This window comes from Lissotriton helveticus, chromosome 3_2 (assembly GCF_964261635.1).
Source record: "Lissotriton helveticus chromosome 3_2, aLisHel1.1, whole genome shotgun sequence".
NCBI classification, from domain to species: domain Eukaryota; kingdom Metazoa; phylum Chordata; class Amphibia; order Caudata; family Salamandridae; genus Lissotriton; species Lissotriton helveticus.
The window spans coordinates 226,233,931-226,378,109 of record NC_136062.1 but is presented as its reverse complement, the minus strand read 5'-3'; positions in this window follow the sequence as shown (position 1 = coordinate 226,378,109).

Below are 144,179 nucleotides of genomic sequence, written 5' to 3'. Positions count from 1 at the left end.
AAGGAGCCGCATTTCTATTGGCTCAGGTCCCGACTCGTCATAGAGGAGCCGCGCACCCATTGGATGATAAAGCGCAGTGTCACAGCAGAGCCGCGGTATGATTCGTTGTGACTCCCATAAATGTTACAACAAGATTATGCTGTAAATGACATGGTGTGCGTGTTACAATTAAATGCCTACAGCTACGTTTATCACAACTAATGTGTTTATAGACGGCTGGTTGTTAAAGTAATAAAAGCTGATGCACATTAACATTGTTTGCCGAGTAGCTTTTAATAAATGATTATTGCCGATTTGAGGTTTCCTTTCTATATGGTGGCGGCTAGTGAGTGTTGTACATAGTTAGGCTTTCTTTGCGAGGGAGGGGCTGTTTTGAGAAGAGAGAAAGAGAGAGAATACAATAGTGGAAGCGTTCATTACAGCTACAGCAGTGCTGAAATTAATTAAGTATCGCGAAAGCTGTGATCCTATTGGCTGAGGCATTTGTGATGTCACAACAAAGTTGTGGTGTGATTGGTTGAAACGCTGCAATATATTTATAGTTGTAAATGTCCCCGTTTTGATTCCTGTCCTCGTTACAGCCACACTGTTAATTAAAAGGAAGTGTGTGGCAAATATTGCGCGCATTTTATAAGAGAAATAGCTGAACACGAGGGGAGAAATACTACAACAACAGTAATACATATCTAAGCAAAGGCTGCACTGTGACTAACTGAGCTTCGTGAAACATTGTGATTGGCTGAAGAGTTTTGACAAATTGTTTATAATTCACAAATATACTGGCTTTAGGTTTTCTTTTCCGCTACAGCCTCGTTATTGTCACAGCTGATGTAGTGTTTTTAGTTAGTTTTAAATTTTTTCTACCCAAATTAAAAGTGAGAAATTAGGAAAAAGAGAAATCAGATTTGAGCTAAATTTATTGATAAAGGAGTCTAAAGGTTTTTGCAGCAAGACATTTTATTTAAATTAAAGGCGATCAGATCAGGTTTTCTTTTTCCACAGCTGTTGATGCAGAAAGGTGTGTAAGTGCAAATAAATACATTTTAAAAATAGCTAATTACATTTAGGTGTTTTGTTGTTGCAAATTTAATATTTTAAATTGCTGTTTTTTGCAAGTTCGTGTTTTTCTTTTCAGGTTTATTAAAATTAGTGATGCAGGTAAATTAGGAGATATATTAAATTGATTAAGTTATAAGGTTTTTCTACACCTGATAGTGTTAAAATAATTAAATAATTGATCAGCAAAACGCTGTAAGGCAAATTTAGAGAGTGCATTAGATAAATGATTTAAAGAAAAAGAAAATGACTTCCTGGTATAAGAAAATGAAAAAGGTTGTTGCTAAATGCGAGAGTAAATTAATGATTCCCAAATTAGCGAAATTAAATAATAAACAAGTGAGAGTAGAAAATATTGATCAATGTAAAAATGATGTTGTAAATATTGATCAGAACAGAAATTTAAGAAGACCCCCAGAACAAATTAATGTAACGCCAAAGGTCCCAGATCAGAATAATAGAGTCCCAGTTGAGACTTCTTCTCAATGTGACGCGACAGAAAAGCATGATGAAATGCCTAGTACTTCTGGAATTAATATTCCTGATCTTGTGAATTCATCAAAAGATTTAAAACAGTCCATGAATAATATGGAAGCAATGACAGTACCTGTGTTTGGAAAAGATGAAATTAGTTCCACAGATTTATCAGTCCCATTAAATTCAGAAATCAAAAATTTTACTGAAAAAGTTTATTCTATTGTACTTGAAATTGAACTAGTAAGGATTACAACTGAGCAAGAAACAGTGATGACTCCAGTTCTAGCTAGAGAGAAGTCTGACATTGATCTGATTGATTTGACACAGCATAATGAGTCAATAGATGAAATTGATCCACAGATTGAAACAAACTTGACAAATAATGATGAATGTCAGGATGTATTAGAATTTGACAAAAAGCCCAGACAGGACATTAAAAATGTTCCTCTGCTAGAGTCAGGTTATGTCTACTTCACTGATGGCTCTTGTCTAAAAACAGAGGAAGGCTTTATGAGAGCAGCATATTTTGTCTGCACAGTTGCAGATGTTGATGACAGCGAATACGATTATGGAGTTGAGCATGATTATGAACAGCTCTGGTCCCAAAGAGGTTATTTGACCTCTGCAAGTTCACCTATCAGAAATGCAAATTTAATTAAAGGATTGATTGATGACATTCAATTGGCAGAAAGGATTGCTGTCGTGAAATGTGCAGCATACAAAAAGAATGATGAACATGCTTTGAGTTCACTAATACGAACATCTGTAGTTGAAACATGGCAGGGAGTCAAAGATTTACAAGATGAAGGAACTCATGAGGAGAAAAACACATGGTTGAGAGCAGAATGTAGACAGCGAGATGAGGATGAGATTTGGACACACAGAGATGACAGAATAGTTTTACCAAACAGCATGATTGCTGACATAGACAGAATGTACCATAGTTTGGAACATATTGGAAAAGATGTGATGGTCAAGCTGTGTTGCCAGCAAGTGAACAAAGTTAAGAAAACCGTTGTGGGAATGGAAACAGAAGGACAGGAGAGTGATTCATTCACCAGATTACAAATGGATTTCATTGAGATGGCACTGCATACCAAACTGTGCTACGTTTTTGTGATTTTCTGTTTGATTTCAAGATGGGTTGAAGCATTTTTTACGTTACATAATGATACAATTACTGTTACAAAGTTACCAGATGGTAAAAGAATTGAACAAGAGCTCCAATGTACACATAGACTAGACATTTCAGGTGTTGCGGAGCAAGAGAATGGTACTATAAACAGAGATGCAAAAATGTGCCTAGCTACAGGTATAAAATGGACAGATGTCACACCAGATAAAAAGACAGATTTAAGACCACATGATAATATGATGGGCAAGGTCATGAGACAGGCATTCATACCAGTGGAAAGAATGATGACTATTAATGATAGCATCAATTTGGAGTACTGCAGGAATTTATCAGAAGTAGTGACTTCTGTATTTAATGAAGATGGAACTGAAGTGCAAAGAAGAGAAAAAGAGCAAGCACATGATCCGTTACCAGGTAAAAAGGTCAGGAAAAAGGTTTTGTCTAAAAAGAAATTGTCTAGTGCCAAGGTGGCAGAAAGAGAAGCGAGTTAGTCTTGTCACAACAAATGCAGTGAAGTGCAAAAGACTGACGAGGTGGATTGACACTGGCCATACTTTTCGTGTACCTACACCTGAATGTCTTGATGAGGATAGTGTCACTATTGCTGATTCAGATTCTGAAGAAGAGCCTGAAAAGAATCCAGATCTTGAAGATCGACAGGTTGGTCGACATCTGGAGAGTTTGATTGAAAAACAAGCCTTGAATGAAGAAGACTTGGAAGTTGTGACTGTAGATTCAGAATATGATAAAGATCTGCTAGAAAAAGAAGCAGAAGAAGAATCTGATCAGATTGTGATTCAAGACCAGAAGAGTATTGAAAAGCAGAAAAGTAGCTCTGAAAGCAGGAACAGGAATTCTGAAACTGGGAAGTTGAAGGTAATTGAAGAAAAAGAAGAAGATGAATTGCCAAGTACCAGCTACAAAGATGACGTTCCTAACGGAGTGAAGCTGCCGAGTAAAGAAGTACCTGAGTCTAAAGTTGAAATTTCTGACACTGAAACTGATGAAAATGATGAAGATTCTCAAGTAAGAAAATTGAGAAAAAGAGCTTGGAGAACAGAAAATAATGTGATCAAGTCAAAGAAGAAATTACCAAGAAAAGGTGATAACTGGCCAGAAGAAAATGAAAGCCTAAAATTCAAATTGGTACACAGATCAAAAGAAAAGATTGATGAAATATCAAGTCAAAAAGAATTTGAAAAGAAAAGTGAAGCAGGAAAGAAAATGGAAGTGATACCTGTAGTGGAAGTAAATAGTATCAGTCAGGAAAAGATTGAAGAGAATAGTGACAATGATTGAAGTACTTACCTGTTAAATTTTTAAGTTTTCTGTTTTTGGCTTTAGGCTGAAGAAAATGTGTTAAGTGACACAAGGTCGAAGAAATTGTGTTAGCTGGAAAATAACTTGTGACGCAAGGTCGAAGAAAAAGTGTTAGAAGGTTTAAGGGTATATATATATATATATATATAAAAAAAATAAAAAAAGGGGGGTGTTGGAATTTTTTAGAAAATTTAGACAACATTTTTAACATTTTTGTTTTATTTTTCCTTGCAAGCTTAGTGAAAATACTTTCATGTTTTTTATAAATAACAGTTCAAGATGCTCAAAATCTTTAAGGGATGTTGTAAGATGTCTCTGATATGTGTGTTCCTAATAATTCTGCTTTGGTTAGTTTTAGTTGTCATTTCTTTTTTGGAATTAACAAGGAGAAGTTTAAGGTCATTATGACAAGCAAAGCTTCAGCTAGTCAAGACAAACATAGTGTAATACTGACACCTTTATTAGATATAGTTTTTGCAACACTTTTTGTTGAAGATCAGTTGCATGTTACACAAGAGAAAGAAATACTTGAGGAAAAGAAGAGAATTTATAAAATCAGAAAGGCACAAGAGAGAGAGATAGAACTGAAGGGGTTTTTGTAAAACTGAATGTGAGAGTTGTAGGCAAACTGATGAGACAAGTCTTTAGAAATACTAACACAGGTGAAATTGAATCATGTTCATCTTAGATAAAATTTTTGCTAAAATTTATGGTGGTGTGTGGTGATTTTTAAATCACCAGATGAGGGAGTTGATGGAGCGAGATTCAGAAATGAATTACATTTCAGCTCGTGAAGTTACACTTCCATAATTAATTAATAATATTAATGATCTGTGCTGTATGTGTATTAATTCAACCTAGTTTTAAGTTACATACATGTGAAATTACATAAAGGGCTACTAACATGTGTGCTCATAAACATGCATTATGTTGCATTTCCTTGTTTGTGAAAATTAATAAATGAATTGTGTCTATTGTCATGTCACAAACTAATTGCAGCTGTTTAAAATAAATGGCATGTGCTTATTTTGCTTCCCTGTCTATGTGGTGTCACTCTATTCTCTATAGGTGCATAAAGAACCTTGCTGGATAATAAGAAGAATGGTAGATATAAAATGCTGCTTTATTTGTGCATTATAGCTAGGTAACTTAGACTAATAGGCTAATCATTAGCAATGGAGGGTGTGAAGTAATCAGGATAAGAAGAAGTACTCAGCACGTCGTTGGATAGATAAAGGTAATTTATTTTATGAGCCGAGATAGACAGGAGAAAAGCCCACGCCAACCGCTGCACAAGAATCACAGGAATCCCACACATAGGATTCCAAGTTCCAGTGCATGCGGCGAGGCGAGCACGAGTATAAGCACGAGGATACAACACATCCTCCTTACTAGAAAAGAAAAAGAAAAAATATGCCAACATATAATTCATACAAGCAATACAATGAATAAATAGTATAACAGTTTGATGAGATGAAAATCATTTACCAACATTGTAGTCTTTGAGCCAAACAGGAGGTTTCCTCAGACGGGGGGTACAAACATTGCGGGAGGAAATGGGAACAGGCAGGAGCGAATGTGAGGTGGTTGGAAGATGACATGAATTGGAAGAATGTGAGGTTCCTGACTGATTGGGAGAAAAGAAACTGCTAAGAAGAGACGGAACTTTGACAACTTTTGATAGGCTCCAGACATTACCGTCTGACAATTCCACAACTTGCCTACCCACTCTAACAACTAACAAAGGGTCGGAGAAATGCGACACACCCGATCTGATAAAACCAGACTTTCTCACGCGTACCCAATCTCCAACTTTGCAAGGATTGTTGGTATTAACATGAACCACAGGAGCATTGCGTTTCCTAAATCTACCATCGACAAGATCCCTCATCCAGGGCTGGCTCGTGTTACACACACCCTTCCTCCCCCGCATTTTCTCAAAAGGAGACAAATCACCATCAGACTTTGGAGTATTCCTATAACTCCACAAGAGTTTCCTAACAACATCGTAGCAATTCTCACCATTGCACAGAGCAAGTTGTAAACCTTCTTTGAGTACCCTAATCCATCTCTCTACCATGCCGTTGCCCTGAGGATAATACACAGAAGAGCGCTTGTGCAAAATACCATGGTTGCAACAAAAGGACTTCATCTCCGCAGAGGTGAACTGTGTGCCATTATCAGAAAGGATGGAAGTAGGGAAACCTTCTTTTTCAAAAATTGAATTAAGGAAGTCGATAACTACCCTAGAAGACACATGGGGAACAAATTTTACCTCAGGCCAACTGGAGAACTGGTCTATCAAAACAATGGCATAGACTGGACTATGACCTAAAGACATCGGACCAGCAATGTCTATAGAAACGCACTCCCAGGGTCTAGAAGGTCTCGAGACAGAATCATGTTGGTATTTTATGGGTTTCTGTGATTTATCACTCACACAACACTCAACACAAGATCTTACCTTTTCCTCAATCAACCTGTCGACCCCCGGCCACCAAAATTCACTTCTTATCCTCCTCTTCATACTGGACATGCCCGGGTGACCGTCATGTGCCATGTCTAGGATGGTGTTCCTCAAACCGTGTGGTACGACCAAAAGCAAACCCCTCAACAAAGTTTCACCCTGGATGGATAGCTCTTGAGCTACATGGAAGTACGGCAAAATACTAGAAGATAGACTGTTCTTAGAAGGCCAACCATCTTTAACGAAAGACAGAACATCCAAGTAATCGCGATCCTCACCACAAGCCAGCACCCAATCATCTTCACGGATGCAACCATTGGACACCTCACAGATTGACACAACTTTATCAGGATCATCGTCAGGAGCAACTTGATTATCATCTTCTACAGGTAGCCTAGAAAGGAAATCAGTTAGCACGTTCTTAGCTCCTGGAATGTATTCAACTGTAAAATGAAAGTCTTGCAATTTGTATTGCCATCTGGCAATCCTAGAAGTGGCTTTACCACAACCTTTAGTTGTGAAAAGCTCCACAAGAGGACGATGATCAGAGCGCACAACAAAATCTGTGCCATATACATATCTGCAAAAATATTCAATTCCCCACCAGCAAGCCAAAGTCTCTTTCTCCAAAGTGGAATACTTCGTTTCTGCGCCACGTAACGGTCTCGATGCAAAAGCAATGGTAACAAAACCACTATTTTGTTTCTGCATCAGCACCGCTCCAACACCAACATTGCTTGCATCAGTGACAATAAATGATTTACAATTGGTGTCAAACGGGGATAAGGCGGGAGCAGAAATAATGCATTTTTTACAAATTAAAATTGACTCTTACAATTGTCATCCCAAATGAATTGTTGTTGCTTTTTCATCAAATTCCGTAAGTGAGAAGTTTTATCAGAAAAGGAAGGAATGAACTTTGCATAATATTCGGCTAAACCGAGAAAGGATCTGAGCTGATCCTTGTTGACTGGTTCGGGAGCATTCTCAATAGCCTTAATCAAACTCAATTTGGGAGAAATACCCTCTTTGCTGATGGAATGACCTAGGTAATCTACAGAGTCTTTCCCAAATTTACATTTTTCCTTGGTAAGGGTAAGACCGTTGTCTTGTAAGATGGATAGAACCTTAAATAAAATTTCTGAATGTTCACATTCATCTTTACCGAAAACTAGTATGTCGTCTTGGAAATACAACACATTAGAAACATTTTTGAACATGTTATGCATGACTCGCTGAAACACTGAGGACGCGGACACTAAGCCAAAAGGCATTCTCTTATACCTATATGCGCCCTCAGTGGTTATAAAAGATGTAAGATGTTTACTGTCCTGGTGAAGAGCTATCTGGTGATATGCGTTAGATAAATCCAATGTGGTGAAGACAGATGCATCCTTAAGTTTAGAGAACATTTCTCCAATATTGGGTAGAGGATGCCTGTCGACCCACACATTGGAATTTAAATCGCGCATATCAACACAAAGGCGAATTTTCCCATTAGGCTTATGTGCCACGACTACAGGGGAAAGCCACTCAGAGGATTCAATTTCCTCAATCACATCCAGGTCACATAATCTCTGAAGTTCTTTCTTAACAGATTCTCTTAAAGCCAAAGGAATATTGCGTACCTTATGTACCTTGGGAACAGCATTGTGTTTAAGAATTATTTTATGCTTAAAGTTTTTTAACAAACCCAAATTGGAGGAAAAAACCTGTGGAAAAAGTGTTTCCCATTTGTTATCAAAAGACACATCAACAGAATTGATAAAATCAGAATATCCCAGAACTTGATCAGGATGATTGGGATCAAGTTTCATCATCAACTCTCTTTGTTGTGGCCAACCCAGTAAACACGACCCATCTTTGGCAACATATACTTTAGCAGGAATCGACTTGCCCTTAAATGATAAAGTGGAATGAAAATACCCAAATACTTCAATAGGTTTTTTACCATAACCACGTAGCCTTATGTCAGAAGGAAATAAGGATATAACATCAGGAAATTCTTTCAACAAAACATCGTCACCAATCAAGGTGTACTTTGCACCAGAGTCTGCCATGACTTTTATAGATTTTGATCCGATTTGAAGCATACAGAAAGGTGAGTCTTTTTTTTCTTCTCCTACTTCGTATACGGTGCATACATCATCATATACATCATCATCCATGTCTACAGCTTGAACTTGGGAAAACCTGGGGCGTCTAGAATCCGAAGAAAAGTTCTTTGACTTGTTGCGATTCCTGCACATCCTCGCAAAATGACCTCTAGATTTACAATAGTTGCAAAATTATCCTATAGCCGGACACCTTTTATCCGTTGCAACGTGTCCGGGAAAACCGCATTTGAAGCAAGCTACTTCCTTCCTGAACCCTTGATATGATGAAGAAGGAAGTACAGTTCTGTTAGGAGTAGATTCAATTGGACTTTTCTTGACAGTTTGAACCACAGAAACGTTGGGTTTATCCAGAACTAACTCTTTTGGTTTTTTTTCGGACAATTCTTTAATGCCCAACTTCATGTCTTCAAATCGGTGTGCAATATCAAGGGCTTTTGAAAGAGATAAATCTTTCGCATCGAGTAATTTTTCTTGGAGTTTTACATCAGAAACGTTATGTACAAGCTGGTCTCTCACCATTTGATCATGAAATTGTTGGTAGTTACATTTGGCAGCCAGAATTCTCAAATCTTTGACAAACGAATCAATGGGTTCAATGGGAAGTTGTTGTCTGCTTAGAAACTTGTGACGAGCTACAACTTCGTTGACTTTCTTGATGTATTGTTTATCAAGCTGCATGATGGCATTTTCATAAACGTCAGTTTCTTCCTCAGAAGAATTGTCAAAAGTTAACGGAGGAAGATGAGAAAGGACTTGTCTTCCTTCAGCACCCAGAGAATGTTTGAGAATTGCGAGTTTTCGTTTGTCCGTGTAATTTTCTCCACCTATGGCTTCAAGGTAAGCTTCGAACCCTTCACGCCACTGTTTCCACTCTAATGGAGGTTCACCTGGACATGCCAGAAAAGGTGGTGGAGCATTAAAACTCTCCATTGTAAGTGACACAGAAATATTTTCAGGGAGAATGTGAAGTCATAAATAACCTTGAAAAATAGCTTGAATTGTAAGCAATTCCCTTGTTATTATAACTATTGTGAGGTAATTGTAGTCCTTTGTTGATCAGAGTAAGAGGTTTATTGGAAGGGAAGCTTTGTGATGTCACAGAAGCAAGGAGACTGAGAGACTGAAATTTACTGGTGTTGACGCTGCCTCTATGATGTAACTCGAACGTGGAACACGGAGTCTGCTTGTGCTGACGCTGCCTTTGCCTTTGCCTTTGACGCTGCTTGTGCTGACACTGCCTTTGTGACGTGAAGCTGTAGTTGAAGAGCGAGCTTGTGCGCGTGCGCTGGTTTGCTCGAGGCGTGGAGTTTCTGGCGCGTGGAGGTGCGCATGCGTTTATTCAATATGGCAAAATGCAAGAAAACGAAATAAAAGCATGAAATTCTCACCGCTTTAGTAGAGAGAGCGGGATTTTCGCGATGATTAGGGTCTTTTGATAATGAAGCTTCGGCGAGGTGCGTGGTGAAGGTTGCGCACACAGCTTCAGCAACGGTAATCTTGTCCGGTGATCCCGGGGCTGTGGGCTCCGAAAATTGCGTGAGTTCGCTTCTCCGACGTCGCCAGTGAAGTAATCAGGATAAGAAGAAGTACTCAGCACGTCGTTGGATAGATAAAGGTAATTTATTTTATGAGCCGAGATAGACAGGAGAAAAGCCCACGCCAACCGCTGCACAAGAATCACAGGAATCCCACACATAGGATTCCAAGTTCCAGTGCATGCGGCGAGGCGAGCACGAGTATAAGCACGAGGATACAACAGGGTGACAACAGAACAAACTGTATTTCTTTTATTAATTTCTCTTTTATGTTTGTTTATATAATAGTTATACTAATGAAGCTTAGAGATGGCTGCAGAAAAATAGTGCACTTTTAAAAAAGTGACGCAAGCAAAGGTGGCGCAGAAAAATGACGCTTTTGAAAAGAGGCCTATTGATGAAAAGCCACAAGAGAAAATAATTCTGAAAAGGATGAAAAACCTATGAGCTTTTATTTTGAAAGGTTTTGGAAAGAACTGCTAAAAGATGACTCTGTGGAGAAATTTGCTAACGTGCCACGGAGCTCAGAACGGACAGGCTCAAGGTTGGAAGGAAGAGACGTGATAGATTTGCATTGCTTGAACTCCTTTCGCTACAAATTGTAGCAGCCTGAGGAAATGCTGCCAAGACTTCTGCATGAACAATGAACTAGTGAATTTGCCCGGACATGTGGAAAGGAGATGTTACAATTTACTGTGGCACGAGGTGGCTCAGCCAATGGAGAGCTAGTATTCATCTGCTGGAATGTGAAAAATAGTTAGCTCAGCTTATTTTAGGGTATAAGAATCAGACCAAACAGCAGACATTTGGCTTGCGCTCGAGATTCCTGAGGGACGTGTTATGCTGATGGACAACATATGTAAGGAAAGGAGTTTTTATTATATGCTTTATTTCTAGGTGATGAGGGTAGAGACAGAGAGATAGTTAGGGTTTGGAAATGCTTAATTTTACTTATTTCTGCTAATGAATAATAATTCTTGATTTATGCTCTTTTTATTAATTCTGAATAAACCTTTCTTTATGACTTTTTCTAATGCTTGTGTAATAAAATTCCAAAACCTGAGTTTTTCTAGATATGTTTAAATAAACTTTCTAAATAACAAGCTGGTCTTGTTTATTGTGGGTAGTTTAAAACAACATATATAGATCTTATCACCTCATGATTCAGTCGCTCTGTTGTTGATATCGGCCTAGTGTTGTATGGTAAATTTAGTGGTAGTAGATAGAGACATTTATGCATAATTTTGGTGAGAGCGCTGGATCAACACCATCAGAGACCCCTCACCAAACACAGACACACTGACACTGCAGCCTGCGTGTTTTGGTGCAGGTACAAGAGTCGACCTGGCACACATCCCTGCACTGCGCGTACACCGCTTGAGGTCCCAGTATCTGCATTCCAGTGCCCCACTGTAAGTCTACCGGCGGGTCACACTTAAAATATTTGGCGCGAATAATCATAGTCATGTTATGCCGATTGACAGGCCTGCCACTGTGTTGATGGCTCATGAAGCGTACATGAATAAATTGTGCCTTACTTGTCTGATGATGCAGCGATTGGCATCAAACAACAAATGGTCCAAAACACATTAGTGACTTCACTCACTAGCATCCCGAAGATGATGCGCAGGCCTCACCATTGTCGCTAAAAGTGCTATGGCCACTAATCACACTATGCTGGTTATGAAGTTTAATGTCAACAGGACCTCTGTGATGCACTCTGAAGGTCAATGCAAAGTGAGCACCTTTGCAAGCCCTTGCCGGTGGCATCCATCCACAACTCCGGTTGCTAAATGTGGTTCTTGCACTGTGCAGTAGGTGTGGGGAGGTAAGGTTGCAACCATTCTTCAAGTTCCATTATCTGCTGATTGTTACAGAGACAAAATCTTACAAGGGACTATTTACCCATCCTCTCCACTTTGGCAGTCATTATAATTCCCCTTATTTCCAACTCCAGGCTAAATACTTTAGCGTTCAAAAGGATTGAAGAGGAAATTTGATTGATTAAATGTGATGCCAGGATGAGGTTGGATGTGTGGCATCTGAAAAGAAGGTGATTAACTAGAAGGATAGTGCACAACAGAGGTAATTTCAGATGCTAAATCTGATTTCCACACATGCCACTCAACTAGAGAAGACAGCTATCCAGACAAATTTTACAAAACAGCTAAGTCTCTGCACATCCAGTGCTCGACAAAGTTTTTAAGGAAGCCCAAACCCCTGACTCCCTGAGTGTCCTATTTAATAAAAACTCATATCCCTATCATCTAAAGCTTCTAATGATCCTCTCACATGCCCCAACTATAGATCGATATCTCTCATTAACGTGGACATTAAAATTCTTGCAAATAGCTTAGCTACTAGGCTAGGTAAGGTCCTACCATTGGTAATCCACAGATCACATGTTGGTTTCACACATGGTAGGTTTTCCTGGAACCACTTTGCATGCTGTCACATCTTCGTCAGGACATCATGGACAGGCCTGGGCATAGTTTGTGACTCCCCAAAGTTACCAAAAAACTCTGCGAAGTTCCATGAGTAGCGGAGTGCAGTGCGAACTGCAGTTTGTGCTGGTATTCCTGCTGCTCGGGTAGAAATTCTACCCGAGCGGCAGCTAGCGCTCGTGAACTTACCGTTTGCGATCGCAAACTTACCATTCGCGATCGTGAGTGGGGTAAAACTCTGCTGCACTTCGCGCAGCAGAGTTTTCTTCTCTCCGCGAACTCTGCGGAGTGCAAAGTGCAGGAAACTCAGCAAACTCTGCGAACGGAGTGAAGTTCACTGCCCAGGCCTAATCATGGACCGCTGGTTAGAGGTTCTAGCCTCCTAAAGTAATACAAAGAGGGCTTTCAGTAGGGTCGAGTGGGTATACCTTTTCCACACCTTTGAGAGGGCCGCCGTCCGCCATCATTTTATCTCTAAAGTGCACTAGTTGTATGAAGCACTAATGGCAGCTTCAATGGTTCGTTCATCAATGACAATATCAGGTCTGCCCTCATCCACTGGAGCTATTAAACCATTCCTGTATGCCAGTGACGTTCTATTAACCATTGTGAAATCATTAGCCTCGCTCCCCAGAAGGATGCCCCTTATCCTGGAATGTTCCCAGTTTTCTGGATACAAAAAATAACTGGAATGGAATGTGATGCTCTATCCCCAACAAAGATCATAACTAAGGCGAGTCTCCATGGTGATCTAGTGAGATGGATTGCCAGGGCCCTGACCTACCTGGAACTGCCTCAATCAATCAATCAATCACTTAACAGCATGTGTAAAGTGCACACTGTCCCCCTTAGGAGTAGCTGGGTGCTGTGTCTTTGTCAAAGAGCCAGGCCTTGAGTCTCTTTCTGACGTCTGCCTGTGAGGGGCCTTTGTTATATTATTGCCTAGATGTGCCTAGAAGCCTTCAATGCATATCGTTTTTATTCTTTGTAACTAAGTGGGATTAGCTGTACTCTTGACTGCCCATCCCTTTTTGCCACCTTCTCCTTTCCTAGTAATCCCAAGGTCCCCTCCTTGCCCATGACTTTACTATTTGTTTCCAATAAAGAGTTGTTGAAAAAAAGAAAAGAAAAACTGAGATTTTTGAACAGTACAGATCCTGACTCTTACGCGAGAATGAAGAAAAAGGTGCTAAATAATTGCCTAGGATCACACAATTTGGTGCCGGGGGGAAACTGTGTTTGACCCATGTTTTCTGAAATGACATTGTGCGCTATCTCCACTCGAAGGGCATCTCTTCTCCTTCCTGTTTTACATGAAAGGTTTGTTTTGTCTTTAATTCGTGGTGCATGAGGTTAGTGGATGGATGGTAGGAACAAGCAACATCAAGGCTCAGCTCTTTGGATTGAAGGACTCAAAAGAACCACGTGGCTCCTCCATCTAAGATTTCTGCATCATGCACATCGCAGGCAGACTGGGTTTCTGTGGTGAAATGAGACAGGTTGCACAGGTGCACTTGTGTTCCGGCGTTCCCCTATCACTAGGAATCCAGTACTGGTGTTGACATTTTTCCCCAAGTTATTCACCATATCATATGTAGAAACCAACATTTTATACTCATTGTTCAGTCCAATCCTCAGTGAACAAATGCACAAGGGCAATCCAAGATCCTAGAGCTCTTTGCGTTAATTTGCATAGTTTGTGATACGACTGCAAAGAATTGGCATGAAATTCCCCAGGCACATATAGTCTAGTAACACTGACCTCTTTGCACTTTCAGTACACATTTCTTGATATTAGCAAATGTACTGGTACCCAGAAGATGCAAGGCAGAGCTTCCCACAGTGAGAGTCAAATCTGTGAGCTGCACATGTGTTTACCTTAGCAGCAGTCACTCCAACCATTCAGCTATTTTTACATATGTATTGGTAAAGCGAACGTTCACCCCTTGGGACATCTTGGCATTGAGTAACAAACTTTTATTGAATCCATAATTAATCTTATTCATTTCATTGACCTTGGAAGGATGAAAATCTGAGTGCACCTTTAAGAACCACGAGGCCAAAGATATGTGGGTGGAAACATTATTTAATTGAGTAACCGGACCAATTTTGCCAGGTTTTTGGATGCCATGCCTCTCAGTACGGGGGCTGTTGATACACGACCAACCCCGTCTTCACATTTGCCCATGGTGGTCTTACTAGCGAGAGGGTGCCCTGTCTGCTCTGATCATAATCCAGACAAAGACACCCAATGTGTGTGTGCCTTGGGCTTCTGAACTTGCAACGAAGGTGGCACAACAGCAGAGGACTGCCCAGGCCTTTCTCTGGCTCGTGAATTTTCCTTTCTGCCCTAACTCAGAGACACTCTGCCCTCCTTGCCTCATCCCAGTGACATGGAGGCCAGGGAGCCTCAGAAGGCAGGAGTGCCCAGCAGAGTCGACCCTCCCTCGTTGGCATTTCGTCTCCTCGTCCCTAAGGGCCGGTTGCACAAGATGCACAGACAGTATCTGCGGATGTTCGAGCCCTGGCCTCGGGCACTGGCATGAACCATGACGACAGGGCGCTGACTCTGCTTCCTGGCTCTGCTGAAGACAATCTCAGGACATCTCTTAGAGATGAAGGTTCTGCACTGGTGCTGCATGTTTAAAGGCCAGAAGGAGTGAAACAGCTCGGGCACTGAGAGCTGTTTCGAAGGGCCCACCCTTCCAATGATAATGGAAACCTTGGTAGTCTGCAGAGCCATGCTGCAGCCCTACACGTGAAACATGGTTATTTTATGCAAGAGTTTTGTTCTGTAGTCATATTTTATTTGCTCAACTCGATAGCATTTATCTTGTTCCATATTAGGATGTTCTCACAACAATTGCGCATGCTGATGGAAGGGACTAATTGAATTAATCTTAGTCACTGTTAATTACTCTAGCTGCCACTCCAATCCATTGTTTTTCAGCTTGTCTGTGCCATTACAGACTGGAGTCACAAAGCGTTACTTATGATGCACAGCACGGTTACAGGTATGCAATATATGGTGGAAATCCTATTTACAACCTTGGACACTACACCTTTCTGATCCCAACCCCACTAATGGAGTTGGCAGAGTCAATAATCACTGGCATCAAATCTTGGAGACTACACTGATTAGGCACAGGCTCTTGTCACTCAGTCACCCCCAAAGCATATCCATCCGACAGTTCAGTTCCCTTTTCTCTTTGTGGATTTATTCTTAAACTTCGGTCTGCTGTTCAGTCTTTGTTCACACACAGTTTTCAAGCCCCACGGTTACCTGCATTTGTCAAGTCTTGCTGCTCTGATGCAATTTTATTCCTCTATGAGAGACTTGAATGTGGCCTCCATGCCCCATCAGAGAAGAGCCAGAGCAGCTGTAGTTCTTTTCCGTCTTTGCTCTAGCCCTACAGAACTCTTTTCCGGCTTCGCTAAGAAAGACTCAAACCCACTTAAGTTTTCAGAAGCAACTAAAGTCCTGGTTGTTCTCTTGCTTGACCACGCCTGCCTTGTCTTTTACTGTCGTCTTACTTGTGACTGGCAGCAGGAAGCCCCCTTCTGGGGGCAGCCGTGCGCTTCTCTTTTTAACATAACATTTGCATGTTGCAGTTTGCGCAGGTGTGTGATGCCCGAGTGCCATGGTCCTGCACTTGCAGCTTCTGAGCCTTTAGGGCTGAGGTGGTAACCTCGCTTGGTATTTGCATAATTCAGGGATTTCAACACGTCATCTCCCTGAGCATTCACTCTGCAGCACCCACTGACCCCTGCCCGCCGCACATCTTCCACAGGGCCGCCATTGCACCAGTGAACATCCAGCTAGCACACTTCATACAAACTACCAACTTCCTAGACACCTCTCAATCCGGATTCCGCTGCAACCACAGCACCAAGACCGCCCTTATTGCTGCCACCGACAACATCCGCGCCCTTCTCGACCAAGGCCCCACGGCGTCCGCTCATCCTCCTGGAGCTATCAGCTGCTTTCAACACTGTCTCATGCTGCACTCTAGTCACCAGGCTCCACGATGCCACCATCCAAGGAATAACCATAGACTGGAAACGATCTTTCTTCTCAGGCAGAGCACAGAGATTAAGACTCCTTCCTCTCAGAACTAACAGAGATCAGATCCGGAGTACCCCAAGGATCCTCCCTCAGCCCGACTCTCTTCAATGTCCATATGGCCCCCCTCGCAACTATGGTCAGAAACCAAAGACTCAACATCATCTCCAATTCCAATGACATCCAGCTCTGATCCTCTCCCTTACCAAGGAACCTAACATCACCAGGCAAAACTTCCAAGAATGGATGAAAGCTGTCACAACCTGGTTGAGCAACAGCTGCCTGAAGCTCAATGCGAAAAAAACAGAAGTCCTCATCCTCGGCTCTACCCCCTTTGCATGGGACAACACGTGGTGCCCCCCCTGCCCTCCGAAACCCACCCACCCCAACTGACCACACACGTAACCTCAGCATCAAAATCAAGTCTCTCTGATCATGAACCAGTAGATTAACGCTGTGTCCTCTGCATGCTTTAACGCCCTCTGCATCCTCCGCAAGCTCTTCAAATGGATCTCCCCCGAATCGAAGAAGACTGACCCCCATGCACTCATCATTAGCAGACTGGACTACGGAAATGCGTTCTATGCTGGAACCAACAAAACACTCCTTCGCAGACTCCAGACCATCCATAGCGCCCCAGCCAGACTCGTCCTCAGCATCCCACAACATGACCACATCACCCAGCACCTCCGCGACTGCCACTGGCTCCCTGTCGAAAGAAGAATAAACTTCAAACTGCTCACACACCACTACAAATCCCTCCACAACATTGGACCCCAATACGTCAACGGCCGAATCTCCTTCCACGCACTCCAGAGAAACCTCCACTACCCCGACCTTGCCCTAGGTGCAGTCCCTCGCATCCACAGGGCCACAGCAGGTGGCAGATCCTTCTCCTACATCAAGGCCAAGACCTGGAACAAACTCCCTCTTCACCTCTGACGGATCTCGACACTGCACTAACTCAGAAAGGAACTCAAGACCTGGCTCTTCGAATGGCCCTAACTGAGCTGCTCACACCCCCCCCTCAGTGAGGGGAGAGACCCTCACAGGTAAGTAGTGAACTCTACAAAACCCTGATTGATTGATTGATTGATTGAGCTCTGGCCTTTTGCAGTTGCAGTTTCTCTAGGCCAGGTTGAGTTGGGATGAGCTTGATCACGTCAGCTGTGGCCTCACTTGGCCATGTGCAGATGAAATTGTGGCCTCTGGTTGATCACAACTTTTTTGGATGACTTCTGGTAGTTGGCCAATTAGTGTGCACTTTTCAGCAAAGACAGAGCACACTGACCCCAACGTCAGCAGTGGGAGCACTACTCTTTTAGTCTTGGCCGACCGTAGGACACACTTGATATTTGACTTTTGTAGAAGGCTTGATGCGGTTCTCGACCAAAACTATTTTGGGAGAAAGAGAGATCCCTCCACTCAAGGGTCCCTCCTGTATTTGCTCCCTGGTAGTCGCTCGCCCTCTCTGGCCTTTCCCATGCTCGGAACATGCTAGATTTCTCCTCCTGGAAAGTTTCTTCTCCTACTGTGCCAGGCACACTCCATCCACTAACTAGCAGACAGGCAGAGCTCTACGTTCTAAGGAGACTTGCCCTCAGAGAGAAAGTTCTTTGAGTACTCTGCAGAGAACTCCTTTCCAAGTTTTTCATTGGCCATGAAAAACTTGCAACAGGAACAAAATAGGGTGGATTGGATCTCACTTTTGTGCACATCTTCTAGGCAGGGATTGTGGTCCCACTATGCGAGGTTTTCATAATCGATTTGGTTGGGTTCTCCTTTAAATGTGTTCCTCAGACACAGCCCTTGTGCAAGGATGTGGTTTTCACAGCAGGTGGCAATGATGCTCACTCCATGCAGGATTATCCAATACAAAGGAACAATGAAACATGAGATCTCTACGCCCGGCTGTCACCAATCTCTAAGGGGAGCTCTGTCTCCATCCTCCTTCACTTCAGATTCTCAGTCTTGCACTCCAATCACAGAGATGCAGTCTGTAGTCTAGTGTCTGGGGAAGCTGTACCCACCATCTATATTGTCTCATGGTAAGCCAGGGGTCATCCAAAATGAACCCCAATGGTCCCAGTACTCAGAAGCCCACTGTAAGCAGAGTCCTACTACCATACATGTGTCACACACTCACAACATGTGTACAACACACAGCCAGACACACAAACACACACCGACACACACATACACACACACACACACACACACACACATACACAACCCATACATGTTTATATCACTCTATGAAGACCAGTGAAAAAAACCTACATTATGAGGGCCACCCTTTCTGATCATCAGAGAATCAAAATGATCATACATTTTATGTTTATACTTTAATGACAGTATGAAAGTTATATCAGATTTTCAAAAAACGATTATGGGAATAGTTTTGAGACTTTCTGACATAACCCCCTTATGAGGACCGCACATGTCCCGTATCCAAGAGTTATGAAGACCATTTTTACACACTACATAAAGACAGCAAACAGCTTTACGAGGACCGGTGTGTGTTTTTTTACAAGTCTGTTTATGAGGACCAGATTATATTTTACATATAGTGTCTTCCTATTTGGTATAGTATATATTTGTCAAAAAAACAGTCTTTATTTGGATCCCTTTCGTATGTGACTGACAATTTATTACAGAATACATATGCATTTAGCAAACACTGCTTTCTTATTTCATCCAGCGAATATTTAACTGACCATACTGGATTTAAAATAGTGTATTATTTAGACAATACCTTTAAAAAATAGTTCCTAACTGCTAAATATCCATCTTTTCACTGTGTTTCCCTTTGAATTTGTGTAGTTCTGCATCCTCAATTCAGTTGGTATTTTGAACATTTGCGAAGTGAAGAGCTGCTTTTCAGTTTCCAGCCACATGTGCTATTTTCTTAAAGTAGTAAAAAATGTAGGGCCCGGATTAAGCATTGTAGCACTTGTAAAACTGCAGACGGGATCTCCATCTCGTTTGTGAAGGTGTATTCCATTCGTCCAACTCTAATTATGGCATTTGACAATTTGTAAGTAAATTCTGTCCATAAATTGTGAAAATCTGGTTAAACGTCAACTTCAACATAAGAACTTGAGGTCGCTCAGATAAGACCTGGAAGGCAAGAGTAGAGCTGAACCTATTTTGATCTTTAAAATGGGGATACATAGGTGTTTGTCTTTCAGTAGCTATGAGTTTTACACATGTTTAGGTGCCTGATATGTCTGTGCTTCTATTGCCATCATATGGATCATATCTTAGTGTGTGTCAAAAAAGTGTGATCTGTTATCCATCACAACAAGGACCATATGATATTGTGTGTTAAACATCTGACCCTATTCTCATAACAATTACCTCACCATTAGGTCTGATGCAAATTTGTGCTGTTATCAATGCTACTGCTATCAAGCATGAATTTCTTTTCTATTCAATAAGGACTATATCACTAGTATATTACAATTGCATGTGGTTTTACCATTCACACTGAGAAACAGATAATATGGCATGCTACAAGATTTTGTTCTTTGATACATCACATTGAGGGCCACATCAAGGTGTTTGTTAGTAATATGAGCGTGTGCCTATTCATCACAGAGGACATTTTCATACTGTCAGGGCTCGACAAATCCGAAAAATGGTACTAGTCCTGAAGGTCTGGTGCCATGGAAAATCCCCTCGACCTGACTGCAACCCACTTGACCTCCGTCTCTGAAAACGGAGCAAAAGTGACAAGATAACAAGATTTAAAGGCATCTTTATTGCTCAATCCCTTTGTGAGCAATAAAAATGCCTTCAAATCGTGTTATCTTGTCACTTTTGCTCTGTTTTCAAAGACATAGGACAAAAGTTAGTTTGATTTTCTACTCGCCAGAAAGGGCGAGTAGGACCTAAAAATAGCTCATCCTCATCCATTCTCACTCGCAAATGCGAGTGGATTTGTCGAGTCCTGTGTGTATTGCAGGGTTGTGCATGCTTTAAACATCACCAGGAGAAAAATATTATGGAGTGTGTTACAAGTCAATGCTTGTTAGACCAGTCAGCCTTAGGGTGATCATCCCCAAAGCTTATTGCCTTCACCCCCACTATATTTATGAATTTGCTTTTGTTGGCCTTAGGACTGCTAACCAGTGCTAAAGTGCTTGTTCCCATTCCCTAAAACATGATAAAATTGGGCTACAGACCCCATTGTCACATTTAATTTATTTGCAAGTACCTAGTAAAGTGATATTGCATGTACACCCACAGCCTGTAAATTAAATGCTATTAGTGTCCCAACAGCACTTTTTGAGCCACCCACTTAAGTAGACTTTTTTTAACCTGTCCCTGGTCTGCCACTGCAGCTTGTGGGTGCAATTGTAAACTGCCATTTCCACATGTCAAAATAAACCTTTTACCAAGCATAAACCAATCTGTTGAGTACATATAAGTCACCTAAAGGGTAGGCCCTCAAAAGCACATAGGGCAAGGTGCAGTTTACTTTAAAAAGTTGGACATGTAGTTTTTAATCTGACATGTCCTGGTAGTCACTGTTGCAAGGCCTGCCTCTTTCATAGCATACCATTGGGTACCTTATTACATTTAATAAGTGTTAATTTTTGATTGGGAGCAGGTAGGAAAGTCATGAATGGTATCAGAGTAATTTAAAACCATCTTGAATGGTAAATTCATATTTCAATCCTCAATTTTAAAAATGCCACTTTTTAGAAAGTTGGAAACAAGAAAAAGGTCTGGACGTACATTTTGGAATAAATACATTCATAAATAACCACCTTAGATTCTCAAGTAGTTATATTGTTTTCATTACACTTGTTATTTGTTCATTTATTTGTGGAACAAACAAGATGGATATTTCTTTCATGTCTTAAAGAAGAACAAATAGTACAAACATATATCAACAACACAATGGTAACAGTACTTTGGACATATAACAAATACTTAGGAAATGGCCAAACATGACAAAACAATAGACCAGTCCTTATTTTAACATAAAGAACAATGGCGGTACAATTCAGTTATGTGTTTCACTACATACACCTGCCATAACCAGCGACGCAGTTAAACAGTTACACCAGGCCTAAATGTCCTGTTTGTACTCGGTATGGGTCGGTTGATTGGTGGTGATTATTGCTGGCTGGGTGGGGTCGACACATTTCAGAACCCTATTTGATTTCAGGGTTCTCCTCAGGACCAGGACCTGGTCATTCACGTTTGAGGTGAGGGAATTCTCACGGGTGATGATGCCTTATGAACTCAAGGGGTGTGGTCCTTTTTCTCTTGTGTCCAGAAACGACCGCGGCGGTTGCTGGTGCTTCAATATGATATTCACGCTTCAAAATAATTAGATGATGACAGGGGGGACTTGTTAATGGCTTTCAAGCTGTAGCTTTGTGAATGGTTCTCATGGGGGCCTCACATGGTTCTTCTCCTCATGTACGATGTACATCCCATGTGAAGCGTATGATTTCTGGCAGAACCCGTGATGCATTGACATTTTTGTGCAGTGTAATGCCGGCGGTGGGGAACACAAGTATTTCAAGGACTTCCGCATTGTTGGCATACCAGGGAGAGACGAGGCAGCAGAGGAGGACCTCGATCGGGAACTTATAATTGAAGGAGCTGAGCCCTTCATTGAAAGACTCGCGTTCCCCACCGCCGGCATTTCACTGCACAAAAATTTCATAAGGCTGCCTTAAGATGCTTGATAGAGGTAGGACTGTACCCGATTCTGAGTGCACTCCTGACAGAGATTGTTCCCCTTAGGTGCTGATAAGCAGGAGTTGTTTTTGATAGTTTAGTCCATTAAAATGATTATATCACATTTCATATTGCAACATTGTGCGCTATTAAATCCTTTATTGAAAAAGCATCATGAATCACAGCAGGGTCATGGTTGCGGGGCGGCGTGGCGGCTGCGCATGGTGTGCTGGGATGACAGGCATTGGATTTGTTATTTTCGGGTGGCGTTTCTCAATGTACCCGTGTCGAGTATGTGCTTTCCATTAATTATACAAGTTTAGAAACTTAGTAGAACTTAAATGTTTATCTGTTATTAAGATAAATATTTATATATATTTTTGATGACCCTATATATTGTGATCATGTGAAAGCATAAGGTAAATCATGCACTTGTGTTAATTTATTTACGTTGCCTAGACCTATTTATATCAGGCCTTATTCCAAAGGTTCTGGGCATCGTACAAGGTCCAACAAAGTCTTTTCACTATGTTTACTCATATGTGAGCTTGGTGTTTATAGGTGATAGGGTATAATCACCACGTATGTATTGGCTTTGAGAAAGACCAGTTTGGTTGAAACGCGTCAGCCGAATAAAACTTTCTTTGGAAACCTTAAAAAAAAAAAGAACCAGCAGGGTCACAATCATAATCTTGCCAGTGGTTTGCTCCTGCCCTCTAAAATGACCATAGCTTTGAGTGTTACAGATGTGTTGGTATGTTATATATATGAGCTACTATTATCATACTTTGGATCAAGTCATGTTGTGCATCACAGCAGTTTGATTTTATCCATCACAATGAGGACCGCATGATGTTGTGTGTTACACAACTGAGCTTTTTCCTATCACTGTGATGACCACACGACTAGGTCTGTTGCAAAATTGTGCTAGTACCTAAAGTACTGTTACCAAGAATTAACTTCTTTCCATAACAAATAGGAATATATCTCATTGTATGTAACAAATTAATTTGTGTTTATCAAGTGCAATGAGCGCTAGATGCCATGACAGATTTCAAGATCCCTTGCTTTGATACATCACATTAAGGAGCACATCATGCTATCTGTTACAACATGAGAGATTGTCTATTTATCATAGAAGGCAATTTCATATAGTTTTACATGGATGTGCATGTTTTAAATATTACAAGGAGGGCAATATCATGCAGTGCACTACAACTGCATGTTGGTTTATTTCTTCATTTGTAATTAATCGCAGAGACTTTGTGATGTGCTGGCATACAATAACAAGGCTACCATAGGATTCTTAATAGAAATAGACCAATTCCTCATTACAACTGTATTCATGTGAGATTGGTCCCATCTGGTGTCAATAAATATGATTTGTTTAAGACTTTTAGTCCATCAAACTCATAACGAGATCACCTTGCATGTTTTAACTCTCTGTGATATTACACCACACTCTGATAAAAAAAAAAACTCTTGCGTATTTTTTTATCCATCAAAATGAGGACTACATTGTGGTGTGCAATTCAGATGACCATGTGTGTAAATTGTGAGGTTTTATACATTGCAAAAAGGAGCATAGCAAAGCACATGTTACAGTTTTCTTTTGTGTTTCTAACATGTAATAGACACTGCCGCAACTTTACATGTGTATCAAGCATATGAACCTTTCTTATGGACACAGAAAACCATTTAATATTTTGTGTATCACAAGAAGGTGCTCTTTTATGCTTTACAATTACTCCTATATAAAGGTGGCTTATGCTCCTATGTGCACTTATAGGTCAAACTGAGGACCATGTTAAATGGTATGAGACAGGGTTGTGTACCTTTATCTGCCACAATTAATATTGTGGTGCCTATTACAGAGGTTGGCGTTTTTATCTATCACAATGAAGACTGTATCAAGATGTGTGTCACAATTGTGTGTTTTTATCCAACACAATGAGGACCACACTTTGGTTCATTTTAGACATGTGTGCTTCTGCTAACACAGAGTCACATCATGTTGCATTGAACACGTTCATGCTAATGTAGCTTCATTAGAAGTACTACATTAATGCGATTTAGTTTTATTGCACATTCCATTAACAGTAAGCTTCTTTAACATTATGTTGGGTATTAGTAAAGCGTTTTTATCCATCAGAATGAGGACTGTATCAAGATGTGTATAACAACTGTGTGTTTTTATCCAACACAATGAGGACACATTTTGGTGCAGTTTAGACAAGTGGGTTTCTTCTATCACACAGTCACATCATGTTGAATTGAACAAGTTCATGTTAATTTAGCCATCATTAAAAGTACGACATTAATGTGAATTAGTGTTATCACATATTCCTTTAACAGAAAGCTCCTATGACATTATGCTGTGTATTAGTAATGTGTATGATCTTAAGTAACTAAAAGAATCTATATTGTATTGTATCTTGGAAATGTGTGGACTCATCCATCGCAATGAGGGCTCTATACAGGCCTGGTCCCTAGGACATGCATCATCCAGCCAATCGACCATCATAAAAAAGCACAGGTGCTAATGTGCACAGGTATACATTTACACTTGCAAAGAGATGACTAGTGAATGTGAGTAAATACTTCTGTGTGTGGGGTTAGTGATTTTTCAGAGGGCTTTGTTGTTCTGCAAAGTATTTGTGTGCCTGCAAATGTGCTACTTTGTAACTGTACACAAACATTTCTTCAGCCCATTCCAACCCAGGGAACAATCTGAGATTCACTTCTAACACGTGCCAGATTAAATCTGTTTACAGGGTTGGAAGTGGAAGCAATCAGACAAAAAATTGGAAATAGCATAGATGAAGGGATTATTCCATAGGGGAAAATGTTTTTAAAATGTTATTACTTCTACTTGCTTCAGAATATTTCCCAAAATCTAAGCATGCAAACTTGTTCAAGGGAAAATGGAATTCTCAAAAGAAAATGAAGACTACCCCTTGAAATACATCCTCTGTAGCTGTATGCTAACTGTCCCCAAGACAACCTTTGTGAATTAAAAAGCAGCTTGCTCATGTAATCCAAAATTATAATAAATGTAGCACTTGGTGTAGTGAATTGAGTAAATGTAAATGTAAATGTATAGTATTTAAATAGCGCACTTCTACCCAGAGGCCTTGTAGCTCTGTATTCATACCGCTGTGGAACCCATCCTGGCTTTCCTGTGAAATGTCCACTCCTGGGCACCCCCAAGGTGAAGCCAGGCATCCAAGCGCTGCTGGGGCTGTTGTGGAGATTAAGCAAGCTATTGCCCAGAGTCACAGAGTGGGACCCATGATTAGACTAGGCACCGAGGCGAGAATTATCAGGTCCGGGGAAATTGAACCCTGGTCCCGGGCCAGACCTCTGCATCAGGGTCTGCCGCTCTAACCATTGAGCCACGCTTCTCCAGTAAATGATAAAGGGGTATAATGGTGTTTGTCTATATGAATCACAGCAGGGTCACAATCACAATCTTTCCAGTGGTTTGCTCATACCCTGCACAATGACCATAGCTTGGAGTGTTACAGGTGTTTTGGGGTGTTATATAAGTGAGCTACTATTATACTTTGAATCGAGTCTTGGTGTGCATCACAATTGTTTGTTTTTATCCATCACAACGAGGACCATATGATGTGTGTTATACATCTGAGCTTTTGTATATCACTGTGAGGACCACCCCACTAGGTCTGTTGCACAGTTGTGCTATTATCTAAGCTATTGTTACCAAGAATGAACTTATTTCCATCACAAATAGAATTATACTACATTGTATGTTACAAATTAATTCGGGTTTATTAAGTGCAATGATCACTAGATGCCTTGAAGTGTTACACGATTGTTTGCCTTGATACATCACATTAAGAAGCACATCATGCTGTCTGTTAGTAATATGACACAATATCTATGTATAACAATAGACAATCTCATACAGTGTTTTACAAAGATGTGCATGCTTAACCATCACCAGTGGGGCAATATCATGCAGTGCACTAAAACTGCATGTTGATTTACCTCTTCATTTGTAAATCATTGCAGAGAATTTGTGATGTGCTTGCCTAGCATCATAAGGCTGTCTTAAGATACTTCATAGAAACAGACCTGTTCCTCATTAAGACTGTATTCCAGTGAGAGACTGGTCCTCCCTGGTGTCAATAAATATGAATTGTTTAAGAACTGTAGTCCATCAAACTCATTACAGCATCACACTGCATGTTTTAACTCGGTGTGCTATTATACTGCACTCTAAAACAAAAACACAACAGTGTTTTCATCGATCAGAATGACGACTACATTGTGGTAGGCAATTCATGTGACCATGTGTATAGCATGTAAGCTTTTATGTAATGCAAAAAAGGGCACATCATGGCGCGTGTTACAGAATTGTGTTGAGATTTTTAACATATTATAGATTCTGCCACAACTTTATAAGTGTATCAATCATATGAACATCTGTTCAGGACTCTAAAAACAACTTCATATTGTGTGTCACAACATTGTGTTCATTTATGCTTTGCAATTGCTCCTATATATATGGGGCTTATGCTCCTATGTGCACTTTATAGGTTAAACTGAGAATCATATTACATTGTGTGAGACAGGTTTGTGTGCATTTGTCTGCCAGAGGAAATATGCTGCCTATTGGAGAGGTTGGTGTTTTTATCCATCACAATGAGGACCATATCAAGATGTGTGTCACAATTGTATGTTTTTATACAACACAATGAGGACCATATTTTGGGGCATTTTAGACAAGTGTGTTTCTATCACAGAGAAATATCATGTTGCATTGAGCAAGTTCATGATAATGCAGCTATCATTAAAAATACCACATTAATGTGATTTATAGTTTTCGCATATTCCTTTAACAGAAAGCTCCTTTAACAGTAAGATGCTTTAACAATATGCTGTTTAGTTGTCATGTGTATGATCTTAGGTAACTCAGAAAACTATATTGTATTTTATCTTGGAAATGAATGCATTTTTCCATCACACTGACTGCTCTATGCAGGCCTGGTCCGTAGGAAAGGAATTTATCACCATCACAACAAATCCCAAGGGCTAATGTTGTGTGCCTTTATCTGCCACATGAAATAATATGCTGCCTATTACAGAGGTTAGTGTTTTTATCCATCACAATGAGGACCGTATCAAGATGTGTGCCACAACTGTGTGTTTTTGTCCAACACAATGAGGACACATTTTGGTGCATTTTAGACAAGTGTGCTTCTTCTATCACAGAGTAACATAATATTGTATTGAAAAAGTTCATGTTAATTTAGCCATCATTAAAAGTACCACATTAATGTGAATTAGTGTTATCACTTATTCCTTTAACAGAAAGCATGTATAACATTATGCTGTGTATTAGTAAAATGTATGAGCTTGAGTAACAAAAAAAACTATATTGTATTGTACCTTGGAAATGCATGCACTTATACGACACAATGACGGTTCTATACAGCCTGGTCCATAGGACATGCATCATCCATCGAACGATCCATCACAAAAAAGCACAGAGGCTAATGTGAACAAGTACATATGTACTCTTGGAAAAAGATGACTATTGAATGTGAGCAAACATTTTTTGTGTGTGGATAGTGATCTTCACAGGGCTTTGTTGCTCTGTATAGTATTTGTGTGCCTCCAAATGTGTTACTTAGTAACTGTCCACAAACACATCTTGAACCCATTCCCACCCAGGGAACAATCTGAGATTCACTACTGACAAGTGCCGGATTAAATCTGTTTCCAGGATGGGAAGTGAAAGGAATCAGACTAAAATTTGAAGATGGCATAGGTGAAGGGATTACTTGACAGGGGAAAATGTTTTTCAAATGTTATTACTTCTACTTGCTTTGTAATATTTCCAGAAATGTAAGCATGTAAACGTGTTCAAAGGAAAATGGAATTCTCAAAAGAAAATGAAGGGTACTCCTTGAAATACATCCTCCTTAGCTATAAGCTAACAGTCCACAAGACAACCTTTGTGAATTAAAAAGCAGCTTGCTCTGTATCCCAAAATGATGATAATAAACGAAGCACTTGGTGTTGTGAATTGAGCCAATGATTAAAGGGTATGAAGCTGTTTGTCTACATGAATCGCAGCAGGGTCACAATCACAATCTTTCCAGTGGATTGCTCATACCCTGCACAATGACCATAGCTTGGAATGTTACAGGTGTTTTGGGGTGTTATATAAGTGAGCTACTATTATACTTTGAATCAAGTGTTCGTGTGCATCACAATTGTTTGTTTTTATCCATCGCAACGAGGACCGTATGATATTGTGTGTTACATATCTGAGCTTTTTTCTAGCACTGCGAGGACGACACCACTACGCCTGTTGCAGAGTTGTGCTATTTTCTAAACTACTGTTACCAAGAATGAACTTCTTTCCATCACATATAGGATTATATTACATTGTATATTACAAATTAATGTGGGTTTATTAAGTACAATTTTCACTAGATGCCTTTAAGTGTTACAAGATTGTTTCCCTTGATACATCACATTACGTAGCACATCATGATGTCTGTTAGTAATATGAGACAGTAGCTATGTATAACAGAGGACAATCTCATGCACTGTTTTACAAAGATGTGCATGCTTTATCCATTACCAAGAGGGCAATATCATGCAGTGCACTAAAACTGCCTGATGGTTTACCTCTTCATTTCTAATTCATTGCAGAGAATTTGTGATGTACTTGCATACCATCATAAGGCTGCCTTAAGATACTTCATAGAAACAGACCTGTTCCTCATTAAGACTGCATTCCAGTGAGAGACTGGTCCCCTCTGGTGTCAGTAAATATGAATTGTTTATGATTAGTAGTCCGTCAAACTTATAACAGCATCACACTGCATGTTTTAACTCTGTGTGCTATTACACTGCACTCTGAAAGAAAAAAAATCACATGCATGTTTTTATGCATCAGAATGAGGACTACATCGTGGGAGGCGAATATTCATGGGACCATGTGTATAGCATGTGAGCTTTTATGTATTGCAAAAAAGGGCACATCATGACGCATGTTACAGAATTGTGTTGAGATATTGAGATTATGCTCCTATGTGCACTTTAAGGGTTAAACCGAGGACCATATTAAATTGTGTGAGACAGGTTTGAGTGCCTTTATCTGCCAGAGGAAATATGCTGCCTATTAGAGAGGTTGGTGTTTTTATCCATCACAATGAGGACCTTATCAAGATGTGTGTCACAATTGTATGTTTTTATCCAATGCAATGAGGACCATATTTTGGGGCATTTTAGGCATGTGTGCTTCTATCACAGAGAAATATCATGTTGCATTGAGCAAGTTCATGATAATGTAGCTATCATTAAAAATACCACATTAATGTGATTTATAGTTTTTGCATATTCCTTTAACAGAAAGATGCTTTAACAATATGCTGTTTAGTTGTCATGTGTATGATCTTAGGTAACTCAGAAAACTATATTGTATTTTATCTTGGAAATGAATGCATTTTTCCATCACACTGACTGCTCTATGCAGGCCTGGTCCATAGGACATGAATTTATCACCATCACAAAAAATCCCAAGGGCTAATGTTGTGTGCCTTTATCTGCCACAGGAAATAATATGCTGCCTATTACAGAGGTTAGTGTTTTTATCCATCACAATGAGGACCGTATCAAGATGTGTGTCACAACTGTGTGTTTTTATCCAACACAATGAGGACACATTTTGGTGCATTTTAGACAAGTGTGCTTCTTCTATCACAGAGTAACATAATATTGTATTGAAACAGTTCATGTTAATTTAGCCATCATTAAAAGTACCACATAAATGTGAATTAGTGTTATCACTTATTCCTTTAACAGAAAGCATGTATAACATTATGCTGTGTATTAGTAAAATGTATGAGCTTGAGTAACAAAAAAAACTATATTGTGTTGTACCTTGGAAATGCATGCACTTATACGTCACAATGACGGTTCTATACAGCCTGGTCCATAGAACATGCATCATCCATCGAACGATCCATCACAAAAAAGCACAGAGGCTAATGTGAACAAGTATATATGTACACTTGGAAAAAGATGACTATTGAATGTGAGCAAACATTTTTGTGTGTGTGGATAGTGATCTTCACAGGGCTTTGTTGCTCTGCAAAGTATTTGTGTGCCTCCAAATGTGTTACTTTGTAACTGTCCCCAAACAATTCTTCAGCCCATTCCCACCCAGGGAACAATCTGAGATTCACTTCAAACAAGTGCCGGATTAAATCTGTTTCATGGATGGAAAGTGAAAGGAATCAGACTAAAAATTGGAAATGGCATAGCTGAAGGGATTACGTGACAGGGGAAAATGTTTTTCAAATGTTATTACTTCTACTTGCTTTGTAATATTTTCAGAAATGTAAGCATGTAAACTTGTTCAAGGGAAAATGGAATTCTCAAAAGAAAATGAAGACTACTCCTTGAAATACATCCTCTGTAGCTATGAGCTAATGGTCCACAAGTCAACCTTTGTGAATTAAAAAGCAGCTTGCTCTGTAATCCAAAATGATGATACTAAACAAAGCACTTGGGGCCATATGTAGGTATAGAAATACCGGTCGGTAACGGCCGATTTCGGCCGTTACCGACCGGTATTTGGCTTTTGAGATGTAGGTGGGTCTGAATTTACAGAATCGGTATATTTACCGATTCGGTAAATTTACCACTTCGGTATTTTACCGAATCGGTAAATATACCGATTCTGTAAATTCATATGTAGGTGACACTCCAAAGAGTGCCACAGGCCCTTCAGAGTCGGTATTTTACCACCCAATCCTATTGAGTGGTAAAATACCGAATTCAGGTGTGCATGCACATCTGTGCATGCACACCTGTGCAATGTGACACACAGACATGCCCTTAGGGCATGTATGTGTGCCACATGTCACACATGCCTGTATTTGGGGTGCTAGAGGGTGTCAAAGTGACACCCCCTGCACCCTTGCAAGATTCGGTATTTACCGATTCTGTAAATACCGATTCGGTATTTCACATTGATTCCTATGGGCTTCAAGGCCCATAGGAATCAATGTGAAATACCGATTCGGTATTTACAGAATCGGTAAATACAGACTCTTACAGAATCGGTAATTTTTTACCTACATCTGCCTTCTTCCAATTTACCGTCTCTTAAATACCGATTCGGTATGAGTCGGTATTTAAGAGTCGTTAAATCGGAATTACCTACATCTGGCCCAAGGTGTTGTCAATTGAGCCAATGATGAAGGGGTATAAAGGTGTTTATCTACATGAATCACAGCAGGGTCACAATCACAATCTTTCCAGTGCTTTGCTCATACCCTGCACAATAACCATAGCTTGGAATGTTACAGGTGTTTTAGGGTGTTATATAAGTGAGCTACTATTTTACTTTGAATCAAGTCTTGGTGTGCATCACAATTGTTTGTTTTTATAGATCGCAACGAGGACCGTATGATATTGTGTGTTACATATCTGAGCTTTTTCCTAGCACTGTGAGGACGACACCACTACGCCTGTTGCAGAGTTGTGCTATTATCTAAACTACTGTTACCAAGAAGTTATTTCATTGTATATTACAATTTATTGTGGGTTTATTAAGTACAATGATCACTAGATACCTTGAAGTTACAAGATTGTTTGCCTTGATACATCACATTAAGTAGCACATCATGCTGTCTGTTAGCAATATGAGACAGTATCTATGTATAACAGAGGACAATCTCATGCACTGTTTTACAAAGATGTGCCTGCTTTAACCATCACCAAGAGGGCAATATCATTCAGTGTACTAAAACTGCCTGATGGTTTACCTCTTCATTTGTAATTCATTGCAGAGAATTTGTGATGTTCTTGCATACCATCATAAGGCTGCCTTAAGATACTTCATAGAAACAGACCTGTTCCTCATTAAGACCGCATTCCAGTGAGAGACTGGTCCCCTCTGGTGTCAGTAAATATGAATTGTTTAGGAATTGTAGTACATCAAACTCATTACAGCAACACACTGCATGTTTTAACTCTGTGTGCTATTATACTGCACCCTGAAAGAAAAAAATCACATGCATGTTTTTATCCATCAGAATGAGGACTACATCGTGGTAGGCGAATATTCATGTGACCATGTGTATAGCATGTGAGCTTTTATGTATTGCAAAAAAGGGCACATTTTTATTTTTATTTTATTTTATTTTTAGAGTTATCTATAGTGCGGAGCAGACCCAGCGAAGGTTATCAGAGCGCTTTACAATGGGGGCACAATACGAAATAGGACAGATTGCAAAACGAATAGCATACATAAGATCGACTTATTTTACAAAGTTCGTAATGTCGCAGGCTTAACAGTATTTCTAGCAACGAGTCGAGAGCAGCGAAGGTGTCTTTCGAGGGAAAGAGGGGGCAACTATACGGAGTACATCTGGAAAAGGTCCATGTGATAGTTTATGGGAGGAATTGAACACATAAGGAATGATTTTGCTTCTTTTTTTAACAGAAAAGTAGAGGAGATTTTTCTGATGTGGGGAGGAAGCGAGCACCATATTCTTGATGCTGCTCCGGAGAATGCTCTGTCAGGGTTTTTTTTCTTTCTGAAGCATGAGGGTTTCAGGAGTAGATTGTTAGCACTCCTAGAACGTCTGAATCCTCCAGATAAGGTCAGTTTTTACGATAGGTACGGGGGAGTATTGTGGTGAAGTGCCTTGTGAGTGATGCATCCCATTTTTAGGTGGATTCTAGCTTCAAAGGGAAGCCAGTTGAGTGTTTTCAGGTGTGGTGATATGTGGTAAAATTTTCTGGATCCTGTTAGGAGTCTAGCTGCGGCGTTGATACAGGCTTTTAATGGGGCGGTTGAGATTTTGGGAAGTCCCACGAGGGTGGTGCATCCGTACTCCAGCCTTGATATGACTAAGGACTAAACAGCAGTTTTGAGGTCCGGGTTCTCGATGAAAGGTTTCATTTTCCTGAGATAGTTGAGGTGAAAGCTTGCGTTTTTAGCTAACAGGTTGATATGTGCTTGCATTTTAAGGTTCTTATCAAGTGTAATTCCAAGTGATTTGGTGGAGTCGACCAGAGTTGGCATGCAGTTAAGTGCAGTGATCAACTTGAACCATTCCTTTTTCTCCTGGGAATTATTAGGGGGGAGATTAGAAGAAATTCTGTTTTTTGTGAGTTTAGCTTGAGGAAGTTGGTTGTTAGCCAGTGGACGGTCTTTTTGAGTGCCATGTTCATTGATATTATGTCTTCAATGGAGGAGATCTTGATGTAGAGTTGAGTGTCATCCGCGTACATGTGGTAGGCTATGTTTGCCTGCTGTAGTAGTTTGGTTAGCGGTTCGACATATAGGTTGAATAGGGTGGGGGATAGGGTAGAGCCTTGTGGTACACCCAGAGAGTTCGGTGAGGAGCACGATAGATTTTAGTTCACCATGAAAGAATGCGTTCTGTTTTCCAGAAAGGATTTGAACCATTGAAGGACTGAGCCTATTTTCCAGTCTTTTTAGATTTTTTTCGTCGTCCACTATTTGTAAAATGGCTGTTTCTGTGCTATGGCCGGGTCTGAAACCCGATCGGTGGGTGTTCAGAAGGTTGAAGTCCGTGATGTGTTGGTTCAGTTGTTGTTGAACACATTTTTCCAGGACCTTGGCTAGCATGGGAATGTTGGTTATGGGCCGAATTTGTTTGGGGTCGGAAGAGTTAGCTGTTGGTTTCTTTAGTATAGGGGTGACCTGGCCTGTTTTTAGGCAGTCCTGTATGTGCCCTTGCACTAGCGAGGCGTTGATGATTTTGGTCCAGAGAGGGGAGATGACTTGGTAGATGTGGGGAAGGCAACTTGAGGGGACTGGGTCATTGAAATGGTTGTTGAGTTTGGTGGTTGCTAATGTTTTGGTGATGTCATTAGGATCATAGAGTTTGAAAGTGGAGCAGTGAAGGGTGGAACTGAGGACCATATTAAATTGAGTGAGACAGGTTTGAGTGCCTTCATCTGCCAGAGGAAATATGCTGCCTATTATAAGTGAGCTACTATTATACTTTGAATCAAGTCTTGGTGTGCATCACAATTGTTTGTTTTTATCCATCGCAACGAGGACCGTATGATATTGTGTGTTACATATCTGAGCTTTTTCCTAGCACTGCGAGGACGATACCACTAGGCCTGTTGCAGAGTTGTGCTATTATCTAAACTACTGTTACCAAGAATGAACTTCTTTCCATCACATATAGGATTATATTACATAGTATATTACAATTTAATGTGGTTTATTAAGTACAATGATCACTAGATGCCTTGAAGTGTTACAAGATTGTTTGCCTTGATACATCACATTAAGTAGCACATCATGATGTCTGTTAGTAATATGAGACAGTATCTATGTATAACAGAGGACAATCTCATGCACTGTTTTACAAAGATGCATGCTTTAACCATCACCAAGAGGGCAATATCATTCAGTGCACTAAAACTGCCTGATGGTTTACCTCTTCATTTGTAATTCATTGACGAGAATTTGTGATGTGCTTGCATACCATCATAAGGCTGCCTTAAGATACTTCATAGAAACAGACCTGTTCCTCATTAAGACTGCATTCCAGTGAGAGACTGGTTCCCTATGTTGTCGGTAAATATGAATTGTTTATGAATTGTAGTCCATCAAACTCATTACAGCATCACACTGCAGGTTTTAACTCTGTGTGCTATTACACTGCACTCTGAAAGAAAAAAATCAAGTGCATGTTTTTATCCATCAGAATGAGGACTACATCATGGTAGGTGAATATTCATGTGACCATGTGTATAGCATGTGAGCTTTTATGTATTGCAGTAAAAGGGCACATCATGGCGCATGTTACAGAATTGTGTTGAGATTTTGAGATTATGCTCCTATGTTCACTTTTTCTTTTTCTTTTTTAAACTTTATTTCCAATTTTGTAAAATACAAAAGACAAAACCCCCCACGCAGGCATCATTAAAAACAGTTGTATACGGATCGACTGACTCATTATGGCGCATCACGGAATAGGACAACATCTGAAAACAAGGAAGTACATGTAGCATATTGAGCAGCATATTACGAGACTCGTGAGGAATACAGGCCAGGTCTCATGTCATGCACCCCGCAGGCAACTCCTCAGTGGTATTCACCCCCCTCTCCCTCAGCCTATGTTCACTTTAAGGGTTAAACTGAGGACCATATTAAATTGTGTGAGACAGGTTTGAGTGCCTTTGTCTGCCAGAGGAAATATGCTGCCTATTACTATGGTTGTTTTTTTTCTCCATCACAAGGAGGACCATATCAAGTTTTGTGTCACAATTGTGTGTTTTTATCCAACACAATGAGGACCACATTTTAGTGTATTTTAGGCTTGTGTGCTTCTTCTATCACAGAGTCATACCATGTTGCATTGATCAAGTTCATGTTAATGTAGCTATCATTAAAACACTACATTAATGTGATTTAGTGTTATTGCATATTCCTTTAACAGAAAGCTCCTTTAACAGTAAGCTGCTTTAACATTATGCTGTGTTTTTGTAGGGTGCATCATCTTGGGTAGCTTAAAAAAAACTACATTGTATTTTATCTTGGAAATGTGTGTACTTATCCACTTATCCATCACAATTATGGCTCTATACAGACCTGTTACATAGGACATGAATTTATCTCCATCACAAAAAGGCCCTAGGGCTAATGTTGTGTGCCTTTATCTGACACAGGAACTATTATGGAGCCTATTACAGAGGTAAGTGCTTTTATTCATCACAATGAGGACCGTATCAAGATGTGTGTCACAATTGTGTCTTTTATCAAACGCAGTGAGGACCACATTTTGGGCCATTCTAGACATGTGTGCTGCTTCTATCGCAGTAATATCATGTTGTACTGAACAGGTTCATGTTATTTTAGACATCGTAAAAAGTACCACATTAATGTGATTTAGTATTATCACTTATTACTTTAACAGAAAGCTCCTATAACATAATGCTGTATATTACCAATGTGTATGATCTTATGGATCTTATGGAACTAAATAAAATTACATTGTATTGTATCATAGAAATGTGGACACTTATCCATCACAATGACGGCTATATATAGGCCTGGTCAAGAGAAAAGCATTTATCTCCAGTACTGAATAGCCCAAGGGCTAATATGCACAAATATACATCTACAATTTGAAAAAGACGACTATTGTGAGTAAATATTTGTGTGTGTGTGGATAGTGATCTTCATGGGCTTTAGTGCTCTGCAAAGTACTTGTGTGCCTGCAAATGTGTTACTTTGTAACTGTCCACAAACATTTCTTCAGCCCATTCCCACCCAGGGAACAATCTGAGATTCACTTCTAATAAGTGCCGGAATAATGGGGTTTCAGAGTGGGAAGCGGAAGGAATCAGAATAAAAATTGGAGATGGCATAGATGAAGGGATCACTCAACAGGCAAATATGCATGCAGAAAGGAAATATTTAACTACTTCTACTTGATTCTACATAGTTCACATTTTTTTTACATTTATGCTTATTCAAGGAAAAATTATGTTCTCAAAAGAAAATGAGAAATAATGAAATACTGCTACTGCAGAAGCATATTAAGAATAATCAAGAGAACCTTTGCAAATTAAAAAAACAGCATGCTCGTGTAATCCAAGCACACTAATAATCAATGACAATAAATATAGCACTTTGTATTGTGAATTGAAGAGGATCTAGAAGCCTTAAGGTATGTTGCTATTTGTATCACATCAGGGTCACAATCCCAATCATGCCAGTAGATTGCTCATTTCCTGCATAATGACCTTAGTTTTGAGTGTTACATGTTTTTTTTTGTGTTATATAAGTGTGCTACTATTATTTTACTTGGGATCACATTGTAGTGTGTGTCACAAATGGTTTTTGCTATTCATCACAACGAGGACCGTGTAATGTTGTGTATTACATATCTTAGCTTTTTCCCATCACAGCAATGACCATGCCACTGGGTCTGTTGCAAAGTTGTGCTATTATCTAAACTACTGTTGCCAAGAATAAACTTCTTTCAATCACAAATAGGATTATATTACATTATATTTTTGTCACCGGGTTGCCAAGGAAGGGGTTAAGCCCCGGTAGGAATCAACGTGCGACTTGGTTCTTTTATCCCTTTTATTAGGTATGGTTTGAATATGTTTTTATTTTTTAAGTCCTAGTGCATCTGTTTACACAGCTAGTAGAGGTTAGGTATGAATACTGCTTCCGTTCTTCCTCTTATGAGGCCACCAGGTCAGTCATGGACTTGTATGTCCCTCGGTAAGAAAATAAGAAAACCACCGGTGAACGTCGGGACATCAACAATATGTAGAAGTGTAGAGGGCCAGTGCAGGGACTATCACCACACTCAAAGAAGCCACCACCACCAAGTGTAGTCCGGTTAACCCATCGGTTTAGCAGAGGTGTGCCCTCTACTTACTTTGCTGCCTTCCAGCCCAGTGCCCGTGAGCAGCCCGCAGCCGGACTGTATCTTGTTCAGTCACATTCCTCCTAGAGCGTGGCAGAGCGAAGCGTGAAACGGTTGGCCTCCTGGCGACTCCTCCTCTGCAGGGGTTACCTCCCCACTTGTTGCAGGCGATGAGGTCCCATTTCTCCTCCAAGCGCTCTGGTTCACCTGGCTCTCTCTGCGTTCTTCAGGTCTCCCTTCTTCCTCAGCATCCGTTCCAACATCCATTTCCGCTTTCATCAGCGGGGCTCTCTCTTCCCATTGGTAAGGGGCAGAGACGTCATCCGGACTTGCTGACCGCCTTCTTCTTGGGTGTCAGAGTCTTGTTCCTTAAAGGGACAGACCGGAGAAAAAGCCTGCACACAGAGGAAGAGTGCCTCATTCACCCTAGTCACCGGGGAGTATGGAATCTCCTCCAATAAGTCATCCTCGACCCTGTGACACAGCTACAAATTCATTTGAGTTCATCATGTGCATCAAGCACTAGATGTCTTAAGATACCTAATAGAAACAAACCTGTTCCTCATTGCATGTGCATTCCTGTGAGAGACTGGTCCCCTCTGTTGTCAATGAATATGAATTACATCACAGTGCGTGTTTTAACTCTGCGCTATAACACCTCACTCTGAAAACAACATCTCACACATATTTTCATCCATCACAATGAAGACTGCATCGTGTTATGCAATTCATGTGACCATGTGTATAGCATGTGAGCTTTTATCCATTGCAAAAAGGAGCACATCATGACGCATGTTACAGTTTTGTGTTGATATTTTAAACGTGTAATACACACTGCCACGACTTTATATGTTTCAAGCATATGAACGTTTGTTCTGGACACTGAAAACCATGTCATACTGTGTGTCACAAGATTGTGCTCTTTGGTGCTTTACAATAGCTCCTATTTAAATGTGACCTATGGTCCGATAGGCAGTGGTGTAACTAAGAACCATATTAAATTCTGTACAACAGGTTTGTGTGCCTTTATCTATCACAAGAAATATTATGCTGCCTATTACAGAGATTGGTGTTTTTCCCATCACAATGAGGATTGTATAAAGATGTGTGTCACAATTGTGTGTTTTTATCCAACACAATGAGGACCACATTTTGGTGCATTTTGGACATGTGTGCTTCTTCTATCACAGAGTCACATCAATCAATCAATCAATCAATCATTTGTAATGCGTACTACATACCTGTGAGGGTCTGAAGGCACTGGGGGGGCGCTACTGATCGAACAACCAGGTCTTAAGTACCCTCCTGAAGGTCAGCAGGTCTTGGGTCTGTCGTAGGTTCGGTGGGAGGGTATTCCATGTCTTGGCGGCGAGGTGGGAGACGGGTCTCTCACCGGTGGTTGTTCTTTGGATGCGCGGGATGATGGCGAGTGAGAGGTCGGCTGAGCGGAGCTGGTGGTTAAGGTAGTAGAAGGAGAGCCGTCTGTTAAGGCCGGTCTTGTGGAGTGCCTTGTGTGCGTGGATGAGGAGCTTGAAGGATATCCTCTTGTTGACGGGGAGCCAGTGCAGGTTTCTCAGGTGGGGAGTGATGTGACCGTTGCGTGGTACGTCAAGGATCAGTTGTGCCGAGGCATTTTGGATACGTTGTAGTCGTTTGATGAGCTTGGTCGGGGCTCCCATGTAGAGGGCGTTTCCGTAATCGAGTCTGCTGCTGACGAGGGCCTGGGTGACTGTCTTTCTTGCATCTGTCGGGATCCATCCGTAGATCTTGCAGAGCATGCAGAGGGTGTTGAAGCAGGAGGAGGAGCCGGCGTTGACTTGCTTGGTCATTGACAGCGTTGAGTGGTGGATGATTCCCAGCTTGCGTGCGTGGTCCGTGGGTGTCGGGGCTGCCCCCAGTGCCGTCAACCACCAGGAGTCGTCCCAGCTGAAGGGTTGGAGCTGAGGATGAGGACCTCCGTCTTGTCCGAGTTCAGCTTCAGACGGCTGGTCTTCATCCAGTCGGCGACGGCCTTCATTCCTTCGTGGAGGTTGGCTTTGGCGGTGATGGGGTCCTTGGTGAGGGAGAGGATCAGCTGAGTGTCGTCGGCGTAGGAGATTATGTTGAGGTCGTGCTACGTGTGCGAGCGGAACCATGTAAATGTTGAACAGCGTCGGGCTGAGGGAGGATCCCTGGGGTACACCGCAGATGATCTCGGAGGCTCTGGAATGGAATGGGGGAGGCGGACGCTCTGGGTTCTGCAGGAGAGGAAGGAGGTGATCCAATCCAGAGCCTTGTCTTGGATCCCTGCGGCGTGGAGGCGTGCGCGTAGTGTGCGATGGCAGACGGTGTCGAAGGCGGCAGAAAGGTCTAGGAGGATGAGTGCTGTGGTCTCGCCATTGTCCAGCAGGGTCCTGATGTCGTCGGTGGCGGCGATGAGGGCAGTCTCTGTGCTGTGGTTGCTGCGGAACCCTGACTGGGAAGGGTCCGGATTCTGTTTTCTTCGAGGTATCGGGTTAGCTGCCTGTTGACGGCTTTCTCGATGACCTTGGCTGGGAAGGGGAGCAGAGAGATGGGCTGGAAGATCTTGAGGTCTCTTGGGTCTGCCTTAGGTTTTTAGGTCTCGCCTGCCAATGCGCTTGCGCATTGCTGGCGAGAATTATAGTAAGTGGAAAAGAAAAGTCTACCAAAACGGCTGCGGATCCCATACAGTTCATGTGAGACAGGCGCGTGCACGTCAGCCACATAACACACCACCATTTGTCTGTGCCTCGGCATCAGACATCAAAGGCTGCCGCTCCCCCTCCCCCCTCGTGCACATCGTGCACCACCATTTGTCTGTGCCTAGGCATCAGACTTCAGAGCATCAGAGCTTGTTATCTCATTCCCTTCCGCACATACTCTTAAATACGTTTCCACTTAAATCTTTGCCTACCCAAATCAATTCAGCTTTTTAAGGCTCTCAACATCTGTCACAAGGCTCCCTCCTACACTCACCATTAGGAATCACTACCTTCCTTTTATTTATTTATTTTATGCGTTTTTATATAGCGCGGACCCATTTGCTGCCATTAGTCAATGCCCTCCTCCTCCCCTTCACCTCTTAACTCGCCAGCCACTGGGAGTTGGGATGGGAACAGCGTGACAGCGCTTCTCTTTGTCGGCAAAGCCAACCGTTTACCTTTAATGTGCTATTATTGCATGCACTCATTATTTCTGCATGTTTGTCTGTATATGCGCTAGGACACGTAATGCCATACCTGCTTTTTTCTTATTAATAAGGCGGACGAAAGGTACGGACCGTGCAAATCAGCTCATACGAACGTAAAGTGTTTAAAACAAGCGCAAACAGCTTGAAAGGGACGAGCAGCATCCCTATTCATGCAGTAGTTACAGGCAGTGCAAATCTACTCGTACGCACATAACATGGAAAGCATCCAGCGTAACTCGCTTCAAATGATGGAGCAGGGAAGCCCAATGGCTCAAAATCTAGCTCAGCGCGTTAAGAGCTCACTACTGAAATCAGTATGCAACCTGCACGTCTTGGGTTCATATGTATCCTCCCTACTCTTGCTCTGCCTTTCATCTCCCTCAAGCCTATAAAAGAAGTACCATTATTTTGGGCAACAGTGACCGCTACTACTGGTAGTGTTATGAGAGCAAGCACTACACGTATTATTATTATTAATGATTAGGTGTGCAAACTGAACACGGGACGTATTACACACTTGTCAGTTTTCCTTATCTTGATTTAAATATAAATTGACGCCAGTGATACGTGCTATTTTTATCACTTTTATAAGGATGTCTGCTTCAATCCTTTGAATACCCCGCCCCCCCCCCCCCCATGACCCACTGTTAGCAAACTTCTTAGTGTGTCATTGACCCCCAGGGCCCAATGTTAGCACCCTTCTTAGTGTCACATTGACCCACAGTATGAGATTTTTTCCCTTGTGTCTGCTCCATAACCTTTGAATGCCCCCCCACCCCCTGACTCACTGTTATCACCCTTTTTAGTGTCAAATTGACACCCAGGGGCACAGCTCTCTACACCCCTCTCTCTACACCCCTCTGTCTACACCCTCTCTCTTAACACCCCTCTCTCTCTACACCCCCCTCTCTCTCTCTCTACACCCCTCTCTCTCTCTCTACACCCTCTCTCTCTACACCCCTCTCTCTCTACACCCCTCTCTCTCTCTACACCCCTCTCTCTCTACACCCCCTCTCTCTCTGCTCGCCTCTCTGCCCCCTCTCTCTACACCCCTTTCTCTCTACACCCCTTTCTCTCTACACCCCTCTCTCTCTACACCCCCCTATCTCTACACCACTCTCTCTCTATACCCTCTTTCTACACCCCTCTCTCTCTACACCCCTCTCTCTACACCCCCTCTCTACACCCCTCTCTCTGCACCCCTCTCTCTGCACCCCTCTCTCTACACCCCTTTCTCTACAGCCCTCTCTATGCACCCCACTCTCTCTGCACCACACTCTCTCTGCACCACTCTCTCTGCACCACACTCTCTCTGCACCACACTCTATCTGCACCCACTCTCTCTGCACCCCACTCTCTCTGCACCCTACTCTCTCTGCACCCCACTCTCTCTACAGCCCTCTCTCTATACCCCACTCTCTGTACACCCCTCTCTCTCTACACCCCTCTCTCTCTCTACACCCCTATCTCTACACCCCTCTCTATCTCTACACCTCTCTCTCTACACACCCCTCTCTCTATCAACCTCACTCTATCTATCTATCTATCTATCTATCTATCTATCTATCTATCTATCTATCTATCTATCTATCTGCCTCACTCTATCGCCCTCACTCTATCTATCTATCTATCTATCTCTCTCTCTCACTCTATCGCCCTCACTCTATCTATCACCCTCACTCTATCTATCACCCTCACTCTATCTATTGCCCTCACTATCGATCTGTTGCCCTCACTCTATCGTCTATCGCCTTCACTCTATCTATCTTTCGCCCTCACTCTATCTATCTATCTATCGCACTCACTCTATCTATCTATCGCCCTCACTCTATATATCGCCCTCACTCTATCTATCGCCCTCTATCTATATATCACCCTCACTCTATCTATCTATCGACCTCACTCTATCTATCAACCTCACTCTATCCATTGTCCAGTTCGCGCAATATAAAACTTTATAAATAAATAAAATATCTATCTATCGCCCTCTATCTATCTATCTATCTATCTATCTATCTATCTATCTATCTATCTATCTATCTATCTATCGCCCTCACTCTATCTATCTATCTATTTATCGCCCTCACTCTCTCTATCGCCCTCACTCTATCTATCGCCCTCTATCTATCTATCACCCTCACTCTATCTATCTATCGACCTCACTATCTATCAACCTCACTCTATCCATTGTCCAGTTCGCGCAATATAAAACTTTATAAATAAATAAAATATCTATCTATCGCCCTCCCTCTATCTATCTGTCTATCGCCCTCCCACTATCACCCTCCCTGCTTCTATCTATTGCCCTCCCTCCCTTTATCTATTGCCCTCCCTCTATCTATCTATCGCACTCACTCTATCTATCGCATCACCACCGCATCACTCAGCACCCCCCTGATGCATCATCACTCAGGGATACCGCAACATCACTATGCGCTAACACAGCATCAATCTGTGCAACCATTCAACAACAACTGGTTCAAATATGTTCTCTCCATGTTTCAAGCTTTATTACAAATGTTACAAATGTCACAAACATATTCTTCACAAGTTATTTACACAAGTTTAAGCTATTGCCATTATAAATTACAATAACTTTTATTTAAGTATTAATTATTTTGAAAAAAAAATGCCTTTGTTATTTGTAATTTCAATACATCTAAGTCACGTAAATACAGCACATATTGCATTACAAATGCTATAGGTGTCACATTTGCGAAAGCTAAAACTATTGCCATTGTAAATGACAAAGCTATTAATTTAGCTATTTTCAAAACCAACACATAAATACAAAATTTGTCATTTACAATACCAATAGCTCAAACTTTCCTAATGCGAGACCTATTGCATTGCAAATGCTTGTTTGATTAGGTCGTTGTTCTCGGCGTGCTTCCAGATCTCTGGGAAGGTAGCGGTCTCGAGGGAGAGATTGATGACGTTGCGCAGGTGGGGTGCGATGAAGCTGCTTGCTCTGTTGAAGGCGTGATGCGGGAATGGGTCTGACGGAGAGCCTGAGTGGATTGTGTGCATGGTCTTGATGGTGTCATCGATGCTCACGTCATGTTGTATTGAAAAAGTTCATGTTAATTTATCCATCATTAAGAGTACCATATTATCATTATTCCTTTAACACTAAGTGCCTTTCAGATTAAGCACTATATTACAAATGTGTAACTCAAAGAGAACTACATTGCATTTTATCTTGGAAATATGTGTACCTATCCATCACAAATATGGCTATGTAATGGCCTGGTCTATATGGCATACATTTATCTCAATTCCAAGAAAGACAAAGTGCTAATGCGCACAAAGTACATGTGTACACTTGGAAAAAGATTTAAAAACTTACAGATATCTATGTGAATAAATATTTTTATGTGGGTATGTAGAGAAATTTTAAGGGCTTTATTGCCTTACAAAGTTTACGTGTGCCTGCAAACTTGTGAGTTTGTAACTGTCCACAAACACTTTCTCTGCCGATCACCACTCGGGGAACAATTTAAGATACACTTCTAACAAGAGGTGGAATAAATTTTATTTCCAGAGTGGGAATAGGAAGGAATTTCAGAGATGGCATAGATGAGATTACTCAACAGTGAAACATGTTTTTCAAATGTTACTTCTTCCACTTGCTTCACAATATTTCCAAACATTTAAACATGTTCAAGGAAAAATGGGATTCTCAAAAGAAAATGAAGAGTAAGGAAACCCTAGTGCTACTGTGCATAAAGTATATGTGTAGACTTAGAAAAGATTGACTAGCATGTAGATTTCTATGTGAGTACATTTACTGGACTTTAGAGCCCACGCTGCTTTGCCTGATTACCGCGCCAAGAGGCGCCGCCGCCATTCTCTCGCACCCGGAGGTGCATAAAGGTGCTCGCGGCTCCCGCTTCGCAGGAACCGCTTTACTGGACTTCAGAGCCCACACTGCTTTGCCTGATTACCCCGCCAGGAGGCGCCGCCGCCATTCTCTCGCACCCGGAGGCGCATAAAGGTGCTTGCGGCTCCCTCTTAGCGGGCGCGGGCCAGGCCAAGGGCGGGCCTGTTTGAGCCCGTTAGAGACCGGATGAGGCCAGGCTCACTCACAAAAGCCAGTCATAATCAGAAGGTCATTTCAATTTGACATACGGTTGGTCTAGGGAAAAGTGTTATTAATTGGGAAGGTGGAATTTATTAAGTTGTTTTTTTGACCTCCCATCATTTCAGAAGCTTAGTGAGGATGAATTGGCGTGAGGGCAAGGGAAGATCTGCACAGCCCTCTGGTAGCGTGGTGGGGACTTTGGATCAGTTTTTAATTAGAGCCATCTCTGTCCTTGCTCAGGAGATAGCACTGACAGAGCGTCGTGAGTCTCTTGATCTACAAACAGCTAAACGATCCTCTCTGGGCGCCCTGGCTTGTGCTCGTACCCCTGATTGCTCCTTGGTTGCAGTTCCTGATTCTCCCGTCATAGTAAGTGACCCTGGATTGTCTCAAAATGAACCATCGGAAAAACAAGGCGGACAGGGAACACATAATATTACGCCATCTGTTGAACTGGTTGAGACGGTTACTGTAAATACCCGAAGCAGTCCACCCCCAAGTATTGCTACAAGATCTGGACCTCATGGTAAAACTAACTCCTCTGCCGTACCCTCAGACTCTTCACAAAAGAGGAAGCGGGGAGGGGGCCCACAGAGACAAACTGGCAAAAATTAAAAAGATTAATAAAAATGGAGAAACTGTAGCATCGCCATCTCTAACAACGGTGTTTTCACAGCCAAGTTTGCCACCGGACTCGACTTTAGATCTTCTAGGCGATTCCCCTGACAAAGTCAATGATGTTATGTGGTCCAAATTGGGTAATTTAATTGCATCATCTCTGTCTCCAATAATGCATAGGCTCTCTAAAATTGAGGAAGGATTAACCGATTTTGAACTGAAGGTTATGAATTACCTTTCTAACCTAGAGGGTTTTTTAGCCTCTAGAAATAGGTTAATGGTTAATACATCTAATGAGCTAAGCAACGTGGTACTTGGGAACTCCATTCCTCCTAAATCTCTCGTAGCAAGGCAAATACCCTCAACATCGTCGGTACCTGGGATGAATGAGGATGTTGTGGGTAATCATGATGTTGGTTTAGTGCATGTGGGTGTTAAAAGGGTTGAGCAAGGGGTTAATCTTAGTGGCCCTACTCAGGCTAGCTTTTGTAGTCAGGAAGGGGAGGAAAGTGGTCCATGTGTGGGGACTGTGGGTGATGAAGCACCAAGCTTGATATCGGGGCCTCAGCGTCGAAAACCGCAGCAGACGTTTGAGGGTGTGGATAATAGTCTAGCCTTGGAGGGCTCTCAGGTCTTGCATCTTCCTCCAGCTGCTGCCCCTTTGGCAGTGATCTTGCGGAATATCCCAGTTTCACAGGAAGGACAGTTAGAAACTACAGATCAGCTGATGGCCAAAACTATGTACTGGCTCACAACTAAATTGGAGCATGTCGGGGTTTGGGATTAGAACATCTGTAATCAGATGATCATGGCTAGATGTTATGCTTGGATAGGACATTCTAGGAAGGACTTGAGAGGGGACTGCATAGTTGCCAACTTTAATAACGAGCAGGTTGTGAGATTTCTGCTGGACCGTATAGGGAGTATTAATTTAGAGGATCATTTCAGTAAGATCTCACTTTTGCCATTAGGGTTTTTTTATAGACGCTATTTTATTTGGAAAGGGTGGTCAACCGGATTTACCGGAGAGCACTGTAGGGTCCTACCAAGAGACCACCCTTTCTAAATCTAGTTAACAGATTTGCCACATTGTCCGGTCTAGATGGTTGTGATTGACTACAACCTCTAAGTCCCCCACTGTTGGAGAACATCATCGTTCGGTCTCCCTCTTCTCCTGCGATTAACTTGCCTACCCAGCTAGATACATTAAACTATGCAGGGAGGAGTATGAGTCAGATAACTAAAGCTAGGGAGGCTAGCACTGATAGTTGCAAGAAAGGGTCTGTCACAGAAGTTGAGACGGATCCTTCTAGCTATCCTCAGAACGAATGCCTCCATATAATGACATGGAATGTTGCTGGGGCTAGGCATAAACTGCAGGATGTAAATTGGCTTACTAGCATCCAACTCTGCGATGTGGTTTTATTACAAGAGACTTGGCTCACAGATAATTTCATCGTAAACGGGTTTAAGACGATTTCAACAAATGCTATCCCCTCAAAGGCAGGTAGGGCTATAAAAGGAGCGGACGTGAGGATAGGGGTAATATTTACACCTTTGAAGGAGTAAGATCATCCTCATGTATTGATCACTTTATCACCTCAATAAGCCTTCGGTCCCTAATAGCTGAATTTTTTGTCTCCCCAAGTTTATTGAATGATCATCATCCTGTGCTGATAACCTTAAAATCTCCCTTTTTAAAACAACCGGAAGCAAGTACCCATGCTATGGATATAAAGACACAGGGCGAGAATGGGATCTCAATCAAATGGGCTGCCGTTGACCCAGAAGCTTTTACAAATAGGATCCTATTAAAAATTAATGATCATGTTTTAACCTGCCCTGATAATTCCTCCAATAGTATGGACATAGTTAAGGCTTTTTAAAGTATTTCTACTGCAATTTCTGATAATTTGCGAAAGAATCCTAAAACAGATGTTTCTCATTCCCCAAGATGGTTTGATAATCAATGCTCTAGATTAAATAGAGATTTAAAGTCTGCAATAAAAACATCTGGCGTAATATGGAGGAGGACAGTATCCTACGGAAGTCATATAAAGAAGCCCTTACCCGAAGAAACTCGGAGATTAGGGATAATGATTGGGAGAATCTGATCAAAGCTGCCGATCTTAAAGATTCTGCCCTTTTTTGGAAAACATTGGATCAACCTTTCTTTAAAGATGTCCAATCAGTAAAAATTGATATGGTAGTGACCCCAGCGGATTGGTTAATCCACTTTGAAGCAATTTTTTATGAAACTGATCAGGGTTTTTTAAATAAAGAGGATAAATCCGTCATAATCTTAAAAAACACCAAAATAGGGAGTATCAGTCAAGATGAAATTGTAACAGCCCTTAAGAATAGCGCTAGTGGCAAAGCGGCTGGCCCCGATGGAGTCCCAATTGATATATTTAAATCTAATATGGATTTTTGGGTACCCGTTGTGGACAAATTTTTTAATGCAACAATTGATGGGGTGGTACCTGCCACTTGGGCAGAGAGTCTGATAGTCCCCATTTTCAAAAAGTGGAATAGGAGTAGTGCCAATTGCTATTGCCCAATACCTTTGCTTGACTCTACTTCTAAAGTAATGGCAAGAATGCTGTTGGCCAGCCTAGAGCAATGGGTAGAAGAAAAGAACATCTTATCTGTAGCTCAGTATGGCTTCAGACGAGGTGTTGGGGAGGTCGAACAGTTTCTGAACTTAGAACTAATAGGGGAACTTTACCTGTTGCTTGTACTTGCTCCTGAGGGCCGGGCATTGCTCTGCTTCATCATCTTGGCCGGGCTTGGCTGCGCCGAGCCCCGCATTCCTGTGGCAGCACCTGTGGGCCGGGCTTTGCTCCGCTTACTCCTCCGGCCGGGCTTGGCACCGCCGGGCCCCTTCCACTCCTGTGACTACATCTCCCAGCAGCCCCACTAGCGGCCAGGGCACTGCGGACGTCACACGGAAGCGCCAGGAGGCACATAAAGGCTCACTTGGTGCTGAGTCCGGGGGGAACTTTACCTGCTGCTTGTACTCGCTCCTGAGGACCTGGCATTGCTCTGCTTCATCATCTTGGCCGGGCTTGGCTCCGCCGAGCCCCGCATTCCTGTGGCAGCACCTGTGGGCCGGGCTTTGCTCCGCTCGCTCCTCCGGCCGGGCTTGGCTCCGCCAGGCCCCCTCCACTCCTGTGACTACCCCTCCCAGCAGCCCCACTAGCGGCCAGGACGCCGCGGACGTCACACGGAAGCACCAGGAGGAGCATGAAGGCTCCCTTGGTGCCGAGTCCGGGGGGAACTTTACCTGTTGCTTGTACTCACTCCTGAGGCACGGGCATTGCTCTGCTTCATCATCTTGGCTGGGCTTGGCCCCGCCGAGCCCCGCATTCCTGTGGCAGCACTTGTGGGCCGGGCTTTGCTCCACTCGCTCCTCCGGCCGCGCTTGGCTCCGCCGAGCCCCTTCCACTCCTGTGACTACACCTCCCAGCAGCCCCACTAGCGGCCAGGACGCCGTGGACGTCACACGGAAGCGCCAGGACGCGCATAAAGGCTTCCTTGGTGCTTAGTCCGGGGGAACTTTACCTGTTGCTTGTACTCCCTCCTGAGGGCCGGGCATTGCCCTGCTTCATCATCTTGGCCGGGCTTGGCTCCGCCGAGCCCCGCATTCCTGTAGCAGCACCTGTGGGTCAGGCTTTACTCCGCTCCCTCCTCCGGCCAGGCTTGGCTCCGCCGGGCCCCTTCCACTCCTGTGACTACACCTCCCAGCAGCCCCACTAGAGGCCAGGATGCCGCAGACATCACACGGAAGCACCAGGAGGCGCATAAAGGATCCCTTGGAACCTCGTCCCACGGTACGCGCACGGGAGCGCGCCGGGAGAAGACCGGGACAAGGGTGGGGCCGTCTGCAGCCGTCCTAGGCAGATCGAGGCAGGGCAGGGCCCCGCCCCTTACATGTGAGAACTTGAACCACCCATATAAAAAAAAAAAGGTACTGTGCTCATTCGTCAAGTTGACTGTTCCCTGATACACAAGATGGTGTTGGGCCACCTTCGAGTTGTTGGATATTATCCCATTTACCAGGGAAAGTTGTAGCTAGCAATGGGTAAAAGGAAGGTAATGGGGGGGGGGGTGCCCTTGCCATTACAACAAAAAAAGGAAGAAGTCAAAAAGTCGCTACATGCTGCCGCTAATGGTGTTATGTCAAGCATCGAATCTATTGTTGAAGATTGTGAGGACATTCTATTGACGGCTCCTACCTTAAGAAATGTGGATAACCCTGATCCCCTGGTCGACGGTTTACTGCAGATAAAGAGCAAAGTGATCCTAGCTATTTTTTCTAAAAGATCAAAATCCAAGTGCTCAGTAGATGATATGCATTCTAACCCTGCTAGCCCCATTGAGGTAAATGTTACAGAGGCATTAAGAGGGGCAAACATGAGTGCTAATGCCGAACTTCCAGCTATATCAACTGGGAATATAGACAGGTCCTCGCAGGTGATTGCATGTGAAATGGGCATCACTTGTACTAATCGCTTTTCAGTGTTGGAATGGGAATCAAGGGAATTAAGTGAGATCTTATCACAAGGGCTGGGGGGGACTGTGGAGGCTGTGAATAGTCCAGGTGAATGCTCCAGATGTTTGAATTTTAATAATTTAATCATGATGAAAATGGAAAGCCTGGTAAGGGATATATATCTATTATTAAGAAATTCATGATGGACTTTACAAAACGGGAGGAACTACACATAACAAACACTCTACACCCAGTGTTAGTGTCCAACCCGGTAAAAGGAAGCCCCTATCTTGCGATCGGCCCCACCAAACCAAACAGCAGGAGCGGCCCTATCTAAACCCAATACACGAACAGCCCCATTATGTGTCTCCAAAACTGTAGTAGAGTTCCGACCCAAAATCCCAGCTCATAACCCCCTAGCTAAAATACCCGCCAGGCAAAACACCTCGGGCTCATATGCCGAAGTAGCAAAATTGAGGGGGTCAATATCACAATGCAGGGTCCTGCAGGGGGATAATAAATATTATAGTGACATGGCTGAAACAACTAATTGGAGTAACAAACAGATAAACACACCATACAGATCCCCTTGTGGTATTGTCTACATGACCGGGGTCACCAAGCTTGGAGCTGCTAACACTTATGAGAACAGTGAATTCATACGCAATAAAGCCATTGCGCAGATCAGTCATTATGGAGGATATGTTTAATGTTAAAAGAATTTCCTTGCCTAGTTCATCAACAGACTGTATTGAGATATAGTTTGGTAACACAGCAATTGCAGAGAACCTAGTAGCCCTACAGTATAGGACATGCCCCCCTAGGAATTGTAACATACAAATCAGACACGCACCTCTATGGTCTAAATCTAGGCCCGAGGACGCATCGGGTCTAAACAACATAGACTGACCATTAAAGGATAACTATCTGAATAGTGTAACACAAACACACAATATGTGGAAGCCCGAACGTCAGACCAATTTCACCACAAGCCTTATAGATAGGCTATAAAGATTAATGATGAGGTTGTTCCTCGGGGGGAAGAAAGGTCTAATGAAGTGGTCAACGCTCAATATCCCCTAACAACAGCAGTTGGAAGACTAGCTTCAGAAGTAGTTCACACAGAGAGGGTTACAAACACAAACATGATTAAATTGCTTTCCTGGAACATAGCTGGGCGTCATAAAAATATGGCAAATCCAGAATGGAAAGAATTCATAGATACGTTCGACATCTGTATGTTCCAGGAAACATGGAGCATGTCTCCCCTATATAAATGCGGATATTCCACCCACTTTATTCCGGCAATTAGTTCAGGGAGAGGTCGCCCATCGGGAGGACTGCACGTATGGTTTAGTGTGGCTTTGAATTGGGCACTTACTGCGCATACTTTACAGTCGCAGGACATACTACATATCTCCACTAAGGGCTCCTATATTGGAAGCTCGATGGAGCTGTTTAATGTTTATGCTATAGGTTCCCCAGGAGGTCAAACTTCACCCACTATAGCCTTACTCGAGGTGGCGCTAGCAGGTATCCCCCCATTGCCTAGCATTATTGTAGGGGGAGATTTTAACTATACATATGAACCCTTAAGTAAAGAAGATCTCCTGGGACTTAACGAAGAGGATTCTAGACAGTCCATCCCGCCTCTAACCATAGCGCCAATCAGAAAATGGACGCCAAGAGCGATCCAAATAAATTCCCTAACACTAGAATATAACCTACGTACCCTGAACGGTAGGACAACCTCAGACCCAAATGGTATGATGACCTATAACAGATTTAGTTGTCCATCCCGTATTGATTACATTCTGCTCGATACCGGTTCCTGGAACAGACTAGTTGACATGGAAGTCAGACAGTCACAGGATAGCAATCATAATCCACTTTGCATGGAAATAAGATGGGGTAATGAGAGGGAAGCATTAAATGGCCCACTTATGATCACAAAAGAAGTAGTTCCATCTAATTGCAAACGCAGATTAAAGTGGAACAGGGTGATGTGCCAAGAAGATATTTTGATCCGTATTAAAGAACTAGTAGAGGCAGAAACTAGGGAACTCCTATCCCATACCTCCGCCCAGTCAACCGAACAAAGTCGGAATTTTATAGACTCCTACAAGAGTCTAACAGAGAAAATTGGTTAATTCTTCACAATAAGAGATACTAGTGGACCAAGGAAGAAGAATCCACCAAAAAGTGGCACCCTATGGTATACAACAGGTTGTAGGGAAAAGAGAAGGGCTATAGCAAACGCCATTAGGAGAAAGGACGCTATAGCAGTTAGGACGGCTAGAAGGGAATATAGCGATTGCATTAAAAGTGCAAAGAAGGACTGGGAGGAAGAATATTGGCAACAACTTAAGATTGCTGCCAGTTCGAAGAACTCTACCCTGTTTTGGAACTTGATAAACAAACTTGACAGGAGAGGAGTAGAGCCCCTCCCTAACCATATAACTGAGCAACAATGGCATTCCCATTTTTCAAATCTGTATTGTGGCGAAGATGATTTAGTTCAATTATGGAGGGTACAAAATGACTTTATTAATGAGGAACTTACACCTGTAGAACAATTTGTAGACCGAGAAGTTTCTGATGCTATCAGGAGCATAACCCCCCTCTAAAGCGGCAGGCCCGGATGGGTTACCGGGCGATCTATACATACATGACCCTAAGCTGTGGTCTGATTTTATTGCTCCTCTAATGAATAGAATCCTTCATGGATCCTTCATGGTCCCTGACTCGTGGAGGGGCACTGAAGTTGTTACTATCCATAAGAAAGGCGATAGGGAGGACCCTGCCAACTACAGGCCGATTAGTTTAATCGACGCTGCTCAGAAAATAATTGGCAGGATCATTATAAATAGAGTAGGTATGTGGCTAGAGGAGGGGAATATACTGTCCCACTTCCAGGCGGGTTTCCGCCAGAATGTGGGTACTATGGACCAGGTTTTCAGGTTTTGGGCAATATACTAGAAATCAGTAACCATTATGAAGGGGAATTTATATCTGGCCTTCATAGACCTCAAAAGGGCCTTTCATTTGGTGCCTCGTGATAAACTCTGGAGGGTGCTGCCGGAAATGGGGTTCCCGCGTTACCTCCTGGAGTTTATAGTTAAACTTCACGAAGATAATTATGCTAGAATTAGATGGCGGAATCAGAGACAGCTAACAGGGAGGGTGCCTGTGGATAGGGGGGTACGCCAGGGCTGTGTGATGGCCCCGACATTGTTCTCCCTCTTTATCAATGGGGTGGTAGACCATTTGAGGGAGGACAATGCCGATGCCCCTGTCCTGGCGGGGGAGAAAACACCAACCCTCCTCTTCGCAGATGACACCCTCCTGTTGTCCAAAACCCCTATCGGGGCTGCAGAAACTACTGGACAGATTCAGTCTATTTTGCGATGAACGCAGGCTGACCATTAATACATCCAAAACCAAGTTAATGGTGCTGCCCCCTTCAAAAAAAGCAAAGAAAATTAATATCACCCTTAATGGGTCGCCTCTTGAGGTGGTGGAGGATTTTGACTACCTGGGAATCAGGATTAACAATAGAATGAAATGGAACTCCCATGTTGCCAAGATGCTGCTAAACCTCAAGAGAGTCTCGGGAGCCAGTCTGAGGAGTCAGCGTATGTCAGTCAGCAGGCCTATAGCCCGGGCTCTAGCTGTATATGAAGGGAAGGTGCTGTCCTCCGCAGTCTATGGGTTGGAACTGTGGGGCTGCGAAAATGTCACCGTTCTGGCTAGAGCAGAGAATAAGTTTATAAGGGACTTAGTTGCCGTTCCTATCTCAACCCCATTGAAGCCCCTTTTTCATGATATGGGCAAACGCTCGATTTTAGACATAGTACTCCTTCGCCCTGTGCTGTTCTGGGTGCGCCTGAGAAGGACCCCAGAACTAGCAAATTACGCCCTGGTGATGGACGAACTGATATCCTTGAATAGTGCGAATAAGATCCAGTGGCTAAACAAATTGAGGCAAATGGTCATGAAGCTGGGATTGGCTGAATCCTGGACCTCACAGTACCCTCCTCCAAAGCAAGTTGTTAAGAAAATCTACTGGGAGTGGGTACACACTGAGGAACAGAAGAGTACAAAATTGGAAGCTCTAACCACTCAATTTTTGGAGCATAAGCCCACTAGGAGGTTTGAACCAATATTAGATGTCATCCAAATACCAAAAGACAGATCAATTTTTTTAAAATGAGGTATGGGACACTACCCCTTAACAAATTTATTAGGGGATGGAAAGGAACACGGGTCTCAAATGGCACCTGTCCAAGCTCTCCATGTGAGACCGAATCCCTACCACACTTTCTGTTTGGTTGCAAAGCATACAAGAGGGCGAGATCGCGATGGTTGAAGCCAGTATGCAGGGAGTTGGGGGTTAGAGATTTTAGGGTCGCCCTCCGCATTCTCTTAACCGATACAACATCTTTATTTGTTGTATGCGGAGTTGCAAAGTACCTATCAAGTGCATGGCTCACTCGCACCAGATTGCTAAATACTAATAAAGTATAGATCCTGCATGTACAGAAAGCCCATATGTATATTACCGTTGTTGCACTTTAGTACCGCTATCAGAGTTGTTTTAAAAGTGTAAATAATATTTTTATTGGTTTTTATCTTATGAATTGTACATTTTTATCATGTATGCCATTAACTTGAATGTTTGTACTTTTATGATATGATTATATCGAATAAAGTATTACAACAATAATAGGAAAATACACCTTCGCTAGGGAAGGATACTTGCACCTTTGCTTTGTAGATTTGTCAAGTGCATTTTATGGGAGACGTTGGGAGGGATGGGAGCCCCGGAGGATATTATTAGTTTCTTATCTAAAATCTATGCTCGTCTGTCCGCAAAGATACGTTATGGAATACATGGGGAATGCAAAAAGCACTTTAATATTACACATGGAATAAGACAAGGCTGCACACTTGCACCTCTTCTGTTTTCACTTCATATAAATGGCGTTGATATTTTACTACAGAATTTGGGGGTAGATGTCCCAATGATCGGTAAGCGGGCAACACTCCTATTATTGTACGTCGATGATGCTGTCCTAATTTCAAGGACAGCGAACGGATTACAGTCCCTGATGGACAATTTTACTAGATTTATGACGGAAAACATTTAAAAATTAACCTGAGTAAGACTTTGGTTATGTCCTGCGGTAAAAGGAATATTAAAACAAAATCACATTATATTAACGCGACATTAATAGAGAGAACGTTTACATGTTCTTACTTAGGGATTCCTTTTAACAGTAAAGGTACTTGGAATACACATATAACTCTATGCAAGTTGAAATTTGTGAAATTGGGGGAGGCTATTTTTAGATTCTCCCAAAAAATTGGTAAAAAACCTGTACGGGAGATTCTCAAGCTATACGGAGCAAAGTGCATCACCGGGGAGCACTATGGGGCCAGACGGATACTTTGCCATTACAAATTCTTGCAAACAACTTTTTAAGACGTTTGTTAGCCGTACCGGCCTCTACCCCTTTCATTATCTTGCATAGAGAAACCGGAACACCATATATACACGATTTGATTACCATAGCCGCCTTAAATTTGTGGCACCATATCTGGACTAGGGAAGAAACTCGCTTTACGAGGGATATTATTTTAGACTGTTTGTCCCCAGACCGATGCAAGAAAATACCTTGGTTAAGTATATTAGTGGTCTCTTAGAAGAATGCAACTTGCCCCTGAATGGAAATCAACCTGAAGACATACAACACATCAGTAAGGTTGATTTGAAAAGGAGTCTCCTGAATGTTAGGACAGCCTTAAGAGATGAGGTTTCAGGTTCTAAGAACATTGCTATATCTTATCTTAAGGGACCAATCGCCATGGGTCTGCAGCCATACCTCGTTTTTATAACTAATGTACAGCATAGATTCTACCTAACCAGATACGGATGAATACATTACACCATCTTTTTGCTTTTCCTAAAAGGGGCAAGTGGTGTGCTAATCTTCCAAACTGCCCGTGTGATGGTAGATCCAAACAAAGCACCCTTCACTTTTGACTCTTTTGTAATTTGTATATAGAAATTAGAAAAATGTATCTCTGTCCAATTTTTAAAGATAATTGCCTGTAATCCTATAAAACTTCTTTTAATTATTTACGGAATTTGGAAAGAATACCAGTCTGCAATGCAGTAATTTGTTAAATAATGTCAGCAAAAAAACAAAGGAATGACCTTGTTCACTTAGAAAAATTGAACTAAGAATTACTATAGGTATACATGTATAATGATTGTGCTTATTTTAATTATGTTAAGATAATGTTTCTTTTGCATAGTCTTGGTTATAAATGGATTTTATTGTATTTCATAGAATGCTTTTATGGACATTTTGTATGATCCGAATAAAGCTTGATTTGATTGATTGATTGAGTACATAATTCTGTGTGGGTGGATAGAGAAATTTCCAGGGCGTATTTGCTCTACTTGCAGATTCGTCACCTTTTGAATAAATTCCCCCAATAGTCACGAGACAAGGTGTGGGTGCATGGCTGTTTTTACCAAGAACTTCTCAAGGAACCAGCGAGCAAAGTGACTTTCCATTCTCCCTTCTGAGTTCAAATGGTAATGCTACGCAAAAGTGTAGAGGGACACCCAACTCACCACTTTGCAGATGTGTGCTATCGGAACTCCTGTTGCTATTGCAGAAGTACAAAACTTGCTCTGGTGGAATGAGCTTGAATACTTTCTGATGGCTCTTTGTTAGCCAGAGCACTGCACATTGTAATTCATAGGGGTATCCATCTTGATAATGTCCTCTTATGAACTTTTTTGCCTTTCACCTTCTCCATATAGCCCACAAACAGCTGATCATCTAGCCTTAACTCGCATGTTCTGTCCACATAGAAGCTAACTGCTCTCTTATGATCAAGACGATGCAGTCTCTGTTCTTACTTGGTTGCCTGTGGATGAGTGAAGAAGGTTGGGAGTCTGTTTGGCAGGAAGGCAGCCTTGGTTTTAACACCAATCTGTTAGGACTGAAAGAAATGAATATATGTTTGACACTAAACGCTTGCAACTTGCTAACACGTCTAGCTGGTGTGTTAGTGATCAGGAAGACTGCCTTAAATGTGAGTAACGTAAAGGACAACTATGTAATAGTTCAAAAGGGGAAAATAAAAGAAACACGAGAACCAAGTTGTAGCCCCATTGAGGCATCCTACAAGGGATTGGTGGAAACTTGTTAATTGTCCATTTAGGAACCTCATAACTATGGATGGTTTGAAAAGGGACAGCCGGTCAGGTAAACAAAGAAAAGCCGAAAAGTCTGATAAGTGAGCTTTAGCAGTACCCACTGCGCCCCACTGCTGAGCTAGTGAAAGGACAATCCTAAGATGGTAGACAGATGAACCTGAAGAGGGTCTACTAAGCTGTCTACATATCAATTGGTAAATGAATTCCATCTGCCTCAGTACACGATCTTGGGGACATGACTGTGGGCACACAAATTAATATCCACACCTTCAGAAGGTAAAGAAAGAGATCTCATGTTGCCCGTTAAATCTCTAGAAATACAGGTGGAGGCTTTAGCAGTTGGGATGAAGAACCCGCCATGTGACTGCAACAAGAGGTCTACTCTGTGAGGGAGACAGAGCGGAGGGCACAGGGAGAAGCGAATAAGGTCTACATTTTACACCCTTTGTGGCAAATCTGGGGGCAATGAGGATTACTTGGGCCTGATCAAGAAAACTTTTCCTTAGAATTCGAGCAATCAAGGGAATGGAAGGAAACACATAATGAAGCGAAAAGTTCAACTTCAACTGAAACACATCCCCCAATGCTCCCTGCATCGGAAACTAGAGGTCACAGAATTTCAGGAATTGAGCGTTCTCGTGAGTGGCACACAGGTCAATATCAGGAGTCCTCCAGAGCTGGAATATGTCCTGGATTACTTCCGATTCCAGATGCCACTTGTGGTTGGCAAGATGAATCTTACTGAAACTATCCACTAGCACATTGAGCATACCTGCAAGGTGATGTGCCACCAGGCAAATCTAATGTTCCTGAACCCAAGACTAGAGTCTCAGAGCTTCTTGGTAGAGAAGTATGACCCTACTCACCCCTGCTTGATGATATACTACATAGTTTATTGTCCATCAAGATCTGAAAACACTGATCACTGAGGGAAGTGAGGAAGACCTTGAGTGCCAAAATTATGACCTGTAATTCCTAGAGGTTAATGAGCAATCTCCGTTCATCTAGGGACCAGGGGCTTCTGATCTCACATTCTTCTAGATATATTACCCACTCTAGAGTGGAGGCATCAGTGATACCTGTTGCCACCGGAGGGATAGAGTGAAATGGACTTACTTGGGATAGATTGCTGTCCATCCTCTACCACTGTAAGGCCACTAAAGTGTTATAAAATGTGCTTGAACCACTGCCTGCAAAGACATCATTGGAGTGCCCTCATGTGTCAGCATGCATAGGTGACCAGAAGGATGAAGGAGGATTGCAGATCGAAGAGGCATAAGACCATCAGGACTGGAACAATCACTCCATTTTGAAACATCACAATCATAGCCTGGATGTTGTGAACCTTCTGAGAAGAAGGGAAGGCTCATTTTGCAATGGTATGCCATCCCGTCCCTTCCAATTTATCACGTCTTCAAGCAAAGCATTGCTGCAAGATACCTTGCTGCGCTGCACAAAAGGGAGAGAGCAGGAATGTGCCATATTTAACATTATTTGGCATATTCCTGTCCTCTGTTTGTGATGGCGCAACATGTACTGCTTGCACCAGAGCAGGCACCCTTGCACAGGGGTGCAGTATTGTTTTTGTGCAGGAAGGGTCATCTTCCTGCACAAACACAACGCTGAAAGACACTTCCCTCAACTAAGTGTGTTGCAGAATGCCGAACACTTAGAAAGCGGAAACAATGAAAATATATAGACACATTTCTCCTCGCTGTACCTCCCCTGGGAAGGTGTAGAATGTTGACACATTCCCAGATTTATTCGGAGAATGCACCAAAATCAATGGATGGATGCATAGAAATATCCATGCTTCACCTATGGAACGCCTTGTCAGGGCAGAGTAGCGCAAGGCAATGACTTGCGCAGCCTTTTGTTAATCCAGCCAGGCTTGGTAAATCTCATTCTAGGTTTTGTGTAGCCCTGCACTGCCTTGCGCGGTTAAAGGGCAATGCAAAACATTGATAAATATGCCTCTGGATGCACTGTAATGTAACTAGGGGAGACGTAGAATTGTTGATGGAAAAGTTCATATTGACCGACAACTTGTCAGTTGTGTGCAAATGGTAGGACACATCCCTGGTGATTTGGCTTTTAGGAGCCAGTTATCCCGGTAAAGGAATTCTGGAATTAATTGTCATCTGTGATGGTCTGAATCTACCACCACCACCTTTGTGAAGACGGGAGGAGCAAAGTGAGGTCAAATGGGAGAACAGCAAACTAATAGTGTTCGGATCGGACCGTGATGCCTAGAAAATTCCTGTGTATCTGCAGGATAGGAAGGTGGAAGTAGATATCTTGCAGGTCAACAGACACAATCTAGACTTCCATTTCCAGTGCTAGAAGAACCAGAGCTAGGGACAGGATCACTAGCCCCTCTCCTGCTCTGGAACACACTCCAGAGTACCCATTACTAGTAAGGTCAGAACCTCTTGCTGAAGGACAGTCAGATGGTCTGGCAGGAGTACTGGTAACTGGAAGAGATGGTTGAGGGTTCTGCTGGAAGGGTAGGGCATACCCCTTCCCACAATCTACAAGACCCAAAGGTCTGGAATCCTCAAAACTTGTGAAAGGTCTGAAGTCCTCCAAACGTGTGAAAATGGGATGTCTGTCCCCAAAATGACTGTGTGTGTTCGGACAAGGGTAACTATGGCTGTTTCCCTGTAGTGGTTGGGGAAGAAGAGGAGGAAGGAGAAAGGGGTAGAGCATCTGCTCTTCCCTTGCTTTGTCCTCTCTACTATTTGTAGAGGGAAGATCCCCTGTTGTTGGGGCTGCTGTTGGGTGTATTGCTGATGGTCCCAAAAGTAAATCCCCTGCTGAAACCTCAGATTATGTTGTGGGAAAGGCACCAGGTGTTAGCTTGGGTAGAGAGACAAAATATCGAAATAAAAATATTGAGATACAATAATATTGATGTTTTAATTTCGATGGTACAGAATATCGAAGTGCAAAATATCGACAGACAGAATATCGTTTTTAAGGTATGTATGTTACTAATATCGAAATTTACTAATATCGAAATTTTATTTAGTGTTATGTATTTTATTATGTTGTTTATATGTTTGTTAAATATGTTTTTTAATGTATGTTTTGAAATTAGTAATTTTGTTTACATTTTGCGTTTTAGTATCAGAGCGGGTTATGGGTTTATAGGGGAATAGGGTGGGAAGTAATTTAATAATAATGAATTAATTAATAATTTAAAAAAAAATAGTTGTAATTAATAATTAATTGGTAATTAATTTTTTATTAATTAGTTAATTGAATTAATTACAGTTAATATTGTAGTATATACCATTGTTTGTTATTGTTAATTAATAATTAATTGTCAATTAGTTATTATTAATTAGTTAATTTAATTAATTAGAGTTAATGTGCTGATATATTTAATTTTGTGTTATTGTTAATTAATAATTAATTGTTAATTACTTATTATTAATTAGTTAATTAAATTAATTATAGTTAATGTTCTAATATAAATAATGTTTTGTTATAGTTAATTAATAATTATTTGGTAATTAATTATTATTAAGTGATTAAATGATGTGATTTATTTATGTGTAGTGGGTTGTGTGTTTATAGGGGAATAGGGTGTTATATAATTAAATTTAACTAATTAAAGAGATTGTATTTATTTATTTGTATTTATTGTTAATAAAATGGTAATTAATATGTGTTAATTAGGTCATTTATAATTGCATCAATTTAATAATATTAATTGTTATTAATTGATTAATTGATATTTATATTAATTGTCTTTTTGTATGTGTAGTTTGTTGTGTGTTAAAGGGGGAGTAGTGTGGGAAGTAATTTTTACCCCCATGCTATCCAACGCTTTCTCTACTGTTGCACCCTCTGGAGTGGGAATAGTAATTTTTTACCCTACGCTATCCAACGCTTTCCCTACTGTTGCACCCTTTGGAGTGGGAATAGTAATTTGTACCCCTACGCTATAAAACGCTTTCCCTACTGTTGCACCCTCTGGAGTGGGAATAGTAATTTTTACCCCTACGCTATCCAACGCTTTCCCTACTGTTCCACCCTCTGGAGTGGGAATAGTAATTTTTACCCCTACGCTATCCAACGCTTTCCCTACTGTTCCACCTTCTGGAGTGTGAATAGTAAATTTTACCCCTACGCTATCCAACGCTTTCCCTACTGTTGCACCCTCTGGAGTGGAAATAGTAATTTTTATCCCTACGCTATCCAACGCTTTTCCTACTGTTGCAATATGTGGTGTAAGTATATATATTCATTTATATGTAGAGTTTTTAATTTTAAACGTATATGTATTAGTTATTATTTTTTAAATATGTTTTAATGTTTTTATTTAATATTTGAAAAATTATATGTATTTTTAAAAAATGTTTACATTATTATTAATACATTTAAAAAAACGATATTTTTAATTTCGATATTTTTGTACTAAGATATTTTTTTTCGATATTTTTGTACTTACCTTTATGAAGATATAACTCCGATATTTGTGATGTCGATATTTTTGTGTCGATATTTTTGTATGTAGATATTTTGTCTGTCGATATTATGTCAGATTCGCGACATTGAATGTGGCAAAGTCAGGGTTGTGGAGACTTACTTCTTGAAGTATGTCGGAGAGACTCATGCCTCTTCTATAATTTTTTCTTTGGTGACTTTGATGAAGATGGCTACTGCAGCAACTTCAATCACTGTCTCGATTTTGACGTCCCCAATGCTTGTCTTGTGCTAGGCCATAAACATCTTGGCCTCTTGTTCTTTAATCACCTTTGTATGCATACACTGACATGATTTGCAGGCCTGCGGGTCGTGGTCAAATCCCAGGCACCAAAGGCACATGTTACAGGATTTCTGATGGAGATTTGGCCATTACAATCTCTGTATGGTTTAAAGCCATACCGCTCGGCTGGTATCATCGTGAGGTAACTGTAACCAAACTTTTTATATTTTTTAAGAAATCGCCCATGACATCAAGACTCCTGAGAAGAGTTTGGAGTGCTCCAGAATGTGCAGGTGTAGCACAAAGAAGGAAACTGATGTCAGCACTCCTAAAGGTGAATTTTATGGCTCTAATGACTTCGCAGTGATGCCATGTATGGCAATGAAGTGGAGCCAGCACATTATATTTGCATAGGAGAGCTATTGAAGAGTTTCCCGATCCTGATTGGCACTGGGGATATTCAAAAAGATGAGGAATTTGCAGGTAGAAGTATCCATCAGAAAGTAAAGATCTGTGAGATGTTTTCAGAGTTAAGAGCATGAGAGAGACAGAGGAGTAAGTTGAGTGAGTAGAGAAGATAATGAGGAAGAATGAGTGAAGAAATGTATAAACTAACAAGGATTAAATGAGGTGAGTGAGGAAAGTGACATAATGAGCAATCAGTTAGTTATAGTTAGTGAATAACTGTGTAAGTGAGGAGTATGTTACAAAATGGCCCCAGGTTATTTGTCACTGACAAACAGCTCTATTTTGTAACCAGTAGCACTTTGAAGTTTGAGTGAAGTCAACAACCATACAAGTATCAGAATCCAGACAAAATGGACTCATGCTATACATATTAGGCCTTTGGCTCTAATCCGTCCCCAAATGGCCATTATAATACCACTTTCAATAATTTTGTTTCTGGTGCACTCAATATAGGTAATAATTTATGACCGAAAGGATTTTAGCTCTGGGAATGGTCAATGTAGATTAGAAGCATAAAAAGATAGAGGTATTCACAGATCTTCAATAGCACTGGATATCAGATTATCAGCAACAGAGCAGCACAGGGGAAACAGCATTCTTGCTCCTCTGAGGAAGAGCAACCCAAACATACTTTTCATTGCTGATGAAAAAACAACATGAAATGTATAAGGGGTGAAGAATTTGATTAAATGCTCATAAGACAGCACATGCCATACTTAAATTCAAGGTTTAAAGACCTAAAGGATCAATATCTGATAAGGTACTTTAGAGGGCGGATTTGGGTGCTAGGTAGGAAGCTATTTGTAGAAAAGCTAATTTGGGGCTTTCACTCTACCATTTTTGATTATTTCTCATAAAGCAAGCCCACCATTGTTTTCAGTGTAAACAATATTCTGGAGACAACCACAGACCTATAATTACCAGCATCTTGAATTGCAATAATCAGTACTCACTTCTTAGTGCTCCCAGGGAAAGTGTAAAAATCACCTTATGATTATTATTTAGACATCTCACAACTTGTGGCAGGCAAAGAAAACATTCTCCCCTGGAAAAAATATACCTGAGAGAAAAAGTTAGCTCTTTCGCTCTGATTGCTATATGTCTTTTAAGTCAAAACAGTTTATGATCTGTGATGAGATAGTGGCACGAAGGAGATGTGATCTTGGTGTGATGAACACCTAGTCAAACTGTTTGAATTTATATCAGGAAAAAACTTGTGTTGGCAACTATTAAGTACAAATTACCTAGAAATAAAGGGTGTATTAAGTGACTGCAGCAACCTGATAACTGAATGCCCTCATTATTGGTGATTATGAAAGTATGTAGTAAATGGACAAATTGCTAAGAAGTATAAAAAAAAGAAAACTGCAGGGGGCACTATGTGATGCTCAGGATTTAAGTTAATATGAGTATTAGTACTATTACAAATTTCACACCCTAAAGAAGGGGTTATAGTAACACATAACAATAAAGATGTGTTGGGTTTAGTTTTTAAATCATTAAGCACATAGGAAAGATGAATGTATCGTGAACATAATTTTTTGTAAATTGACTGGGAACTAATCTAAAAGTTGTGTTAGTAAATGTGATACAGAAAAAATTCCCTGAGTAACACACAAGAAACTAAATTAAAAATTAGATGTTACTACAATAACTTTCATATAAATACAATGTTGAAAATATTCATTTAATAACAATAGTGTTATGGTTATTTATACTCCCCTTCAGAATTATGCATTTCAAGTTTTGGATCCTATTATGAAAAAACCCTCTGTTAATCAGTTAACATCCCATTTGAAAAATTGGTGAGATTTTAATCATTTGTGGCCACAATTACTATCACACGTGATTGATTCATAACAATCAGTCAATCAGAAATATAAGGCTTCAAAGGGAAGGACCATCTACTCTCAGATGTTTGTATTTAAATGAAACCTTTACGCAGACATTATCAGATCTTCCCCAAGTTAGGATGATGTGTTCATTTGTTTGATATCTACATCAACCTCAAGACACAGGCCGTAGGCATCAGGTGTAGTGGTTGTTCTAGGCGTCAGGTTTCTTTGTCCTCAGCAGGCTCTGAGTATTTCTTTAGTGATTCTTTTGAACAGAGCTGCTGGAGATCCGGTCTTCGTTGAAGGGAGTCAGTCCTTACAGGAGTTCAGGAGATTACTGGCTGCAGGACAAGGCCCTCTTTGGCGCAGAATCTCAGGAAACTGCAGGCGGGCCAGTAGGGCTGGGGCCAAGCCAGTTCTTCTCTGCATTCTCCTCTGCTGGCCATCTTCTTTCATCCTTCTTCTTTGTAGGTATCATGAATCTGCCTCCTGGGTTCAGGGCTGCCCCCTAAATACTGCATTTAGGGGGCATTTTATGGGTCTCTGCTTCAGGTACCAATAAAATTCTGACCTTAGGGTGACTACACCCTTGGTGTGCTCACCCTATGTGGGAGAAACCCTAACACTGATTGGAGAGTGCCTGCCATCTGCAAGATGGTGGGCACTGAAGGGTGAGCTTCACCTCGCCTCTCCCACCTGAGGGGTGGGGTTGGCATAGGTGGGCACACCTTTTGGGTTGTTCTAATTTTTCCTGCCTGTCCTCCCACCGAAAAGGGGGAGAGACAGGAAGAGGGCCAGCTCCTGATAGCAGGAGAGGCTCGGGTCATGTTACAAAGGTGGCAAGGCCTTTGAAGCTCCCCTACCACAGATAACCTGGGGGGGCTGTGACCACCTCTGCCCAGGAAAGGCTTAGTTTTTGGGCTGAGGAAGCGAAGGCTCCCATCCCATTGGTCCAGAAACATGTCTTGTGATGGCAGGCTGGTGGTTACCAGTTGGGGAACCCACCAGAGGCTGTTCTCTTTTTCAGGGTGTATCTCTAAGATTTCCTCTGAGTGCATGGTATAATAAATCCCAATACTGCCATCAGTGTGGGTTTATTATGCTGAGAAGTTTGATACCTAACTTCCCAGAATTCAGTAAAGCCATTATGGTGCGGTGGAGTTCGTAATGAAAAACTCCCAGACTATATAATCTATATGGCTTCACTGCACTTAAAATGTCTAAGAATGGACTTAAACACTGTAGGGGTACAGTGCTCATGCAACTGTACTCTCACCAGTGGTATAGTGTACCCAGCTAGAGGGGTGGCTGACCTGTACCATAGGCAGTGGGATGCAGGCATGGCACACAGGTATGTGTGCCATGTCGACTCTTCACTTTTCTGTGCACCAAAACACACAGCCTGCAATGGCAGTGTGTGTGTGTTAAGGTACAGGGCCTTTAAGGGTGGCTCAATATGTGCTGCAGACCATAGAGGGCTTCCCTGGGCACAGTGTCCTTGGTACCCATTGTACTTTTTCTAAGGGACTTACATGTGGCCAGAGAGGTGACAATTGGGGGCAAAAGGGTACCATTTTGGGAGAGAGTATAGTGCCCTGGAAACCTGATTGGCAGGGACACAGGGTACATCAAGTCAAAGTGCATCAGAAACCTGGCAAATAGTGTGTAGGTGGGTTACTGCAACCAGAAACCCACTTTTCTACAAGAGAGTGTTCCTAATAGCCTGGAGTGAAGTGGGCACTGTTTCTCACACTATTTACCTCTGCTTACCGCAACATACTGCTGTGCACACATTGATAAAAAGGTGCATACAAATATTGCGATCCCACATACAGAGGAAAACTAGCACAGGAAACATTGCTTATGAGTGTCTCTATACTTGAGGGAGCGAGCCATGAATAAGAAGTGAGGACAGATGAGTGAACAGCGAATAATGAAAGGCAAGTGAGCAAATTAATGACATAGGTATCTATTGGTGCCACCTGACCACTTTTATAGCAGCATTCTAAAGAGGATTGGTGGTAGTGTTTCCCCATCAAAGGAGAAAACGTCCGCACATAATGTCAATACATATCTCAAAAGATCATTTAACGTGAAGTATTTTAGACAAATTTGTGTTTATATCATTCAAAGTGGTGCTATTATCGCCTGAAATACATCCACCACCTAAGATGTTAAAATGCACAAAATGTGCCAATATCAAGAAAAAAGAAATAGGATCATACAGCACTCCCAAATGCTTGTTACGTTACATCTATTGTTGTAAAATATCTTAAACTAGTTTCTTGGATTTGTCAATCAATGATATTGTATTTTGAATTTTTTCCTTATTCATTAGTATATAACAATTTATCACAACAGACTCCAAATTATGGATCCAGACCCGATATTAGACTTCCAAATCTTTATTTTCATAGATATAAAAACTTTCCAGCTCACACCGCCGACACGCGTTTCGTCTCAAGGAGACTTTTTCAAGGCAAAACGTATAGTTTAGAATCTTGATCAATTGACCCGTGTCGCACAAAAAAGGGGTAAGAGTATGGCAATACTGGTGACGTCTGCCACCTGGGTGCAATCCCAAGAATAATGGCTCAAGACGTAGTATTAGGAATCTTGATCAAAATGACCCGTATCGCTGAAAAAAAGGGAAAACATGGTAAGGATGGTCCCTTCTACCACCTGGGTGTAATCCCACAAGTATCTGGGGAAGACGGACTAGTATTCGGCTACCACAAATCACCTACTAGATATGAACTTGACACTTTGTAATCAAGGTCAAAATTCTCAGTTTTTATAAGTGAATCACTATTACTGCGTGGAGGTTGCTCTGCTGTATTGCGAAGAAAATCCGAGACCCTGATAAGTCTCTTTTAATCGGCCGACCGTCTATGGATCTCCACTGCTTGTAGCCCTTTTATAGCAGCATGACAGGTACAAAAGTATGAAAAAATCACCTAAAGACTGTATTTATTCCCTCTTTCAATACATACTTAAAACAATAAATGTAGGATGAAAACAATTTAAATGTGTTCTATTGCTGCCCTTGAGGCCTTCCCTGGTCACAGTGCCCTTGGTACCCATGGTACCTTTTGCAAGGGACTTACATGTTGCCAGAGAGGTGCCAATTGGGGGTACAAAGGTAAAGTTTGGGAAAAGAACACACACAGGCCCTGGGAACCTGATTGGCCGGGACCCAGGGCACATCAAGAAGTCTGGCAAAGAGTGGGGGAGGGGAGGGGTACTGCAACAGAAACCCATTTTCCTACACAAGAACCCCCCCACCTTCCAAAGCTCCAAAGGCCAGGAGACTCAGTCAAACCTGGGATAGTCTTCCTAGTCTTTGAGGCGAGGAAGTGTAGTGGAAGTGGTTTGCAACTTACAGGGCCTACTCTGCCTCGCATCCTTTTTCCCAAATCAGTCCCTTTGGGGAGCTGGCCTACCTCAACAGTTTCGGGACCTACTTCCCAATGCTCCATTCCTAGCTCTTTAGTTTCTTTACCCCATCTTTTTATCTTGGGCTCACAGGTGCCTACCTCTGCAAAAGTCTAACATAGCTAGGGCAAGTCCCAGCTTACCCAAAGAGGTTACCCACAGCTTGAGTAACCCAAACATGACCAATAGTGTCAGGGTACCTAACTTGCTATTTGGCAGGGGGTTAGACCACCAGGCCGAGGACAGTGCTGCCATGAAGGTTAACACACAGCAGAGGCCACTGACAGCTGCCAGCACCCAGAACCATACCTTTAGCTCTGAAGGGGCTTACGTACAGACTTCTTTGAGTTCTGGTTGTCTGTCTGCTGTTTTAGGGTAGGGGGTCACTTCACTATGTAGTGAACACCCTTCTTCCACCCTCTGTTCTTCCATCTGAGGAGCCACCACCTCAGGCTGGACAGTTGCCTGACTAGTCAGGTCTTTTTGTGAGCTAAGGAGGACTACACCAGTTCCAAGTTGGAGGTCTACCTTACTAGGATAGAGTCTCCCTGACCCACTGGAACTGTGGCTAACAGTTGTCCACCTTCTGTACACTGTCTTCTTTTTCTTTTGGGGCTTCTATGCACTAGCTGTACGTTCAGCCCCTCCCCCCCAGTCCTTGCCTGAGGTCTGGCACTGGACCAGTACCTCACTGTGGCTACGACCAACCTCTGAGTGGTCACTCCCAAGGAGACAATCAAGGGGAGGGTGTTTGTTAACTACCACCTTTCTCGAAATAAAAGACCCATCGATTTCTAGGGGTACTATAGCCAGAGCCACAGTGGCCTCCCCTGAGGGAGCCCTTACTCTTTTTGTTTTTCCTGGGACATACTGGTTGGCGAGCACCAACCTGTCATGCACCACTGTGTGACTGGCACATGTATCTCTCAGGACACGGGCTGGGATTCCATTCACCAGTAGGTAGTGGAAGTTTCAACTCCCCTCTGGAATCTCCAACTACCCTTTTGTGCCCATTTTCCAGTTGAAGGCTAGAAGGACTTCCTCATCTGAGAAACAACCCTCAGAGACTACACTGGCAACCTCTGGAGCTGCACTAGGGGGCTCTGCTTTGAGGACAGCTAGGGTCCTTGGTGTGGTGACCTGTCTTTTGACAGTTGTGACACCATACCTGTTGGAATCCCAACTCTTACCTTAGTACCCAGTTTTAGGTTGTGAGGTGTCTATCAATCAATCAATCAAGCCATTTGTATAGCGCGCTACTCACCCGGAAGGGTCTCAAGGCGCTGGGGTAGGGGATACTTTACTGCACGAACAGCCAGGTCTTGAGTTGCTTCCTGAAGGAAAGGTGGTCCTGGGTCAGCCGAAGGTGGATGGGGAGGGAGTTCCACGTCTTGGCTGCCAGGTAGGAAAAGCATCTTCCTCCGGCGGTGGCTCTACGGATGCGTGGTATGGCGGCGAGGGCAAGGCTGGACGATCGTAGCTGGCGGGTGGGCGTGTAGAAGGTCAGGCGGTCTTTGAGGTACTTGGGGCCTAGGTCGTGGAGAGCCTTGTGTGCGTGGGTGAGGAGCCTGAACGTGATCCTCTTGCTGACGGGGAGCCAGTGCAGGTCTCTCAGGTGGCCGGAGATGTGGCTGTGACGGGGGATGTCCAGAACGAGTCGTGCATAGGCGTTCTGGATGCGTTGGAGTCTTTTCTGCAGTTTGGCTATGGTTCCGGCGTAGAGGGTGTTCCCGTAGTCCAGTCGGCTGGTGACGAGTGCCTGGGTGACCGTCTTCCTGGTCTCGGTGGGGATCCAGCGGAAGATCTTACGGAGCATACGCAGGGTGCTGAAGCACGATGAGGAGACGGCGTTGACTTGTCTGGTCATCGAGAGGGAGGAGTGCAGGATGAAGCCCAGGTTGCGTGCGTGGTCCGTTGGCTTGGGAGTGGAGCCCAGGGCAGGGGGCCACCAGGAATCGTCCCAGGCGGAGTGCGATGATCCCAGAATGAGGACTTCTGTCTTGTCTGAGTTCAGTTTCAGGCGGCTGTTCTTCATCCACTCGGCGACGTCTTTCATCCCTTTGTGTAGGCTAGCTCTGGCGGTGGCAGGGTCGTTGGTGAGGGAGAGGATCAGCAGGGTGTCGTCGGCGTAGGAGATGATGTTGAGGTTGTGTTGTCGTGCGATAGCTGCAAGGGGGCTCATGTAGATGTTGAAGAGGGTTGGGCTGAGTGATGATACTTGTGGTACGCCGCAGATTACTTCGGTGGCCTCAGATCTGAACGGGGGGAGGCGGACTCTCTGGGTTCTTCCGGCGAGGAACGAGATGATCCACTCCAGGGCCTTCTCTTGGATTCCGATGTTGCTGAGGCGCTGTATTAGGGTGCAGTGGCAAACAGTATCGAACGCTGCGGAGAGGTCCAGGAGGATGAGGGCTGCTGTTTCCCCGTTGTCGAGCAGGCATCTGATGTCATCTGTGACTGCGATGAGGGCGGTCTCGGTGCTGTGGTTGGCTCTGAAGCCGGACTGCGAAGGGGCAAGGATCCATTTGTCTCGAGGAAGACTGCGAGCTGTCTGTTGACGGTCTTCTTAATGACTTTGGCAGGAAAAGGAAGGAGCGAGATGGGGCGGAAGTTCTTGAGGTTGGTGGGGTCCGCTGTGGGTTTCTTCAGGAGGGTGTTGAGCTCGGCGTACTTCCAGCTCTCCGGGAAGGTGGCGGTGTGGAAGGAGGCATTGATGATGTCCCGCAGATGGGGTGCGATGATGGAGTCGGCCTTGTTTAAGACGTGGTGGGGGCAAGGGTCGGTTGGACATCCGGAGTGGATGGTGTTCATCGTGCGGATGGTGTCTTCGGTGCTGATCGGGGTCCAGTTGCAGAGGGAGGTGATAGGGGGTGCTGGTTCGGTGGGCCGACCCTCCTGGACAGGTTTTTTAGGGGGCTACCTGGGACTCCTTACTTTTATCTTTAGGAGGCTCACTGTCTTTCCTCTGGGGAGGTTTTTTAACCACTTTCTTTTGGTCACCCCCAGTGGACGTCCTGGTCACCCTTGTCTAACCAGTGGTCCGCATTCTTTCCCAATGCTTAGAGAGAAATTGGACCTATGCCTACCAGATACTGATGCAACTTTTCCTTAATATGTGTTGTTTCATAAACAAATTATAAAGACCATCATAATATTGCACTTTACTTCCAGTCAACCAGTCACCTAGTGTCTTCATTGAGCAGTCTACAATTTCCACGCAGGGCTTACTCTGGGTTTTATGAGACCCCCTGAATCTAATTCTATTCTCCTCAAAAGGGAGGCCAAATCCCTCAATCAGGGTGACCTTTATGAGTTCATAGGACTCTGCTTCTGCCCCATTGAGGGCACTTACCAGAGAAAAGTTCCCAAAGCAGTGCTCACCACTGAGTTTTCTTCCCTTTTCTGGCTACACAATCCCTCTTTTAGGCTGTGCACCACCTGGCGATATCATCACCATCCTCAAATATAGGGATTTGGGGCTATTTATTAAGTTGCTGTCACCATTGATGGGAGCTAGTCTCATCTCTGCTCTTTCCTTTTCTAGAGCCAGGAGTCTGGTCTCTAGGTCTAATCTTTTGGCCAACGTCACTAAGAGGTTGCTCTCCTCATTGAGGCAGTCCTTAATGGACTCAGAAGCACCAGACCCACCTGTGTGGGATCTAGGTGCCTTGAGTTGTATTTTTGGAGTCAGGGGCACAGGGGCCTTCTCCTCCATAGGAAGTAAGGGGGGTTAGAAGTTATCCTCATCCCCTATATCTTCTTCCCCATCTGAGAGGTCTTCACCTTGCCAACAGCTCCTGCAGCTTTTGTTTGGAGGGTTGGGACCCCGTGACAATGTTTTTCAGTTTGCATTGAGACCTTAACTCCCTAAATACTAGATGGAGGTAAGGGGTGAGGTCGAGCTCCTCAACCATGTTCGCTATGCCATTTGGTAGGTTTTCACTAACAGTTGAGGTCTTGTTAAGAGACATTCTGAAACAAAACTAAACCCTCTTACCCCTAAATATGGTAAGTTTTTATTTTTCTAAAACATTCTAAAGGAGTTAACCAAGGCCCTAACAAGACTTTGTAGTTTTGAAAAAAATTGCCAATTTAAAAAAAAAAACAGAATTCTAAAGTAATTTTAGGAATTCAGTCATGTGGTCAGATGTTGACCAAGTCAGTTAAACAAATGCAAAGTTCTGACTCTGTATATACTATACCAAATGAAGGTATAGTGTGAGTCCAGTGGATCCAGCAAAGGCTTACAGAGGTTAAAGTAAATAGCAACTTACTCTCTATTTGTGGTAGTGTGGGCGAGCAGTAAGGCTTAATCAGAGGGTAGTTTAAAGGATGTATTGTACACACTAAGGCAACAAATGATTTCATACACTGAAAGACTGAACTCCGCCCAATTGTTTTGTATAAAAAAAATTCTTTATTGTATTTTATTTTTAGGACCAAGCCAGACTTGGTGCAGGTATGTAAAATTAGTACCTTTCTAATAATACAGTTGAATGCAGTTGAACATAGATACAGGTAGGCCAAATGTTCAGGAACAATTGAAATTACTTTTAGATTACTTTGCAATTACTTTTTAGATTACTTTTCAGATTACCTTTTCTACTCCGTGTGATATGCCTAGATATCACACTGGCACATTTCCTAACTCAAAGGTAAGTAAGTCAGTTTTTGTAAATACACAGTTTCTAGGTTCTCATACAATTTCCAACTCCGCATAACTTTTTTCACAGAAAAGCAGTCAATGCGTTCCTATAGGAGGAAATGAATAAATGTAAGTACTTGGTTGGTAGAGTTGTGTTTCTGGGTTAGAATCAGGGTTCCCCCAGGGTCAAGGATGCACTCAGAGAACCCCCTCAGCGGCACTAGGGCGGCCGGGTACAGAGAGCTGAGTCCCAATGTAATCCATTGGGGATTGGGGGCCTTCTGTTGGTGGCTGCTCATGGGCAGGCCACAAGGTTGTGGAAGCCAGGCTCCTAAGGTTCAGCTCAGGGCAAAGGATTAGATTTTGTGAACAAGGTGCACCCACAGCAGCACAGGGGCGGCCGGGTGCAGTGTGCTGGCTTGGCGTTGGTTGACTCGTTGTTTTCAATGGATGTTGCCGGTTTTGGGCTTTGACTGCATGCTCGGTCCAGGAAGTCTTCCAGGAGGAAACAACAGCTAAGCAGGTAAGTTGGAGGGCTCGGGGACATAGGTGCACCTCAGGTCCTCTTCTACAGGGTGCAGGGCGGCCGGACAGAGGGGGCCGTTTTGAGGTCAGATTCCACCGAATCGGGTTACTCACGGTTAGGGGTTCTCTGTGCAGAGGCTGCAGGCAACGTCGGGGAGTCTTGGAGGGGTCAACCCACAGTGGTCTCGGACTCTGGAGCACTGGTGGACCTCGCTGGAACCGGTGGGAAACTTGGACTCGGGCCATAGGCGTTGGGTGCAGTGGTGGTTCCAGGCATGGAGTTTCTTTTGCCTCAGTAGACTCAGAGTCTGTCTTTGGAGTTTCTTTTGAACAGAGCTGCTGTTCACAGGAGATCCGGTCTTTGTTCAAGGCTGTCAGTCCTCCCGGGGTTCTGGAGGTAGCTGGCTGCAAGACAAGGCCATTTTTGGCGCATCATTTCCAGAAACTACAGACGGGCCGGTAGGGCTGGGGCGAAGTCAGTTCTTCTCTGCAGTCTTTTCTGCTGGGCATCTTCTTTTCTACCAAACGTCCCAGAATTCAGTAAAGCCATTATGGTGCTGTGATGTTTGTAATGACAGACTCCCAGACCATATACTCTTTGTGGCTTTACTGCTCTTACAATGTCTCAGAATGTCTCACCTGTACTCTCATCAATGGTATAGTGCACCCAGTTAGAGGGGTGATTTATCTATGCAATAGGCAATGGGTTGCAGGCATGGCGCACGGGTATGTGTGTCATGTTGACTTTTCACTTTTCTCTGCACCAAAAACACGCAGCCTGCAATGGCAGTGTGTATCTCTTAAAGGTACAGGACCTATAAGGGTGGCCCAATATGTGCTGCAGCCCTTAGAGGCCTTCCCTGGTCACAGAGCCTTTGGTACTTATGGTACCTTTTACAGGGTACTTGCATGTGGCCAGAGAGGTGCCAATTGGGGGTACAAAGGTACAGTTTTGGGAGAGAATACAGGCCCTGGGAACCTGATTGGCAGTGCCCCAGGGCACATCATGTCAAAGTGCATCAGAATTCTAGCAAAAGGTGGGGGGGGGGTTACTGCAACAATAACCCACTTTTCTACAAGAGTAGAACATTGCAATCCACATACAGGGGAAAACTAGCACAGGAAACAATGCTTGTAATTGTGTTAATACATGGGGGAGCGAGCAATGAATAAGAAGTGAGGACAGATGAGAGAACATGGAATTCGTAGTGAAAAGCAAGTGAGCAAATTAAATACTAGGTATCTTTTCGTGCCACCTGGCCACTTTTATAGCAGCATGACAGGTAAAATCACCTAAAGAATGTATTTATTCCCCCTCGCACTACATATTTGAAAGAGTAAATGTAGGAAGAAAACACTTTAAATGTGTTCTATAGCTGCCCTAATGACCCCTGACAGGTAACTAAAGTAAAAAAAAGTCAGAAAGGCAACGTTAAAAAAGAATAGATATTTTCATTTTAAGATCTACTTAATAAACATGTCCAGGCCATTGCAGAATGTTGAAAATGAAGAGATACCCAGTATGTTTCTCTCAGAAAGGTGGGAACAATACCTGGTGTTTGTAATGAATATGAAGTGAGTGAAGTGTGGGACAGGGACAACCTGGAGAGTGTTGGGTAAGGTTGTTGTAAGGTTCAATCATTTGGCCAAAGCAAGAGTGACATGAGCCAGAACCGATCTCTGTATCTACAGCTTCTGTCACTTTTCATGTTCCTCTCTGAGAAGGGTGCTTGAAGTGGGGGCTAGGCAGGAAAGCTTTAGAATGTTGGCACAGAATACTGACACAGGGCATTCTTCTCTCAGAATGTCCATGCCAGCCTCTGCCCTGGTGGCAGAAGAGGTCAAAAGTTCAATTCAGCTGATAGAGATACCACTCAAAGTGTGTGCCCTCTTTCAGCCAGACTGCTGGATAAACTGCATATTACTTTTTGGCAATAACTGGGGCCTCCTAACAAGCAAAATACTTCTACAGTCTTCAACTAGTTCAGCCGGGAAACAACCTTTACATAGCAGTCATTACAACGCACTACCTACACAGCGCAGTCATTACAACGCAGCTGCCCTTACATCACATACCATCACAACGCATGCCAATACAACGCATGTCACTACAACGCATGCCATTACAATGAATATCATTACAATGCATGCCATTACAACGCATTATGAGGTAAGTAATGGGGATTTTTTTGTTTTAGGGTGGGTATGGGTTCTGGGGTAAATGGGGATAGTATTTTTATCCCTACACTATCCAACACTTACCCAACTGTTGCACTCACTACAGTGGGAATAGAAATGTGTACCCCTACACTATCCCACACTTACCGTACTGTTGCACTCACTGGAGTGGGAATAGTAGTTTTTACCCCTGCGCTATCTAACACTTACACTACTCTTGCCCTAAAAGTATTGCGCGTTGTAATGGCATGCGTTGTAATGGTATGTGTTGTAATGGAATGCGTTGTAAATGTAGTTTCTAAAAATGCGTTGTGATGGCATGCGTTGTAAAATCATGCATTGTAATGGATGCTGCGATGTAAAAACCGCGTTGTAAAGGCATGCGTTGTAATTGTTTGCGTTGTAACATCATATATTCAGTTCAGCCTCATTCAGACATGTCAACATTGTAAAAATAGATATTTTGAAAACAAATTAGGGGGAATGTATTTTGCTAATTGAAATACAATAAAGAAGTAGCAATTTCAGGTCAGAATTCTGCAGTCTTCAACTAGTTCAGCCGGGAAACAACCTTTACATAGCAGTCATTACAACGCACTACCTTCACAACGCAGTCATTACAACGCAGCTGCCCTTACATCACATACCATTACAATGCATGCCATTACAACGCATGTCACTACAACGCATGCCAACTACAATGAATATCATTACAACGCATGCCATTACAACTCATTATAAGGTAAGTAATGGGGATCTTTTAGTTTTAGGGTGGGTATGGGTTCTGGGGTACATGGAGATAGTATTTGTATCCCTACACTATCCAACACTATCCAACTTACCCCACTGTTGCACTCACAGGAGTGGGAATAGACATTTTTACCCCTACACTATCCAACACTTACCCTACTGTTGCACTCACTGGAGTGGGAATAGCAATTTTTACCCCTACGCTATCCAACACTTACACTACTCTTGCCCTAAAAGTATTGCGTGTTGTAATGGCATGCGTTGTAAAGTATGCGTTGTAGTGGAATGCGTTGTAAATGTAGTTTCTAAACATGCGTTGTGATGGCATGCGTTGTAAAATCATGCGTTGTAATGGATGCTGCGATGTAAAAACCGCGTTGTAAAGGCATGCATTGTAATTGTTTGTGTTGTAGCATCATATATTCAGTTCAGCCTCATTCAGACATGTCAACATTTTAAAAGTAGATATTTTGAAAACTAATTAGGGGAATGTATTTTGCCAATTGAAATACATTAAAGAAGAAGCAATTTCAGGTCAGAAACAGAAAAAGCCATTTTGGCTTAAACATTGGTAGTCTCAAGCTTGAATCAGGTGTGTTGTCATTATGCTCATTGAAGAGAGTTTCAGTGTTCACATTTATAGGTGGGCACATATTGTCACAAAAGCATTTTACCCTACTCCCCTGAACCATAATAAAGCCAAAAGTGGACTCCCATTGTCTCAATACAGGATAGACAAATAATAGCTGTATGTTGTATGAATTCTTTTTCTAAATAGGAAAGGCCAAGTAAAGCAAAGCTGGCCAGGTGATCAATGCAACAGTGCAGTACAGTGAGAAAACCACAGTCCAATAAAGTGTATCTAATATAACCAAAGGAATACATTTTTTCTGACTGGATTTGTAAATGAAAAGAATGTTTACAACTATACATTTAGTTTTTTGCGTGTGTGAGAACCACAAAAACTGCCTGCTATGCTGAGGATAAAAGGTGTGATGCCACAGCAATACCTAAAAGAATATGAATGAAAATTAATGTTTTTATGAAAATTATGTTATGTATTTGATGGCAACAAACAGGTTGTTAAAAAAGGAAATGTTTAGTGAGGGAAATGTGAATCAGCTGTGCTATCATTTGTGAAAGATAAAAGTGTGTTTTCACTGAAAACACTATTCTTTGTTTACGATTCTTTAGCCTACAATTAAAGAATTTAAGCTCACAACTGTTTGTAAATTTGGAAATGGGTGCACTGAAGAACAACCTCCATTTTGTGTGAACTGAGACTTAATGCAGTCAGAGGCAGTCCAAGATGGCCGCCGTGTTGAGGGAAATCTCACTGAGGCGACTCTCTTTCTCTCACGGAGAACCAGCATAGGAAATAAATGTGCAAGGCAAATGAATGCAACAAGGGGGTGTGGATAGTAAACAATTTAGGAATGAATAGGAAAGGGAACAATACCGGGTGTATGTAATGAATATGAAGTGAGTGAAGTGTGGGACAGGGACAACCTGGAGAGTGTTGGGTAAGGTTGTTGTAAAGTTCAATCATTTGGCCAAAGCAAGAGTGACATGAGCCAGAACCGATCTCTGTATCTAAAGCTTCTGTCACTTTTCATGTTCCTCTCTGAGAAGGGTGCTTGAAGTGGGGGCTAGGCAGGGAAGCTTTAGAATGTTGGCACAGAATACTGACACAGGGCATTCTTCTCTCAGTATGTCCATGCCAGCCTCTGCCCTGGTGGCAGAAGAGGTCAAAAGTTCAACTCAGCTGATAGAGATACCACTCAAAGTGTGTGCCCACTTTCAGCCAGACTGCTGGATAAACTGCATATTACTTTTTGGCAATAACTGGGCCCTCCTAACAAGCAAAATATTTCTACAGTCTTCAACTAGTACAGCCGGGAATCAAACTTTACATAGCAGTCATTACATTGCACTACCTACACAACGCAGTTATTACAACGCAGCTGCCCTTACATCACATACCATTACAACGCATGCCATTACAACGCATGTCACTACAATGCATGCCATTACAATGAATATCATTACAACACATGCCATTACAACACATTATAAGGTAAGTAATGGGGATTTTTTTATTTTAGGGTGGGTATGGGTTCTGGGGTACATGGGGATAGTATTTTTATCCCTACACTATCCAACCCTTACCCTACTGTTGCACTCACTGGAGTGGGAATAGAAATTTTTACACCTACACTATCCAACACTTACCCTACTGTTGCACTCACTGGAGTGGGAATAGCAATTTTTACCCCTAGGCTATCCAACACTTACACTACTCTTGCCCTAAAAGTATTGCGTGTTGTAATGGCATGCGTTGTAAAGGTATGCGATGTACTGGAATGTGTTGTAGATGTAGTTTCTAAAAATGCGTTGTGATGTCATGCATTGTAAAACCATGCATTGTAATGGATGCTGCGATGTAAAAACCGTGTTGTAAAGGCATGCGTTGTAATTGTTTGCGTTGTAACATCATATATTCAGTTCAGCCTCATTCAGACATGTTAACATTTTAAAAGTAGATATTTTGAAAGCAAATTAGGGGGAATATATTTTGCCAATTGAAATACATTAAAGAAGAAACAATTTCAGGTCAGAATTCTAAAGTCTTCAACTAGCTCAGCTGGGAAACAACCTTTACATAGCAGTCATTACAACGCACTACCTTCACAACGCAGTCATTACAGCGCAGCTGCCCTTACAACACATACCATTATAACGCATGCCATTACAACGTATGTCACTGCAACGCATGCCATTACAATGAATATCATTACAACGCATGCCATTACAACGCATTATAAGGTAAGTAGTGGGGATTTTTTAGTTTTAGGGTGGGTATGGGTTTTGGGGTTCATGGGGATAGTATTCTTATCCCTACACTATCCAATACTTACCCTCCTGTTGCACTCACTGGAGTGGGAATAGTAATTATTACCCCTACGCTATCTAACACTTACACTACTCGTGCCCTAAAAGTATTGTGCATTGCAATGGCATGCGTTGTAATGGTATGCGTTGTAATGAAATGCGTTGTTAATTTAGTTTCTAAAAATGCGTTGTGAGGGCATTTTATTTATTTATTTATTTGTAGAGTTTTGTATAGCGCGGACAAGACCCGTGGGTATCAGAGCGCTTAACATAAAAACATAGAAACATAAAAACATAAAAAGATTACAAATTACAGATTGACATTATAGTAGCAGATTATGATAACACACATATATGAGGTAGTAGGCGATATGATATCAGGGTGATTAAATAAATATATATATATTCTAAATGCCTGTGACATTAGCCTTATGAGGTGCATAGGCTTGGCTTGTGTCGTAGTCATATCGTCAGGTTTGGCTGAGGTAGGGTTACATAGTATTATCAGTGCAGTTACATGAATAATCAGCAATATGATGAGTCCGATCTTATTTGTCTAGAGTGTTCATACTAATGGTTGGTATGTGTCTCTATGTAGGGTATTTACTCATCAAGTGGTTCTTGAGTTCCCGTTTGAATTTTACAGTGTTTTGAATCACCCTGATGTTAGGAGGGAGTGAATTCCAGATTCTGGGGGCGGCTCCGGAGAATGCTCGGTCATAGGTCTTTTTCTTCCGGAAGAAGGCCGGTCGTAGTAGCAGCTCCTTGGCGCTTCTCGTTGGTCTGTTGCCTCCCGATAGCTTAATTTTCTTGGCTAGATATCTAGGCGTGCTGTAGTGAACCGCTTTGTGGGTAATACAGGCCATCTTCATTTTAATTCTCGCTTCGTAGGGTAGCCAGTTTAGTGCCTTTAGATGGGGAGATATGTGATCGAATTTCCTCGTTCCCGTGATGAGTCTTGCCGCGGTGTTGAGGCAGGCTTTCAGTGGTGCAGTAGATGTTTTTGGTAGGCCAGCTAACGTGGTGCAGCCATATTCAATTCTCGAGATCACCAGAGATTGGATAGCCAATTTTAGATCTGCTTCTGAGATAAAGGGTTTCAATTTTCTTAGATAATTCAGGTGGAAACGGGCGCTCTTGGCCATTGTGTTGATGTGGTCTTTCATGTCAAGGTTCTGGTCTAATGTGATTCCTAGAGATTTAGCTGAGTTGATTAGGATCGGAGTACAGTTCAGAGCAGTTACCAATTTAGTCCAATCTTTTACTTCTGGTTGACTTCTTCCAGGTGATATTAGTAGGAATTCTGTTTTGTCGGCATTAAGTTTTAGATGATTAGCTGTTAGCCATTGTAACGCTCGCTTTAATGTTTCATTCATTAGGTCAATGTCATCTCGGCAGGCGATCTTCATATATATTTGCGTGTCGTCTGCGTACATGTGATAGGAGATCTTTGATTTACGGAGAATCTCCGTGAGAGGTTCAACATACAAGTTGAATAGATCTGGGGATAACGTTGAGCCTTGTGGGACCCCTATTGTGTTCGGGCACGGGGAGGAGATAACTTGGTTGACTAGGAATAGTTGTGTCCTGTTCTGTAGGAAGGAGTTAAACCAATTCAGTACGTTTCCAGATAAGCCCATCCTGTCACGTAGCCTGGTCATCAATAATTCGTGATTTACAGTGTCAAATGCTGATGATAGGTCTAATAGGATCAGTAGGCATGCATGATTTTGGTCTAGGGCCTGTAAGGCATCATCAACAATATGCAGGATCGCCGTTTCAGTACTATGCCCAGTTCTGAAGCCTGATTGGCAGTCATCTAGTAATGAGAACTTAGCGATGTGCTGACTCAGTTGGCCCTGCACGCATTTCTCAATAAGTTTGGCAAGTAGAGGGATGTTGGTCACTGGTCGATAGTTCTTCGGGTCTGATGCATCCGCTGTCGGTTTTTTGATGATGGGAACTACTTGCCCAGTTTTTAGGCAGTCAGGGAGGGACCCTTGTGCAAGTGAAGCATTTATTATCTCAGTCCAGATAGGAATTAGGGTGTGGCTGATTTCTCTTACACACTTTGCCGGTAGAGGGTCCTGATAGTGGTTGTTCGGTCTGAGTTCTGCTAGCGTTTTGGCGATCTTTCCCTGGTCGTATAGTTCAAATGTGTCCCAATTTGCCTGATTTTTTGTATGCGGGTCTTCAGTTGTCGCCTTGGCTTCATTTATAGGTGAGGGAAGTGTCGTGAGGTTAGCTGCTGCACTTGTGAGCTCATCTTCTAGTTGTTTGTTTTTTTCCATGATAAATGAAGAGAACTCCTCGCAGCTTATGGGAGTTTTTGAGCTCTCTTGAGAGGTTTTAGCTAGTTTATTAGATTGTTGTTTTAAGATCTCGAAGAGTTTTCTTGGTCTGTTTGCGGCATTGTCAAGTTCAGCCCTTATAAATTCTTTTTTGGTGTTGATTATCTTTTTGTTATATTGTTTTCTCGTTTTTCTGAGGTCTTTCAGCTCAGGGGAGGAGGGATGTTGTCTCCATTTCCTTTCAGCCATTCTCAGTTTTCGCCTGTCTTCGTTCAATGATTCATTGAACCAGGGGTTTTTTGGTTTTTCTGAGACATTTTTCAGTTTTTGAGGCAGGGTGTCGTTGACTATATTACCGATCGAGGTTATGTAATGATCTGTCAGCTCGTTGACATTGTCATTCTGCCTGTTGTTACGAGGCTTCAGGTCTTTCTCACATCTTTCCACTAGTAATTCAATATTGGCTTCTTTTGTGTCTCGAATTAGTTTTTTGCACTTGCGAGGTTGCACGGTCTTACCTTTTTTCATTGTGGGTATCGTGAATGTTATGGCGTGATGGTCCGACCAATCGCACGGGTCTATAGCAAGGATTGAAGTCTCTTTGTTTCTTGAAATAATCCAGTCGAGGGTCGCTCCTTGTGAGTGAGTGGGTTGGGTGCATGCTTGCGTAAGGTTTAGCTCATTGAGGAAATCTTTAATCGAGTTCACCATTTTGTCGTTGCCGTCGTCCCAGTGGAGGTTAAAGTCACCTAGGAATATGTTGTTGGCATCCGAGTTCGAGTTGGCAGTTATAATCTCTATTAGTTGCTCTGTGAACTTAGTGTTCTCTCCCGGTGGGTGGTAGAACGCATGCAGGTTATAGCTTTGATTGTTTAGTGATCTTATGTTAAGACCAAGGTATTCACATGATTCCGTGGGGTCAGATTGGAATTGGTTGACCTTAATCTCGGACCGGTGAATGCACGCTATACCTCCTCCCACTTTCCTTGGTCTGTCTAGCCTGACAATGTTATATTGAGGTGGTACTAGGAGATCAATGGTAGGAGATGATGATTCACTGAGCCATGTTTCCGTGAGGATGGCCAAGTCGATTTCATTGTTGATGATGAGGGCGGCTATGTCCGATGCATGTTTAGTTGCCGAGCGACAATTAAGAAGTAGGCATTTCAGGGCTTTCTGTGAGTTAACGGGGTTTTCATTTTCCGTGTCGATTGTAGTTGCCTGTATATGTTGTAAGTTGTGGTGGATTGCTTTCCTGTCATTCTTTCTGGACGTTCTATTCGAGTCAATCGGTACAATTTCGATATACTCCTCCTTTCCCTGAGCCGGTTGTTCATAAGATTGCAGTAGGGCCAGGGTTTCTTTATTTGTTAAGGGGTTGGTCCTGTTTGGTCTGTTGGGTCGGAGTACAAGATTCTGGATTTGTGCGACCTTCGTGTGTGTATTCATCGTCATCTCCCAGATTTTCTCAATTGTCTTTGCGACATTCATCGAGTCTTGTGCTAGGTTGCTTATTAGTTTTTTGAGCTCATTGACTTCTTTCAATGTTCGGACAAATTTCTTATGTGACATAGACCTGGCTGTGTTCGTTCTACAATTTTCCCTCCTCCGTGACAGGTCTTTTCTCATTGCTACCGGTCTAGTCGCTGTATCCTTATTTTTGATATGATTCTTGACTTTATTAGAGGTGTCTCCATTGCTTCCTATGATATTAGGTGTAGAGGGTGTTTTAGTGGATAGAGCTGTAATGGACTCCGGATTCGCATTCGAGGGAGATTGGGGAATGTTGGTATCCTCTGCCCTGTTCTTTTTGTGGTTATCTTCATAGGAGATCTCACTTGGCGCTGAGCCACCCTCTTCAAGTGTTGTGGCGTCATGTGGTATCGGCACCGGCATTTCTATTTGTGCCTGGCTCTTCTCTTTATTTCGAGGGTTAGGAGCTAACCCTATCCTTTTAATCTCTTTCTCCGGTATGGCCATCGTAGTTCCAGGTAAATCTCCAGTGTTGGTGATTAGATCGTTCCGGCAGCCCGTTTTGTAGGCTACTCTGGAGACCGAGTTGTTTAAGTCATCTGTGATATCTGGTGGCGTCAAGTTTTGTTGATGATTAGGTCTTTCTCCATGGCGTGTTGGTTGTGGTGGATCTTGAAGGTTTATGTTTGGTGTTCCATCAGTATTGGAAGAAGTGTTCTTGATTATATTGACTACTCGTTGTGTTCGAGGTGTCTGGGATCTTAAGTTTTCTGCTTCTATTTTTAACGTTGAGAATATTTTGTCAAATTTTACTAGCTCTCTGTCTGCTGCTTGGATGAGTACAATTCCATTTTTGTATATAGTTATGTTTAGGACAGCTCTGCACCATGCTGAAGGTTTGCTCCTAATTTTTGTGCCGTGTGGGATGTTGGTTATATTTTCAATATTTAGACTTTTTGTCACGACATTACGCCAGGTCGCCGTTCTTCTAGTGAAGAATATCAGGTCATTTATGATAATGCCCCTATCTGTGTTAAACGAGGGGTCCAAGAACAGTTGTTCTGGGTGTTTCTTCAGTAAGTTGTGTTTGACCTTTTTTGCCGCGTTCTTAGAAATCTTGGGTGGGTATGTTATTACTTGTGCGTTCATGTCTTCACGTTCTGTGTACCTGACCGACATAATTGTTCTTTAGTTCGTGAAGATCTTTAAGTGATTTCTAGTTTCTGTCCTTCCAGGTTTCCTAGAGACCACCTTGTTATCTTTTGAATTATAGCTATGATCTCATTAATCTTTCCACTGTTTTACTTGATCTCTTTCATGTCTCTTTGTAAGCTGCTACTATCTTAGCCCTTTTTCTTTATTACCACACTTTTCCTCTTTATCTTTCCTTGTTTGCATGTGGATCTTGTGTGAGGATGTTTAGTTATTGGTGGGGTTGCTCTCCATTCCAAGATGGCCGTTTGTTACTTTATCTGAGTGGGTGCTGAGAAGTCTCTTCTCTCTTACACAGTGAGAGCTGAAGTCTTTTCTCTCTTTCCCTTACTTGTAGTCCACTCTCAATTGCCTTTCTTTGTAGTTGCTGCGATAAAAGTCCCTTTTCACTTTCTCCTCTTCTGCCTGCTGTGTTTATTTTGGTGCATTTTTTGTTTCATGCCTGACGATGTCAGAAACGGCCGCCATTTTAAGGTCAGGCAAGCCGGACCTTATTTCCTCCGTTTGTGCAACTGGTGAGTCTTTTCTATTTATGTCATCTAGGCATGTGCTGCATGCTAGTGGCTGGGAGCGTCCAGTCCTCCACTACCATTCCGAGGTTGCAGTCAGTATACACTTCCCTTGTCCGTTCTCGCCGCCATTGCTAGATCAGGCGGGACGGATCGGCTCCGACTTTCCTGTCTCCCGCCACCAATGTTAGACGGAGACCTGAAGGGTCGGCCGAGCACAGTGATCGCACAGACAGGTAACTTCCCCCCCCCACAGATGGACACCACACAAAGGTCAGGGTAACACCTTTTATAGGCACTTCTGGTAGTAGAGTGGTATGATACAAGGCGTTCAGGACACGATGATCCTCTCAATTCTAGTCTCTAGTAAGGGAAGGGGGTAGCGGGACAGTCTTGGTACCCACGGGTACGGAGGTGTAACGGTGATAGCTCACAATCCTCGAGCTCGGTGTTCGGATGGGTCAGACCGCGGCCGCGCCGGCAGGGCCCGAAGAGGTCGTAGGTGGCAACGGGCCGCGGCAGCGCCAGCAGGTCCCAACGAGGATGAAGGTTACGACGGGCCGCGGCAGCGCCAGCAGGTCCCACGAGACTGCAGGTTGTAACGGGCCGCGGCAGCGCCAGCAGGTCCCACGAGGATGGAGGTTTCTACGGGCCGCGGCAGCGCCAGCAGGTCCCACGAGGATGAAGGTTGCAGAGGGCCGCGGAAGCGCCAGCAGGTCCCACGAGGATGAAGGTTGCAGAGGGCCGCGGCAGCGCCAGCAGGTCCCACGAGGAGGAAGGTTGCAGAGGGCCGCGGCAGCGCCAGCAGGTCCCACGAGGAGGAAGGTTGCAGAGGGCCGCGGCAGCGCCAGCAGGCAGGGCAATAGTTCACACGGCAGGGCTGTGGCAGCGCCAGCAGTCCGTCAAGGATGAGTTCTTCTCGGTGTCTCTCGACTCCAGGATACCACTGCCTTCCTGTCCTGGGGCTGCCTCAGTTATAGGTCTGGCCCCCTTTGATGTCCGGACCCTCGCTCTTGGAGGTCGGGAGGTCTGGGATGGAGGAGTCCAGACACCCAGCAGGGGGGCGGAGCCAGCGCCCAAGGAGGCTGGGGGTGCTCGGCACCTGGCGGGGGAGAGCCATCGACACTTCGTACTCCCATTGACCTGCCAAGTGGGCCGTTCACCTCCTGGGTGGAGGGTGGTGCCGGGATGTCGGGGCCTGGCCAGGCCCAGGGTTGGGGTCGGGCTGAGGCCGCGCGGCCGCGTGGTGCCGTGTCCAAGATGGCGGCTGGGCCGGGCAATGGTGCTGACGGTGGCCCGGGCCCTGTCCTGCGGGGAGGGAGCGAGCCCTTCATGTGGCCTGTCCAACATGCGTCCCCCCCAGCTGAAGGCGGGGAGAGTCACCCATCTTCTTGGGGACTTTCCTCGTCGAGGCGGAAAAAGCGGGACAGGCCATCCGCGTTGGCGTGGTCTTGGCCAGGGCGATGTTCCACAGTGAAGTCCATCCCCTGCAGGGAGATGGACCATCGCAATAGTTTGGGGTTCTCCCCCCGCATCTGCATGAGCCATTGCAGGGGCCGATGGTCCGTCTGTACCCGGAAATGGGTTCCGAAGAGGTATGGCCGGAGCTTCTTGAGGGCCCATACCACCGCGAAGGCCTCTCGCTCAATGGTGCTCCAGCGCTGTTCTCGGGGCAGTAGGCGTCTGCTGATGAAGGCCACTGGTTGGTCCACTCCTTCGGGGTTCAGTTGGGAGAGGACGGCCCCAATACCCTGGTCGGAGGCATCGGTCTGCACGATGAACTCGCGGCTGTAGTCGGGGGCCTGGAGCACAGGAGCGGTGCACATGGCGGCCTTCAGCGTCTCGAAGGCTGCTTGACAGTCGGGAGTCCAGTTGACTCTTTTTGGGTGGTTCTTAGACGTGAGCTCCGTGAGGGGCCCCACAATGCTGCCATAGTCCTTTACAAACCGCCGGTAGTATCCGGTGAGCCGCAGGAAGGCTCGGACCTCGGTTTGTGTCTCGGGGGGTTGCCAGGACTGAATGGCAGCTACCTTGAGTTGGAGGGGGGCCACCAGACCGCTCCCCACTTGGTGTCCGAGGTAGGTCACGGACCCCTGGCCGATTTGGCACTTGCTGGCCTTTATGGTGAGGCCGGCCTGTTGGAGGGCCTGCAGGACCTCTCTGAGGTGGTGGAGGTGATCCGCCCAGTGGCGGCTGTATACCGCGATGTCGTCCAGGTAGGCGGCGCTGAATTCTTCGAGGCCCGCCAATACCTGGTTCACCAGTCTTTGAAAAGTGGCTGGAGCGTTTTTCATGCCGAAGGGCATCACTCTGAAATGGTAGTGCCCATCCGGGGTGGAGAAAGCGGAACGTTCTTGGGCTCTGGGGGTGAGGCCGATCTGCCAGTAGCCCGCTGTCAGGTCGAAGATGCTTAGGTAGCGGGCTGCCCCCATGCGGTCGACTAGTTCATCTGCTCGGGGGATAGGGTGAGCGTCCGTACGGGTGACCGCGTTCAGACCCCGATAGTCAATGCAGAACCGGAGTTCAGGGGTGGTGCCCGGGGCCGCGGCCTTGGGGACCAGGACGACCGGGCTGGCCCAGGGACTGTCCGAAGGTTCGATGACTCCGAGGGCGAGCATCTTGGAGACTTCTTCTTGGATGCATGTACGTACCCGATCCGGTACTCGGTACGCCCGGTGTCGAACAGGAGGACTGTCCCCCGTGTCCACGTCGTGCAGGCACCAGGAGGTGACTCCGGGTGCGAGAGAGAACAGGTTTGCGAACGGCAGCAGGAGGGCCCGGCAATCTTGACGCTGCTCTGGGGTCAGGGCCTCAGAGAGTCGGACCCCGTCCACCGAACCATCTCTTTCCCGGGTCCTCAGTAGGTCAGGGAGGGGCTCGGAGTCTCCTTCCGCGCCACTGTCGGTAGCCATCAGCAGGCTGAGCTCTGAGCGCACGAAGTGGGGTTTGAGTCGGTTGGCGTGGAGGACCCGGAGGGGGTTCCGGGGGGACTCCAGGTCGATGAGATAGGTGACGGGGCTCCTGCGCTCGATCACCTTGAAGGGCCCCGTCCATTTGTCCTGCAAGGCACATGGTTCGATGGGGGACATCACCCATACCTGCTGACCCGGTTCAAACTCGATGGAGGAGGCATGTTGGTCGTACCACTTCTTCATGTCTTCTTGACTGGCCTCCAGATTGGCTTTAGCGATCTCCCTGAATTTCCGGGTCTGATTACGGAGGGTCAGGAGGTATTTGTAGACGTCCGGAGGGGTCTTTAGGGGGGCCATTTCCCATTCCTCCTTCACTAGGCTGAGAGGCCCGCGAACGGGGTGTCCGTACAGGAGTTCGAAGGGGCTGAAGCCGAGGGACTTCTGGGGGACTTCTCGGTAGGCGAAGAGGAGGCACGGTAGCAGCACGTCCCACTGGCGGCGTAGGGGTTCTTCCAGCCCCATGATCATCCCCTTGAGGGTGCGGTTGAACCGCTCGACCAGCCCGTTCCCCTGGGGGTGATAGGGGGTGGTGAATCGGTAAGTGACTCCGCACTGCTGCCAGAGGGATTTCATATACTTTGAAATAAAGTTCGTACCCCTGTCGCTGACGACTTCCCGGGGGAAGCCCACTCGAGAGAAGATCCCCATCAAGGCTCGACCCACTACTGGGGCTGTTATCGTACGAAGGGGGACCGCCTCAGGATAGCGGGTAGCGTGATCCACCAGGACCAGGATGAAGCGATGTCCCTGTGCTGTTCGGGGGTCCAGGGGCCCCACAATGTCTATTCCCACCCTTTCGAACGGGGTGGTCACCACGGGGAATGGTTGTAGGGGTGCCTTGAGTTTGCGGCCGCTCTTCCCACTGGCCTGGCAGGTCGGGCAGGACCGGCAATGGTTGGATACGTCATTTCTCATTTTGGGCCAAAAAAAGTGAGTCACCAGGCGGTGGTAGGTCTTGTCTTGGCCCAGGTGCCCGGCCAGGGGGACATCATGGGCTAGGTTCAACAGGAAGTCTCTGAAGTGGAGGGGCACCACTAGCACTCGCCCGGCCCCCAGTTCTGCGATTTTCTGTTCGCTGTACAAGAGATCATTGTCCCAATAAACCCAGTGGACCCCGGTGGTGTCTCCTTGGCTCTGGGCGAGCGCTTGCTGTCGCAATCCCTCGAGGGAGGGGCAGGTCTTTTGCTCCTGCCGGAATTGTTCCTGGGTGGGCCCCCCTTCTTGACGCCACTGAGCCAGGTCGGGAAGCTCGGGGGGCTGTGTGGACCCCTCTGGGGTGGGGTCCGGGTGGTCGGTCTGGAGGAAGTCTTCTTCTGGAGTGATCGAGGGCGGAGGTGCTGCCCATTCTGGTTCTTCTGGTCTAGGGATGGTGCGGGTGGCCATGGACCGGGTGGTTACGCACGCCCAGTCCGGGAGACCCAACATCCCCAGATGCTCTCTTCTTTCCACAGCGGCCCACGGGGAGCTCTCGAGATCGTTCCCCAGGAGGCAGTCTACGGGGGCATCGTCACGGACAGTTACTTTCAGCATGCCGGACACTCCTCCCCATTCGAAGGGGACGCAGGCCATCCGACACAGGCTCTCTGAGTTATCTGCCGATCGGACGGGGCAAAGTACGTTTGGTAGGATTTGTTCCGGGGTTACCAGGTGACAGCGGACGGCCGTCACACTGGCCCCGGTGTCACGCAGGGCCTCGGCCTTGCGCCCATTGATGCTCACCCATTGGCTGTACTTCCGAGTGTTGGCGGGCAGGGGAGTCCGCGGGACCATGTCTCTTCCTCCTAGGCATGCCAGGGTCATGGCGGCGGGTTCCCACTCGAACTGCTCCGACTCGTAGGTCTCCGTGTCTTCGGAGACTTGTTCTTCTCCCAGGGCGGCGGCCGCCATTTGGCGGGGCCCGGGGGCCTGGTTCTTCGGGCAGGTCGGGTCACTGGCATAGTGGCCGACTCGCTGGCATCGATGACACGTCACGTTCGCTCGGAACCCCGGGCGCATCGGGGGGTTTCCCCGGCCTGCCGGGGCCGGGGTGGCGTTAGTGGGTGCGGTCGGGGCGGCGTCTCTGCCCCGGCCCGGGCCTCCTCCTCCTCCTCGGGGACGATGGTGACCTTGGTTGGTTCTGTTCTGCTCATTCGGCCCACTCCGGGCCACTCGGGTGCTCTCCCACCGGTCAGCCTCGGTGGCGAGCTGCCGGGGTTCAGTCAATTTACTGTCGAGGAGGTGCTGCCTGAGCTCGACAAAGCAGTTGTTGGAGAGGTGCTCCCACACAATGAGATTGAAGAGTTGTTCGTAAGTGGTTACGTTGTTACCCTTGATCCACCCCTCGAAGGCTCGGCTGAAATAGTTCACGTATTCCAACCACGTCGTACCTGGGATCCGGGTGCAGTTGCGGAACCTCTGGCGGTACATTTCGGGTGTAAGTCCATATCGACTGAGGAGGGCGGCCTTCATGTGGTCATAGGACGTCATTTGATGGTCCGGAAGTTGCAGCAGGGCATCACGACCCTCGTTGACGAATCTCCCCCATAGACCGGCTCCCCAGTCACTTCGAGCGACTCGGTGGGCGGTCATGGCAATCTCATAGGCCTTGAACCACTGCTGTATGTCGTCGTTCCGGTGATATTCTCGGACCACATCCTTGGGGATGTGGACCTTCTGCTCGGTAGGACCCGGGGAGTGCAGTTGCTCGGGCACCCCTAGGTTTTTGTTCAGTTTGCGTATTTCTATCTCCGCTAGTTTGCACTCGTGCTCGTATGCCAGTCTTTTTTCTTCGAGGTCTCTCTGTCTCTGTTTTTCCTCTCGCTCTTCTCTGAGCCGTAAGTGTTCTAAGTTTATTTTTTGTTCTGCCAGTTTCAATTCTCCGTCTAATCTGAGTCGTGCCAAGTCTAACTCGTGTAATCTATTTTTTTCCCGCTCTTGGATCTCTTCATGGGAGGGGCCTGTTCTCCGTTCCTCCGTCCGGGTGGTGTTGACTTCCGGGGCTGCGGGGTCCCGGGGGGTTGCGGTATTTGTCTCTGTCCAGGCCTCTAGGGCGTTTTTGAAGTCTTCTTTTGTGCTTAGCCCGGTGGTAGCAATGCCTAAGTCCATGCAAAATTGTTTGAGCTCTCGGTGGTTGTATTCTTCCAGCTTTTCCATCTGGAACTTCTCCGCCGATCCGCTCTCTTTGGTCGTCATTGTGGTTTTAGTCGTAGGGTGAGTTACTGTCTGTACGGTACGCGTTGGTTCGGATCGCGCCGCTGTAAATCATGCGTTGTAATGGATGCTGCGATGTAAAAGGCACGTTCTAAAGGCATGTGTTGTAACTGTTTGCGTTGTAACATCAGATATTCGGTTCAGCCTCATTCAGACATGTCAACATTTTAAAAGTAGATATTTTGGAAACAAATTAGGGGGAATGCATTTTGCTATTTGATATACATTAAAGAAGAAGCAATTTCAAGTCGGAAACAGATAAAGCCATTTTGGCTTAAACATTAGTAGTCTCAAGCTTGAACCAGGTATGTTGGCATGTATGCTCTTTGAAGAGAGTTTAAGTGTTCGCATTTATAGGATGGCACCTATCGTCACAAAAGCCTTTTACCCTTCTCCCCTGAACCACAATAAAGCCAAAAGTGGACTCCCATTGTCTCAATACAGGGTAGGCAAACAAAAGCTGTATCTTGTATGAAGTCACTTATTAAATAGGAAAGGCCACGAAAAACAAATCTGGCTAGGTGATAAATGCAACAGTGCTGAACAGTGAGAAAACCACAGTCCAATAATTTGTATCTAATATAACCAAAGGAACACGTTTTTTCTGACTGGATTTGTAAATGAAAAGCATGTTTACAACTATACATTTTGGTTTTCGCCTGTGTGAGAACCACAAAAACTGCCTGCTATGCTGAGGATAAAAGGTGTGATGCCACAGCAATACCTAAAAGAATATGAATGAAAATTAATGTTTTTATGAAAATCATGTCATGTATTTGATGGCAACAAAAACATTGTTAAAAAAGCAAATGTTTAGTGAGGGAAATGTGAATTAGCTGTGCTATTATTTGTGAAAGATAAAAGTGTGTTTTCACTGAAAACACTAACCTTTGTTTACGATTCTTTAGCCTAAAATTAAAGAATTGTAGCTCACAACTGTTTGTAAATTCATATATGGGTGCACTGAAGAACAACCTCCATTTTGTGTGAACTGAGACTTAATGCAGTCAGAGGCAGTCCAAGATGGCCGCCGTGTTGAGGGAAATCTCACAGAGACCACTCTCTTTCTCTCACAGAGAACCAGCATAGGAAATAAATGTGCAAGGCAAATAGCCGGGCCCTCCTAACAAGCAAAATACTTCTACAGTCTTCAACTAGTTCAGCCGGGAAACAACCTTTACATAGCAGTCATTACATTGCACCACCTACACAACGCAGTCATTACAACGCAGCTGCCCTTACATCACATACCATTACAACGCATGCCATTACAAAGCATGTCACTACAACGCATGCCATTACAATGAATATCATTACAACGCATGCCATTACAATGCATTATAAGGTAAGTAATGGGGATTTTTTTGTTTTAGGGTGGGTATGGGTTCTGGGGTACATGGGGATAGTATTTTTATCCCTACACTATCCAACACTTACCCCACTGTTGCACTCACTAGAGTGGGAATAGAAATGTGTATCCCTACACTGTCCAACACTTACCCTACTGTTGCACTCACTAGAGTGGGAATAGAAATGTGTACCCCTAGACTATCCAACACTTACCCTACTGTTGCACTCACTGGAGTGGGAATAGTAATTTTTACCCCTACGCTATCCAACACTTACACTACTCTTGCCCTAAAAGTATTGCGCGTTGTAATGGCATGCGTTGTAATGGTATGCGTTGTAATGGAATGCATTGTAAATGTAGTTTCTAAAAATGCGTTGTGATGGCATGCGTTGTAAAATCATGCATTGTAATGGATGCTGCGATGTAAAAACCGCGTTGTAAAGGCATGCGTTGTAATTGTTTGCGTTGTAACATCATATATTCAGTTCAGCCTCATTCAGACATGTCAACATTTTAAAAGTAGATATTTTGAAAGCAAATTAGGGGGAATGTATTTTGCCAATTGAAATACATTAAAGAAGAAGTAATTTGAGGTCAGAATTCTACAGTCTTCAACTAGTTCAGCCAGGAAACAACCTTTACATAGCAGTCATTACAACGCACTATCTACACAACGCAGTCATTACAACGCAGCTGCCCTTACATCACATACCATTACAACGCATGCCATTACAACGCATGTCACTACAACGCATGCCATTACAATGAATATCATTACAACGCATGCCATTACAACGCATTATAAGGTAAGTAATGGGGATTTTTTAGTTTTAGGGTGGGTATGGGTTCTGGGGTACATGAAGATAGTATTTGTATCCCTACACTATCCAACACTATCCAACTTACCCTACAGTTGCACTCACTGGAGTGGGAATAGAAATTTTTACCCCTACACTATCCAACACTTACCCTACTGTTGCACTCACTGGAGTGGGAATAGCAATTTTTAAACCTACGCTACCCAACACTTACACTACTCTTGCCCTAAAAGTATTGCGTGTTGTAATGGCATGCGTTGTAAAGCTATGCGTTGTAATGGAATGCATTGTAAATGTATTTTCTAAAAATGCGTTGATGGCATGCGTTGTAAAATCATGCATTTTAATGATGCTGCGATGTAAAAACCGCGTTGTAAAGGCATGCGTTTTAATTGTTTGCGTTGTAACATCATATATTCAGTTCAACCTCATTCAGACATGTCAACATTTTAAAAGTAGATATTTTGAAAACAAATTAGGGGGAATGTATTTTGCCAATTGAAATACATTAAAGAAGAAGCAATTTCAGGTCAGAAACAGAAAAAGCCATTTTGGATTAAACATTGGTAGTCTCAAGCTTGAATCCGGTATGTTGGCATGTATGCTCATTGAAGAGAGTTTCAGTGTACCCATTTATAGGTGGGCACCTATTGTCACAAACGCCTTTTACCCTACTCCCCTGAATCATAATAAAACCAAAAGTGGACTCCCATTGTCTCAATACAGGGTAGACAAACAATAACTGTATGTTGTATGAAGTCATTTATTAAATAGGAAAGGCCAAGTAAAACAAAGCTGGCCAGGTGATCAATGAAACAGTGCAGTACAGTGAGAAAACCACAGTCCAATAAAGTGCATCTAATATAACCAAAGGAACACATTTTTTCTGACTGGATGTGTAAATGAAAAGCATGTTTACAACCATACATTTTGGTTTTTTGCCTGTGTGAGAACCACAAAAACTGCCTGCTATGCTGAGGATAAAAGGTGTGATGCCACAGCAATACCTAAAAGAATATGAATGAAAATTAATGTTTTTATGAAAATCGTGTTATGTATTTGATGGCAACAAACATATTATTAAAAAAAGCAAATGTTTAGTGAGGGAAATGTGAATCAGCTGTGCTATCTTTTGTGAAAGATAAAAGTGTGTTTTCACTGAAAACACTATTCTTTGTTTACGATTCTTTAGCCTAAAATAAAGAATTGAAGCTCACAACTGTTTGTAAATTTAGATATGGGTGAACTGAAGAACAACCTCCATTTTGTGTGAAATGAGACTTAATGCAGTCAGAGGCAGTCCAAGATGGCTGCCGTGCTGAGGGAAATCTCACTGAGGCCACACTATTTCTCTCACAGAGAACCAGCATAGGAAATAAATGTGCAAGGCAAATGAATGTAACAAGGGGGTGTGGATAGTAAACAATTTAGGAATGAATATTAAAGTGAACAATACCGGGTGTATGTAATGAATATGAAGTGAGTGAAGTGAGGGACAGGGATAACCTGGAGAGTGTTGGGTAAGGTTGTTGTAAGGTTCAATCATTTGGCCAAAGCAAGAGTGACATGAGCCAGAACCGATCTCTGTATCTAAAGCTTCTGCCACTTTTCATGTTCCTCTCTGAGAAGGGTGCTTGAAGCGGGGGCTGGGCAGGGAAGCTTTAGAATGTTGGCACAGAATACTGACACAGGGCATTCTTCTCTCAGAATGTTCATGCCAGCCTCTGCCCTGGTGGCAGAAGAGGTCAAAAGTTCAACTCAGCTGATAGAGATACCACTCAAAGTGTGTGCCCTCTTTCAGCCAGACTGCTGGATAAACTGCATATTACTTTTTGGCAATAACTGGGGCCTCCAAACAAGCAAAATACTTCTACAGTCTTCATCTAGTTCAGCCAGGAAACAACCTTTACATAGTAGTCATTACATTGCACTATCTACACAATGCAGTTATTCCAACGCAGCTGCCCTTACATCACATACCATCACAACGCATACCATTACAACGCATGTCACTACAACGCATGCAATTACAATGAATATCATTACAACGCATTCCATTACAACGCATTATAAGGTAAGTAATGGGGATTTATTTGTTTTAGGGTGGGTATGGGTTCTGGGGTACATGGGGATAGTATTTTTATCCCAACACTATCCAACACTTACCCTACTGTTGCACTCACTGGAGTGGGAATAGCAATTATTACCCCTACGCTATCCAACACTTACACTACTCTTGCCCTAAAAGTATTGTGTTTTGTAATGGCATGCGTTGTAAAGGTATGCGATGTAATGGAAAGTGTTGTAAATGTAGTTTCTAAAAATAGGTTGTGATGGCATGCGTTGTAAAACCATGCATTGTAATGGATGCTGCGATGTAAAAACCGCGTTGTAAAGGCATGCGTTGTAATTGTTTGCGTTGTAACATCATATATTCAGTTCAGCCTCATTCAGACATGTCAACATTTTAAAAGTAGATATTTCGAAAGCAAATTAGGGGGAATGTATTTTGCCAATTGAAATACATTAAAGAAGAAACAATTTCAGGTCAGAATTCTACAGTCTTCAACTAGTTCAGCCGGGAAACAACCTTTACATAGCAGTCATTACAAGGCCCTACCTTCACAATGCAGTCATTACAACGCAGCTGCCCTTACAACGCACACCATTATAACGCATGCCATTACAACGTATGTCACTACAACGCAAGCCATTACAATGAATATCATTACAACGCATGCCATTACAACGCATTATATGGTAAGTAGTGGGGATTTTTTAGTTTTAGGGTGGGTATGGGTTTTGGGGTTCATGGGGATAGTATTCTTATCCCTACACTATCCAATACTTACCCTCCTGTTGCACTCACTGGAGTGGGAATAGAAATGTATACGCCTACACTACCCAACACTTACCCTACTGTTGCACTCACTGGAGTGGGAATAGTAATTTTTACCCCTACGCTATCTAACACTTACCCTACTCTTGCCCTAAAAGTATTGTGCGTTGTAATGGCATGCGTTGTAATGGCATGCAATGTAATGGTATGCGTTGTAAATTTAGTTTCTAAAAATGCGTTGTGAGGGCATGCGTTGTAAAATCATGCGTTGTAATGGATGCTGCGATGTAAAACGCACGTTCTAAAGGAATGCATTGAAACTGTTTGCGTTGTAACATCATATATTCAGTTCAGCCTCATTCAGACATGTCAACATTTTAAAAGTAGATATTTTGAAAGCAAATTAGGGGGAATGTATTTTGCCAATTGAAATACATTAAAGAAGACGCAATTTCAGGTCAGAATTCTACAGTCTTCAACTAGTTCAGCCGGGAAACAACCTTTACATAGCAGTCATTACAACGCACTACCTTCACAACGCAGTCATTACAACGCAGCTGCCCTTACATCACATACCATTACAACGCATGCCATTACAATGCATGTCACTACAACGCATGCCATTACAATGAATATCATTACAACGCATGCCATTACAACGCATTATAAGGTAAGTAATGGGGATTTTTTTGTATTAGGGTGGGTATGGGTTCTGGGGTACATGGGGATAGTATTTTAAAACCCTACACTATCCAACACTATCCAACTTACCCTACTGTTGCACTCACTGGAGTGGGAATAGAAATTTTTACCCCTACACTATCCAACACTTACCCTACTGTTGCACTCACTGGAGTGGGAATAGCAATTTTTACCCTTACGCTATCCAACACTTACACTACTCTTGCCCTAAAAGTATTGCGTGTTGTAATGGCATGCGTTGTAAAGCTATGCGTTGTAATGGAATGCATTGTAAATGTATTTTCTAAAAATGCGTTGTGATGGCATGCGTTGTAAAATCATGCATTTTAATGATGCTGCGATGTAAAAACCGCTTTGTAAAGGCATGCGTTGTAATTGTTTGCGTTGTAACATCATATATTCAGTTCAGCCTCATTCAGACATGTCAACATTTTAAAAGTAGATATTTTGAAAACGAATTAGGGGGAATGTATTTTGCCAATTGAAATACATTAAAGAAGAAGCAATTTCAGGTCAGAATCAGAAAAAGCCATTTTGGATTAAACATTGGTAGTCTCAAGCTTGAATCCGGTATGTTGGCATGTATGCTCATTGAAGAGAGTTTCAGTGTACACATTTATAGGTGGGCACCTATTGTCTCAAAAGCCTTTTACCCTACTCCCCTGAATCATAATAAAGCCAAAAGTGGACTCTCATTGTCTCAATACAGGGTAGACCAACAATAACTGTATGTTGTATGAAGTCATTTATTAAATAGGAAAGGCCAATTAAAACAAAGCTGGCCAGGTGGTCAATGAAACAGTGCAGTACAGTGAGAAAACCACAGTCCAATAAAGTGTATCTAATATAACCAAAGGAACACATTTTTTCTGACTGGATTTGTAAACGAAAAGAATGTTTACAACTATACATTTAGTTTTTTGCCTGTGTGAGAACCACAAAAACTGCCTGCTATGCTGAGGATAAAAGGTGTGATGCCACAGCAATACCTAAAAGAATATGAATGAAAACTAATTTTTTTATGAAAATCATGTTATGTATTTGATGGCAACAAACATATTGTTAAAAAAGCAAATGTTTAGTGAGGGAAATGTGAATCAGCTGTGCTATCTTTTGTGAAAGATAAAAGTGTGTTTTCACTGAAAACACTATTCTTTGTTTACTATTCTTTAGCCTAAAATTAATGAATTGAATCTCACAACTGTTTGTAAATTTAGATATGGGTGCACTGAAGAACAACTCCATTTTGTGTGAACTGAGACTTAATGCAGTCAGAGGCAGTCCAAGATGGCTGCCGTGCTGAGGGAAATCTCACTGAGGCCACTCTATTTCTCTCACAGAGAACCAGCATAGGAAATAAATGTGCAAGGCAAATGAATGTAACAAGGGATGTGGATAGTAAATCATTTAGGAATGAATAGAAAAGGGAACAATACCGGGTGTATGTAATGAATATGAAGTGAATGAAGTGAGGGACAGGGATAAACTGGAGAGTGTTAGGTAAGGTTGTTGTAAGGTTCAATCATTTGGCCAAAGCAAGAGTGACATGAGCCAGAACCGATCTCTGTATCTACAGCTTCTGTCACTTTTCATGTTCCTCTCTGAGAAGGGTGCTTGAAGTGGGGGCTGGGCAGGGAAGCTTTAGAATGTTGGCACAGAATACTGACACAGGGCATTCTTCTCTCAGAATGTTCATGCCAGCCTCTGCCCTGGTGGCAGAAGAGGTCAAAAGTTCAACTCAGCTGATAGAGATACCACTCAAAGTGTGTGCCCTCTTTCAGCCAGACTGCTGGATAAACTGCATATTACTTTTTGGCAATAACTGGGGCCTCCAAACAAGCAAAATACTTCTACAGTCTTCATCTAGTTCAGCCGGGAAACAACCTTTACATATCAGTCATTACATTGCACTATCTACACAATGCAGTTATTCCAACGCAGCTGCCCTTACATCACATACCATCACAACGCATACCATTACAACGCATGTCACTACAACGCATGCAATTACAATGAATATCATTACAACGCATTCCATTACAACGCATTATAAGGTAAGTAATGAGGATTTATTTGTTTTAGGGTGGGTATGGGTTCTGGGGTACATGGGGATAGTATTTTTATCCCAACACTATCCAACACTTACCCTACTGTTGCACTCACTGGAGTGGGAATAGCAATTATTACCCCTACGCTATCCAACACTTACACTACTCTTGCCCTAAAAGTATTGTGTTTTGTAATGGCATGCGTTGTAAAGGTATGCGATGTAATGGAAAGTGTTGTAAATGTAGTTTCTAAAAATAGGTTGTGATGGCATGCGTTGTAAAACCATGCATTGTAATGGATGCTGCGATGTAAAAACCGCGTTGTAAAGGCATGCGTTGTAATTGTTTGCGTTGTAACATCATATATTCAGTTCAGCCTCATTCAGACATGTCAACATTTTAAAAGTAGATATTTCGAAAGCAAATTAGGGGGAATGTATTTTGCCAATTGAAATACATTAAAGAAGAAACAATTTCAGGTCAGAATTCTACAGTCTTCAACTAGTTCAGCCGGGAAACAACCTTTACATAGCAGTCATTACAAGGCACTACCTTCACAATGCAGTCATTACAACGCAGCTGCCCTTACAACGCACACCATTATAACGCATGCCATTACAACGTATGTCACTACAACGCAAGCCATTACAATGAATATCATTACAACGCATGCCATTACAACGCATTATATGGTAAGTAGTGGGGATTTTTTAGTTTTAGGGTGGGTATGGGTTTTGGGGTTCATGGGGATAGTATTCTTATCCCTACACTATCCAATACTTACCCTCCTGTTGCACTCACTGGAGTGGGAATAGAAATTTATACGCCTACACTACCCAACACTTACCCTACTGTTGCACTCACTGGAGTGGGAATAGTAATTTTTACCCCTACGCTATCTAACACTTACCCTACTCTTGCCCTAAAAGTATTGTGCGTTGTAATGGCATGCGTTGTAATGGCATGCAATGTAATGGTATGCGTTGTAAATTTAGTTTCTAAAAATGCGTTGTGAGGGCATGCGTTGTAAAATCATGCGTTGTAATGGATGCTGCGATGTAAAACGCACGTTCTAAAGGAATGCATTGAAACTGTTTGCGTTGTAACATCATATATTCAGTTCAGCCTCATTCAGACATGTCAACATTTTAAAAGTAGATATTTTGAAAGCAAATCAGGGGGAATGTATTTTGCCAATTGAAATACATTAAAGAAGAAGCAATTTCAGGTCAGAATTCTACAGTCTTCAACTAGTTCAGCCGGGAAACAACCTTTACATAGCAGTCATTACAACGCACTACCTTCACAACGCAGTCATTACAACGCAGCTGCCCTTACATCACATACCATTACAACGCATGCCATTACAATGCATGTCACTACAACGCATGCCATTACAATGAATATCATTACAACGCATGCCATTACAACGCATTATAAGGTAAGTAATGGGGATTTTTTTGTATTAGGGTGGGTATGGGTTCTGGGGTACATGGGGATAGTATTTTAAAACCCTACACTATCCAACACTATCCAACTTACCCTACTGTTGCACTCACTGGAGTGGGAATAGAAATTTTTACCCCTACACTATCCAACACTTACCCTACTGTTGCACTCACTGGAGTGGGAATAGCAATTTTTACCCTTACGCTATCCAACACTTACACTACTCTTGCCCTAAAAGTATTGCGTGTTGTAATGGCATGCGTTGTAAAGCTATGCGTTGTAATGGAATGCATTGTAAATGTATTTTCAAAAAATGCGTTGTGATGGCATGCGTTGTAAAATCATGCATTTTAATGATGCTGCGATGTAAAAACCGCGTTGTAAAGGCATGTGTTGTAATTGTTTGCGTTGTAACATCATATATTCAGTTCAGCCTCATTCAGACATGTCAACATTTTAAAAGTAGATATTTTGAAAACGAATTAGGGGGAATGTATTTTGCCAATTGAAATACATTAAAGAAGAAGCAATTTCAGGTCAGAATCAGAAAAAGCCATTTTGGATTAAACATTGGTAGTCTCAAGCTTGAATCCGGTATGTTGGCATGTATGCTCATTGAAGAGAGTTTCAGTGTACACATTTATAGGTGGGCACCTATTGTCTCAAAAGCCTTTTACCCTACTCCCCTGAATCATAATAAAGCCAAAAGTGGACTCTCATTGTCTCAATACAGGGTAGACCAACAATAACTGTATGTTGTATGAAGTCATTTATTAAATAGGAAAGGCCAATTAAAACAAAGCTGGCCAGGTGGTCAATGAAACAGTGCAGTACAGTGAGAAAACCACAGTCCAATAAAGTGTATCTAATATAACCAAAGGAACACATTTTTTCTGACTGGATTTGTAAACGAAAAGAATGTTTACAACTATACATTTAGTTTTTTGCCTGTGTGAGAACCACAAAAACTGCCTGCTATGCTGAGGATAAAAGGTGTGATGCCACAGCAATACCTAAAAGAATATGAATGAAAACTAATTTTTTTATGAAAATCATGTTATGTATTTGATGGCAACAAACATATTGTTAAAAAAGCAAATGTTTAGTGAGGGAAATGTGAATCAGCTGTGCTATCTTTTGTGAAAGATAAAAGTGTGTTTTCACTGAAAACACTATTCTTTGTTTACTATTCTTTAGCCTAAAATTAATGAATTGAATCTCACAACTGTTTGTAAATTTAGATATGGGTGCACTGAAGAACAACTCCATTTTGTGTGAACTGAGACTTAATGCAGTCAGAGGCAGTCCAAGATGGCTGCCGTGCTGAGGGAAATCTCACTGAGGCCACTCTATTTCTCTCACAGAGAACCAGCATAGGAAATAAATGTGCAAGGCAAATGAATGTAACAAGGGATGTGGATAGTAAATCATTTAGGAATGAATAGAAAAGGGAACAATACCGGGTGTATGTAATGAATATGAAGTGAATGAAGTGAGGGACAGGGATAAACTGGAGAGTGTTAGGTAAGGTTGTTGTAAGGTTCAATCATTTGGCCAAAGCAAGAGTGACATGAGCCAGAACCGATCTCTGTATCTAAAGCTTCTGTCACTTTTCATGTTCCTCTCTGAGAAGGGTGCTTGAAGCGGGGGCTGGGCAGGGAAGCTTTAGAATGTTGGCACAGAATACTGACACAGGGCATTCTTCTCTCAGAATGTCCATGCCAGCCTCTGCCCTGTTGGCAGAAGAGGTCAAAAGTTCAACTCAGCTGATAGAGATACCACTCAAAGTGTGTGCCCTCTTACAGCCAGACTGCTGGATAAACTGCATATTACTTTTTGGCAATAACTGGGCCCTCCTAACAAGCAAAATACTTCTACAGTCTTCAACTAGTTCAGCCGGGAAACAACCTTTACATAGCAGTCATTACATTGCACTAACTACACAACGCAGTCATTACAACGCAGCTGCCCTTACATCAAATACCATTACAACGCATGCCATTACAACGCATGTCACTACAAAGCATGCCATTACAATGAATATCATTACAACGCATGCCATTACAACGCATTATAAGGTAAGTAATGGGGATTTTTTTGTTTTAGGGTGGGTATGGGTTCTGGGGTACATGGGGATAGTATTTTTATCCCTACACTATCCAACACTTACCCCATTGTTGCACTCACTAGAGTGGGAATAGAAATGTGTACCCCTACACTATCCAACACTTACCCTACTGTTGCACTCACTAGAGTGGGAATAGAAATGTGTACCCCTAAACTATCCAACACTTACCCTACTGTTGCACTCACTGAAGTGGGAATAGTAATTTTTACCCCTACGCTATCCAACACTTACACTACTCTTGCCCTAAAAGTATTGCGCGTTGTAATGGCATGCGTTGTAATGGTATGCGTTGTAATGGAATGCATTGTAAATGTAGTTTCTAAAAATGCGTTGTGATGGCATGTGTTGTAAAATCATGCATTGTAATGGATGCTGCGATGTAAAAACCACGTTGTAAAGGCATGCGTTGTAATTGTTTGCGTTGTAACATCATATATTCAGTTCAGCCTCATTCAGACATGTCAACATTTTAAAAGTAGATATTTTGAAAGCAAATTAGGGGGAATGTATTTTGCCAATTGAAATATATTAAAGAAGAAGCAATTTCAAGTCAGAATTCTACAGTCTTCAACTAGTTCAGCCGGGAAACAACCTTTACATAGCAGTCATTACAACGCACTACCTTCACAGCGCAGTCATTACAACGCAGCTGCCCTTACATCACATACCATTACAACGCATGCCATTACAACGCATGTCACTACAACGCATGCCATTACAATGAATATCATTACAACGCATGCCATTACAACGCATTATAAGGTAAGTAATGGGGATTTTTTGTTTTAGGGTGGGTATGGGTTCTGGGGTACATGGGGATAGTATTTTTATCCCTACACTATCCTACACTATCCAACTTACCCTACAGTTGCACTTACTGGAGTGGGAATATAAATGTTTAGCCCTACACTATCCAACACTTACCCTACTGTTGCCCTCACTGGAGTGGGAATAGACATTTTTACACCTACACTATCCAACACTTACCCTACTGTTGCACTCACTGGAGTGGGAATAGCAATTTTTACCCCTACGCTATCCAACACTTACGCTACTCTTGTCCTAAAAGTATTGCGTGTTGTAATGGTATGCGTTGTAAAGGTATGCGTTGTAATGGAATGCATTGTAAATATAGTTTCTAAAAATGCGTTGTGATGGCATGTTTTGTAAAACCATGCATTGTAATGGATGCTGCGATGTAAAAAACCTCGTTGTAAAGGCATGCGTTGTAATTGTTTGCGTTGTAACATCATATATTCAGTTCAGCCTGATTCAGTCATGTCAACATTTTAAAAGTAGATATTGTGAAAGCAAATTAGGGGGAATGTATTTTGCCAATTGAAATACATTAAAGAAGAAGCAATTTCAGGTCAGAATTCTACAGTCTTCAACTAGTTCAGCCGGGAAACAACCTTTACATAGCAGTCATTACAACGCACTACCTTCACAACGCAGTCATTACAACGCAGCTGCGCTTACAACACATACCATTATAACGCATGCCATTACAACGTATGTCACTACAACGCATGCCATTACAATGAATATCATTACAACGCATGCCATAACAACGCACTATAAGGTAAGTCATGGGGATTTTTTAGTTTTAGGGTGGGTATGGGTTTTGGGGTTCATGGAGATAGTATTCTTATCCCTACACTATCCAATACTTACCCTCCTGTTGCACTCACTGGAGTGGGAATAGAAATGTATACCCCTACACTACCCAAAACTTACCCTACTGTTGCACTCACTGGAGTGGGAATAGTAATTTTTACCCCTACGCTATCTAACACTTACCCTACTCTTGCCCTAAAAGTATTGTGCGTTGTAATGGCATGCATTGTAATGGTATGCGTTGTAATGGAATGCGTTGTAAATTTAGTTTCTAAAAATGCGTTGTCAGGGCACGCGTTGTAAAATCATGCGTTGTAATGGATGCTGCGATGTAAAAGGCACGTTCTAAAGGCATGCGTTGTAACTGTTTGCGTTGTAACATCAGATATTTGGTTCAGCCTCATTCAGACATGTCAACATTTTAAAAGTAGATATTTTGGAAACCATTAGGGGGAATGCATTTTGCCAATTGATAAAAATTAAAGAAGAAGCAATGTCAGGTCGGAAACAGATAAAGCCATTTTGGCTTAAACATTAGTAGTCTCAAGCTTGAACCAGGTATGTTGGCATGTAGGCTCATTGAAGAGAGTTTAAGTGTTCGCATTTATAGGACGGCACCTATCATCACAAAAGCCTTTTACCCTACTCCCCTGAACCACAATAAAGCCAAAAGTGGACTCCCATTGTCTCAATACAGGGTAGGCAAACAAAAGCTGTATCTTGTATGAAGTCATTTATTAAATAGGAAAGGCCAAGTAAAACAAATCTGGCTAGGTGATCAATGCAACATTGCAGAACAGTGAGAAAACCACAGTCCAATAATTTGTATCTAATATAACCAAAGGAACACGTTTTTTCTGACTGGATTTGTAAATGAAAAGCATGTTTACAACCATACATTTTGGTTTTTTGCCTGTGTGAGAACCACAAAAACTACCTGCTATGCTGAGGATAAAAGGTGCGATGCCACAGCAATACCTAAAAGAACATGAATGAAAATTAATGTTTTTATGAAAAGCATGTTATGTATTTGATGGCAACAAACATATTGTTAAAATAGCAAATGTTTAGTGACGGAAATGTGAATCAGCTGTGCTATCATTTGTGAAAGATAAAAGTGTGTTTTCACTGAAAACACTATTCTTTGTTTACGATTCTTTAGCCTAAAATTAAAGAATTGAAGCTCACAACTGTTTGTAAATTTGGAAATGGGTGCACTGAAGAACAACCTCCATTTTGTGTGAACTGAAACTTAATGCAGTCAGAGGCAGTCCAAGATGGCCGCCGTGTTGAGGGAAATCTTACTGAGGCCACTCTCTTTCTCTCACAGAGAACCAGCATAGGAAATAAATGTGCAAGGCAAATGAATGCAACAAGGGGTGTGGATAGTAAATCATTTAGGAATGAATAGAAAAGGGAACAATACCGGGTGTATGTAATGAATATGACGTGAGTGAAGTGAGGGACAGGGATAACCTGGAGAGTGTTGGGTAAGGTTGTTGTAAGGTTCAATCATTTGACCAAAGCAAGAGTGACATGAGCCAGAACCGATCTCTGTATCTAAAGCTTCTGTCACTTTTCATGTTCCTCTTTGAGAAGGGTGCTTGAAGCGGGGGCTGGGCATGGAAGCTTTAGAATGTTGGCACAGAATACTGACACAGGGCATTCTTCTTTCAGAATGTTCATGCCAGCCTCTGTCCTGGTGGCAGAAGAGGTCAAAAGTTCAACTCAGCTGATAGAGATACCACTCAAAGTGTGTGCCCTCTTTCAGCCAGACTGCTGGATAAACTGCATATTACTTTTTGGCAATAACTGGGCCCTCCGAACAAGCAAAATACTTCTACAGTCTTCAACTAGTTCAGCCGGGAAACAACCTTTACATAGCAGTCATTACATTGCACTACCTACACAACGCAGTCATTACAACGCAGCTGCCCTTACATCACATACCATTACAACGCATGCCATTACAACGCATGTCACTACAACGCATGCCATTACAATGAATATCATTACAACACATGTCATTACAACGCATTATAAGGTAAGTAATGGGGATTTTTTTGTTTTAGGGTGGGTATGGGTTCTGGGGTACATGGGGATAGTATTTTTATCCCTACACTATCCAACACTTACCCCACTGTTGCACGCAGTAGAGTGGGAATAGAAATGTGTACCCCTACACTATCCAACACTTACCCTACTGTTGCACTCACTAGAGTGGAAATAGAAATGTGTACCCCTACACTATCCAACACTTACACTACTCTTGCCCTAAAAGTATTGCGCGTTGTAATGGCATGCGTTGTAATGGTATGCGTTGTAATGGAATGCATTGTAAATGTAGTTTCTAAAAATGCGTTGTGATGGCATGTGTTGTAAAATCATGCATTGTAATGGATGCTGCAATGTAAAAACCACGTTGTAAAGGCATGCATTGTAATTGTTTGCGTTGTAACATCATATATTCAGTTCAGCCTCATTCAGACATGTCAACATTTTAAAAGTAGATATTGTGAAAGCAAATTAGGGGGAATGTATTTTGCCAATTGAAATACATTAAAGAAGAAGCAATTTCAGGTCAGAATTCTACAGTCTTCAACTAGTTCAGCCGGGAAACAACCTTTACATAGCAGTCATTACAACGCACTACCTTCACAGCGCAGTCATTATAGCGCAGCTGCCGTAACATCACATACCATTACAACGCATGCCATTACAACGCATGTCACTACAACGCATGCCATTACAATGAATATCATTACAACGCCTGCCATTACAACGCATTATAAGGTAAGTAATGGGGATTTTTTTGTTTTAGGGTGGGTATGGGTTCTGGGGTACATGGGGATAGTATTTTTATCCCTACACTATCCTACACTATCCAACTTACCCTACAGTTGCACTTACTGGAGTGGGAATATACATTTTTAGCCCTACACTATCCAACACTTACCCTACTGTTGCACTCACTGGAGTGGGAATAGACATTTTTACACCTACACTATCCAACACTTACCCTACTGTTGCACTCACTGGAGTGGGAATAGCAATTTTTACCCCTACGCTATCCAACACTTACGCTACTCTTTCCCTAAAAGTATTGCGTGTTGTAATGGCATGCGTTGTAAAGGTATGCGTTGTAATGGAATCCATTGTAAATGTAGTTTCTAAAAATGTGTTGTGATGGCATGTTTTGTAAAATCATGCATTGTAATGGATGCTGCGATGTAAAAACCGCGTTGTAAAGGCATGCGTTGTAATTGTTTGTGTTGTAACATCATATATTCAGTTCAGCCTCATTCAGTCATGTCAACATTTTAAAAGTAGATATTGTGAAAGCAAATTAGGGGGAATGTATTTTGCCAATTGAAATACATTACAGAAGAAGCAATTTCAGGTCAGAATTCTACAGTCTTCAACTAGTTCAGCCGGGAAACAAACTCTACATAGCAGTCATTACAACGCACTACCTTCACAACGCAGTCATTACAACACAGCTGCCCTTACATCACATACCATTACAACGCATGCAATTACAATGCATGTCACTACAACGCATGCCATTACAATGAATATCATTACAACGCATGCCATTACAACGCATTATAAGGTAAGTAATGGGGATTTTTTGTTTTAGGGTGGGTATGGGTTCTGGGGTACATGGGGATAGTATTTTAAAACCCTACACTATCCAACACTATCCAACTTACCCTACTGTTGCACTCACTGGAGTGGGAATATACATTTTTACCCCTACACTATCCACCACTTACCCTACTGTTGCACTCACTGGAGTGGGAATAATAATTTTTACCCCTACGCTATCTAACACTTACACTACTCTTGCCCTAAAAGTATTGTGCATTGTAATGGTATGCGTTGTAATGGAATGCGTTGCAAATGTAGTTTCTAAAAATGCGTTGTGATGGCATGCGTTGTAAAATCATGTGTTGTAATGGATGCTGCGATGTAAAAGCCACGTTGTAAAGGCATGCGTTGTAACTGTTTGCGTTGTAACATCATATATTCGGTTCAGCCTCATACAGACATGTCAACATTTTAAAAGTAGATATTTTGGAAACAAACTAGGGGGAATGTATTTTGCCAATTGATATACATTAAAGAAGGAGCAATTTCAGGTCGGAAACAGATAAAGCCATTTAGGCTTAAACATTGGTAGTCTCAAGCTTGAACCAGGTATGTTGGCATGTATGCTCATTGAAGAGAGTTTAAGTGTTCGCATTTATAGGATGGCACCTCTCGTCACAAAATCCTTTTACCCTACTCCCCTGAACCACAATAAAGCCAAAAGTGGACTCCCATTGTCTCAATACAGGGTAGGCAAACAAAAGCTGTATCTTGTATGAAGTCATTTATTAAATAGCAAAGGCCAAGAACAACAAATCTGGCCAGGTGATCAATGCAACAGTGCAGAACAGTGAGAAAACCACAGTCTAATAATTTGTATCTAATATAACCAAAGGAACACGTTTTTTCTGACTGGATGTGTAAATGAAAAGCATGTTTCCAACTATACATTTTGGTTTTCGCCTGTGTGAGAACCACAATAACTGCCTCCTATGCTGAGGATAAAAGGTGTGATGCCACAGCAATACCTAAAAGAATATGAATGAAAATTAATGTTTTTATGAAAATCATGTTATGTATTTGATGGCAACAAAAACATTGTTAAAAAAGCAAATGTTTAGTGAGGGAAATGTGAATCAGCTGTGCTATCATTTGTGAAAGATGAAAGTGTGTTTTCACTGAAAACACTAACCTTTGTTTACGATTCTTTAGCTAAAATTAAAGAATTGAAGCTCACAGCTGTTTGTAAATTTGTATATGGGTGCACTGAAGACCAACCTCCATTTTGTGTGAACTGAGACTTAATGCAGTCAGAGGCAGTCCAAGATGGCCGCCGTGCTGAGGGGAATCTCACTGAGGCCACTCTCTTTCTCTCACAGAGAACCAGCATAGGAAATAAATGGGCAAGGCAAATGAATGCAACAAGGGGGTGTGAATAGTAAACCATTTAGGAATGAATAGAAAAGGGAACAAAAAGAGGCTTAATAGAAGGATGGGCAGTTAATAGGTGAGATTATCAAAAGGAGAGGATGAGAGAATTGATAAATATGTAAGCAAATGGACAACAACTGAGTCAGTATGATGCAATATGAAACTTGGCAATTAAGAGAAATATATCCAGACACCAAACTGAGCAAAAAAGGCCATGGAATAGAATCAGTACCTGACACAACACTTTTAAATGTGCTGCATATGAAGAACATTGCACCACTATGTGCAGTGCAGACCTTAACGGGTAGATGACTACAACTGAGACAAAGAAAGGGCATGAACAAAACAATAAAATGTGTGCATTGCCAGACAATGACTAAATGGTACAACAGAAAACATTCAAAATTGAAACAAAGTGAAGAGATTTCCATGGAGATGTCCAGTCTAAACCTGAAACAAGAATGACAACAAAATGAACAGTTTCTGTAAGTCTTAATGCCAGGGACCAGTGAAGAGACCAGACTTTTAGGGGTTAAGACACCAACTTTGCTTTTATCTACCACCGTTACTCAAGGAAAACACTTCTAAGAAGGGGAACACATGTGACAGTGGCATTCACAACTCAAAATTAGCACGAGCACAGACACCAATGGCCACAACTGTAAATAGGATTATGGATCTGGTAAACAACATATTATTTAGCAACAATAGTGTATCACTGACAACTTTGTTTTGGAAAGCTGCTGTAAGGAAATTGCCTTAGCCTGTCTTGCATCTACACTGACCTGCAGCAACAACATTCCCTTAACCAAACTACTTATTACAATATCCAGGGAAAATCCTTTTGGGGTTGTAAACGTGCAAGGTACACTCGCACACAAGTCAACTGGTATTTTACATTTCTCATTATGAGTGGTTAAGTTGGTGTTAATGGTGTGCCTGCTTGTGCCTGAAGCTTATGCTGAATAGACATGAGCTGTCTTGCACAAGGTGGGAATCCACAGTGACACTTGGAGTTCATTTACCAAAAAGTAGAGCTTATCTGTGTGATAGAGACAATAATCAATATTTGTCTATGTATTGATAATCATTACTGAACAGTGCATAACAGGGGCCTAGTTAGACCCTCTTGTATGACCTGTAATGGGATGCTTTGCTAGGTCACGATATTGGCTTCAATGCACTGCCTTTAGATCTACTCCTGCAGCAACTATGATTGAAGGACAACTAGACAGATGCCAGCTTGTAGAGGCCAACCAGTTGTGCCTATGTTACATGTAGTCAGCGGCAAACTGAGTTCTAAAGTTGTATTTGGGTATCTGGCTCTGTATGGTTATACAAAGTGCCTCTCTAACTCTGTCTTCTGAGTCACTGTGATTTTAGACAAGCCCATTGTAAGCGTGAGCATGATGTTCATGGGTCAGATCAAGCCAAGGAATCACAAGCATGAGTGTAGCTGTATCACAAGGTGGACAAGAGCCACCTCAACCCGATTGTGAAGCTTGAAGGAGGACGTCTGAAGCAGGGCCCCTAGCTCAGAAGGGGAAATCCTCACAGATCCACGGGGTAGGAGGGGATAATGTGTAATGCTGCTTACTGCTTACAGGCTCTGTTAAAAAATCAAGCCTTGACCCTTCAGACCTGGGAAACTATCGCCCTATCTTGTTGCTCCCTGGAGTTAGTAAAATTACTGGAAAATATATTTTTTTAATTTAATACTATGAAAAAAAGGTACAGTGTGGGGACCAGCAAGGTCCAAGTGACTTGCCACAAGAAGAAAAGTCAGAGTAGGCCCAGGCAAACAGGGGAGCCCACTGGAATGAAAGAAGACCCTCAAGAGGACCCGCAGGCTGGGAGGCACTGGAGTCGTAAGAGGACCTCAAGCAGCTCACCAAAGATGCAGGCCCACGGTGCAAGAGATGCGGTGGGGACAAAGATCTTAGTCACAGCCGATGCTTGTGGTTGATGACTACTTGGAGCCTGAAGATCTCTGAGGAAGAGAGCTAACAAGCCTTTGCAACGACAAGTCAACCCGGTGCACAGGGGTTTGGTTCCTGCAGTTCCGACGAGGGATACTGGCCTCAAACTCGTGGAGAAGACAGGGCAGGCCTCAAGGGAGTTGTAGAACCACCACCTGTGTTGCTGAGCCTTCTGGAGTCCTTGGGAGCCCAGGAGCAGCAGACCGGTTAGATTAGTTGTGGTGCTTGCAGATGCAGGGAAGTGACTCTTTCACTTCAAGGGATAATCCTTCAGGTGTATTGGATGTCCACAGGCCTTGGAAGGTTCCTGTATGGAGCACAGGCACAGACGTTACAGTGGATGAGCAGGACAACGAGACCAGCAGCAGCAGAAGTCTTCCCAGCTGCAGTCTCGATGTCCAGAGCAAACGTCCATCGAAGTACAGAGTGCCCAGACGGTTAAAGATGAAGTGGTGTCTGATCTGAATCTTGTCCCACAATGAATCTAGGGGCCCACCCATAGGTAAGCCCTTACGTACCCTAAGGAATGGGTTGGGACGATTCAGGGGTCCCTCCCATAGGAGGGGCTGCACAATGGGGAGGATACTCCCATATCCTTTGTCCAGTTTTGCACCAGAGTGGCAGCCAACGGCTCCCTGAACTGGTTTGAAGTGGACTATGCAAAGAGGGCACCAAGTGTGCCCTTCAAGTAGTCTTAGTGGCACTGGCAAGCGCCCCTACCCTGTCCCAATATACTAAGCCCTGTCTGGGAGGAGGTCACACCCCCCTGTGACAAGATATCTATTGTTCTGCCTTCCCCTGCTCGAGCTTGGCTCAGCAGCATGAGGGCAGAAACATGTCTCTGACCGGCAGCAGCCCTAGCATGCTGTCCGGTTCTGAAAGACTGGTACAGGGAGCACTGAGGGCCTCCCGGAGGAGATTCACAGTACATGGAGTCATATCTCTCACACAAACAGTGTGGGGGTATGATTCCAACATGTTTGATACCAAACACAGCATGGTTTCTTCTGGATAATTTGGAGATGGTCATTGTGTAATGACGCATGGCCACTCTATATATAATAATGGCTGATGTACTTACAACTCGGTGAATGGACTCAAAAGGTTGTAGGGGTGTCCTGCACATGCAGGGGTACCCTCACACTTAGAACCAAGCACCCTGCCTTTGGGATTGGAAGGCATGCCTAAGGGGGTGACTTATAGGTTTCAAGTGCAGTGACCTCAGATATAGAGAAACACAGGCTGCAATGGCAGGTCTACAGTCACACTTTGAGTGTTCTCTCATGAGTGGCATAATACATGATTCAGCCCATGGGAGGCCCCTAGTGTGCCTATGCCTTGGGTACCTCAGTGCCATATATTTGGGACTTACAAGTGTACACCAGTAGCCAATCTGGGATGTACCCAAGTCCTCACCATATCCAATTCAGGGGAAAAAAATCACAGAGACTGGGGTCTTGATTAGCAGATCCCAGTCAGACTTGGCAGAAACAGCATAACACCAAGCGAAAAGTGGGGGTAAGCATAAACCCAGATCCTACTTTTCTACAAGTATGAGTGGGAATAGCTGTGAATGAGTAAGAAGTTAGCAAAAGATGATATTATATGGAAGAAATAAGTGAGACAGAGGTGTGTGCTGTATGTGTGAAGAGCAAATACATTATCTGTGACTTTTGAGTGACTAAGGACTGATTCATGTGGCTTTGAGTATTAAGTAAGGATAAGTATAGATTGTCACTGTGGAGTGAGCTAATGGATATGTGAGGGACAGAATTACCAATAAGCGCAATGTTATCAGTTACCTAACGACACTTGAGTTGTTCTATACAATACCATTTTGATTTATAGTTCTGGTCCTATATATATCATAATGTGGGAAAGCAACAGCAAGGGTAGTAGAATCCAAACTCCTGGTAGGTAAAAAGGCAGGACTAGCCAGAAAAGAATGGCGATGTGGAGCTAATTGACAACTCTGGTGCAATGTGTGCATGTTAAAGGAGTGAGTAAGGAGAAATGAAACGAGTGAGTATTTATTGAAGCTTAAGAGATGGAGTTTATGTTAGTAAGCAGAGAAACTTGCGAGTATGTCAATACATGAGTAGACAAGCAAGGAATAAGAAATGAGAGCAGACAAGTGAACAGTGAGCTTATAGTGAAAAGCAAATGAGTGGGTGAATGACGTGGGCATGGGTTGGTGTATTGAACAAGGGGTGAGCTTGTATATAGTGCTTATATGAGGCACTACTCCCTTACTTCCGGGGAAGGGCAGAGCCAGCACAGAGCCACACGGTTCCACATAGCAGCCTGCAGGTGCACTGCTGAAAACATTTCTGGATGCAGTCTGGTGCTTTCAAAAGGGAGGAATCTACACTTGGAAGTATCCACATTTTTATTTTGTACTTCTTAACTCTCTCCTTGGTCATCATATCTGCCTCATAGGCCAGCCCCTCTCTCCATTAGGAAAAGGTTGATAAGGGTGCACATTATCCTCAGGGAAGGACCTTATAATTCTTACAAAAGTGTCTTTCCCAAGCTTAGAACTCTCTGCACACAGTAAAGGATATATTCAATGGTAAAATACTTCTGCATCTTATATCAAGCACTATCTCTTTCTATGGTTTCCTGCCCCTTGCATCAGAAACCAGCACCTACTTTCTCTACCCTACAAAAAGGTAAACTCTGCCTTTCATATTAAGATCTGCCCGTATAGGTTCCCTGTTAAGAGATCTCATCCCAGATTAAGCCCCTATTCATGTCACATCAGGATCTCACTGTGTGTTAGAGGTTTCTTTCCATTATTCTAGGTTCCGCCTTCAAGTTTGGTGGCCTATATATTAAGATCAGCTTCCAGGTTAGAGTTATCTGACTCACGTATCGTGATCTATTCTGATCTCCCTGTAGCACCTGTAGTCCTTGGTTCTGGTCCTCTCCCCATTATTTCAGGTTCTTTCTCAGGTTATAGCTCTCACTACCATTTATGTTATATACACTCTACTCCTAGGTGATGACTCTATGCATCTGGCATGAGTGTCTGACCTAAGGTTAGGTGTTTCCAGGAAACCCCAATATTCTCTATAGATTGGGGTTTTCTGTCCTTCATATTAGGATCAGCTAGTAGATGTTAGAGATCTCTGACTTTATATTAGAATCTGACTTTGTGCCCTTGGTCTTTACATCAAAATCTGCCTGCAGATTAGGGCTCTCTGGCCCTTTTACAGGGTTATTTTACTACACTAGGGCAATCTGTTCTTAAACGAGATTTTGCCCTCAAGTTATGCCTTTCAATAAAGGTTTACATAAATAACCTTATGATTAATGTTATAGTGGTAACCTCAACCTCTATTGCTGCAGAATAAGATGTGAAATACTGAAGGATGTGGTAGGAATCGGATACTAATATCTATAATCTAATGCACACACATATAATCTCATTTGTGAGATGAAAAGTGTACAGCCCTATTCAAACCAAGGCCATTTGAATTATGTGAGTCAGAAGCTCCAGCATCTTCTGCATAGTTATGGATTCAAAGCATTTGTACATAATCCATTATCTGGTGCATGTGTGCAGATTTTAACAAAAAATAATAGTGTGGAAACGCGTGCTTCTGCACATTGAAATGCAAGTTGCAAAGACTGGTCACCATTCAGTTGCTAACTGCTGATTCTAAGTATTAAATTGGTAGTTCTGAGATGAAAACGTCGGTAAGACACTTTTAAAATGTATTAAAAATTACAAAAGTCAAAATAAAATTGCCTTACAATGTGCCATACTATGCCACATAATTTGTATCTTCTTGCCACATAATTTAGCCAACCATGCCAGATAATTTGGCCCCTCCCTGCCACAGAATTTCGGTGCCCTGATGAAAAACATACCAGAGGTTGACAAATTACTCATTTTAGGCACTTTGTACTTTAATGGTCTTGATTATTCCTTTCATTATAGTTTTACCGCAAAGTTTAAATAATGACATCCAAATTATCTTTCTGTAAAGGGAGGTTTAGGTTCTATATATCATTTGACTGTGGGCTAAGGAATGGGTTATGTCAGTGACAGCTAAACAGTACTACCTAATGAGCATCAACACAGAATGTTCCATCTGCTGTGATTGGCTGAGGAACACAGCCAAGTCCTAGCGACAGAGCTCTGACAAACGCACAGAAGAGCACCATCCAAGCGACGGTGATCAATGCTGAGGTAAGAGTGCTCCCAGATTTCTAGCATGAAAGAGGAACAGGAAAGAAATACACAATTTAAATAAAACACACTTCTGACAAATTATGACTGATCTATTTTATGGTAGACATTTACTTATGCGCTTTGAGTTTTAGTTTACAAGTGTATTTTCACATGAATAAAAAGATAAGCCCACTAGCGGCAAAAATATGTTTTGTAAAAGCAGGTCAAGAACTTGGCAGCCCAGAGAATCTGGAATGATTCCTAAATTATTTCATTATTATTAACTTATTTTAAAAAGGTTGAGGCTTGTCGGGTTTGCATGGCATAATATGGAGGACTTTTGTAAAGTAACCTGCACAAAAGATGCAACCAGAGATTGCAATACAATTTACCTATCATATGTTTGAATCAAAATATCACTGCTTTGTAGTCACTTTGAGAAGAAATACTGCATGTCACTTTAGTTTGAGACATCTGCACCCATGGCTGAATTGTAACTTCCAAAATATTTGACTACTTTTAAAATGAATTACACTCGAGTTCTGCAACATGGTCCCTGCAACCATAAACTGCAACCATCAACTTGCACCTTGAAATCATGCTATGAGTGTGCCTCAACAGCTGTGCTGCAGTCTCTAAATTCCAGCACTTGCAATACAAATCAACACAACTGCTTCCTCAAAACTTAAAGCACAGGCTAGAATAACTACTGAAACCTGCACTCAAATCTGTACCCACAGCAAAATTCACAATCCTGCACTCTGTATCAAAAGCTAGGTATTCTTCAAACATATATATAAAGATTTCTATCTTTGAGGACAAATAAATAAAAAATGAAACATGCACTCACTGTACAATGGAGCTTAAATCCAGGTTGTGCCTCAACAGCAGTGCTGCAGTCTCTACATTCCTGCACTTGCAATACAAATCAATACAACTGTTTCCTCAAAACTTAAAGCACATGCTAGATTCACTTCTGAAACCTGCACTCAAATCTGAACCCACAGCAAAATTCGCTATCCTGCACTCTGCATCAAAAACTCAGCTAGGTGTTCTTCAAAATAAAGATTTCTATCTTTGAGGACAAATAAATAAAAATGAAACATGCACTCACTGTACAATGGAGCTGTAACAACTGTAGAATCTCTCACAAGTCAGTACAACAACTGAATGTCTTCTGCTTCTGGAAAATTCTACAACATCAGTAAATAGAGAAAGGACTACCAAATGGCTCCCATTGCTGGACAAAAGGGGCGGCCATCTTGAAATCAAGCACTAGATGTTTCCAAAAACCTAATGTGACAACAGAATAATATTTTGCTTTTGAATTTTCAGTCCCAATCGGTAAACGGTAAAGTGTTTTAACATAACATACGTAAGGCTACACGTTTATAGCTTTTTTTTTTTACAGCTAATGTTGTATTGCTTCTCTTAAAAAGGGGCAAAAGCATAATGAATCTTTGTTTTTTAGAGCACACCTACACACAAGATGGCTTAAAAGTGTGTATCTGCTTGGACTGGAAATGTTTTATGTAGCCAAAAAGCAGTGAGGTACCGCCTGTGCAAGTGGCTAAGCTAAACTATTTTAAATGTGGCATTCATCTGAAATGAAATGAAATTAAAATGCGTTTTGTAAAGCGTGAATAGCTGCCCGGAGGCGTCCAAGCGCTGTGACTAAAAAGGTGTTCTTACAGTTGGGCGGATGACACAGAGGTTGAAAGGGACCTATTTATTGAACAAAAAAGTTTTCAAGTGTTTCCTGAAGGAAGTTAGATCTGGATTGGACCTTAAGTGGAGGGGTAAAGTGTTCCACAGCCTGGCAACATTCAGGGTGAAAGAACGGCCTCCCAATCTGGTCCGTTTAACCTGGGGCACGACAGCAAGAAACGCGTTGGCGGAACGTAGCTGTCAGCTGGGGAGGTAGGGGGTGATTAAAGGACGATTGATTGCTGGACCAGTTTCCCAGAATGACTGATGGGCAATACAGAGGGACTTGAAACTAATCCTGTCCCTGACAGGGAGCCAGTGCAGTGTTATTAGTCCAGGTTTGGCGGAGAGCCTACGGGGAATTTGAAGTAGGGTGCGGGCCGCACAGTTTTGAATAACTTGCAGTTTCCGCAGTGTGAAGTCAGGAGCTCCAAGATAGAGTGCATTTCCAAAATCCAGCCTAGAATGGATCAATCCCTGTACAACAGTTTGTTTGGCCTTGAATGGTAGCAGGGGGAGAATCCTCCTTAACATTCTGAGAAGGCCAAAACAGGTGGCAGATAGCTTGACAGCCTGATAGTCTAACGTTAGGGACCTATCCAGCCAGATGCCCAGGCTCTTAATGGCATTCTTGGGGGCTGGAGGGGGACCCAGACAGGCTGGCCAAATCGAGCCCACCAAGGATGGGGCCAAGCGGCCCAGCAGCATGGCCTCTGTCTTGTCCTCATTAAGTTTGAGACAAGACAGGGTCATCCAGCTGTTTACTTTGCTTAGGCAGCCCGCCAGATCTACCGTGGCCGCAGAGCCCTCTGTCCGAGTCAGAGAGACCACCAGCTGGGTACCGTCCGCATAGGTAACGATCTTAATACCATATGGACGGACGATCCCAGCCAGCGGCCTCATATAAACGTTAAACAACGTTGGGCTAAGCGAGGAGCCCTGCGGGACTCCACAGCCCAGAGGTCTGCTAGTGGAGGTGGTATTTCCCTCAAAGACCTGAACAGTTCTATCACTCAGGAATGACCTGAGCCACTTCAACGCTCCTCCCTGAATCCAGATGTCATAGAGACGCTGCAATAAGATTTCATGATTTACAGTGTCAAAACGGCACTCAGATCGAGGAGAATGACTGCCACCGATCCCCCCATGATCTAAGATACCTCTAGTTTCCTCCAGAACTGCCAGCAAGGCAGATTCCGTCCCATGTTTGGGGCGGAAACCCATTTGTGAAGGGTCAAGCAACTGATTATTTTCTAGAAAATTAGTCACAAGACTGTTGATGTATTTCTCCAATATCTTGCTGACCCAAGGGAGCAGGGAAATGGGACAGTAATTACTGAAGTTATTAATGTCCATGTTGGGTTTCTTCACGAGTGCCCTCATCCTAGCCTCTTTCCATGCTGGTGGGACCGTGTTAGTGGAGATTGAGGCATTAAGTACCTCCAACATGACAGGAAGGATAGTGTGGCCAACGGCCTTTAAAGAGCTCGGAGGAGCAGGATCACAGGTGGAGCCTGATTTAACCTGCGCCATTAAAGTGGCCAGTAGGTCCGAGTGTAGCAAAGGGAACTAAGCCAGCACAGATGACAAGTTGCCTATTGTATCCTGCTTAGAATACGCCAAGATGTCTACTGAAGCGTTTGGAATGGTGGTTGAAAAGGATGAGTAGATGAGATCCACTTTGTTATAAAAAAAAGTCCGCTAGATCATTACAGCGAGCTTGTAAGTCTTCACTATTTACGGGGAGCTAGGGAAGTTTAGTGAGACTTTTTACAATCAGATAGATCTCCTTAGAGTTGAAGCTGGCTTCGGAAATCTTTTGTGTATAGTACAGGGCTTGTGCTTTCTTTATTTCCTTCTTGTAGTCCCTGATGGATTTTCTGTACAAGGTTTTATCTGGGTCAGTATAACCCAGGCGCCATTTCCTCTCTAACCTTTGGCACTTGCGTTTAATATCCCTGAACTCCTCAGAATACCAGGGGGCCGAGGTCCTAGATCTCTTTACCAAGGTTTTCTTAACTGGGAGTATGATATTCAGCGATTTGGTTATCCAGTTGTTGAATTCATCATTAGCTACTACGGGATCTACGTTAATAGATGGTGTTGTGGCTTGTAGCTCATCGGCCCACTTATCTAAAGTTCGGACCAGTTTCGTGCGTCCCGTAATCCTGGCATCAGAGCAGGGGGTTTATGAGTGTTCCAAAATCGAGGGACTAGCCAGTGGTCAGTCCACGGGAGCGCAGGGAACCTGCTTTGCATGTTTGCCCCATTTTTGATCAGTAATATAATAAGGTCCCAGAAGAAAAATATTGCTCTTTTATTTATGTTGCCAGATTCTAGTATGGCATGGAGCTGATAATTAAATATGATTTTCTGTTAATTTGTTAGCTTGGCAACACTGAGAGTGCGCTGGTAATAATTTAGGAATAGATAGCTCTAAAATTCTTTTGAAGTGTTTTCTTCATATATTTGTTTTTTGATATGTACAGTGAATTGGGAAAAATATCTGTTTTGTTGATTTTCTCATTATTCTCAACAACCTCAGTATAAAAAAAAGGCAGCTACATCAGTAATATGCTCGGAAGATGGAAACTGCATTTGTACTTCCTTAAGTCTAGTATTTATTTTCCCAGTACTTTATAAGTAGGATGTCCTGGATTTGCCAGAACAGTCCCGGTTTCTGCCCCATGTCACAGCAGATTTTAGTAAATTTAGCACATGCCCCAAATCGGGTCAACTGAAAATAAGGGAGTGAAGTTTTCACGCCATGCTTATCAGAAAGCAATTCAATTAACGCACATGGTACTGGATTTAAAAGTTGCATTTAATTTATTCCCTTAGGGGGACATGCATCAAGCCTGGCCGATTTGCAGAATTGGCCCGTTTGCGAATGGAAAAAGGCCTTTTCCAATGCAGGTACCTTTTGTCATTTGCTATTTTGGTAATCAGATTTATCTAAATTGCGAATGCATTTAGGGAATCGCAACTTGCGATTCCGTAATGCCAAGGCGTTTATGCCTTTCCTAAATACGAACTGTGCAATTAGGAAACGCTAATTACTATCAACTTCAAGTTGATGGCAATTTGTGCATGCTTCGAAAATTGCACAAAAATGCATTTTTCGAAGCATGCCATGTAGCGCACTTTGCTTCATATGCGCACACGTACTTTTTTTGGGGGGGTGCTTCAGGGGGGCCTTAGGCCCCCGACACCCTTGGATTTCCATTTGTAATTTACGATTACCAATTTTGTAATTGCAGTTTGCAAATGCATTACCATTCATTCCTATGGGCCTGCAGGCCCATAGGAAAGAAAGGAGTCACATTAGCTAATAGCGATTCGCAACTTCCGAATCGCTATTAGCCAATGTTAAGGAATCACACATTTGATTCCAATTCCTACATGCATAGGCATTTGCACATGACCAGCATTAGGAGGACCAGGACAAAGGAGACCAGGAATATCACTATGGAGCCCAGGAGGAGCAGGCCCAGGAAGTCTCACACCAAGGCAAAGAAAACCAGATGACCAGGGGAATCAGAACAAAGAGGACATGAAAATCCGAGATCAGAAAAGCACAAAAGGTAATGAAAATAATGTTCTGTCTAATCACTTTTGCCCACAATGCCATCCCAGTTTGGACCCAGCCATTTGCAACCCAAGACCGGTTTCACCATGTTTGGGGCTCTTCAGTCATCTTTAGCTTGACTCCAGTGCGCCATGAGAGAGGACCCATGGCTGAGCACTTGGACCATTACAACAAACTCACAAAAGGTGATGAGAGGATGCTTGCAATATATCTAACCACTGGCAATTGTTCTGGATAGCTTTCCAGCCCATTGTTCTTTTGCCCACCATGCCACCTGCAAATCAATCTTGACCCTGCTTCAATAGGAACAGCACAATAGGTACTTATTGCTTCCTTACCTTTTCTAGTTATACACCCCAGAGAAGGTGTACAACATTTTTCGGCAACTATCACTAGTGAAAGAGTAGGTGATCCTGCCTATAATGACTGAATCTGTAATGTTACCTTAAATGTGCAAGATTTTAAAACCCAAGGGCAAGTTTGCACTGGCATGATATGATGATGCTTTCCTGCCTGCAAGATTGCTTATGGTGTCTGGTTTGCCAAATGACCATGGCCTATATTCTGAGTTGCCTAATTTCTGCTGTGCCATGATAAAAAAAAGCTTACTGAGTATTGCAGTCAGCCTATTTTATTGATGTTGTCATTGCACCAGTGTGAGACTCATATTGTAGGTTTCCTGGAGTCTGCTGACCAGGACAAGGGATATACAAACAGCATACCATTTCAGAGTTCAAAGTAATGTCCTTTAATCCTGACGCGTTTCAGAGCACTATGGCTCCTTCATCAGAGGAAAATGGTGTTCAACAGCTTAAACGGCTTGAAAGTATTTATGCACATGCACTCATTTCATGGCTCACAGGTGTGCGGTTCTCCCGGCATGCTGGTACTTGTAGTCTCTGATAGCAAGTCACGTATTTTCAATAGGCACCGTTGACAAACACCATCTGTTCAAAACATAACACTCATACCCATATGGGCCTCCGGGCCGGAATGCTGCTTCTAATCAAGTCCTGTCCACTGTACCCTATTGCAAACACAAAACTTTTCATGTCAAAGGCCCCGCTCCTGCTGTGTCATCTTCCCTGCGGAAGGGCATACGTGACATACATATGCATTGCCCGCATGTGTGGGGGGTGCCGGGCGTGTAAGCGTCCGTAGAATACTGCTATGATACGATTTAATTTTTAAATGTGGATGTCTAACACGTTTCCATATGTACATGTTCGTGGTCTTTGGACCGTGATTTACAAGTTGTGTGGATATCTAGGTGCGTACATACATGTGCGTGTCTATGTACAAATACCAGATTACTTCACGTCTCTACGTGTGCTAGTTCCCTGTGCAGTGTTCATGCACGGTGTCTGTTTTAACATACGTACGCAGTTTGTACCCGTGTGCATACATTCACACAGTTCTGTACAAAGCTCTTCTGCACCTAAACAGAAGTAGGGAGCGCTATCCAATGTGACAGCAGCGTACATGCGGGCAGGTCACACTGTGCATGGATAGGTTTGTGTCTGTCTGTCAGTGCGTCTACTTTGTGTGCCTGCACAGAGAGTGCTGCGCTGCTGCTGTGGGTCCCTGCGAAGGGCGCCTGCGGTTCATTTGTAGTTTTGTAAGTGCAGCGACAATTTCAGAGCGAGGAAGGCTAAAAAGCTGGCAAGTGTTGAATACCCCGTGCACACAACTCCTCAAAGTGTCTGCCTTCTCTGATGCGCAGTTTACCTCACCCGGGCACCCAGACATTAGAGGCCGAGTAGGCACAGAGATCTCAGAGGTCTGGGCAGGCAGAGCGCAAGCAGATGAGCAGGGTGGCTGAAGCAGGCAGCAGAGAGGGCAGATGAAGGAGCAGGCAGAGTGCTGAGCAGGCAGGGAGCCCACGCGGAAGAGTAGGGTTGATGGATCAGGCAGCAGGGAGGACAGAAGCCTGAACAGGCAGAGTCCAATTTCATGGTTTTGTTTATTTTTGATAAAAACACCCTGTATGAACGTTGTAACATCATACTTTGTCAATTAGCCAGGATATAGAGTCATGCAGGGATGTTTATAGTATGAGCTGGGGTTTCGTTTCCTGGTATATAGGAATTTCAGTGCAAATAGTTTTTGTCCTAAGAGGTAGGAGGTTTCTCAATTTATGATTAAGCCAGTAGTGAGCACATTTCAAGGGAGAATTTCTAAGCAAGAAAAACTGGTTGATGATATTAATGAATCTTATATTGCCTAGTGGCCCCAAGAAGCATGGACTGCCATTACCAATGATGGATGGTGTGTCTGTCATTACCAATAATGGGTAGTCTGTTTACCATTACCAATGGTTGATAGCGTGTCTTCCATTGTCACTGTTTGATAGTGTGTCTGCCATTGCCAGCGGTTGGTAGTGTGTCTGCCATTACCGTTGGTTGACAGCGTGTCTGCCATTACCATTAGTTGACAGCGTGTCTGCCATTACCTTTGGTTGATAGCGTGTCTGCCATTACCGTTGGTTGACAGCGTGTCTGCCATTACCGTTGGTTGACAGCGTGTCTGCCATTACCGTTGGTTGACAGAGTGTCTGCCATTACCGTTGGTTGACAGCGTGTCTGCCATTACCGTTGGTTGACAGCGTGTCTGCCATTACCGTTGGTTGACAGCGTGTCTGCCATTACCTTTGGTTGACAGCGTGTCTGCCATTACCGTTGGTTGACAGAGTGTCTGCCATTACCGTTGGTTGACAGCGTGTCTGCCATTACCGTTGGTTGACAGCGTGTCTGCCATTACCGTTGGTTGACAGCGTGTCTGCTATTACCGTTGGTTGACAGCGTGTCTGCCATTACCTTTGGTTGACAGAGTGTCTGCCATCACTGTTGGTTGACAGCGTGTCTGCCATTAACGTTGGTTGACAACGTGTCTGCCATTACCTTTGGTTGACAGAGTGTCTGCATTACCGTTGGTTGACAGCGTGTCTGCATTACCGTTGGTTGACAGCGTGTCTGCCATTACCTTTGGTTGACAGAGTGTCTGCCATTACCGTTGGTTGACAGCGTGTCTGCAATTACCGTTGGTTGACAGCGTGTCTGCCATTATCTTTGGTTAACAGCGTGTCTGCCATTACCTTTGGTCGACAGCATGTCTGCCATTACCGTTGGTTGACAGCGTGTCTGTCATTACCTTTGGTTGACAGAGTGTCTGCCATTATCGTTGGTTGACAGTGTGTCTGCCATTACCGTTGGTTGACAATGTGTCTGCCACTACCTTTGGTTGACAGCATGTCTGCCATTACCTTTGGTTGACAGCGTGTCTGCCAGTACCTTTGGTTGATAGAGTGTCTGCCATTTCCGTTGGTTGACAGCGTGTCTGCCATTACCGTTGGTTGACAGCGTGTCTGCCATTACCGTTGGTTGACAGCGTGTCTGCCATTACCTTTGGTTGATAGCATGTCTGCCATTACCGTTGGTTGATAGCGGGTCTGCCATTTCCAACAGTGGGCAGTGTGCCTGCTATAAGCAATGATTTCCAGTGTGTCTGCTGACTGTGTGGTGGAAGTCTGTTTACCACAATAGCGTTGGTTAACAGCTTGTCTGCCATTACCTTTGGTTGACAGCATGCCTGCCATTACCGTTGGTTGACAGAGTGTCTGCCATTACCGTTGGTTGACAGCGTGTCTGCCATTACCGTTGGTTGACAGCGTGTCTGCCATTACCGTTGGTTGACAGCATGTCTGCCACTACCTTTGGTTGATAGCGTGTCTGCTATTACCTTTGGTCGATAGCGTGTCTGCCATTACCTTTGGTTGACAGTGTGTCTGCCATTACCCTTGGTTGACAGAGTGTCTGCCATTACCGTTGGTTGACAGCGTGTTTGCCATTACCGTTGGTTGACAGCGTGTCTGCCATTACCGTTGGTTGACAGTGTGTCTGCCATTACCTTTGGTCGATAGCGTGTCTGCCATTACCATTGGTTGATAGCGTGTCTGCCATTTCCAACAGTGGGCAGTGTGCCTGCTATAAGCAATGATTTCTAGTGTGTCTGCTGACAGTGTGGTGGAAGTCTATTTACCACAGTAGCAGGGAGACCCCGATTCCTAGGGTTGGAGCTGGGCCTGAAGACGAAGTTGCTGTCTGGAAGATTTCCAGCGACTGTCATGTTTGAGATTTCCGCTGGAAGGGAAGGTGTTTGATGATGCTGTCATGGGAAGCTCATTTGGATAAAGTGTTTTTTTTTTGTGAAAAAAGTTTTATTGATTTTTAGAAAACGTGGTACACATGTTGTCATATACATACAGCTATTTCAATGTGTCATAAACATACATTTAGTGTTCGTCTTGCAAATCAATTATTTCCTGTTACATTGTTCAACGTTGTTATATCAGAGCAAACCAGTCAGATAAATTACACACCCATTACAAAAGAAATGAAACAATAGAAACCCAGGGACTAGAACAGGTCATATTGAGGAAAGGGTAGGTGGGCAAGGGGGCACCTCCACCACAACCCAACAGGTCAACCACTAGTGAGGCAGCTAGCACCCAAACCCTGATAGTCCACATTGACATTTAATAGTTCCTGCTCTCGAACAGGCTTACTCCGCCCCGGAAGGACTGCTCGGAGAGTGGGACAATAGATAACATTGCAGTGGTACCCAAATATCGCTGGGGCCTTGATGTAGGTGGCAGAAGTTCCGCATAGATCGTCTGCTGTTCCTGACAATATATTAGATCATGAAGCCACAGCTTAAACTTGGGTGCTCTCCTTCTTCCCCAGTGGCATGCCACTCCCGTTTTAGCTTGAAGCAACGCCAAGGCCACAAATTTACGATGTTCCGCCCTTAGCCGCTCCACTTACCCCAAATAAAGCCATCAGTGGGGACATGTCAATCCGGGCATTAATCATAGTGGACAGAGCCTGAAAAATCTGCGCCGAATACTTATATATCTCCGGACAGCCTCATGCCAAGTGCAGGAAGTCAGCGCCTTCAACATGACACCTATCACACGAGTCGGTATCCCTCAATTTGTATCTATACATTCTGGCTGGGCTGCCTATGAGGCAAAGAACATCTTTCAAAATGCTGTGCATCGCTCATAAAACTTTGCATAATACTGGTCCTTACATCCTGCGGAACAGAATCAAGCTCTATGCCCCAGTTCGGAACTTACGTTCACAAGCCACAGCTAAAGCAGTCACCACACGAATAAAATTATCCAGGATGGGTGGACGTGCCTTTTTGCACCTTGCCGCTAAGTGTTGGAATGACTTGCCTATCGATCTACGATGTTCTGATTGTTACCTCACTTTCAGAAAAAAACTAAAAACTGCATTATTCCCTAAATAGAATGATAGTAGTCCCTGGAAATTTGCTTATGGTTTACTGTTCAATTTTAGCGCCGTGATATCCTTGTTGGATGAGTGTCACGCTTTAGAAGTACATATAACAATAACAATAACAATAATACAGTCTTTGTAGGAATTTATAGTGGATAATCCTAAATCTACTGCTAGCTGAAATTCGCTCAGTCTGCAGCTAGCAGAATTCCCACTGTTTATCCGTCAGAGTTATACCCAGTTCGAGGTCCCACCTTTCCCTTGCCTTTGCAGGTTGCTCAATCTTCTGTGTGTGTACTGCTTTGTATAGTATTGACACCAGCCGTTTAGCCTTCTCGTTCCGAAGTGTCAGCTGTAGCGGTGTAAAAGTCGGTGGCTCTGAAGGGAAATCAGGAGTAATAGAGCGAATTCCCTGCCGCTGGCGAATGTATAGGAAGGTTTCTAGGGGTGTCTGTGTTATATTCTGGAACACGTGTGCCACGATGCGGAATAACCCCTCTTGATACATGTCCCCCCAGTTGTGTATTCTAGTGCGATCTTTAAACTTGTGGAAAAGTGTCTCCTGAAGAAGAGGCATGGCGGGATGATATACCAGCGGTAACAATGGCGAGTAAAGCATAGGCGCATCCAACATCTTACTCACATGTGCCCAGGCCACCACCGTGCAACTCACTGTGGTCGGCGTCTTATCCCGCGTGGGGGTCGGAATGTACACCGCCGCCTCAATGGGGAAGGGAAGAGTGAGCCAATGCTCCGCCGCCACCTGGGGCATATAACGTGGTTGATGCACTCAAAAATGGGCATAATGCGCATGTGCGCTGTAATAGTTTAATTCAAAATTAGGTACACCAAATCCACCCTGAGAATAGGGCCTCGTCAATACATCCCACCGTAATCTTGCGGTTTTACCCCCCCCACACTAATCGCGTCATTTCTGACCGCAACTGTTTAAAAAAGAATGACCCCGGGTGAAAGGGTATATTAAGAAACATATACAATAGTTGAAATAATATAACCATCTTTACCAAAGACACACGCCCGCCATGGAGAGAGGAGGGTAATCCATTTTGATATATTATCCGCAATTCGAACCATAGCGGTCCCGTAATTAAGACGCATCAATTCATCTCTATCCCTCGTCACACGGATGCCTAAATATTTCAGTTCATCCTCGCACCATGCCATCGGATAGTCCAATGGAAAGCGACTCATTGCATCAGTAAGGGGAAAGATACTGGACTTACCCCAGTTTATCTGGACCCCTGAAAGCAATCCAAACACTATAAATTCTCGAAGGATAATATTTAAGTTCTGTTGGGGGTTTCGTATGTAGAGTGTAATGTCGTCCGCATAGAGGGAAACCAATATCTGCCTCATGTTGCATTGCAATGCTCTGTCACGGTGGTGCTGACGCAATTTAGCCACCAGTGGTTCCACCGCGATCGCGAACAACAGGGGAGACAGGGGGCAACCCTGCCTCGTACCTCTCGTTATTGAATAACCCTCAGAAGTTTTGCCATTAATCACTATTCTAGCTGTAGGGGAGCAATACAACAAACGTATCCAGGAAAGGAAAAGGGTGGGAATCCCATTCGGGACATCACACCAAATAAATAGTCCCACTCAATGGAGTCTAAAGCCTTTGTGGCATCCAGAAAAACTGCTGCCAAAGGTAACTCCGAAGAAACGTTATTCAATATTGTGAATAGGGTCCGCAAGTTATGGGATGTTGCATGCCCGGGCACAAATCCCGACTGGTCAGGCAGTATTAAATGTTCCATGAGTAGACTGAGACGATTAGCTATGAGCTTAGCTAATATTTTAACATCACAATTGAGCAGTGACAGGGGCCTATACGAATCACAGTGGTGCGGTGTTTTCCCTGGTTTTAATAGGGAGACGATGATCGCCTCTCTCATGGAAGGGGGAAGACGCCCTACCTCCAGTGCATCCTCATAGACCTCACACAGTATAGGTTTTATAAAACTCGACTGGGATACCATCCGACCCCGTGGGCTTACCCAACTGCTTATGCATGATGGCTTCCCTGACCTCGTCAAGCTCGAACGGGGCACACACAAATGTCCGCTGTGTATCGTTCAACCACCCCAGCGATATATCGTCCAAATATGCATCTAGGTTCAATTTTCCCATCCTAGTGGTTGTATACAATGCCGTGTAGTGCTCAGTGAAGGCATTAAGTATGGTCACAGTGTACATATATACAATGCCGTCCAACCCTTCCAATTCTAGGATTACATTAGAGCCTCATGACCTCCGAATCGTCTCTGCCAGTGCCTTCGCAGGCCTCTCCCCCTCGCCATAGCGGCGGGCCCTCCAATACTTCCCTCAAAATCTCGCCTCTCTGCGAGCCTCATACATGTAGGCTGTGAGTTTCGATCTAAACTGAGATTGTGTTATGCCATCCGGCCTAGTAACTAATCTGCTCTCCAATGACTTAAGCTCGGTCTCAAGTGTACGTAACGTGTTCAAAATATCTTTAAGCATTCCAGCACCCTTTGCTATGCAAAAGCCTTGTAACGGTACTTTGAAAGCTTCCCAGATAATTTCTACGCTATCTACCGAATCCTTATTACGTATGAAAAAATCTTTGATCTCCACTCTGAGCTCCTCCTGAAACACAGTGTCTAGTAGTATGGTAGGTTGCAACCTCCAGCTGCTTCTGGGAGGACCATAATCTGTGGAGGACAATGTAAGCCATACCGGTGCATGATCCGAGTAAGTCCTGGCTAAGTGTTGCACTTGTAAAATCGCCGGACACAGCCCGACACTCAAGAAAATATAGTCCAGTCTCGCCCATGTCGCCGCCTGCGCAGTAAAGTGGGTACCCTCTAGGTCGTTAGGGTGCAAGTGTCTCCACGCATCTATCAGATTGTGGTCCGTGAGTGTGGAATGCAGCATGGCACAGGCTTTTGTGTAATGATGGCGAGCTGGTTGGGACCTATCAATATCCGGACTCCGCGCAATGTTAAAGTCACCTCCCCACACAATATGGTTGGACCCAATGTCCACAATCTATGCCCATAGTTCTGTAAAGTAGTGGGGGCCGTCCACATTAGGACCATAACAGCAGGCCAGGGTAACAGAATCAGACCCCAACCTCCCCCAAGTCAGGCAATATCTCCCCTGGGCAACCCACGTGGCTCCTGCTAGTGTGAACGGAGTGCCCCTCTTAACCAGAATCGCCACACCTCTCGCATAGGAAGAGAAAGAAGAAAAGATCCTGTGTGCCGCCCATTTACAAGCAAATGTGATGTTACGTCTTGGGTTGAAGTGTGTCTCCTGCAGCATTGCTACGTATACCTGGTGTCTGTCAAGATAGGATAGTATTTGGCGTCTCTTACGCGGGTCACGCAGCCCCCGTACGTTCCATGTAATTATGTTTAGTTTAGTGCTATCAATGAGGGTCATGAGCTAGGCCTTGTACATCTCTACAGTGCTCCATCGGATAGCATTGCCGCTGTTCCAGATCTACCACCTTTAGTCGCTCAACAACTGCGGCTCCAGTACAACAAGGACATTTCAAAGTAATATTAATCTTTGTGTACGACCATACAGTAAATCCCTTAGATGTGCTTATTGACAACCACATGTACCAAATAACCCCCTCGAACAAACCCCCCACAGACCTACGTCTATTCAACAAGAACTGCAAATTCCCTCCCCCCACACACTGAAGCAACCCAATCTTGCCAGAATCCCACGTCCACCCTCCCACCCTGCCTCCAAATTGGAACCCCACTTCCGTTACCCTCCCCTCATAGTTCAAACCTTGTACTTCCATGGGGTAATACCCATAGGGGGACCTTCTAGACAGCTACGCAGTCTCCTCGCTCCCCTTAAGTTCTCCTCCGACGGCGCTGCCGGCCCTATCATGAGGAGGGGGAGCATGCCTTGAACCACAAAAACATGTAAACAATTGAGCCATACTGGAAGGATCTCACCTCGCATCAGCTAGATTGTCCGACCGAGCCTACCAATCCGTAATAGTTCTCTTGGATGTGTGCAGATTACTTTGCTGGAGTCAGTCATTCCAGATCCTCATTTTCATTCATGTCACCATTCCGCTGCGAGGCCTCCAGTCACACTCCACCCCGGTTTGCTCGTTTCAATGTTCAGAGGAAGTCTTCGACTTGCTGGGGAGACGTGAAGAATCGCTGCTTCCCTTGGTGCGTCACTCTGAGTTTTGCTGGGTAGAGGAGTGCGTAATCAATTTGCTCCGATCGCAACTTCCGCTTGACTTCCACAAGCACTGCGGCGCTCTTCTTGCACGATAGGTGTGAAGTCTGGATATATGGAAAAGGTGTTACCATCATATGTCAACTTCTGCTTGTTTCTCGCAGCTCTGAGGGCTACATCCCGGTCTCTATACTTAAGTAATCGTGCAATTATAGGTCGTGGGGGGCTTCCCGGCACCGGATGTGGACCGAGGGTTCTGTGTGCCCTTTCCACTATGAACTGCGAGGAAAAGGCGTCTTTGCCTATGGACTCCAGCAGTAGTTTTTCTATATAGTCCTCCATTCTACCAGTATTTGTCGATTCTGGTATGCCTATGACGCGTATGTTGTTGCGCCGACTGCGCGCTTCCAAGTCCTCGTTTTTTGTGGCTATGACGGGTAGCAGTTTATCTATTCTCATAAGTTGCACTCTATGGGTTGCAGTGACGTCATCTGATTCTGATATGTGTCCTACCGCCTCCTTAATGCAGTCTTCGTGGCCATCTAGCTTATGTGCAATGGCATCCATCCTAGAGGACATCCGGTCCACCTTGTCCACCACTGTTGCAAATCCTTGCCGCATCTCTTGTAGTATATTGGCCATGTCCAAGGCCTGTGAATTGGCTCCCCCTCCAGTGCGCTCAGCCAAGTCCTGCTCCTGGTCGTCAGCAGTAGATTTGCTTCCCTTTTTGCAGCTTCGAAATTTAGTTTTGGTTGACGAGTGTCGGGCTTCCCCATATTTCAGCAGGAGTGCGACGCCTTCTGCGTATGTATCAGGAGTAATCAAGGCAACCACCAGTCTAGGGTGAAGTGTGAGGGCCAGCCCGAGTCACCACGTGGCCCTTTCGTCATCAGCAGCTGATCCTGCCCCGTACTCTTGTCGCGTCAGCTTGCTCTGTCCAGTGCTTCTCAGCTGCTCTGACCTCACTGGGTCAGCTACTTGCCCAAGACTGTGTCCCGCTGAAGCATCACCTCATAATCGCCAGCTGCCTTCTCCACCAATGTATGGCGATTCACGGAGCTACTTGAGCCCCTTCCAAAGCCCTGTAGGGCACAACGGCAGCAGGTTGCTAAGTCCGTAAAACCGCAGCAGCATGCGACATCCAGCACCCACAATATGGTGGGGGGAGTACAAGTGGCGGCCCGGCAGTCACAGACCCCGTCAAACCACCGCCCAATGCTCTGCCGCTCCAAGGGGGTTTATCGCGCCTGTCGCAGGTCGCTTCAGGTGCTCCGCACCGGCCAGTAAGGGTCTCACTCCTCTTGCACTCTCGTCTCAGCCGGCTATCCACGCACTGCCACTGCCCATCTCCCCTCTCGCCACGGGCATCACACAGACTGTTCCATACCGTAACCGAGGCGTGTAGGGGAAGAACACTGCTCAGTATCTTCGCGAAGCCTGTCTCCACACCTCAGAACGGCTCTCCTGCCAAAGGCGCTTTCCCCGCAGCCGCCGTGGTATGTCCGGCCTCCTCAGTATATTTATTATCCTGCACCGGTGTTCACTAGATCTTCACAGTGGGGGGGGGGACACGCGCCAATCCTCCACCGCTGCGCAATGTGGGCTCCCCACAAATTCAGCTACACAGTCCTCGCCGCCTCCGTCAGTATGTCCGCATCCATCAATCACATCGCAACACCATTATGGCTCTCAGCGAAGTCTCTCGGGCAGTGGCCTCATGGAAACCTGCGCCGCCACCCCCAGCAATACTATCTACATAAATGCCTCCTTGGCGTCATGTTGCACGGGCAGTCCGCCTCTGCGCCGTGACTCGGTCGTTAGCGATAACACTAACTCACTGTGTTGTTGCCGGACGCGCGGCCTGGTTGCCTTGTGGTAATCCCCGACCTTTCCCAGCCACTGCAGCCGAGTCACAGCTCCATGCAGGTCAGGCGGGCGGCGCGGCTCAGATTTCAGGAGCCCGCTGCTCTGGTTGTCCGCCGCCGATCCTTCCGCACTTCACTCCACTTGTAGCCGCAGGGTAGCGCCACCGATCTCTCAACAATTTAGCCCAATTAGCGCCCAATTGTTCAGGATAAGTGGAGGATATCAGTTCCAGGAAGCAGGAGCCTCACATCAGTGTGGCCATGCTGCTTGCGCGCTCTCTAGCGCCCCCCTCATTGGGGTAAAGTGTGGATTTTTTTGTTAGGGCTCATTTACCTTTGCTAAGAAAATGTAAGTGATGTCCAAGATGGTTGTTGTGGCCTCAGGATGCATTAATGGTGTATTTTCTACTGAGGCCATTGTCAATGGTGATTAACATCTGAAGGATGAAAGGCTTAGATGGCCATGCTGGGATTCCAGGGCGATCTGCTGATTCCAGCTATCAGCAGTGAGGGCTTAACTTATTTCCCTTTTTTTAAAATCATTGTTATCTGTAGCCTCTGCTTTGACTTAAAGAGCACGCTTTAGTGCCCTGACTTCAGAATCCGTTAGAGTCTTTGAACTACCAGCCACCAAGAACCCTTTTTGTATGCGTGTAGTTGACTTAGAAACCTGTGAAGGTGGGCAAAAAATAGTCACTACGAAACACTATTGTCAGGAAAGCACGGCCAACAGGGTGGCTACTGATGTGGCGCTTTCTGTACTGGATGGATGCAGTTGCTGCTTGTTCCAGCAGTCTCTCTCATCTCACCTGGTGGTACCACACGTCCTCCTCATATTTTGAAAGCCCTTGTGTAGCAAACACACCATGGACCATCTGTTTCTATTGGACAGAAACCATTGAGTGGTGATGCGCTAGCACCTTTTTGGTTGGTACTATCACTTCGTCTGCTTTATCTTCCTTGCAGTTTTCACAGTCATTAGGCTGGTGGACAGCCGGAAAACTGTCACTTTTGAAAAGTTCAATATTATGGAAATGTTCATGTGTATGTTTGTTTAATTTCCAGCTGTTGTTTGGGATTGGTCTGTGTGGAATCCTTGTACACGCATTAGTCTGGTCCTCCTATGACTACTGCCTCCATAGTGTATGATCTTCAGCCTGTTTTTGGTTTCCGCGCCATTGTTCAATTAGGTAGACTAGTATTCTTGGAACATCCCATATTCACGAGAACATCAGAATACATTGGCTCTGCATGCAGCCATTGGACCTCGATGGAGCGAGTCGATGAGACGAGGTCCATGTGCCATCACGGGCTCAGCCTAGACTTGTCCAATTGAGATCCATGGTTCAGTGCGGAAACTGGGCTTTTGGCTTCTTCTCACATATTGACCCCACCAGTTGATCCAACTCACAGTAGGGCTTTGGTTCTCATGCACTGGATGATCGTCCTCCTCCAAGCCTCACAGACGCATTGCCTTTAATCCCACCTGTCTGCTCGCCATTTCACTACTGAAGCGTGAAGGAGAGCGCTGTCTAAATATGTGAATTTTACCTGTCTCCAGAAAAAAATGTATTTAGAAATTTTACCACTCTCTCCTTTTCTCATGAAGGCAAAATGTTCCAGTAGAGTTGCAGTCACTTCAGCAGGGTCTCTTATCTGGCAGTCGAGTGCTCGTAAAATTCCTTTGGCACATGATTGCAAAGTCCCTATCTCTATCTTCACGTCACTGGCTCAGATCTGGCAGGAGTCATCACTTTGCACGGGCCAATTTTCTTCTTCTTACTTTCATTTTTATGTTGAGCCTGCAGCAGCGCACATGCCCTGCACTGGCGAGACTTTTAGTAAGGGGCTTTGAAAAGCTCACCAGAGGCTCGTGCGTGTGTGGCCTATTGCTTGCCGTTACCCACACATGCGCCATATGTTTTGAATTATCGTGCCCAGACACAGGTGCGATAATTCAAAACATATGGTCTGGTGCTCGCTCTTGCGCGCGCGCCACTCACTCCATCATCATGGCTCATTAAGCGCATGGCTCGCGGGCACTCTTATAGCGCGCGCACATGGGCTGCACGACACTGCTCCTGCTAGTTTATAAGAATAAAGAGTGACCCGTTCAGTTTCTATGTGGTTGAACCGAAGTCTGTGCTCTTTACATGCTGTTTTAATTTAGCATCTCCTAACCTTCATGCTTCCGTCCTCCTCAATCATTTTCTGTCCACTCGCCATGTTGGGAGAGATGGCTCCATTTCATTTTTACCTCTGCCACTGCAACCTTCACATATGTTTTGGAATTGTTAATGAAGCAGCCTAAATATGCAAAGGGAACCCATGGTAATTAATTAATGTCTAAATAAAATAGTTTCCCTCGAATACAGCAGTCTTCAAGCACAACAAATCCATGTTCTATACTCGAACAATGGTGAAAGCTGCAGCGCTGGAAGACTTAATGGCCTGCTTTTCTTGTACGATTTAAGTGCAGAACTTTTCGTTTACATTTTGAGGATGGTATGGTGAGTGACTAGAATGCCTTGCCAAAACACCTGCATAGACACTGCTCATAAATGGATAAACATATTCAAGCAACAGTCTCCTCAAGTGTCCCTTCTGTCGCTCTTCTCCATTGAGGAGCAGAACATGTGGTGCATTTGGACCAGTCAACGCATGTGCTGTGTTTACTTACTTATTGCCTTTTTTAGAAACTTCTGAATGTGGGTTGAATGGGAGTATTTTTCTGTTTTTTTCACTTATTTGTCCTACAGACACCACCCCAGACATTAGCTCAGAAATCTGAATAGCAAGTGTAGCATTTGGGATTTTCCTTTTTAAATATTCAGGTTTTTTTTAATCATATATTAAGGATGCATGCAAGGGCAAAAAAAAAAAGAAATAGCTCACCTAGCACATGTCAAACATAACTTTTGTTACAAGTCCACTATTCACAGATTAAAAGGGTACGATGGGGAGTGGTACATGCATCATAAGAACAAGCCTTCCTCTGCCATTTCTGATGTGAGATTCATCACCTTCATACTCTTCAGGCGCCAGACTGGATAATCTCTCTCTCTTTCTCTCTCTCTCTAAATCTCTCTAAATCACTCTCTCTTTAAATCTATTTTTCTCTCTCTCTCTAAATCTCTGTCTGTCTCTCTCTCTCTCTCTCTCTAAATCAATCTCTAAATCTCTCTCTCTCTCTCTCTCTCTCTCTCTCTGAACCTCTGTAAAACTCTCTCTCTAAATCTCTCTCTCTCTCTAAATCTCTCCCTAAATCTCTCTTGCTCTAAATCTCTATCTCTCTCTCTCTCTCTCTCTCCCTCTCTCTCTCTCTCTCTAAATCTCTCTCTCTCTCTCTAAATCTCTTGTTCACTATAAATCTCTATCCCTAAATCTCTCTCTAAATCTCTCTCTCTCCATCTATCTCTCTCTCTCTCTATATATATATATATATCTCTCTAAAGCTCTCGCTCTCTAAATCGCTCTCTCTCTCTCTCCCCCCCCCCTCAGCTCCCCCCTCTTCTCAATCTTTCCTCCCCCTGTCGGCATTTTCTCGCTTTCAAACTCATCCAGAATCTTACATTATTTTTCAACTAGCACTTTGAAACCCGCAAGTCCTCTCCCAATCTCTCTCTCTCTCTCTAAATCTCTCAATCTTTCTCAATCTCTCTCTCTAAATCTCTCTCTAAATCTCTTGCTCTCTCTCTCTAAATTGCTCTCTAAACCTCTCTCTCTCTAAATCTCTCTAAATCTCTTGCTCTCTCTCTAAATATCTCACTCTTTAAATGTCTCACTCTCTAAATCTCTCTCTCTCTAAATCTCTCTCTCTCTAAATCTCTCTCCAGACTCTCCTTGGGCTACAGAAGTTTATGTTCAGTTTTGGCATAGAATGAATAGCCACATGTGTAATGAGTGTACAGTGGGGGTTTAGCTTCCCTTGGCATAGCCATTAGATCTCGCATTTGGGACCTTATAAGTGTTTAGTTATCCGGCACAATATCCTTGGTGCAACAACATCAACTGTTGCATGGCTAAACACTTATAAGGTCCCAAAGACGAGACCTATTGGCTATGCCAATGCTTGTTTTCGCTTAGTTACAGCATTAATATGTGGGGAAAATGCATAAGGACAATTTTCTCCCTGCGTCTAGGCCTCCTCAAAATCATTGCATATCCGGACTCTGCTTCTGTCTGAGTTTTTTGATTCTTGATTAAAATGTTTACTGAGACTTGGAATTAGCCTGATTTGTAATTGAAAGTAAAAGTTTGCAGGTCGAGCACTTTGGTGATAGAGATGAATTTGGAAAGAAAGATTTCAACTTGAAACACTCCCCTCACTGTTTATTGCGCCGTTTACTGCTACCTGGCTCACTGTCATCAGTACTTAGTCCAGTTGATGATGATACACATAACTATTACAAATGGGTGATGGATGTGTAATGAGTGCAAAGTGATATCTGATACCCTAGGGCAAGTTTGCATTGAATGATATGATGATGCTTTCCTGCCTGCAAGATTGCTTATGGTATCTGGTTTGCCAAAAAGCTATGGGTTATATATAAGCTGAGTTGCTTATTTTCTGCTGTGACATGATAAAAAACACCTTACTGAGGATTGCAGTCAGCCTATTTTATTGATGTTGTCATTGCACCATTGTGAGACTCATATTGTAAGTTTCCTGGACTCTGCTGACCAGGACAAAAGATATATATATTTGCAGTTTATGTCCCAAACGTACAGGTAGCATACAAGACTGGACTACCCCCGTACAAGTTATCACCAGATCCACGGGGGGGGGGGGTTATATTGCTTATGGTTTGGAATAATGGCTACACCTCAAATGTCAGCCTATTACAACATGGAGGTCTACTGTATGTCCATGGACTGAATGTCTATGTGGTGTGTGAGCCAGAGTCTCAGGTGCCACTTCTCAGCCACTTCTTACACTAATCATTGTCATAGACATCCTTCCTACTGTCTTCTGTGCTCCTCATCTATAAACTGTTATAATTCTGACAGCTCTCTTCTACCTCTGACATATCATCCCAGTCTCTGATAGAACATCCCAGATCTATCCTCAATTCTAAGCACTTTCAGATCACGTCAAGCTCTAGTACTTTCCTCTCTTTCTACAGCTGCGCAGAGGTGAGCACCGCTATATTAAGGAGATGAAAGAATGTGAGCACTGGCCGGACAGAATTCATCCTTGGAACTGAATAGCAAAACAGTGAAACCACTGATACGTTTCCACATCACATTGTTGTGTGCAGAATCGAGCCTGTGCTTTTAATTTTCACATTTTTTGTTTTTGACACACCAAAACGTTTGGCAGGTGCTTTCCAGTGAGAAAATAGCACTTGAATTGAAATTCTGAAGCGTGTACACCTTCAGCTATCTCACTGTAGGAGGGACATTCCCAGTCCCAATTTTGAGAAGTTGAAATGACTATTTATAATACATATCTTTTTTTATGGTTGGCCCTATGTTAGTACTTTTCATAAAAAACACACATCATTGGAGTCTTCAAAACCCTTTCTTCTTCCGAGCCTATGTCACACAAAAAAATCCCCCTTTTTAAACTCTGGCTGTTAGGATTTATGATGTTTAGAGCTGGGTTTCCAGCTATAAAAATGTTTTTTTTTGTTGCAAAAGTGATAAATTAAAATACACTTTCTGAAGGTTAGAAGGATATATTCAAACTCTCCTAGACTTCTACTGACAGTATGGGAACCTGCAACATCACACACACTTTAAGACTTCTATTGATATTATGAGGACCAGGAAGACACACCCCTGATCTGATTGGTTGCTTTCTGTCCTTAGCAACTGCACTGTCTGTGTGTGTAGAGAGAGAATATTTTTGTGTGTATAGGAGTGCATTCATCACACACACTGTCTGAAAAATAGGAATTATGAAGCCCTCTCCAAAATTTCACTCAGACAGCTGAGAGAGATCCCCTCAGTATGTAAGCACTGTAAACGTTATGAGGACCGGCTTTCCGGTCCTCATAGCGCACTGGTCCTCATAGCGTTGGTGTGCAAACATGTTCTGGTCCTCATAAATATAGATATACAAACACACACACACACACACACACGCACACACACACACCAGGATGCTCGTGCAGGTGTTAGTGCACTTTACAGATGCACATAACATATCCACCCTACCATAGGCAGTGCTAGGCAGACACACAAACACACACACATGCACGCAAACACACACACAAACGACCACACATGCACACACACATGCACACAAACACGCACACACACATATGCACGCACACACACACGCATGCACACACACACGCATGCCCACACATACGCACACTCACAGACACACACACACACACACACACCAAGATGCTCTTGCAGGTGATAGCGCACTTTACAAAAGCACATAACATATCCATCCTATCATAGGTAGTGCTAGGCTCACACACAAACACACACACACACACATGCATACACTAGGATGCTCTTGCAGGTGATAGCCCACGTTACAAATGCACATAACATATCCATCCTACCATAGGAGGTGCTAGGCTCACACACACACATGCACACACACACACACACACACACACAGCTTCTGTGCAAGGCCCAACCCCTTCAGTGATGAGCTGGTGACATCACTGAAGGGACGGGCCTTGCACAGAAGCCCCGGGGAAGACATGCCGCCGCTGACCCGAGGGATCCACGTGGGCTCCTCCGAAAATGCTCTAGGACCATAAATGTAAATGTAAATGTGGGATACTTGTAAAGCGCACTGTTACTCTACCCGAGTGTCCTGGTGCTGTAGACCGCTGGGGAACCCGTCCTGGTTTTCCCTGTGAGATGGTCCCTTTCTGGGTATCTCCACGGTGAAACCAGGCCTCCCCGGCGTCTGTGGGGGGCCGTTGTAGAGATGAGGCAAGCTTAATGCCCAGAGTTACCGAGTGTGTTCCCTGGTTAGAGTAGGCACTGAGGCGAGAATTATCGAGTCCGTTGACCCTGGTCCAAGACCCTGCCGCGTCGGGAATTGAACCCTGGTCCCACAGAGGACGAGCACGACCCCGGAGCCCGTACCAGACACCCCGAGCAGCGCCAGGCGCAAGCGGGCTCGGGTTTTTTTTTTTTTAAACGCCGCACTCGGGCCACAGCACCTCATGGACCCACTGAGCCAGCCCCACAGCACCCCTGAGCAGCACCCGATGCAAACGGGCTCGGGGTTTTTTTTTTTAAAGCACCACAACATGAAACTCGGGCCACAGAGCACCTGAGACACCAGCCCCACGACACCCCTGAGCAGCGCCCGATGCAAGCAGGCTCGGGGTGTTATTTTTTTTTTTAACGCGGCACTCGGGCCAAGGTGGCCAAAAGACCCTGGAGCCCTTCCCCAGGAACCCCCGAGCAGCGCCAGCCTCAAGCGGGCTCGGGGGCTAATTTTAAACAAAACGGAGCCTCAGGCCCCCCAGCGCCCGACCACTGAGCCCTCTCCCAACACTCTCAAGCAGCGCCAGCCTCAAGAGGGCTCTGGGGGGCTTATTTTTGTTTTAAAAGTGGGCCTCATGCCCTCCAACAACACATCGCCTGGACCCTAATCCCCATGTCGATTCTTATGGACCCTGACCACCTGTGGACTTCTAACAGTTTTTTAACCGGCCTGGACAATTTGGGGAAGATGATGCCGTCTGAGCTAGTTCACCGTCAGTATAACGAGAGGGTTAGTACAAACCTTTATTATTTTATTTATTTTATTTTGCTGGCTCTGGGACCCTTAAAGCAGTAGTAACCTCTGTAGAATGCTTCTATGTGCTGTAAAATACACGTTTCCCTCTGCATGTACCCTCCTAAGGCCTATAACATTATTCCCCTTAAATACAAGCCCTGCAAACTCTGCGCCAGCCCTACACCACCACCCCTATTAACTTTAAATACCTACACACATAGCTTTAAACTCAATGCATCAACAAAGCCTTTATTCACTTCATATACCAGCCCAATATGATTTGAACAGCCTTTACAACTTAAGTTGCAAGCATTTACACCCTCTAGCAGTACCCCCATTAAACAGACACCACATGACAAAATGTTTCTATGACCTGCATAATCTTAAGGTCAGAACCAGGCGCCACAACCAAAACTAGCCTTTATCACTTTAAATAGATTTACATTACAAATCATGGGCCAGATGTAGGTCGGTCGGTAACGGCCGGAAATCAGTATTTTCGGCCGTTACCGACCGGTATATGGGTGACAGGTATGTAGGGGGCATTATTTTAACGAATCGGTAAAATTACCGATTCGGTAAAATAAAAAAATCGGTAAATTTACCAATTCTGAGGCACCGAGATGTAGGTGGGACTCTTCAGAGTCCCAGAGGCCTTACAGAATCGGTATTTTACCATCAAATCCAATTTGATGGTAAAATACCGATTCCGGTGGGCATGCACATGTGTGCATGCACACCTATGCCATGTGACAGGCAGACCTGCCCTTAGGGCATGTATGCCTGCCACATGGCACCCGAGCCTGTTTTGGGGGTGCCAGAGGGTGTCAAAGTGACACCTCCTGCACCCTTGTGCAAATCGGTATTTACCGATTCGGTAAATACCGAATCGGTAATGCCCATTCATTCCTATGGGCTTCAAAGCCCATAGGAATGAATGGGTATTACCGATTCGGTATTTACCAAATCGGTAAATACCGAATTCTTCAGAATCGGTATTCCAGCACATCTGGAATACCTACATATCCACCCCTTAGATTTACCGATTTTTCATTACCGAATCGGTAAAATTCGGTAATTAAAAATCGGTAAATCTATTTTACCTACATCTGGGCCCATGTCTTTTAAAAAACGTAATTGTCACCATTATTCACATTAAACATATCACAGCGCCTTAAAGATTAACAGTTTACAAACCAGCCTACGTAGTACTATTTAGCATTTTTAAAAGTACAGCTTTGTTAAACCTGAATGTACACCCTAATACAGCATTGCGCCATCCATTATTTACCTCCATTACATTGTAGCAGGCGGCGTCAATCTGGGAGAAGCTGATCAGGTCCATTCTTGCCTTAAGTTCCAAGGGTTGGCTCTGTGCCGCCAAAACAAATTACGCAAGTCGCTCCCCCGGGTCTTTTGAATGGGTGCTGGTGCAGGAATCCTCAAGGTGCAGCAAAGCAATCCACGCCAGTCACTCCCAAAGGTTTATTTTGAATGGGTTGTTGGTGCAGGAGTCCTCAAGGTGCAGCAGAACAATCCACGCAAGTCGCTCCCCTATGGTTTTTGAATGGGTGTTTGGGTAGTGTTCCTTAAGGGGCCTTTTTATACTTGTCCATGCATGCTAATTAGAAGCCCCCCACAACCTATATGGCTTGAGGGGGTTTAGAACAATGTCATGGGGGTCTTTGGGTGTGAACCTTTTCTATCCTTTTACAGTATAAACAGTACAACACTTTATTACTTTGACATCTGTTACTCAAACTCATGGCCTATCTCGGGAAGAGTAGGGTTAGACCACTGTGCTTGGGGCCCATCGCATAACTCTCTACATCTTCATGACACTTTATAATGGGCCTCATGTGTTAAAGCTGTTACAGCCTGTTCCCAGGATAAGGGGCAATCTCCAGTCCCAAACCCCATCACCTGTCATTTTTAAGGCCAGAGTTTTTCCCGCCAGCCCTGTCACTTTTCCTGCCAGTCTGTCAATTTTTCTGCCAGGCATGTCAATTTTGGGATCAGCCTGTCACTTTTCCTGCCAGGCATGTCAATTTTGGGACCAGGGGCTTTGGGTGTGTGTAAATTACATCCTAACAGCTGTCACCCTGTTTCAGGTTCTCATGGGAAGCTTTGGCTCTACATGACATCTGTCTTTTTCCACATCTCAAAGCTCAGGGGGGGCTGTGGTTTATTATTTTATAACATGTCCAAGTCTTCCTAGGAAACTGGCCCTGGTTGTGCTTAGGGGTGTCTGTGGTTTATTATTTTATAACATGCCCAAGACTTTCTGGGAAACTGGCCCTGGTTGTGCTTTTTAAATCATCCTTTGCGTTTCCCACCATCTTCATTTTAAAGCTCCCCTTTTATGATCAGCTGCTTCTGAAGAAAGACCTTTTTTTTTCAAAAATAGAAACACCTCCCAGGCCCTGAGATGGGGACTCAGGACTGCTCTGCAGCTGTTCAGCCATCAGCTGTCTGCAACCCCCAGTTTTAAATATGCCCAGACATTTCCCTACTACATGCACACACTTTTCTACGCACTTTTAAACACATACACAATTACCCCTGTTTTGCAGACATACCAGTCACTTTTGGGACTAGCCCAGTCACCCCTTTTAAGACCAGAGTGCTTGCTGCCCCAGCAGTTTAAGACCCGACCTGTCAATTTCAAGTCCAGCCGTTTAAGACCAGAAGGCCAGGCATGTCACTTTTTTAAGACCAGCAGTTTAAGACCAGACCTATCAAATTTTAAGACCAGACCTGTCAATTTTAAGGCCAGCATTTTAAGGCCAGACCTGTCACTTTTGCGTCAGAGTTTGAAGTGAAGGTATCCCTATATACTACTGATTCAATATAGCGTTCCATTTTACCTGTGTTTGTTGACTCCGCAATGCCCATGAAGCGCAGGTTATTGCAGCGCGAACTCGCCTCTAAATCTTCTGTCTTCGCCAGTAATGATGTTAGGGTCTTGTCTGTTGTTGTTTGTTTTGTTTCCAGTTGGTGCTGAGCATTTTCCGCATCCGAGATACGGCACTCCGCCATGTCGATTCTTTCTGTATTTCTATCCAGCCGCTCTGACATGCGATCAACTCGGTATGTTAAGGAGTCTATGTTCTCATCAATGTTTGTCAGTGTAGATTGGATCGTCGTAAACATTTGTTCGCAGTATCTGTTGGTGTAGGTGTGCGGCTCCCGGATGCTTCATCAGTTGAGCTCTCAGTTATTTTTTTAGACTGTTCAAAGTGCAGTTTGAGTTGGTTTTGTCCGGTTTACCCATTTTTTATGTTCTCCTTGCAGCTCTTAATGAATGAGAAAGCAAGTGGTTAACCGTGCCTCTGCAGTATGCAGCACTTCTGTTCAGACGTGTGTGCCCAGCCACACTTGTGGTATCTCACCACTCGCCCCTAGGAGAATAGAGCGCCAGGTCTTTGGGCCTCATAAGCAACCCGGGGCTGGAGGGCACTGCAGAAGACTATGGCTCCAAGACTGCAGATCTGGGATTTCACGCAGCTATGGATCTCCGTCACCTCTCACATGTGCGCCACGTGTCACCTGCACTCAGAATCCGGCCAGTAAATATAACCAGTCATGCGCTGTGATTTGCGCTAATCTGCGCTGTGGCCATTGTATTGCACCAAGCTCTGCCCCAAATAATTAAAACCGCACAGTCAGTTCACATAGGCGGCAACAGGCCCTCCGTGCGCAGGCCAGTGTGTAAGGGCCTACTTCCTTTGCGCTCCTGCAGCCCGCCCTGTAGTACAGGGGCAATCGGTGGGGGAAGAGTTAACAAACCCTCACTAGTTCAGTGTCTGGGGGGGGTGCCCCGTTGGGCAGCAGGAGATATTAAAAGGCACCTTTTTCTCTCGGTGTGTACATGGCATGCACCGAGCCAGAAAGCCTCCCCGTTGTTTTCTGCATCACACGCAGTAGCAACCAATGTAGCGTAGGTATAAATCAGCCGTTCCAGCTTTGGGCCACATTTGGGGCATTGTTTTAGCGGTACTCACTGGTTGCACAGCATCAGGTCCGAGTACAATCGCTTCCCCACTTCCACCTCGATGTTGCCCCGTCTTCTCCCCACCTTCGCCGATCATCCAGGGGGGCTGTGGAGACACCAGACAGCGACGGACTCACCGGGGAGACAGCCAGCCTGGGCACGACGGCGCTGAGCACTCGTGCAGGACGCGAACTAGCGCGGGACCGCCATGCCTCTCCACCACCGGGTCTTACGCAGTGTACATGCCGAGCACGGACGCCCACACAGCACAGGCCGCACTCCGTTCTAAATCTCCCAGCAGGTTTGAGGCCTTTCGACACCGTTTTCAGCGGCCGTTTCGGGCACAATTGTTCTTACCGCTATTTGGAGGCTAAATCCAGTGTTTTTGTGGCACTTCTTGCATTATGTTTTTAAGGATTTATGTAGGATAGGCACACGACCGAAGGTGGGGCTAGCTCCACCCCCCCCAATCTCAAGTAATTACTGCCATTTTTAACCTGACCCACTTTGTTTGCTCTAACATTTAAAATGCCTTCCTTGCCCACATAAGGATATCATTTCTTTAAAGTGTCTTTCTATAAACAGATGTCATTTTGCCCTCAACAATGACTTAAGATTTGAGAGCCTCTTTATTAAAAAAAATTGAAACGCATCAAGTGACAAGAGACTTAATTTTGGTCCTAAAAGCAAGAAAGGATTTATCTTTTGATAAGCGATTTTTGTGTAGTGCATTATTCACTAATGGGAAGGTCTCTTGGAGCTAGGAGACCGATTATCTGAAATAAAAACAGATTCAAAAGCAGTAGTGCCTCGTGCTGCTGTTTGACAGACTGTATCAAATAGTAACTTTTTTACATTCCTTTGGAACGTTAGGTGATCTTTTGCCTGTCTAATGTGTTGGAATAGGAAGTCCCACATTTGTAAGATAAGGACAAAAAGGAGGATCCACTTCATGTATTCTCTTTAACTTCGGGCACCACAAAAAAGCTTTTTCCCCCAGGATAGCTGACAACTAGTTGTATTAGCAAATCTTTGAATAAGAAGTTCAAGGCCCTGATCATAAAATATTTATTCAGACAATGGAAGCATTGGAGTGATTAGCATGCTTGTATTACATACCCTCTTCGGAAAGCTCAGATATTTGATTGCTCTCTGGTCAACACTGATAAGCGGAATTGCTTGTTACGTCATTGTTAATGTGAAATTTGTTACGCTCTCTAAATTCT